The 126,757-nt window shown below is 35.2% G+C and overlaps 9 protein-coding genes and 1 long non-coding RNA gene across 13 annotated transcripts; 3 read left to right on the top strand and 7 right to left on the bottom strand.

Moving 5' to 3' along the window:
* The first annotated feature begins 5,764 nt into the window (after positions 1-5,764).
* Positions 5,765-14,573, top strand: LOC136814994 (calcium channel flower-like). The gene is made up of 5 exons (XM_067071429.1): positions 5,765-5,963; positions 11,358-11,430; positions 12,163-12,291; positions 12,670-12,777; positions 13,272-14,573. The coding sequence occupies exons 1-5, from the start codon at positions 5,861-5,863 to the stop codon at positions 13,372-13,374; spliced, it is 516 nt and encodes a 171-aa protein (XP_066927530.1). The 5' UTR covers positions 5,765-5,860; the 3' UTR covers positions 13,375-14,573.
* Positions 14,574-16,444: 1,871 nt separating this feature from the next.
* Positions 16,445-22,795, bottom strand: LOC136815004 (uncharacterized). Its single transcript, XM_067071439.1, has 7 exons — positions 22,653-22,795; positions 21,458-21,610; positions 20,565-20,718; positions 19,208-19,902; positions 18,798-18,961; positions 17,334-17,721; positions 16,445-16,617 (listed from the first exon to the last, which is right to left on the bottom strand). The coding sequence occupies exons 1-7, from the start codon at positions 22,735-22,737 to the stop codon at positions 16,445-16,447; spliced, it is 1,812 nt and encodes a 603-aa protein (XP_066927540.1). The 5' UTR covers positions 22,738-22,795.
* A 5,064-nt stretch (positions 22,796-27,859) lies between these two features.
* Positions 27,860-32,437, bottom strand: LOC136814974 (oxygen-dependent coproporphyrinogen-III oxidase-like). Its single transcript, XM_067071397.1, has 6 exons — positions 32,088-32,437; positions 31,454-31,582; positions 31,153-31,304; positions 30,255-30,366; positions 28,933-29,119; positions 27,860-28,183 (listed from the first exon to the last, which is right to left on the bottom strand). The coding sequence occupies exons 1-6, from the start codon at positions 32,341-32,343 to the stop codon at positions 27,988-27,990; spliced, it is 1,032 nt and encodes a 343-aa protein (XP_066927498.1). The 5' UTR covers positions 32,344-32,437; the 3' UTR covers positions 27,860-27,987.
* A 706-nt stretch (positions 32,438-33,143) lies between these two features.
* LOC136814993 (oxygen-dependent coproporphyrinogen-III oxidase, mitochondrial-like) lies at positions 33,144-38,347 on the bottom strand. Of its 2 annotated transcripts, XM_067071426.1 has the most exons (6): positions 37,990-38,347; positions 37,566-37,694; positions 36,923-37,074; positions 35,989-36,100; positions 35,250-35,437; positions 33,144-34,863 (listed from the first exon to the last, which is right to left on the bottom strand). In XM_067071426.1, the coding sequence occupies exons 1-5, from the start codon at positions 38,243-38,245 to the stop codon at positions 35,403-35,405; spliced, it is 684 nt and encodes a 227-aa protein (XP_066927527.1). In that variant the 5' UTR covers positions 38,246-38,347; the 3' UTR covers positions 33,144-34,863; positions 35,250-35,402. The 2 variants fall into 2 exon arrangements, with proteins under 2 accessions (XP_066927527.1, XP_066927528.1); XM_067071427.1 differs by lacking the exon at positions 37,566-37,694.
* A 1,639-nt stretch (positions 38,348-39,986) lies between these two features.
* On the bottom strand, positions 39,987-49,284 carry LOC136814992 (sorting nexin-10-like). The gene is made up of 2 exons (XM_067071425.1): positions 49,248-49,284; positions 39,987-41,110 (listed from the first exon to the last, which is right to left on the bottom strand). Exon 2 carries the CDS (start codon positions 41,079-41,081, stop codon positions 40,173-40,175), a length of 909 nt encoding a protein of 302 aa, XP_066927526.1. The 5' UTR covers positions 41,082-41,110; positions 49,248-49,284; the 3' UTR covers positions 39,987-40,172.
* Positions 49,285-51,037: 1,753 nt separating this feature from the next.
* Positions 51,038-77,818, bottom strand: LOC136814973 (nuclear pore complex protein Nup88-like). Its single transcript, XM_067071396.1, has 16 exons — positions 77,553-77,818; positions 67,154-67,323; positions 66,772-66,897; positions 66,053-66,280; positions 61,985-62,174; positions 60,708-60,852; positions 60,234-60,332; positions 59,873-59,948; positions 59,411-59,512; positions 59,189-59,230; positions 55,880-55,984; positions 55,424-55,549; positions 54,202-54,345; positions 53,693-53,819; positions 51,702-51,826; positions 51,038-51,494 (listed from the first exon to the last, which is right to left on the bottom strand). Exons 1-16 carry the CDS (start codon positions 77,757-77,759, stop codon positions 51,431-51,433), a joined length of 2,076 nt encoding a protein of 691 aa, XP_066927497.1. The 5' UTR covers positions 77,760-77,818; the 3' UTR covers positions 51,038-51,430.
* A 304-nt stretch (positions 77,819-78,122) lies between these two features.
* Positions 78,123-79,989, top strand: LOC136814971 (uncharacterized). Of its 2 annotated transcripts, XM_067071395.1 has the most exons (3): positions 78,132-78,442; positions 79,282-79,336; positions 79,525-79,989. In XM_067071395.1, the coding sequence occupies exons 1-2, from the start codon at positions 78,227-78,229 to the stop codon at positions 79,303-79,305; spliced, it is 240 nt and encodes a 79-aa protein (XP_066927496.1). In that variant the 5' UTR covers positions 78,132-78,226; the 3' UTR covers positions 79,306-79,336; positions 79,525-79,989. The 2 variants fall into 2 exon arrangements, with proteins under 2 accessions (XP_066927495.1, XP_066927496.1); XM_067071394.1 differs by lacking the exons at positions 79,282-79,336; positions 79,525-79,989 and having other exon boundaries at positions 78,123-79,275.
* A 7,686-nt stretch (positions 79,990-87,675) lies between these two features.
* LOC136814991 (alpha-ketoglutarate-dependent dioxygenase alkB homolog 4-like) lies at positions 87,676-97,796 on the bottom strand. The gene is made up of 2 exons (XM_067071423.1): positions 97,426-97,796; positions 87,676-88,626 (listed from the first exon to the last, which is right to left on the bottom strand). Exons 1-2 carry the CDS (start codon positions 97,777-97,779, stop codon positions 88,054-88,056), a joined length of 927 nt encoding a protein of 308 aa, XP_066927524.1. The 5' UTR covers positions 97,780-97,796; the 3' UTR covers positions 87,676-88,053.
* Positions 97,797-98,075: 279 nt separating this feature from the next.
* LOC136814970 (uncharacterized) lies at positions 98,076-106,148 on the bottom strand. The gene is made up of 2 exons (XR_010847664.1): positions 106,044-106,148; positions 98,076-99,309 (listed from the first exon to the last, which is right to left on the bottom strand). It is a non-coding gene; the product is annotated as an uncharacterized lncRNA (long non-coding RNA).
* Positions 106,149-106,407: 259 nt separating this feature from the next.
* On the top strand, positions 106,408-122,017 carry LOC136814969 (Na(+)/citrate cotransporter-like). Of its 2 annotated transcripts, none has more exons than XM_067071392.1 (13): positions 106,408-106,642; positions 107,198-107,474; positions 109,768-109,944; positions 111,397-111,499; positions 112,075-112,224; positions 112,532-112,651; positions 116,064-116,180; positions 117,777-117,881; positions 118,491-118,588; positions 118,838-118,947; positions 119,463-119,624; positions 120,054-120,191; positions 120,494-122,017. In XM_067071392.1, exons 1-13 carry the CDS (start codon positions 106,553-106,555, stop codon positions 120,692-120,694), a joined length of 1,848 nt encoding a protein of 615 aa, XP_066927493.1. In that variant the 5' UTR covers positions 106,408-106,552; the 3' UTR covers positions 120,695-122,017. The 2 variants fall into 2 exon arrangements, with proteins under 2 accessions (XP_066927493.1, XP_066927494.1); XM_067071393.1 differs by having other exon boundaries at positions 106,442-106,642; positions 109,768-110,007; positions 120,494-121,278.
* The last annotated feature ends 4,740 nt before the right edge of the window (positions 122,018-126,757 follow it).

The raw sequence follows: 126,757 nt of genomic DNA, 5'->3' as shown, positions 1-126,757 counted from the left end.
CAAACATTTTCCTCTGCAATGACATTGATTAGAGTCAACCTGTCATCACTGACCTGTAACCTGTAACCTGTGACCTGTAACCTGCGGTTTACACAAACCGATGATTTTTCAGTTTGAGTTTCTGTCTAATGTTATGGTCTTTTGAAGTGCTTGTTCTAAGAGATGAGTGAATATAATTGTTTTTAGTTTTCAAGAGAAGCAAATTCAATCTTTCTTCTACAAGATTACACTTTAATATAATGCCAATTATGCATGTAAGTTTTTAATTCATACTTTCTTTTTGCATATGTTTTGCATACTTTCTAAGGGAATTTCACCACAGCAATTCGGCCACCATAATTTTTGCATACAATTCAATATGGCGGATGGAAAGGCGAAAAGGTCTATTAGGAAAGTCGCAAAAATTTTGAAAAATTTTCCTAATAGACCTTTTCGCCTTTCCGTCCTCCATCTTGAATTGTATGCAAAAATACAGGAACGAAAATGCCGTGGTTAGATTTAGTTGGAATGTATGCAAAACATATGCAAGTTTACACAAAGATTAAAAAGACAACAAAACATCTTATAAATAAATATTATAATCATTAGAACAATAAAAGATGGAATTTCTTAATCCAAAAGGAAATATTTACAGAACAACAAAAGCCTTTTAGGAATTTGTTCTTAAAGGGGAATTAATATGTGTGATTTTCAATGAAATAGTAGGGGCCACTATGTCGCGAAAAAGCTTCCCGTGTGCAGCAGCTTGTGCAAAGGGATTTTATGATTGGATATTGTTCCTTGAATGTAGAAGATCAAAATTTGAGAGGTGGGGCCGGGTGTGACCACCCGTTGCCATGGAAACTGACGTCATTGGTTACTATGGCAACCAAAATAAAAAAGCGCCAAAATTGAAAAATTTTTGTTTCAGTCGAAAGAGCATGAAAAACTGATAAAGAAAAAGGTCACAACCTATATCTGAAAATGAATATATCAGGAGATATTAAGGAAATAAGGCAAAATGACGTCATAAAACGATGACGTCATCGAAAAACAAAAATTTGCCAAAATTCAAAAACTTTTGGTTTTTTGGAAAGAGTACCTTCCATGAACAAAAATTATTATTACGAAAAGTTCTGAAATCCTTTTTAGAAGTCTATGAGCGAAATTGATATTTTTAAATTTTGCCTGTAATGTGTTTGGGCAAGCTCCAACCTTCGACAGGCAAAAAATGAAATTGTCAATTTTGGCCAATAGACTTTTTTTAACAAATTTTCAAACGTTTTCGTAATAATATTTTATGTTCCCTGGAGGGTCTTTTTTCCAAAAAACCAAAAATTTTCGAATTTTGGCAAATTTTTATTTTCGATGACGTCATCGTTTTATGACGTCATTTTGCCTTATTTCTTTAATATCTCCTGATATATTCATTTTCAGATATAGGTTGTGACCTTTTTCTTTATCAGTTTTTTCATGCTCTTTCGACTGAAAACAAAAATTTTCAATTTTGACAACTTTTATTTTGGTTGCCATAGTAAAACCAATGACGTCAGTTTCCATGGCAACGGGTAGTCACACCCGGCCCCACCTCTCAAATTTTGATCTTCTACATTCAAGGAACAATATTCAATCATAAATCCCTTTGCACAAGCTGCTGCACACGGGAAGACATAGTGGCCCCCCCCCCCCCTCTACTAAAACTTATGATTATATTCTTAAAGAGCTCATTAACACGATTCCAAAAATGATAATTCATAGTTGTTTACTTTTCTATACCGAATAATAGACAATTAAAATTCCCTTATATCACCATGGTAACAAAATTTGTGACGTATGTTGCGCGTGAGTAGGTTTTTAGATTTTCAAAAAAAAGAGAGAGAAATGAAAGAAAGCAACAAGTTAGGAGAGAGTATTTTAAGTTTTTGATGTGAAAAGAGTTTTCTGAGATTGTAAAAAGTACGAAAAAACATGTCTGGATCCAGTGATTCTTCGTCTACAAACAGTTGCTCTGACGAGTGTTCTAATAATTATGATTTGGCAAGCTCCAACCTTCGCAGGCAAAAAATGAAAATTGTCAATTTTGGCCATAGACTTTTTTAACAAATTTTCAAACGTTTTCGTAATAATTTTTATGTTCCCTGGAGGGTCCTTTTTTCCAAAAAAACCAAAAATTTTCGAATTTTGGCAAATTTTTTATTTTTCGATGACGTCATCGTTTTATGACGTCATTTTGCCTTATTTCTTTAATATCTCCTGATATATTCATTTTCAGATATAGGTTGTGACCTTTTTCTTTATCAGTTTTTCATGCTCTTTCGACTGAAACAAAAAATTTTCAATTTTGACAACTTTTTATTTTGGTTGCCATAGTAACCAATGACGTCAGTTTCCATGGCAACGGGTAGTCACACCCGGCCCCACCTCTCAAATTTTGATCTTCTACATTCAAGGAACAATATTCAATCATAAAATCCCTTTGCACAAGCTGCTGCACACGGGAAGACATAGTGGCCTCTACTAAAACTTATGATTATATTCTTAAAGAGCTCATTAACACGATTCCAAAAATGTATAATTCATAGTTGTTTACTTTTTCTATACCGAATAATAGACAATTAAAAATTCCCTTATATCACCATGGTAACAAAATTTGTGACGTATGTTGCGCGTGAGTAGGTTTTTAGATTTTCAAAAAAAAGAGAGAGAAATGAAAGAAAGCAACAAGTTAGGAGAGAGTATTTTAAGTTTTTGATGTGAAAAGAGTTTTCTGAGATTGTAAAAAGTACGAAAAAACATGTCTGGATCCAGTGATTCTTCGTCTACAAACAGTTGCTCTGACGAGTGTTCTAATAATTATGATTCTTGCGATGAGCACTTGGAGGGGTCAAATATTGGAGAAGATGTGGCTGGGGGATGTTACCAAAACGAACCTGAGTATACGAAAGAAGAAGTGAAAGTAATGATGAAAGATGATCCACATTTTAGTGACTCTGAGACTGATTCTGATGACTCTGAGGCGCAGTCAAGTCGTCTGGAGAATCTTGCTTGGTGCAAATGTTACGAATGTGTTATTGGAGACACATTTGTTCTAGACGAGTGCATGTGTTGCCATGAATTTAATCTACTGGCCGAAAAATTAGAGACTAATAAATGTATAACTAAACATGAGGATTTTAAAATGTTGATGCTCAATCCAAAAGTTTTAGAGGTATCATTTGTGAGACACAGGAGACATAAGAGGATATACAAAAGAATTGCGCAAATGACTAATAAGCAACTAAGATACACGGCATATAGATAATATACAGCTTGGTCACACTATTTTGAGACTCTTGGTAAAAACGTGAGAATTGTTGTACCTTAAGGGAAGAAATTTTCGCGAGAAGAAATTTTCGCGGAATTTAATTTCGCGAATCCGAGTTTCAAAATGGCAAATTTCGCGGAATTTAATTTCGCGAATGCGTCGATTTCAAAGGTTTCACGGAATTTAATTTCGGGGTTGAGGGAATTATTTGTCTACGAAAAGCCCTATTTTGCCCTAAAAAGACCAATGTTAGGGGTGATTTTTTTAATTGTGAGAATATTCGTGTTTCGCGGAATTTGATTTCGCGGTTTAGCCATTTTGGTGTGTTTCGCGGAATTTAATTTCGCGAATTACGCCCAAATTCGCGAAATTAAATTCCGCGAAAATTTCTTCCGCGAAAATTTCTTCTCGCGAAAATTTCTTCCCTTAAGGTACCTTCTTGTGTCGTGAAAGAAATTCGTAATGCGTTCCCAGAGGCCAGTGGAAAATATGTCGGCTTCAAAAGGTTCAAAGACATTTAAAATTATGTTATTACTGCAGACTTTTAAAACATTATGTTTATTCATCCGCGTAACCTACGTCACAAAATAGAGGGAGGGTGTAATTTTCTCCTTCTTAGAGCCGAAAAAGAGCAATCTTTAAAGCTAAATAATTAAGTAAATAAACAAGATTTTTAATTAGTTCTTTTTTTATTGAACTCCATTTTTAATCTTCTTCCTGTCCCGGCAAAAAATTGGAATGCCAAATCTCAAACATTAATTCTCCTTTAAAGACATTGCATATTCTGTTTTCATGCCATAAAAAAATTCCACAAAGACGGAGTACACACATCAAACTTTCAAAACACGCAAACTGAAAGCAGTAATTATGACGTCACACTTTCTCAATGTTTTGATTTGATCATTTGGCGGCTCTTATTCCCAGGAGAATAATTTGCCGTCAGCCGAAAAAGGATTGTTTTTTACCTTCGCGGGTGATTTTTTAGCTTGAGTTTATGTCTAATGTTATGGTTTTTTGAAGTGCTTGTTCTAAGAGATGAGCGAATTTGATTATTTCTAGTTTTCAAAAAAAGCAAATTTAATCTTTCTTCTACAAGCAAGATTACACTTTAATATAATGCCAATTATGCATGTAAGTTTTTAATTCATACTTTCTTTTTGCATATGTTTTTTGCATACTTTCTAAGGGAATTTCACCACGGCAATTCAGCCACCATAATTTTTGCATACAATTCAATATGGCGGATGGAAAGGCGAAAAGGTCTATTTGGCAAAAAGTCTTGACTGTCCACTCTAAAGCTCTGAAGGAGCGGGCCAATATCACCATCGGAGACCTATAGTTGTCATCGTTTGATGTACCGGATCACATTCGTGTCTAGCTGTCCTTACACTTTTTGCTTGGGCGGATCTCTAGAAATTGCTTGGTTCCCGTCATTTCGACTTTACAAAGTGGGTCGGTCGGTCGGTCGGTCGAAAATATTTTTTTGTACATACATATACCATCTTTGTTCATTGATTGTGAGCCCCATAATAATCTGCAACATCTTGTTTTTTTAGAAAGTGATGCTTCGCGAGCGTGGTCTGCTTCCACGAAGGTCCGAATTATGAAATCGGGTTAAAAAATCGGGAGATCATGGATAAACTGGTTTTTGGTTCACTTTGGTTCACTCACTATTTCGATTTGAAAACTTGTAAACACTGAGCACGCAGTGGTTGACAATTAGGAATCCAGAAGTGGCAAAAGGGGTCTCCGAATCTCCGACTCTAACTTCAGAGTAAAAATCAGGGTCGGTCGGATGACGGGAACCAAACAATTTCCAGAGATCCGCCTTGACTCGGTTAAGTTGCACCCGACTGAATTTAGCATGGAAAATCTCTGCTGCCTGAGAAACCTTACAGAAAAATGAGAAAAATGGTAAACTAAAGGTTCCAGATGTTAGAATTTTCTCGACCTTCAGAGCTTTAGCGTGTCGGAAGAAAATTTCTACATCGAGTACCAGATAATCACTGCTGCTCGCTGCTGCTATGCAAAAAGTGTAGCACGTATAGTAAGTGTAGCCATCATTGACTTTAGCCGAATCTACCATAGGTATAAAAACTAAGGCGAAGAAAGAATACAGAAAGAAGTGTAAAGCAGACTTCTTACGAAATAAATGAAGATGAAGCATGAGATCGTGAGATTATGTACATGCAACCTGCAACTTCTTCCCTTTTCAATTAAAAATCAAAATTTCGATTTGCGAGGAAGGAAGTGAACAACTTTCGATTTCAAGAAAATTTACATAATGATGTCATCGTTCTGTAAAATATCTACTTTTCGTGGAAAATTCTATTCGATAGCGAGGCTGTTTCATTAGGCCGCCTTAAAATGAAAACAAAAATAAAGTTAAAAGATCGAACGAAAATATTTTATCCTAAAAATGTTACAAATCTTAGTGTTTTGAAAATTTCTATCGAGTTTTGTTTGTATTTAGACGAGAACAGACATTATAACTGATTTTTTTTCTTTTAGTAGATCAAACAATTCACAATTTCAAATCACATTGAAAAATGAAAATGTGAATTACCAAATTCCATCATGCCAAACTCACCGCAAAAGAAAGGAAGTCCAACACCTGCAGAATCTGCACCAAGAATTTTGCGGTTCCTTGTCCGAATATGGGGTGTTGTCGCTGGGCTTTGTAAGTATATCATTGTTAGTTATAATAGGTGTCAGATTTTATAGAGAGTAGACAATTTTGTTACTTTTTTTTGTTTTTTAGCAGCCTTTCTGGGTGGGTACACAAAGTTTAAAGGGGATCTAAACGTCAAATCCTTCATTACACTTTTTTGGAAAGTTTAAAAAAATTTATAACGAGAGCTTTCGAAAGAGCTATGTTACATCAAAAGATCTTCAGTCAATGTGTTATAATATCCCTTTAAAGATTTGTACGTGTGACGTCATAGTTGGCGTTTTGTTTTAGAAGCTAGCACACATCTGTGTTGATTAACAGAGGATTATCCCTCTATTTTTAAGGCTTTGATCGTAGAAATTTCTATAAGGCTTTATTATGATTTATTCATTGCATCTAAAATTCGGCAGGATAGAGTGGATACTTTGGAATGCCTATCAAAAAGTTTGTTCTTTAAAGTGCGATTACAAAGATATCTTTTTTATCCAACAAAAGCTTTTTTTGAAGCCATTACAAGACGCTGTTTCTAAAAATGTGCCTGTTCAACGACTGATTTATGAAACTAAAGTGCAAGCATGACGTCACAAAATCCTCTTTTTCTCAAAGAAAGGGAAAATTTAAGTATCAATCAGTGAGGCTGGAACTGCGATTTTTGAGGATTACAATTTTACCAGCTTTTTAGCGATTTTTGCCTTGCTAACCCAAATCTCGCAACCTCTTTACCTTAAAGGATGATCGAAATTAGAGTTTTTCAGCGTTCCGAAAAAAACGCAAAGCAGAAATTTTTTCATCTTCACAGGATCGATTGTCAACAACAAAATACATCTTTTTGGTCTTTGGCTTTGTTTCTGACGTTTTTCCTTCAAAGAATATCTATCACTTTCCTTTTCCCCTTGAGCGCGCGAGAAAAAAATGATTAGCTCGCATTCTCGCGCGGGCGAATAAAGATGATGCGGCAATCTTGCACTGAGGGTGCTACTTAGTTTCCGCCCTTTTTGCGCCCACGATAGAATGGTCCAAATACGGGGTGTTCCAAATGATAAACGATGTCGTTCTGTAAGTGTTTATTTTCTGATAGATACAAATAGTATATTGAATATTATCAACTTATTTATTTAAATATTTTTGAGCCCAAATTTAAATATCTGGTTAAATAAAAAACAAATGACAGCGGTTCTGTTTTTCTTCGAACCCCCAGGAAAAGTTTTTTTGCCGACTTAGCTATTTTACAAATTTCGGAAAAGAACTCCCATAGGAATTCCGATTCATAACCGGATTGGTTCATTTCGGAACAGCTTCAAGAAAGTCATAATGGCAGATACTTTTAAAAGTTTCTCTGAGTAAATGTGTGTAATTTATCGATGTTGATGGCTTGTTGATTCTTTAAAGAAAAAAGATAACAGGTATAGCTTTTTCTAATCCTGGAATATCGAGGTTCCAGCTACACTGTCAATAACTTAATGAATTTAAAAGTTCGTTCTTTTTTCAATATTTTTGTTTCTATCAGAGCTTTCCTATGTAAAAAAATGAGGTACATGAATTTTCTGACATTAGATCCCCTTTAAGGGCAGATTTTCAATGGTATAATTTTTCCTTGGGGGCATCCGTGACAAACATGGGACTGCTGCATTTCTGGTCTGTTCAATTGTATTTAATTATGTTCGATTGATACAACTGTATTAGATTTTATTCGCTTTAGTACGGTACTTTAAAGCGCTCGGCCGTCCACGCTAAGAACGACCCTCGACATGGCCCGAGAATTCTTGGGCCAAAACTTTTATTGGAATTCGCGTAAAGCCCGAGTATGGCCCGAGAATTCGGACGACACGCGGGCCAATTTTTGAAAACATGAGTTAAACAGGCGTGTAATTTCAGGACTGAATTTTTTTCTTATTTGGTATGAAAACATAGTTATAAATATACTTAGGGTGGAAATATTTGCTAGTAAACTGGTCCTGGTTTTAAACTGAAGCGTGTCCACGGGGAGCTCGTAAAGTTTTTTTGAGCGATATATAAACAAAACAGACAAATCTTATTTTGTACTATTTTGTTTGACTGGACATGCTGAATCAATTTAACATTTAACATGGCCCGAACATGGCCCGAATGACTCGGGTCATGTTCGGGCCAAAGATTAATAGGGTCTCTCGGCCCGAACATGGCCCGAAGAGGCCCGAGAATTCTCGGGCCATGTCGAGGGTCGTCGCTAAGAAGCCCTAACCGAGTGATCCAATTTAATTTAATCACAATCAAACTCATCAAACGTAATCGAACGAAATCGAAGATTAATCAAATGTAATTGACAATCGATCAAACCAATCGAACATAGTCAACTATCAATCGAACCAATCTAACCTTACTCGAACACAGTCGAATATTACCCAGGAATCGGCTGTTCGATTGAGATTCGATTACGTTCGACAATCGAATCGCAATTATTCATTTGCGTTTGATTACATTCAATTGCGATTTTTGTTTGAAGTTATTCAATTGACATTGTCTGGAAAAAACATAAACGTTTATAATCTATATATTAATAGTGGTAGTCTGTATGTCGTTTTGTCTTTCTTTCTGTCTGTGCTACTTTCGTTTTCATACGCAATGTTTTTGTTCTTTTAAAAGATGACTTTTGCTTCTTGCTCCACAAATGTGTTAAATCAGATTCGCGCCGTTTTATAAATATATACTTTGTTTTGATTGATAGATTAGACTTTTTCTTTTTTTTCTTTCTTTTCTTTTGTTTTATGTTTTCGAATGTATTAACGACCTTATTTGATTTGAGACATTCGAATTCTTTTCAAAACAAAAGAAAAGCTTTTAAAAAGAATCTGTTATGTTAGAGAAAAGAACAAATATAAAATCAAACATAAGAATCACAAGACAAGTTTGTTAGAACAACAGCAACATTAAAAATACATTCAAAAGGCGGTAAAAACTTTTTTTTTCTTCGTAAAAAGGGACCTTTAAACATCTATGTCGATAATTATTTTGCTGTAAATCTAAGTCATTGTTGAATTTGAAAAATTATCGAAGTTATGACGAAGTTATTTTATAAAAAGCAACATAAAATTGCGCTATCACGTTTTTTTGTCTGCGTGTCCTAGCTGCCTTCCGGGGGGACTATGGTTGGGAGCTGACTTTCGGCCCTGCCCCTCGGACCCTTTGCAGAATAAAAAGGAGAAGAAACAAGGGAAATTGTGTGAATTTTAATTCACTTTTTGGAACTAATTTGACCAAATTTCTATCTTTCTGGGGGCAAAAAGTTGAAATTTTCCTATTTTTCCAATTCTTAGTGGGACTGAAGTTTGATTTTCCGATTTTTCAAACTGCAATGTTTCAAAAGAGGCACCCTTAAGGCCGGCACATACACCATACCCTTCTCTTGCCTAAGTACCCCCCCCCCCGGCTGCCTTTTTTCGACGAATCGCGTGTCATGTCTATTATTTCACTACACTTATCTTGATATCAAAGTTTTCCTAAACATCATGAACTACGGCAAATATAACGCGAGCGAAGCGGGAAAAGAAATATAATTGCAGAGCCGTCTCGGACGTCACTGGTCGCTGGTATGGTGTAATTTGGGAATGACGCCCTTTCTGTTTTCTGATCATTTTTGCCACAAAAATTTTTTTCAAAATATGGTTAGAAGATACGTCACCCGGGAGGGATAGAGTCAAACTTTGAAGAAGATTCTTCCCTTTAATTTTGATTTCATCGTGTTTAAGCCACCTTCCCAACATCTCAAAGGACTTTAAATGCGTTCAGCAAACAGCTAAACCGGCGTGCGACGCCGGGTACCGGCTAGTAAGTTTATAATCTAAAACTACAGTCAAGGAATTCCCCCAATGCAGTACTGTCAACTGCTCTAAAACTTGACAAAACATGGAACGGCAATTCGGCCACCATTTCACCAAACCTCCAAAGTCATTTGATTTGAATTATTTGGGCGTTCTCTAATTCTCCAATCGGCGTCCGGTCATTTTGAATAAAAACAAAAAAGTTAACAAGAAAACGGCGCGCTATCAGAGAAAGATATCGTGACATGTTATGACAGAAAGTATGATTGATAGACTTGGTGGAGTTATCAAAACAAATTCGTCGTCAAAGGGATTTAACAGTGAAAATACAGGCCAGATATCAACAAGTCCCAAGTTTGACCAATTGTCCCAAGTTAGAGCAGTTGATGGTATATCGTAATTGAGGGAATTCTGTAACTGAACTATAATTATACAATTAAATATCATTCAAGCACTTCTGTATATAACTTGGTCTAATATCAACATCCCTCACCTAATTCCAGCACCCGTTTTTAGAGCTGAAAATAATAGAAAGATTGAAACACCGTCCGAGCACATGGCCCTCTATGAACCGCTCTTTGTTCGGTTTACAATTTTCTTAAGATAGAGTTTTTTCCTAGGGCTCCCCCTGACTTTGAATTTAAAGTTTGCATCCTTTAGTGAAGTATTCATTTCTTGGGCTTTCATACACCACTCTTTGATTGTCTTCCTTTCACTTTTCGTAAGATCTAGTGATTGCTCTTAACACTGTATTTTTGTCTTCTTCGTTTGCAAATCGGACTTTTATTGGTCGATAGCGTTTTTCATCTTCCTTTTCCTTCGAAAATTTTCCGATTCTTTGAGTTTCTTCAATCTTTATATTCCTTAAGCGTAGTTTCAAAGGTAAGACTTTTTCATTTAGATATTCTTCGTCGTAGATTTTGGTCAACTCCTCTGAATCTTCAGTGGATTCGTCAACACCATGAAAAATTAGATTGCACGCCGTGGATTGAATCTGTCGTTCCTCCTGTTTTTCCCTCCGAATTACGTTTTCTATGTTTTTCTCGATTTGCCTCGAGACGACTGCTGCGTAGCTTTGTGATCTATTTTCTCCTTTCTTCTCAATGATGTCTTCCATCTTCTTTTCGATCGTTGCCATTCTGGTCTCAAAGCTATCCTTTATTTCGCTGATCCTTGCATTAACGTCTTTGGACTTTAGTTGAGTGATTTCTACGTCCTGGGCTTTCATTATATTTTCGCAAGCTTTTATCTCCTTTCGGAATCCTGAAACTGTTGATGTTTCACATGAATTGACCCATTCCAATAGATCAGGGGTGATCCTTTTTTAATAATGAGTGATTCCAACTTTCAACTTTCATATTATTTCTATCTCTAAAGAAGGGTTTTGATGAGGGATGTCAATATAAGACCAACTTACAGTAAAGCATGGGTAAATTGTTTTGTTTGATATGTAAGTGAGATTCAGTGAGTTATTATGAGTGGTCCTTTGAGTCGGATTATTTGAGCAATTTATTGTTGAAAGAAAAAGTAAGTAAACCTCATAAATTTATCAAAGAATTTTTTTTTGAGTAAGTTCACCACAATAAGTTTATTTTATTATTTCAAGGTATGCTTTCAACTGGATTATTTGCAATGATTACAATCACTGGTAAATGTTTTGTTTCTGGTATCATTCAAATGTAAGTTGAGTTGTATAATTTATCTGAAGGGAACTATTTTGGGTTTTTCCCAAAAAATGGGTGTCAAACTCAAAAACTTTCATACCATCATACTGCAAAACAAGCGTAGTAAGCTTTTCTGGTTAGGTACGTGTCTTGCAATACGTTGCAATACAAGAGTGAATCACAATTAAGGTTCAAGTCCTTGCGGCTGCTACCAAAATTCCATCGAAATTCTCCTGGGAAGATGAGAAAGCCGCGAATCTCAGGTTTGCCTCAAGGAATTTGGCAATGAGATGCACAGTAGTCATCTACCCTAATTCTACCATGCTGATGTAAGATGGTCATCATCATCAGCCATGGCTCAATTACATAGTTAGTGGAAGCTACAACCTGGCCTATAGCTATAAAAGAATACTAGAAATAATAAAATAAAAAATTTAGTTAAAAAAGTTAGTTGATTAGTTAGTTATAAAGCTGGTTTGATGGGGGAGGCAGGCACTCAAGGTAAATGACCTACCGTACCTGTGGCCCTTAAAGGTCCCTTTTCCAACCTTCTCAAAGTGAACTGTATGGGTCGAAATGAGCAAAGATAAGGAAAAGTGCACTTTAAGGGTCTAAAATTTGGGAAATCTGACCATATTATGCCTAAAAATGGTTAAAGCTTTTCAAGAAAATACTCAATAATGATCGACTTTTTCGCCCAAATTTACTTAAATTTGGTTTATTTAGAAATATTTTTCTTGTTTTTAGTGTATTTGGTTTGCTGGTTCTATGTTTAGAAGCACCAATGCTTTGTCAATTTTCAGAGATAGCTACAAAACTGAGTGATTGGGTTGAAAGTCACTTTCGATTTTGGTTAAGAGCAGCTCTATATTTATTGTAAGTATATTATTTTTATAACACTTTCTGGAAAAAAAAGCATTCGGAAGTCATTTTTCTAGTGGAAACACCCGAAAAAATCCGGGGTTTGACCCTTCTTTGTTACTAAAAATAGAAACACAAAGTTCAAAATCCGGCTTTTTTCGAGTGCCTCCGTTAAAAAATATGACGTCATCTTGACTTACGCATATCAAGAATTGGGGTTACTTCATAAGCAAGGGGTAAATTTTGTAGCCTCCAAACAGCAGAATTTCTGTTCTGAAAGTGAAAGCTAAAGATTATGCTAGCTGGCTAAAATAGAATGCAAATAAGTGGTTTGTGATATTCTGACTTGTTGAAAATAAATCAAGGATCAAAAGATATTTTTTACCATTTTAGAGCTGGAGTGCCACCAATAGTAATGTGTCTCGAATTATCCACTTTTATTGGTAGTGGATCATGTGTCGTACTTGCAGCCCTGTACGGAACACTTGCAATTGGCAGAAAGTAAGCAATCTTGAGTTCGATTTTAAAAATATCTGGTTTACCTCCACCCGAACAACTTTATATATACTGAAATGCTGTAAATATTGATAAATCAATGGAATACTGTCTCTCTATGTATGTAATATTAGGGGGGTCAAAATCAAAATTTTCTTCCGTCTACGCAAACGTAAATGCAATATTATGACCAGATTGTGTTGATTGTTTTTTATTAATACTAAGTGGAGACTGAATAAAATGACAAGATGATTGTATATTGATACGATAGGCTCCCAAAAAAGATTTACGCAGGTGTGGAGATTGAAAAGTTTTATCCCCTAAGAGATTTCTATTGTAATACCCCCAAAACAATCCCACAATGCATCGCTTTTTTAGAGAAATAAAAAACTCCGATAAGATGTATTTTTAGCCACTTTAGTACTTTCTCCACTTTTGACAAATATTATTTAGAAGAGTTTAATCGTATAATGATGATGGCTAATATTTTCGTTACTTAGGGGAGGAGATGTTGAAAAGAAGTCTAACGACGATGTTGAGATGAAAGCAACTCTAATGGACAATCAAGGTGATCCAAATGATATCGGTGGAGCTTTCCATTAGATGTCTTTCTGTTATCCAGTTACTCGTTCTCTTAAGAAATTGCATTTCAATAATTGCCATCCAAACTTTCGAAGTTCTATGTTCTGTGTTTCAATCTTCTTATTACAGAATTTTGAGAGTGAATTATAGGTATGCATAGTATGCATAGTATGCTTTCCAAAGAAAGTTGTTTTTTGTGTTGCTTTCACTTTTTTAATGTCAGCTCTACATAGTCCATGATGTCCCATTTTGTACTTTAAATTAGATATCGAGTTTTCATCATTTTTTGAATGAAGAATTGTTGTCAGTCAGTCAAGTGTTAGTGTTTGAATTTTTAGAGGTCTTTTCTGTAACTTGGACAACTTCCAGGTCTAATTTAAATCATTACTTTAAAATGCTTTGAGTTAATGGGTCTCGCACTTTTTTTTCGAACTGCTAGAAAGTGACAAAAATCGTTATTGGTGACAATATATATATATTTATGATTACTATTTAATTGTTAATTATATGATTTTATTTAGTCATTTAGTTTATTTGCAATGTTTTGACCTAGGTTTTTTACTTCATTTTGAGATTGTTATTAAAATTGTATTTTGGGGGTAAAATATTATGAAATTATTTAAGTATTTTTTTAAACGTAGTAAGTTAAGATTTCTAATATAATTTCATTGAAATTTGACATGATTAGATTGTCAAAAAGATAATCGAAAGGTAATCGATCGGATAGGTTTTATATATTTTCAAGAGGGTTTTTTGAAACAATTCATTTGGTCGCACAATGGGAGCACATTCTTTAATCTCTCGCACTCAGTCCCAGTGCTCACGTTTATCAGTAACATTAAAAAGTGGTGAAAGTTAGTAGCTCTGGGTATGAAATTGCATATTTTATTTGTTTACTTACAAGTTTAACACTCTCATTCAATTATACTTGAATGATAATAAACCAAATTTGTGATATAATTTCCCATATATGTCATAATAGTTTAATGAAATTCTTCAAACGAAGTATGTAGTGTTGCTATGATACTGTATAATGTTACCTCGAAATTGAAAGGTTGTCATATCTTATAAGTTTTTAAGTTTTTTTTTTTTTTTTTGGTTTATGTAAACATTTTTTACTTTTGTTCAAGCACAAATTTTATTTGAATATGTACGTTACCAAGAAAAGCACTAGAATTTTAAATATAAACAAAAAACATTCAAAATTGTTGAAAATTAAATATACCGATTCGCGAAAATTAATTTAAAACCATTTATTTCTGGCAGAAACATTTTTAAACGAAGTGTCCGAAACAATACCACTTTAATTTTGTGATATTTTAGTCAAACAGTCAAAATAGGGAATCTTATCGCTGGGGTTTGTACTGAAATTGGCGTCATCTCATCATAAATTTATTTATTTTGCACGTATTTCCTAATCCATTTGATTGGTCGAGGACATACACAAGAGGAACAGAAGAGTGAAGCACAAAAGATTTTGATTTTCCCCTGTTTTGCTGTCGGAAATAAAATGAATTTTTGAGACGAAAACATAAACGTTTCACTATAACTTTACTCTTCATCGATCACAAATTATCTGAATAGTTTTGAGCTATTTATCGTCTTATTACAAGTTTTGTAAGCTTCTTTCTCTGCAATGAAAAATTTAATAAAGAAACTGCATTAAGAGAAGAAATTTTTGCGAATGAGCCCACTTGCCAATTTTGGTGCAATTTGGTGGAATTTATTTTAGCGATTTAATAAAATTTCTAAATTTAGCGAGAATTAATTTTGGTGAACGACCAAATTTTGTTCAATATTTTAGCTGAAAAGGGAAAAAAAGGGTTTTTAGGAGAAAAAGAGACTAAATGAAAAAATCATATCAACTACAATGTAGTGAACTTCCACAAGTCGCCTCTATAGACAACATTCTTTCCACAAATGGCATCAACTCTGCAATAATAGGTTGATTTTTCTGTGACGACCTCTTCAAGATGTACCACATTTTCTTCCAAACCAACCCGACCCAAAAATACAGAGCTTTCTTGACTATCAGCATTCTCGACCATTTTCTGATCTGCTCCAAAATAAATCACGTGTGAGTTACATCCTAATCCATTGAGCCACATCAAAACATCTCGATTTTTAGACCTAACCGTTCGATAATTATTTGGTGACTAGCTTTGTAGGTTTGTCAACCAGGAATCCAATAGCATTTCAATTCTGGATCAGCTTGTGATTCGATGGTCTAAAAAAGCACTCATGTCCAGTACTGAGGAAAATTTGCACTGGTCTCTCCGGCGACAGAACTTCGCAAATAATTTATATCATTATCTTCCTAATATACCATTTTCGACTAAAGTTTCCGGTATAATGTGGTGGTCCAATTTTAGTAGCAATTCCCGGGAGTTTTGAATTTGGAATATTCTTATAAAAAGCGTGTAATGATCCTACATCAGACGATAATATCATTAAAAGCGGTCCCTGTTGTCTGGAAATAATAGCTGTTTTGGGACTGTTTCAAAAGTTTGAACTGTTCCCAGCTGGCACACAACCACTTGCTCTTTATTTTACCCATAGGAGCCTTATGTTCTTATATAGTTTGTTCTTATGAAAAAAATAGTTTACCCTTTAATCAGGTAGAATTTCATAATTTACCGCAGACAAAAATAATGTAGAGATGAAATTTTGCACAGAGGTATAAAATAATGAAAGGTCCCTCAGCCGTTAGTGAGATATGATCTTTTGGTAATAAAGTTAAGCTTTTCCGAACCACCTTTTCAGATTCTAAAACGTCTCGGCATCACTTAATAGCTAAAAACAGAAGAAGTATATTTTTTTCTCGTAAATAAGTAGCCAGGGAGCGACCGCAAAAAAAAAAGAAGTTAATTCAGTGTGATTAAAAAAGGTTTGCTTCTTAAAACGTAACTGTGCAGTTTTCGGGTTTAAAGGCTGACAGAGACAGTATTAGTTTTAGTTTATCTACATGGTTATTTCAACATTCATTTGTTATTTACAAAAAAAAAATGCGTAAAAAAGTTTTAAATGAATAAATCAATTTTAATTCATGATATGCACCACTGCAATTTATGATCTTGGAAAAACCAGTAGGTTAAGCTACAACACCTAATAAATTATCATTGCCTTTGACATGTTTTGGAGCACGATCTTCTGATGATCTTCGACAAAAAAGGAAGCACAATCCAATAAAATTGATGAGAAAGATTAAACTGACAACAACAAGGATTCCGATCAATAAAGATCCTTCCCAATCACATTCTTTAGCTGAAAAAAGAGAGAAAAAATTCCAGATGAGATGGAGTTTTTATAAGATACTTTAATAATTGGTCATTTGAAGTAATAAAATGACGCGTTCTTTAGAAAAAGTAACAAAATTGTTTTATTACTGGTTAACGACCAACCAAATCAAATAAGAGATTGTAAAAACTCCATCTCGTCCCAAAAATTCATCCATGTTGCAATGAGAGCGTGATAAATACACCCCTTCTCACAGACCCACTGTTAACCCTTCCTACTGGAAAAATTGACCAAAATATCGTTCCAAAGTGGAAAATTATACTCTCATTTTTATCCCCGCTGAAAATAATCAGATAAGCAAACCTCCACTGCAAAATATTGTGCTATTTTTTCCATCCCAACAGAATTTTCTGGCTAGAAAACAATGGAATTCAAATTTCCAGCCATAAAAAAACATCCGAATATCAATCCCCATCAACTTTCGGTCCGTTATTTTTACCCCCACTGGTTGATAAAATCCCACCGGGTCAGTGAGAAGGAGGGTGTGTAAATAAAGCCCCTTTTTTGGAGCACCAAAGATATTTGTATATAAGATAAAGTAAAGTAATGCATCTCCCGACGGGTCACTAGGTCTTAAAATTTGTACGAAAGTTTGATCTGAAAAGTTAATAACTAAACTAAAATTTTAAAATCATCACCACTTTCAATTAATACATACATAATAAATGAAAAACAATACTTACTTTCAATTATTTTTGTCTGGTTTCCTTGTTGGACTTGTGATTGATTCTCGCATTTTTGAACTACCACATTATTTGAAGGCATTGTTGGTGATTCAATTTCCACCTCATGTATATGTGATACATTTGTAAATTCGAAATTCCTTCCCAGTCGAGTAAAATCCATTCTCAATTTAACTGGATTTGGTTTTCGGACAGTGTGCTCAACTTTTTGTCCATTTGTTGTTAAATCTACCATATGTGGATTAACTTTGTTTTGAAGGTATGGATCTTCAAATTTACCATATAAGTTTGCATCAACAGTGTAATCGATGGTGGTTTTACCGGGAAAACCGGAATTCCCGACCGAGACAGTAGGGTCATTCCATGTTTTATCAAGATTGGCCCAAAGCTGAAAAAGTGATACAGGAAGAAAGAGACTTTAAAAACTTTTATGGCTTTCTTATTTTGTTTTTTACACTGCAATGCAATGCAATTGTTTTAAAATAATAACAAACTTTAATTGATAAGTTAATAAGTCTCTTTAAACTGAACCTCTATAACTCCTTAACTCGAACAACTATTCTCGTCACTTCAGTTACCAATGCCTCATAAAAACCTTACTCCACAACTCGAAATTTCCTTAAATCGAACAAATTCGTGTTCCCCATGCGTTTTCGAGTTATGGAGACAGTATTATAACAACCGTAACAAAGTTTTTTGGTGCGAATATTACATTTGGTTTTGGTGTCATCAGAGGAATGTAAAGAGATGGAAAAACAGCTTTTCTGATTACTCAAAGTTCAACGATCACTTTTATTGAAAATTCTATTGTAAAAACGTTGATTAGGTCATTAAATGAAAGTCCAGAAAAGACGGCTCGCCATACAAATCGGACGGTTTCTACATGATTTGACGATGAAAATGAAAATTTGTTTTTCCTTTTTTGCCGATTACTAGTTCAATTTTTAAGAATAAGAAGCAATATTTTACCAAAGTATAGCAAAAGAAATTCTTAACGCAACGATATTAAATTGGTTCTTGTAAAACTGTCAGAAGTCGAGTAAAGTCAAGATGAAGTTATAACTTTCTCGAGCTCTAGCTTTCCATATTATGGTGCAGTCATGATGCGGTTATATCAGTAGAATCGCTAGGAAATTCTGAGCAAGAAGATATAGGTACCTTTTCTTATAGGAGAGGTGTACCCGAAATATAAGGCCTAAAAGTTTGCGCATAATCAGGCTTGAAACAAAAGAATTTTGTCACAACACGCTAATTATGCAGATTTTTTATAGCGACAACAAAGGAACCCATTTACTCGACATAAACTCCCTTAAGGGCAATAGACCTGGTATATGACGAGCCGTTTTTCCATTGTTTTCAAGAAGCTGTTTTTCCATCTCTTTACATTCCTCTGGTGTCATCATCATCAAACTACTTTATCCCTCCAGCAAATCAACTATTCAAATATCTATCAAAAACATATACCTTAATATCAACAAGGAATGCATCGCAGACAGGTGTAACTTCTTCGTAATTGGTTGGCCATCCTGAACCAGGATTACCCCAAGGGTAGCGAGCATAATCTCCACCTTTTTCAGGACAAGCTCCACCACTCATTCCAAAGGAGATACGATTTGGATTATGCATACCTTAAAAAAAAGAAAGTTGAGTAATAATTACCTCTTACGAGCAAGGAGGCATACACTGTTAAGGGGGGTTCCAAAAGGTGTAAAATACCGGAATACCGGTAATTTTTTCATGGAATACTGGCATAACAGCCGAACTGATCTGGCCAACGACAAAGTGTGTAATTCTTATCTATTTAATGATTTTACTTTAAAATGTTGAAGCTTTTTTCGATGTAGATACAACTGATAATTCAAGGCGTGACTCACCGAAAAGTGGCAGACCATAGCTTTTTGTAACATTACTTTCACCTTTGATCGGTACAAACGCATCGTAAATTTCGTTTTTATTAAAGCTTGTAACATTCACCCGCTTGGCCAGCTCTTCAAAATAAGCACCATCTGGTCTCAGGTAACTAAAATACGATGGTCCTTGCTTGTTGTTGAGAACACACGCGACAAAGAGATATGGCTTGTTGAAAAACGGGCGCTCGAAAAAGTAGAATTCATATTCCATTCGGGTTAAATCAATCTGTTGGTAGTTGACCGATTGGATGCGATCACGTGCATCAGCAAGATTTTTCAACTTTTCATCCTTAGCATGATCTCCGACCCCGATATTTGCCCAAACGGCTGCATCTTGGAATAACTCCACGCGAATCAAATTCAAGAAATTCTCTTTAATGTCAAATCCAGCTCGTTGACCTAAGGGACCAATTTGGTTGGCATTGGGTTGTGCTTTCAGGTAATCCCATACTTTCTTAACATGAGGATAACCAAATCCTGTCATGGTGCAGTAGAAGAACGGTAAATCGATTGGAACATGGTCGTTGTATTTACCACCATATTTGGGATGGTAAATTGATAAATCGATGAAGTTCTGGTGACCTTTGACACCATCAGAGCCATCGGATGTAGCTTGGTCAGGATATTTGTAACCAGTCCAACCTTCCTCAGGAATATATCTACAATGGGGAGGAAAATTGTGAAATGCATTTTTTACAAGTTAAAGGGATAATCAGATGGTTTGTAATATTTGGCATGGGGGATCCTTCTATTGCCCTGGGCAAAATCTCAAAATATTTTTGCCTAATCATTTTCCAAAGTCGAGATATTTAAGTTTTTGGATTTTAGGATAACAATAGATTATCAACGTAAGAACCCTGTAAGAACCCATTTTCAAAAATTTCAAATTTTGATATTTTGATTATGGAAAATTGTTACACAAAAATATTTTGAGATTTTACTAAGGACCACAGAAGGTTTCTGTAATCTAAATATCTCAAACCATCTGATTATCCCTTTAATGAAACCCGGAACAAAGATTCGAGAGCCTGACCAAATTTTCCAAGACAAAATTCTCCAGCTAATTTTTTTCTCGAATGTTTTTTCCCGATTACCGTACTTACCTATATACAGCAATCCAAAAGTTCACTTAACAATCAAAAACAGCAAAGCACGGTCGGTACATAGGTGATATAAAAACATCGCTTGCTACGACGAAGCTCAATTTTGATCAGCTATACAAGACCATAAAAGTGAACTTGAAAATCATGAAAACATAGAAAAATACCTCGACAAAAATAAGCCTAAAACAAATTTCAATAAAATCGTTTGAATAACTTACGCAGCATAGTTGTGTTTGATTGTATTCATATAACTGTTCTTGGAAACTGTCGACTGAGAGTTTGGATTCAAACCAGTTGGCAAACCAATCTTCCCTTTCTTACGGTATTCACGGACATGACCGTTATCGTGAAGTCGCCACACGCCATGTTTAGCTAAAAAAAAGTCGTTGAGGTTGTACGTTACCATTGACTTCCAAGCCCGAAGGGCTAGACTCTAGACTCAAGGATGGGAAATGAGGTCATTTATTTCCGCGTAGTTTTTACACAAATGCTGGATTGAAACTAAAATCTATCGCTAGATTTAAAAAATCCAGTCCTCAAAAACAAAGGAACCTCTAGATACAATTCGTCGTCAGCATTACGGCGCGTTCTTGATGGGAAATAAGTGGCCTCACTTTTTCTTGCCTGGGAAAGGTTAGAGATTCTACACTAGCCCTTCAGGCTTTAAATTCAATGATGTTACCATAAGGACAGTTTTATGAAGACAAGAGGGTTCATTTCAACTACCATATATAGAACAAATGAAAATACAATCAGAATGATTCCAAAACAATAATTTCAAGTCCTTCTAACCTTTTTAAGAACATTTTAGAGAGCTTAAACATTAAAAAAATAAAGACTAAGGTTTTCGACAATTCTTTTCATTTTCCCTTTGATAATGTCATACACATCAAATAAAGATTTCCAATAATTTGAGCTTTTAGCAAATGATTTGCTTTGCTCATTATTTTAAAGGAAGAAAGTATTCATGATATTCATGATGTTTTCTATGGAAAAACCCCGGTTTTTACCAGTAGTGGCAAATATCTAGTTTAGATTTGCCACTCCTGGCTAAAACCAGGGTATTTCCGTAGAAACCATTACGTCATGAATATCATGAATTATGCCTCACCATCTCCGATAGCGAATAAAGTTTGTTCGGTCACCGTCATAAAACGGTAAGTTCCGTGTGTTCCCATGTAACCAGTCACGAAAGGGAGATGAGGAATCTGCGAATTGGTCGTATAATAAAATGGATCATACGTCTTTCGCCCATGTTGAGTTCCTGTATAGAAAGTGATTTTAGTTGTTTAATTTCTTTATGTGCAAATCTAAGTCATGCGCACTGAAGATTGAAATTTTATGGTAAAAGATAAGCACCTATAGACCTTTTCATAATTTACGTCATGAACATCACTTGCCTCGTATTCAAATAATTTCCATGATGATCATATCCCTTGAGACAATAAATGATTTTTTATGAATAGAAAGTAGTTGTAATAAAATCAACTGGGAGTTAATCCTCATGGCAATAATTTCAAAACGAGGCAAGTGATGTTCGTGACGTAATTCATGAAAAGGTCTATTAGAACCAAAGCGTCAGAAATCAATCTGACCAAATTTGAAGTCTGTAGGTCACCCCAAACTAATCGGATAGGCTAACATTTTGGCAGAGAAAACAAAAAGTACGACTTTGTCATGATGTAGCTCAACTGAAAGAATACACATTTTTTTATAAGAACATCCAAAAATTTTGAAGCCTTAGGATGTTCTTAATTTTTTGAGTTTCAAGCCTAAAAGTGTTCTTAACATGTTCTTATTTTCATTATTTTTTGAGCATTTTTGTCCATTTTTCTTTAGAAATTGGCCATTTTAGAGTCTGCAAAGCCTTAAAATTTTCTTAACTTGTTCTTAACATTTTGGCCATCGAAGCCTTATTTTCTTATATAGTTTGTTCTTATATAAAAAACGTGTAGGGTATCACAGTTGAAAGCACTTTGTCCCAATCTAAAATTTCAAAACTGATACAATAATTTCTTTTATAAGAGCCAGTATGATTTTGCTGAGGCTCGGCTGTTCTTATTGTTTTGTCACTTTAAGCCTCAAATTGTTCTTATTCTGTTCTTATCTAGAGGATGTAATTTTTACTACTTTGACCCCTAAATTGCTTGAAATTGAATAATTTCAGGCTAGCATTGTTCTTCAATTGTTCTTATTTTTGGATATTTTGAGCCTCATAGTTCTTATAAAAAAGTGTAATTTTGTTAGTTTTGATGTTTTTAACAAATACCCCAGATAAAGTGTATTTAACAAAATATAAAGCATACCTTCAGCACCGGTGTGTGAGAATCCATCAGCAATTACACAATGGATGAGATGTGAACACAACAAGAGAGAACAAAGTATGTTCATTTTTCTTCAATACTAACTAAAACTTCTAAAAATTACTATTACTGTACTGATAACCGTAAGTTGGTCAATGTCGACATCCCTCTTCTAATTCCGACACCCTTCTTTAGAGATAATAGGAAGGTTGGGATCACTTATAGACAAAATATTTCTTCTCTGATTGCTAAGTAAAGAAAAATAGTTTCCATCAGTGATTCTCACATTCTGATTATTCCTATCTATAAAGAAGGGTGTCAAAATTAAAAAGGGGATGTCGATATTAGACCAACTTACGGAATAGCACTACAGTATATGGCCCCCAAAACGGAGACGGCCCCCAAAACGGAGGTTTTAATTAAAATGAAGATTCTGACTTGTAGATTTATCAGAATTAAACGATTTTTGTTTATTTTGAAAGAATGATGGTTATACTTAAAAATGAGCATGTTTTTGCTGGTTTGAGACAGATTCAAAATAACATATTTGCGTCTAAAGGAAATATTTTAACACCAAAATTAGATAAAAATTGCATATAACTCACTCTTGCTCCTTGGATATTGAAAATAACTTATGAAACGGGGTATAGGAAACTTTCTACAACTAATGCCGTTCAGAAAATGCAAATACATCTGTGACTTTAGAGGCTGGGTAAAAGATATAGCATCTTGAAGGTCAACCAGTATTTTGGAGCCCTAGAATCAACATTGACAAAACTGAAAATTCTAAATATGAGAAAAAGCAAAAAATCTTGGAATTCTGTTCCTATCACCTTGAGTTAATAGTTTATAAACAAAATTAACATTGTATATAAAATTTTTTCGCTGAATCAGCAAAACGGCAACGGCAAATTCTGTCATTTTTTTGCAAAATATAGGAGAAAAATATCTTTAAAGCTTAATATTTTCAGTTTCAGTTAAGCTTTTTTTCTAAAATTTTCACAGCTTATTCCATACTTGATTAAGAAGTTGTTAAATCAAAATTGTCATTTTGAAAATTTCTAAATTTTCAGTTTGGACTTTGCAATATCGAAAATCTTGAAATCTTTCATAAAAATCATAAATTTTACATTCATCGGGTCGTAAATTTAAGGGAAAACACAAATATGTTCATAGTTTTTCCCCCTATTACCACTGGGCTTAATAATTTGATTTTAGCTACACCTCCGTTTTGGGGGCCCCAAACCTGCATTTTGACAACCAGGGGTATACTGTAAAAATTTTATCAAATAAATTTATGCCCAAAACCCTCTAAATCATATTTCAAAACTATGGTTAAAATTTTGTATTCATATCTTAAAGATATCTCGAGAAATCGCTAAAATTTCAAACCTCCGTTTTGGGGGCCATTAGAAAAAAAGCTACCTATCTTTAAGCGATTGAAAAATATTGTTGAAATTGAAAATTTTGAAAAAGAACTTCCAGGAAATAAAGTAGAGATGTTAAAGGTTTTCATGCAGCAAAAATTTTTGTAAAATCTCTTTTCCTCTAGATTTGAGAGAAATTTCAAATTTGATCGCCGTTTTGGGGGCCACATACTTTAAATCGAAACTTTTGATTTTAACCTTTACACACCACTCAGCATCAAAAAATGAAACCAAATATGTCTCATTGTAAATTTGCATCTTCTACCAAATCATATGTAAGACTGATGATTTGTTGCAGCCTCACCACAATTGGTCGTGTTCAGACCAAGGTTTAAAGCAATTAGGTCTACATGTTTCTTTTATATTCCTTTTGTATCTAACGGCACGCTCCTCATAAGTTAAACCAAAGTTTAAAAAGGAATCACCCTCTAGTTTAAAAAAAAAGTTTTTACGATTTCGTTACAGTTTTCTGAATAGACGAAATCAGAATTCGCAAGTGAAAAGCATGCTCCTTTTGTAAATGAAGAAAAAAGAACGTGAAATTTATGACTTAGAGACGCTCGGAGCCTCTCTAGCAGTAATGGCTTCAACGACCACGAATTAGTGTTTTGCAGAGGGATTCCCTGAAATCTTTTTTGTTTCAAAGTATCTCAAGAGAGAAGATGACATGATTTCAAGTTAGGAAAGGAGATTCCTCGAGATCGCCAATCGATGATGACAAAAGAAAAGTGATTATAATTAAATTCCCATATCAACAAAGTACTACTTGAACCTTAAACTTAAACTTTCAGGTCTGAACACGACCTGTTTTTCCACCTCTTAACATTCCTCTGCTCCATCCCATGGGAAATATCAGTTCGTTTTACATGACCAATGATCGGGTGTGTATGCTGACATGTATCATATTCAAGAGCGGCGGATCTAGGGGGCTTAGATTTATGATGGAGAGTATTTCTTTTATCGATATTTCCATACGGGAAGAAACCTTCTCCGCAATGATGCATGCAAATACTTCGACGTCAGAGGAGTGGAGTTTTTTTGTCTAAAAAAGCGAAGCATTGTGGGATTGTTTTGGGAGTATTAGTACTAGTAATCGTATGGTTTGGAGTGCAATTAACGATTAATCACGAGTAAGAAAGGAGAAAATAGTAATTGCACGAGTCCGAAGGACGAGTGCAAATTACGGTATTTTCTCCTTTGTTACGAGTGATTAATCGTTAATTGCACAACAAAACATACGATTCCGAGGTAATCGTCAGTAAATAATCATTAGTAAATCATAGTTTTTTCAGAAAAAGGGAAAATTTTTGACATTCGAATTCTTTGTTTTCAATTAAAAGAAGCTATTGTAACGTAAAATTTCTTTGTTCTTTTTTATATTGAAGAAAAAAAATGTCTTTGTTTTTTATTATATAGTAAAAAAAAGTCTCTGACACAGGACTTGGGAGAGAAAAGAATAGGGGACAAAAGTGTCCCCCCGCCGAAGAGTGCAAAAAGTGGTAATAGTGCAATTAACGATTAATTGCACTCCTCTAAACCAATCAGATTCGAGTAATTTTGCACGGCTGACGATTACAATAGAAATCTCTTAGGAATTTCTCGAAGGAATTCTATTGTAACACCCCCGAAACAATCCCACAATACATCGCTTTTTTAGAAAAAATCAAAAACTCCGATAAGGTCTATTATCATTATTCCTTACATGAAATAGAACAACTCTGTCCTCCATAATTTCTCAGATTTGCCACTGATCTATGGATTAGCGTTGAACGTGTGTATCAGCACGCCGCGATAAAATCTTACTAACAGGTCAACTTAGGTAACATTCGACAAAGTTTCTTTCAGATTTATAGTATTAATATTTCCAAAATATCAAAAACATAATTTTGGCCATTGTGAATAAGAAGCTATGAGGATAAAAATTGTACCCCCCCCCCACTTGATCATGGCTCTGTAAGCCAGTTTTCTTCGTAACTTTGTTGTTCAAATTTGACAAAGACCAAAAATTGATTAGAATTCTAAATCCCCCCCGGCAATTAGGTGCCCCCGTTTTCCAAACACCCCGTTTATTCGAACCCCACTCCGTTTATTTGGATTCTAAGAGTAATTTCATCCATGATGTTACACATTCAGGATTTTGACCCTGATTTCGGACCTGATCATGAGGTTGTGTATGGTTTCTCTGGAAAAGCTCATTAACACAATAACCAAATCAATAGTTTCTCCACATGATTTAAATTTTTGTTATTGCGAAAAAAATATTGTCTAAAAATAAAGATTTTACATTGTATGAAAAAAGATAATATTTTAAAAAACTTCTAAATTTTTCCTTAAAAATATTCCTAATAATATCTAGCTGGAAGAAGTATCATTCAATAAAATACCATTAATTGTGTATAAAGGTGTGTATAAGATCTAATGGGCGTGAACACCTACTTTAATGGCTTGTTTCTTCAACCTTGGTCTTAAAAATATAGTAAAAATAAATAGACGAAGGTTTTTGTTTTAGTGATAACCAGACAAACAACTAATTTCAGCTCTAAGACTTTTAATAAGTCCTTATACACTCCCTTCTCTCTTTTAGGCTGAGAATTTACGCATAAGGGTTAATTGATAAACAACCTTGGCTTTAAATGGGCTGTTCCATTAAAAACCATACAGGGGGTTGGACGAACCTTTTCAAGTCAAATATTGAAAATGTGTGGATACTCCCTGGAAAATGGTAAAATTTTCAAAAATACCCTTAGAAAAGTTTTTTTCATAACTTAAAGTGAGGGTGGACGATCCCCTGGAAACTTTTTTCGGATTACCCTCTGGAAATGTTCGTCCACCACCCTGTATCCCAGCTGGCACACAACGTTGTTTCAACGTTTAAATAACGAACACAACGTCCATATAACGTTAAATGAACGTTGAAAAAACGTTGTGTGCCAGCTGGGATGGATGTAAAATGGAATGGCCCAATGTTAGTTTTTGAAAATACTCAAAGTTCTTACCGAAGACAATGGAACGAAGGAAGTTTGAATCTGTTCTCATAATATCTATTAAATACCTAGATGTAAATGCTACAATCATGGTCAAAATCTATTGAGAATTTAGCTTATTTCCTCGTTTTTCGAAATTTGGAGCTCGGGCGAGAAAGTCGATTTTGGGCCATCTCTTAAAATTTAATCGAATATTTCAATTTGGCACTGGTTTATAGACTTCCAAGCTATATTCTGAGCCTTATTGGACTATTTTTGAACTTTTGGATCCTCAGACCCTAGGGTCTTGAGACTTAACTCTAGCGTTAAAACTCACTCAGAGTTAAAACTCTACCCTTCCAACCTAACTTAGAGCACTTTCAAATCGTTTGTGGTTTTGAAAATACGTGGGAATTTCCCTTTTTTTCTAAAATATTACGACCATGATTGTACATCAATGGCCCAAGGAAATGTGAAATGACAAAAACATGAAGAATAGAAGTACAAACACCAACAAAGCGAAAATGTAAGAGAAGACAGGGAGACAGCAAAAAGTCAAATTCTCGAGAAAAATTTTTCCATTAATGTTTACTAATTCATGATATTCATGACGTAATGTTTTCTACGGAAAGACCCCGGTTTTTGCCAGTAGTGGCAAATCTTTTACAACTTTTGGCTAGTTTAAATTTGCCACTACTGGCAAAAACCGGGGTATTTCCGTAGAAAATATAAGTCATGAATATCATGAATTGAAGAATATAATATGGAAAGACTCGATCGTTATTTGTTTGCAGTATACACAAGAATGATTGCCAAAATATTTTCGGCCGACACTATCAATGAATAATCATTGACTTTGTTTATTTCCATAAATGAGCAATGAAAGCAAGTCTCAAAATTTCACAAACGTTTAAATATTATGCATTAAAAATAAGGTACCTACGCTAATCAGGAATTTACCCAATCTCTCGTGGTTTTAACTTCCTTGAGAGTTTTTTCTTCCTCGCTTCCAGGTTCTGGCTCGTTCATATATTCCCAACGGGCTTGCAACGGTAATGACATTAAAATACTCTCAATTCGTGAACCGGGTGTGTAAAGACCAAACTTGGTACCTCGATCGTAAACTAAGTTGAATTCTACATATCTGAAATCAAATAACAAATAAATGAAATTAAATTTTTATTCAAAGGCAATACACGGGTTGGAAAATTATATCAATGCAGTCAAAACATGTGATAACTCGAAAAAGTTCACGTGATTTTATTACCATGTTACTTGCTTTACAACTTACAGCTGATAACTTTATTAGTGTCAATAAATTCGAACCAAACAGAAATAAATGTCATGTAACAAGCACATAAAAATTTGTAATAAGTCAAAACGTGGTTTGTCTTTAGACTTTAATTTTGCAACCTGTGTATTGATAGCAGAATTTCGGGGTTTTACGTTTCCTTTCTCAGTTTAGTGTTTTAGGTATGATTTTTTATCTTTACGAAGAAAGTTGATAACATTTTGCGACGAAAATGTTACTTTTTGAAACTACAGTTGACGCTCTCTAATTCGACGTTTTATTTTCAATACACTCCATTATTCGATAATATTGAAAGTCACCGTTAACAAGAAACCCTTGTAAACGAAGCTCTACTATTTGATATACTCCAATGAAAATTGAATTAGAGAGCGTCAATTGTAGTTATGTTTTTATCACCACTGATCAAAGTAGTATTCTACAGCAGATTATTTACTCTTTGCTCTTATGGGATATACAGTTCAGTGAATTTACATCACCTCTTCAAGATAACAAAAAATGTTTACAACATATGTTGATCGTCTAAGCTACCAAAATCTGAAAGAATTCAATAATAAAAGTTTGATGAAAATGATAAAACGGACCTTCCTCTCCTTAAATATTGCCATTGTAATTGCTTCTCGCCATACTCGTCATCTATGTGTTTATCAACAGTCGGTAGATACGAAGGCATGATGGCATATCCACACGTGGTCAGGAAAGAGAAACAATCTTCCATTGTACCATCATCCAAATCATCAAAGAAGGTACCTCCAACACCTCGATGCTCACCTGAAAATATTCCATGGGGGAAATATTTTATAGTTTTATCGAACTTCAGCCTTTAAACTCTCAATGCCACTTGAAACCAATAGAGAACACATGTACCACCACGCCAATTTTTAGTAAAAAGCTCTACATAAATATTAAAATGGGACGAGAAATTTTGACGAAAAAGGACATAGGGTTTCAACCCCCGTACGGACAAACTCACCGAAAAATAACGAGTTTATGTATTAAGTGGATAAATTTTGGCGTGGATTTAATTTGGCGAATGACCAAAATGTGATTTTCGGGGATTTAATTTGGCGATAGTTTTTTAAAATTTGAGGGAATTTAAATGGCTTTTTTTAAATTTGGCGGGAAAATTTTGGCGAGAAATAAGTTTGTTTAAAAAGACGGTGTAATAGTCACGACCTTTTTGAAAAAGTGAATTTTAAATAAACGAGTCCTTTCAAATGTGTAAATTGAAAAAAATCTTGCTCCAAATTTTTCTTTTTTTTAAAATTGAAGTTTTTTTATTCAAAAACTAGATAAAAAAATAAAAACGTTATAAGGTTATAAAAGGTAAAAAAGTTTTTCAAAAATGTATAGGGTTAATCTAGCCTGGGAATCCATGCTATGATTTTCTTCTAATAAACTGATGGCGAAATATAGCAATGGTATGGGCTGAGAGTTTGAATTTCTTCCTAATCGTTTGAAAAGAAGCAATCAAATTTTTGTTATTCTTTTACTGGTCACACTTTCTTAGAGAAAGCGCACTTTCGAAATTTTGTTTTTATTTAGAAGTGAAAACAGGAAATTCGAATTTTTAAAAAAATGTGTAAAATTGAAAACAAACTCGAACCCGTCTTTGTACATCAAATTATAAAAAAATAAAAATAGTTTATTAAAATGTATACGGTTAATACACGATCGGTTTATAAAAGGCAAAAATAGTTTTCTGAAATTTCTCGATAAAAACATGATTTTCCTTTAATTTTGGTGGGGATTTATTTAATTTGGTGAATTACCGGATTTTGAAATTTTGACGAGGATCTAATTTTGCCAAAATTCGCTAAATTTAATCCCCGCCAAAATTTATCCACTTGAGGTATCTACCCTTTTGAGGGTATAGAGTATAATTATAGTATCTTTTTTCACTTACCACGAAATTTGATGAAGAAATAATCGTCAGCCCATTTCTTGAATTTGGGATAATATTCTTTGTTGTGTTGGTCACATGCTTCTTTCTGTGTTTGGTGGAAATGTTTGCAATCCTACAGAAAAACAAAGAAAAATAATGGTTCATTTATAACAAGAAAAATACCTTAAGTGGATAAATTTTCGCCTGGCCTTTTTTTCGTTAATTGATAATCCAAAATTGTCGCGTGGACAAAATTTCGCGAATCGGACACTTTTTCACCCAATTTCTTTCATTTTCCTAGAGGTTTTGGCCTGATTTTGAATACTTCTAGAACTAATCTTCGCGAAAAGGACCAAAATTCACGAAAGTCGCGAAAATTAATCCACGCACCCTTCTCTTTGATTGCTTAGTATCAGAGGCATCAAGTACTGTCTGTTAACAGGTACCCACAACCTTACAAAACCTTACTATAATTTCTTTACCTATGTAAGCTTTTCAGAAACTACCTTAGCTAGGTGAATGACAAAAATGTATTTTCTAAGAAAATTTTCCTCTTCAATATGAGCCAATTATGATTTAATTTCTGGCAAAATCACTGATTAACGGGTTGGTAACCCATAACATAAGCCATATCCTCCTGGCCAAGATATAGGTAGAAATTGAACAAAATAAAATCATTTTGGACGGAGAAACGCCCACAACTGTCTCACAGCCCCAGTGGGGATGAAAAACTCTATTGAAATCCCAATGGGGATAGAAATTCTTACAAATAGAGATAAAAATAAAGTCAGTTTTCCAGTGGGACTGAAATTCTAGAATATTTTTCCAACGCGGACGAAATTTTAGACAAATTTCCCAGTGGGTAGGGGGTCTCGCCGTGTCCTTGACACAGAGGTGTGTAAAGGATTGCGTAACCAACCTCTTCGTTGATGTAATAAGGCGTTAAATCAGTTCCACCGCCAAACCACCATAACGTAGTGTTTCCTTCATTATCAAAAAGTTCGAAATACCGATAGTTGAAATGAGTTGTTGGAATGTATGGGTTTCTTGGGTGAATGACTGAACTAATTCCTATAATGATAAAAAGAAAAGAAATTTTATGATTATATAATATGTTGTATACTTTAGTTATATAGTCAGAATATCTTTCAAAAACCCTAAAAAGGTACTCGATCTGTTGCAAAAGTCATGATTTCAAATGATTTTGAATGAATTCTTACCTGTTGCAAAAAAATTATTTTCTCCGTCTACAATTTCTTTACCGCGCGCACGCATGGATTGGATTTGCTGTGGATTCATGCTACCATGAACAACTGAGATGTTCACTCCGGCTTTCTCAAATACCTTTCCTAAAAACGAAAAAGATGAATCTTGAAGATATCTTGAATCTCATTTTGCGCCATTTACAGTAAATCGAGAGATCTATTCCACCAAAAAACTTTTCAAGGTTCCCCCATCTTTTGGTATCTAGGTTAACAACAGTTTTATGTATTTCAATTCAAAAAATGTTTTATTGTAAAAAGTTCTAGTCTAGTTTAAGTTCTAGTTGAATTCCTCATCTAATAACTCGCCGAAAGAATTCTATAAGAGTATTTCCAAGGAACAAGGAAATCAAGGTTACAAGAATCGATGATATTAGAGTGCTCGATTGGTAACCAGAGCCATATAATTATCAAGAAAAGTCATCTTTCAATCCATCAAACAAAACTAAAAATTTTAAAATTAGTACATAACTCTAGAGTTTCATGTTCCCACATTTTATCAAATGTACAACAAAAAATGAAAGTGTTGTTTGATGGATTGAAAGATAACTTTTCTTGATAAGAATAAGGAAGAAAGATATAATAGTTATACCATCTTGTAAAATACATGTAATCCCTCCGCCACCTTGTTCTCGTTGCCAACGATCAGTAAGAAACTTCTTCTCCGGCTCATATTTTTCCAGTTGGCTCAAAACTTTGTGCTGAAGATGGGCCACAAACAGCTCCATTTTATATTTCATTTTCGACTGTGCTAATTCTTTCAGCTCATCCAGTGGTGTGATAGTGTCAGCACGAAAATCGCTCGCCGTGAAAGACGAGATACGTTCGTTGAATTCTTGGCTAGGCATTTTTGGGTGTGACGTATATATGTGTTCTGTTTGTCTTTGTTAGTTGTTTTTCTACTTTTGTTAGTTTTTAGTGTTTTGTGTTATTCGTTTATCTAAAAATGAAAAGAAAATGATTAACATTTGTTAATGCAGGTTAATTTAGGTACCTTAACTTGGTCTAATGTCGATATCCCTCTTCTAATCTCGACACTCTTCTTTAGAGATAGGAATAGTAAAAAGGTCAGAATCGCTTATGGAAACGATATTTCTTTGCTTAGAGACCAGAGAGGAAAAAATCATAGAGGTCTATCAGTGATTCTGACCTTACTATTATTCCTATCTCTAAAACTGGGTGTCGGAATTAGAAGAGAAAAAAATGAGGGATTGTCGACATGTCGACATTAGACCAACTAACGGTAGATTCGTGCAGTATACTTTGGGCTTGGCGAACGCTTTTCTACAGTCTGGTTACATTGAATTTGGAAACTAGAAACAATTTCAGTTCAAATACTTTCGGTCATCAAAAGCCATTTGAAGCACAAATGAAATGGAGCGTTCTTTAGCGTTCCTGAACGTTCTATAGCGTTCCCAAACGTTCGCGTACAATCCTTTGCGTCTAAAGGCTAATGTTCCCGAACGTTCTAAGACATTCTTAAACTAGTGAATAAAAGGTAATGACCAGGAGCGTTCCAAGAGCGTTTGATATCGTTCGTTTTACTAGAACGTTCCATTTTATTTGTGTTCAAAGTAGCTTGTGATGAAAGATTTTCTCGAATTTTGCAAAGTTGAAAATACTTTTTTTAATAAACTGAAAATGATGATTCTAATGTTCTGATATATTGAATTAACATGAATTTAAAAAGAAAAATTAAAGCTAATTATAAAATCTAAAAATGAAAATGAAATATGCACACATTGGTGTATCAATACAAGCCTTGATAATTTGTTTAAACAATTTCTCTTTATGGTTAAAATGGCTCTGAATTGAATGATACTGCTCAATAATGCTAAATTGAGCCAAGAATTATTAGCCTTTTACTTACAGCAACAGGAAACGCGCCAGAAGCTTTCCGCACTAAAGGCAACCGTGAAAAAAGTTGGCAGATTTTCCATAAATCATCGGCCTGTTAAGTTCTTACCGAACCAACAAAGCTAACATGTTTAGGGTAAATCTGCTTTACTTTGGGGTTAGAAAAACTAGAAAAAATGTACAATACTTAAAATAATTTAAAAATTAAAGAAAAAAAGTGAAAAAAGCTAAAAATTATTGTTTTTAAAAATCCTAATAATGGAAAATGTAAACAAATGTACAGAATTGAGGTTTTGAGACGATGATGCTAATACGTTACCTATAAGATATCTGTTTAAAAAAAATCTATAGTTAAGTGTATCAATAAAAAATCTTAATAAAGTTTTAAAATCCAACTGAACCCAAGAAGAATTTGTAAAGTCTTCTACGTTCATAGGTTGTGAACGCGGTGGACCTTGACCACAGATCGGGTGTTCGTTAAGCTGCCCAGAGTGATTAAAATTATCGAATCTGAATATCATCTGATAAATTTATGCAATTTACAATCTTGTTGGTCCTTTCGTACCAATGATAAAAAAACAAGTTAAAATTATATTATAGTTTTTAAAATTATGAATAGTCTGCTGGTCGTGCCAGAAATAAGTTACCCTCTTTAATTTGATATTGTAGGTAGTAGAAAGGTTTTTCAAAAATTGCTTCGGAAATTAAGAGGAAAGTTATACTTAAAATTTCGTGTATTACTTTTTAATTTTACTTCATTGGTTCAAAAGTTATACCCAAAAAACAAATGGAATAAAATTAAAAAATAATACACCAACCCATCCCCTCCCCATAGCAAGAGAAATATGTTTTAGAGTATTGCGCGAGCAGATTTGGAACAGATTTCCTCTTTTTGGCTGAAGGCACCTCCCCAACCCACCACGCTATTCTATCCAACTCAGGCCCTTTTTAAGTCACGTCCCCATATCTTACTTTTAATCAATTTTCAAAAAAAGCACTAAACATACAACAAATTCATAGAAATGAAATAAATCTAAATCTATACATTACAAATAAAACTAAATCTATACATAACAAACAGAAAAACTATTAACACCTTAAAATCTTTTTACATCTTTAAATCTTTTAAACCAGCTATTAACCCCTAAAATCGACATAAGATTAGGTCCCCAGGTTTACAAAGGATAAACGACATTAAAAAGAATTTATGTTTCTAGGACTAAGAACCCTGATTAACCCGAGTAGCCTTTAATTCAAGTTTCATGCAAATTTTAAAGGTTAAACTTAAATGTTTGAAGAAAATCAATAAAGACAAGAATCATGCCCAGTCTTTTGGTTTCCTTTTCAAAAACTGTAACATATCATCCTCTTTTGAACCAGGTGTAGGTACATAACGAATATCCCAAGCAGCATTCAATGGCATAGAAATTAAAACGTTTTCCACTCTTATGCCAGGTGTCAGTAAACCAAAACGTGTACCTCGGTCATACAAAAGGTTGAATAAAACATATCTGAAAAAGATGGAAGAAAAAATTACAAAAACAGGCAGTTACAGAAAGGAAGGAATAAATTTTAAAAAGTTTACATTTCGTAGGCAGTTTTAAGAAGATTTATTACGTCTGTCAACCTTTCTGCCCATCCACTAACTGCCAACTTTTTGCCCACTTTCTGCCTACTCCAAAATCAGAATTGGCAGGGCCGAAGGTCGGCCGTCTAAACTGGAGCTTGTTTTCAGACATGCGAGAAAATGAAATGAATAGTTTCTAATTTGATGTTAGATAACATGTATAGGCCAAAATGACCAATATGTAGCTATTATTAAACAAAAATAAAGAAATGTAGTTAAAATTGATGAAAAAATGAATATTATAAATTAATACCACCAACAAACATATACCTTCCCCTCCTTTGTCGTTGCCAAAAGATATTCTCTTCATCATAAGGATCATTTAAATGTTTATTAACAATAGGTATGTAAGAGGGTAGAACAGCGTGTCCACACGTCACAACAAAATCAAACAAATCTTCAAGATTTCCATCCTTCAATTCATTAAACATGAAACCCACCAATACCTCGGTATTCATCTGTATGAGAAATAAGTTGTAGTAAGTTTGCAACCGCAGTCGAGGGCGACCCGAAGGCTCCCTTTTCGTATAGCTGTCTACCTGATGGGAGACTTCTAGAGGGCGCCACTTACTCTTCCCTTTTTTTCCAACTAGAGATTTCTCTTTAGTTGGGGAAACCCATTTTGACTGGGGATAGAGCCCACAACCTTGCGCACCGTAGCTGGATGCTCTACCTTTATGCTACGGTCGCCAGAATAATAAGAATTCATGATATGCGCCATTGTGATGTCTTCTGACATTACATCACGAACCCAACAGCTGATTGGTTGCAAATTATGTATTGTCAGATTTTACGTCACTTACAACCAAGGAGTTGTTGGGTCTGTGAATTAACGTTAGAAGACATTGCAACGGATATCATGAATAACGATAAGATTATTATGAGAGTTATTACATGAGTATTCAATTGCATGATTAGAATTTTTTTGAGAAGTTTAGACTACATAAATGTTCTAAAGAAGAGTTTAAAATGACCAAAAATCCAAATTGAATTCGAACTGAAAAGTTACCACAGATTTCTAGGAAGAGACTGTCATCACATAATTTCTTGTATCGAGGATAATAATCTTTGTCATGTTTATCACAGGCTGTTTTTATTGTTTGGTGAAAATGCTCAGCATCCTACAATAAAAAAAGAAGAAGATGAACTACAAGTTTATAAAATTTTAAGCTCTAGTTTAGACTTTTCACTTTTTGCTATGCCTATTTTAATTCTTAGAGTAGACAAAAAGTTGGTAGTTAAAATCTATGCTTGGAAAAGATTGAAAGAAGTCATTGCATTGACGTCAAAAGAGGGCAATGCATTAACTTTAGTCAGTCCACTTTATGCCAACTTTAATTCACAATCAGAATAGGCTGGGCGAAAAGTGGGCTGTCTAAAGTAGAGTTATCTAACAATATAATATTATTGAGTTATCATTCGAGGCTATCCATAGTACGTTTGCAGTGAAAGGGGGGAGGTTGATTAGCAAAAGCGTGTCTATTATTTAAATGAAGGCATATCTAGTGTTCTCTGCATACAAGGGGAGGGGGTGTCGAGTGTCTCAGCCGTTCTAATTCTGACGTAAATTTGGCTTTTGCCGACGTAAAAGTGCTCACTGTACTATAGAACCCAGAATTTTTGCCCAACGCCAGTGTTCTGAATTAGAAAAGGCTATATCCGAAAAAGTTTTGCAAACATACTATGTGGAGGACCTCTTCTCATTTGCAAGAACAACATCAATAAAATATTTGTATAATCACACACACCACAGTTGTGCTATACAGAGTAATTGGATCTACTCTGAACCAAGTAATTAGAATTTGTTTCATTTCTTTGATGGTCAATTCTGTTTGATTGACACAGTATGGTTACAATCTTAATGCTTCATATTTTACTCCAATTGAATAAAAAAAAGAATTAAATATATATATATAATTATTTGTATTTGGCTGCATAACAACCTGCTGATCCAAATAGGTTGGTGTCATATCAATTCCACCGCCAAACCAAAAATGGCCAATTTCATCTTCATTGTTTGATGTCTCGAAGTATCTGAAGTTAAAATGCATTGATGGAACAAAAGGATTCTTTGGGTGAATTATGCAGCTGACACCTAAATTAGATAAAACACAACGAAGTGCAATGAAGGTTAAAATTTAAAGATTTATGACATAGAAAAAGGTGACCCTGACCCTCTTTTTATGATATGCACCATTGCAATGTATTCTGAAATTACATCACGGATCCAATAGATGATTGGTTGTAGGTGACGTAAAGTCAGTCAATACGTCACTTTCAAACAATCAGCTGTTGGATCCCCTAGAAGACATTGTAATGGTGCATATCATGAATACTGACAAAGCATAGTTAACAATAACATTTCTCAAAATTAGTGATCGTGTGGCGCAGCAAGAAGAGAAAATTGTTTTTTCCTTTGTTAAGAATGTGTCTAAGCAAAGTAAGTGAGCAAATGGTATGTCCTTTAACTCAATCCAAATCGTATTGAAATTAATCATTTTTTTGCTGAGTCAGCGTGTGGAATAATAAAGATGAAGAAGTAAAGTGTAAATTACGGGACAACTTTAAAAATGATAACAATCGAACCTCTCGCTGAGAATTTTGTTTGATCAGATTTTACCATACTCCCTCTGCTTTCAAAGATTTTCCGATGATTTTCTTGCAAGTTGGCACTCAAAATAGATATATTAACACCAGCTTTTTCAAAAACATCTCCTAGATGGAGAAAAAAAGAAAGTATGATCAATGTCAGAGCGGAAGATTCAATTCTATGAATTTCATTTAATGAGGAGCAAAAATACACTTGACTTGTTCTCCCTAGATTTCTTCATCCTTGAAACTTCTTTCGATCCTGAAACTGCTGACTCAGCAGAGAGATAACAAACAGACAAGGGATGGAACCTATTATGCATCATACTACACTCGATTTGACCGGTTAGTGAGGGCTGTACTGAGAAATATTGCCCGAGGTCAAGTAATGACAGAGATAAAAAACTGTAAAAGACTTTACCGTCTTGTAAAACGCAACTAATTCCACCACCAGTGTCATCCTTCAACCAGCGGTCAATACAAAAGCATCTTGTTGGTTCGTATGATTGTAAGGCACTGACCAATTTCTCTTGAAGGTACATAGTGAACAATTCCATACGACATTTGACATCAGTTTTTGATTCATTTTTGAGAGATTGAAGACAGTTTATAGACTCAGCACAAAAGTCTTCTGAAGTGAATTGGTCAATTTTCTGAAGGAATTCTCTGTTAGCCATTCCCAATTTTTTCCACCATCCATACCATCAGAAATTGAGTAATTATTTATTATTTTATGTACTGACTTTGTCTATAATTTTCGATTTCTTATTTTTTTATTTCAACCTATAGAATAAAAGACAAAGGGCGAGAGACATGCATGTAAAATAGATTAAAAGGTTTTTTGAATTAAAATACTAGCCTGTTGTGAGTCTGAACCAATAAAAAAACTTTTCCAGGTGAAATTTTGACATTTTTCACACAAACAACTTTGCTGTGTTTTTAATCATTGTAGTGAGCCTGGATGTCGTGAAACTTATACAAAAACAAACACAGTATAAAAGGTGAAATTTCCCTCTTTTTAAGTACATTAAGTGATCTTCTATAATCTCTTAAAAATAAAAAATAAAATTCAATCTGTTACTCTTGAACTATATTTTCGAGGGGGATTAGCCTTACAAACAATGAAACTTATTTTTGAAGATTAAGAGGTTTCAATTAGTTTTTAATTTTAAAAGGATTATTCTTCTCTAAGTAATGTAGCAGATTATTTCCAAAAGCAGTTCTCTGTAAAATAGTATATAATATAAAACTGAAGAAAATTTTGATAATAAAATTTAACTGTGATAGGATTTGTCTACCATTCACAAGAAAAAAGACTATTTTCCATGGAGAGCTTTGAAGAGTTTGATAAATTGGAGTAAGAGATTCCTAACGGGTGTAGGCTGCATGCATCCCCAAATTAGTTTTGATATAGGGGATGTGAATCGGGCTCTGATATCGCTTATATCCAATATATCCAATGAATCGAATAAATGACCAATCAAAATTTAAGTTTATCTTTCTTCTTTCTGATGGAATAGAAATTGTTGTTTCTTAATTCTTAGATTTCGAAAAATCAGTTTCAAAGAGAGAAACTTTTTTGTGGCACACCCGGTAGAAAAAATCTGTTGAAACATAAATGATAAGGATTTTCTAGACAATTTTGAAGTGATGTGTGTTTTGTAAAGATCAAATTTCTCCCTAACAGTTTGAAGCCTGACACAGTGACACACTTGGTAGTAGGATTTAAACGGCTGGTGAGAAATTCAGGGACAAACGCCCCCCCTAAAAAAAATTAAGGAAGTATCAGTCAAACTATGATTCAAGTTGGCCTCTCTACAATTAGTAGTAAAGGTAATATTATCATACTTTGGCACGTATATGAACTAGTGTGAAAAAACCCCTGTTTGACCATTTGAATGATTTCATGTTGTTATGAAAATTGATGTATGATTTAGTAAGAGCATAATTCTAAAAATAATTAATAAAATCGATAAATAAAAATTCAATCAAATTCATATAAAATATTTACAGCAATTAATTACAATTTTTTCATCTCTAATAAAAAAAGACAAAAATCTTCAAAATTAATTCAAAATGTTGGTCAATCAACAAAAAATAAATGACATTTTGTGTATTTTACGAAAAAGTGAATTTGACTTTTCAAGGCTAATAAATAACGTACTAGTTTAGTGTGTCAAGACTGAAAAAAATCCATAGTAACACATTTAGATGTTGCATTTTTTTCCAAAATATTTTGAGACCTTGTCAACTTTATAAAGGCTGTGTCAGACGCAACGCTTTCTCCCAACATTTTTGAAAAATTTCTAAAAATGAAAATTTCAATGAAAATTTAATAAGTTTTTATTCAAGATTTCATAACATCTTCAAAAATGTGAAAATTTAAAATTTTTCTAAGATGTGAAGACATGTTTACACGCTCAAATATGGTAAAATTATACCAATTTTTAGAAAATTCTCTAAAATGTTGGCAAAAAATGTTGTGTCTAACATGGCCTTAAGAGCCTTTCCACCCAAACCCTATGATTGAAAGAGTAGTTTATCTATATTTTAGAAAAATATGTTTTATATCAAAATAAAAAATTAAAGTAACATTTTGTTATGTTATTTGTCCTGTCTATCACATTCAGCCAGACTATTCTGAGAACCATTGTTTTTATCCTTCACCGGTTCATCATCCAAAAGGTCAAAATTCTTTTCATCCTCCTGCATTCCTTTCAAACTATCTGCATCACTTTCCTCTTTATTCTCACTTTCACGCACAAGTTGTTTTATTTTCAAATGCTCTATAACAGCAACTGACGTCAATTCCTCACGGTCATTGGCTTCACAATCAGAAACACTTATTGCTTCAAATGAGTCCAACAAAGAGTTAGTACTGATTGAGCTTGCACTGTAGGAAGGGCTTTTTCCATAGGAGCTTGCTGCTCTAGATCTAGAGCTTTCACTCTGGTTATCATCGTTTTGCTCAATTGGTAAACTCTCGCTGATACTATGAAGCACAGATTGAGTAGTCTGCTTCTTTTCAGCTTCAAAATGAGATACAAGAGCATCACTGTTATCGACAAACTCTTTTGTTGAATTCCCAACCAAATAGCATTCAATTTGTTTCACTTTCATGGTACTTTGTAAGAAAAGATGAAGAGCCTTGTCTGAAAGAAAGACATTGTGTTCAATAATCTTTCTCAAGAATTTCTGTAAACCACGCATTCTGGCTTGAATAAAATCTGGATCAGTCTTACCCATAAGTTTCTTTGGCGGCATTTTAGGTGTTCTCACTCTTGAAAAAGCATCATTTTGTTTTTCCAGCCATTTTTTCAACCAAACAAAATCTGAATATCTCCTTCTTACTGAGGATTGGGGAATGATAAAAGCTTTACTTGTTGTTTTTATACAGACTTCATAGTCTGTGAATTGTTTCAATGAACCTTCATGTTGAACAATTGGATTCCTGACTTCAACAACAGTGATTTCTTTAATTCCAATTCCTTTCGAATGATCATAACCAGCCATAGTGTACTTTCCTGCTCATTCATTTATATCTATTATTTTGCATTATAAAGTATTAAAAAAATATTATAGAGGTAGTTTTGCTCAGGGGAGAAGACAAAAAATCATGTTTACAACCCCTTGATGAGGGCATCTGATTTAAAGCGTTGCTTCTCCGCTTACCACAAGCGATTATGCAAAGCTCAACACTCATGGTGTTTCAGCACTCTGGTGACAACAGCAGTCTATGCTCGCTTACTTGAGCAGCACTGATGAGTCCTGGGAAGGACGAGACATGTGTCTGCAGATATATGTATATGAATTCTTATATAAAACATAAAATTTGGTCAAATGTTCCAACATTATAAGGTTTTTTAAGTTTTGCCTGGAAAGACTGATGAAGTTTTTGTTAGAACATTTTCAAAACGTGCTTTATACCTCAATTTTCATCAGAATTTCTTGCTCTTTGTGACCATCAGATTTTGAATATTTTCAAAAAATAAATTTCTTACTCAGCCATCTGATTACATTAATTGGCAGTTGGTCAGGTGACTAAATTTTGTGTTATTGTTTAAAATTAAGTTTTAAACCCTCTAAGGGTCATCTGTGCCAAATTTCAAGCTTTTATCACCATCATCAGAAGTATTCTTATGTATTTTAAGTGCTGTACATAATCAGGCCAAATTTGGACCACAAACTTATGGATTTTTGCCTCTGAAGACTCTTTAAAATTCAAAATTGCCAAGTGGCCTGCAAAAGTTTGGGCATATATATATCTGATATATGGGGGGGGGCAGACGACAAAAGATTTTTAAGGGCAAATCGTTTTTGATAAATTCAAAATTTCCAAGCCTAAAGTTCAAAAAAGATAAATTTCCAAGGCTTTTTCTCAAAAATGATCAAATTACAAGGCATTTTCTCAAAAATGAGAAATGTGGAATTTCCAATGTCTCCTCTCCTTGAGGGCATAAATTTTGCAAAAAGTTGTGTCATCCAGAGGGGGTATTCATGATATGCACCACTGGAGAGTCTTTTGCCTTAGCTGAGTGCTGAGATTGAGAAATTTTAAAATTTTCCACCCAATACGTCACTTTTTCTGGAAGATTTTAAAAGTTCTCTGAAGACTCTTGAGTGGTGTATATATCATGAATACAGAAAATTTCTGGAATGGCTCTTTTAGTCATGCACCCGATGGGTCTTTAGCCAACGTGTTAACATATAATCAGTTGAGGGTGTTTAAAATAAAAACAGCAATTATTGCTCTTTTGAGCAATTATTGCCGAAAACGGCAATTTTTTCAACAATGAAATGCTGAATCAGCAGAAAAGTAAAAAAAAAAATTGCCAAAATGAGCAATAAGGGGTCTTCGAAAAAAACTTTCAAATTTCTTATTGGCATTGGGCCAATAAGCTTCAGACCCCCTCCCCCCCTTGCTCTTATCGGCCAAAATTTTCAAAACAAACTTTTACCTCTTTGAAAACACAATTTTCTCCAATCATGTCAATCATCGCGTTGATCTCGCGACTGTTCTTTGTTCAATGAAGTTCGATAGGGTTCGATTGATGTTCGATGAGTTTGATTGATGTTCAAGCTTTTTTAATATGTATGCTTCGCTCATTGCTCATTTGAAGTATATAATAGAGATGGCACTTTCTTTAAAGAAAGTAATAACAAGCAACATGCTGAATGGACCTACCTAATGATTAACATCAGATGAAAATTAGAAAAAAGTGACAATAATTGTACAAAAATTCAGAATGGAAAAATAAAGCTTGTCTGTTGAATAATGTAAAATGGTAAAAAGGAATTTCCCCAAATACGAAAATCACTTAAACCATTCAGACCCAAAAAACCTAATAAGCTGTTTTTGGCCCAAATTTGCCCAAAAAAATTTTCCTTAAAAATCTGGCTCCGTCACATTTTAGGCATTGTCATTTTGCATCATTCTGCAAAAAATCAGAAAAAAATAATGAGTCAACTTTGAGAAAAGCTATATTTTCTCATTTGGTTAAAGGGAATTTCCCCAAAATACGAAAATCCGTTTTTTAAGGCGAATAAGAATTTTCCGGGAAAAACCACTTCAGCTATTCTTTAGAGAATCTTGCCCTCCATCTTTGTACAAAAAATCAGAAAAAAGTAATGACAGGATTTTGCACAAAGTCCAAAAAACCCTATTTTTAGGTAGTTTTTGGCCCAAATTAGCCCAAATAAATTTTTTCTCAAAAATCGGGCTCCGTCACGTTCTGGGCATTGCCATTTTGCATCATTGTGCAAAAAATCAGAAAAAACTAATGAGCCAATCCTGAGAAAAGCTGGTAACAGACGGACGGACGGACGAACGGACATGGGTTAATTTATAGAACCTCCACCGGGGTACCCGGAGGTAGGTCCAAAAATTACGATCTTTTTTTTTACAAATCGACCAACGACCAACCAAATCGTAAAAGAGCTAGTAAAAGCTCCAGCTTGTCCCATCCGATGGGATAGATATTGGATGGCCCGCGAGGATGGCTTGTGGGCAGCTGTTACTAGCAACCCTGCGGGGCCCAAGGCGCCGAGTATCATTGAGGCTTGAACTTCGATTTTTGAGGATTACAATTTTACCAGCTTTTTAGCAATTTTTGCCTCGCTAATCCAAATCTCGCAACCTCTTTACCTTAAGGAAGATTGAAATTAGACTTTTTCAGCGTTCCGAAAAAACGCATAGCAGAAATTTTTTCATCTTCACAGGATCGATTCTCAACAACAAAATACATCTTTTGGTCTTTGGGTTTGTTTCTGACGTTTTTCCTTCAAAGAATATCAATCACTTTCCTTTTCCCCTTGAGCGCGCGAGAAAAAATGATTAGCTCGCATTCTCGCATGGGCGAATAAAGATGAGGCGACAATCTTGCACTGAGGGAGTTACTTAGCTTCCGCCCTATTTTGTGACCACAATACAATGGTCCAAACACGGGGGTATTCCAAATGATAAACTATGTCGTTCTGTAAGTGTTTATTTTCTGAGAGATACAAATAGTATATTGAATATTATTAACTTATTTATTTAAGTATTTTTGAGTGCAAATTTAAATATATGGTTAAATAAAAAACAAATGACAGCAGTTCTGTTTATTCCTCAAACCCCCGGGAAAATTCTTTTTGCCGACAGGTATAGCTTTTTCTAATCCTGGAATATCGAGGTTCCAGCTACACTGAGTATGCACCCGGCACAGTGACAAGCCGTTACTACCAACCCTGACATAAGCAATTCCAAAAAACAAAACCAAACAACAAAGATGAGGTACTCCCGACCGTTGATGATACTTCCGTCCATGTACAGAAAAAAAATCTGCTGGGCAGCCGCCAATATGCTCTCGGAATGAATATAAATAAAAAATTGGGGGGCAAGGTATATATAAATCGAACTAATCGAACCAATCAAACTTCATCAATCTTAATCGAACTGATCGAACCTCAATCAGTATAGACCTAACAGTGCTGCAAATAACGGCCGGTGACCGGTAATTACCGGTCATTTCGTAGTTTCTACCGGTCATTCTGAAGCTTACGTTTTCACTTTGTCCGGTAAAAATTTATAGGCTTCTTTCGTAATTTTTAATCAATTTAATTACATTTCTTTTTAGTTCCTCATACTTACCAAACTATAATTATAAGAACTGCTCTAAAAAGTTGGTTCCTTCGTATTTACAACCTTTTTTTGACATATTTTTAAATTGACATTTTAGATTTTTGAACCTAACTTTTGAACCAATGAAGTAAAATTAAAAAGTGATACACCAAATTTTAAGTTAGGCTTTCCTCTGAATGATTCGGAAACAATCTTTGAAAAATCTCTTTTCTACTGCCTGCAATATCAAATCAAAGAGGGTAACTTTTTGTGGCACACCCGGTATAGGATCTGGACTTAATCATTTCACTCGTACGAGTCTCACTCTAGCTTTAGAACTTAGTTTTGTTCACATTTTCTTTCTAGTTTCTTATGTTTGTCATTATTTAATTTTACAGTTTGAACGCTTGAATCACTGAAAGATAGCTGACCTATCTAAATTTCTTCGTTACAAACACTACCCTACTTGTGTGCACCTAACAATACTATAGGCAATATTAATACTTTCTAGGTAGTGAATAGCTTTGGCATGCCTGAAAATATTTTGATTAAAGAAACACTGACTGACAGCAGCATAAAAAAGTGCTTTACAACCCAACTAGATGCTTAATACCGCTATAAAAGAGGAACAGATTTTAAATTAAAATAGGTGTTTAGCCAATGTAAGACTCCAAAAATTTTCTCAGACCCCCTGCTCAAAATTTACATGCTACGCTCGTAAAAATTGCCGGCCAACTCACATTTCCTTATTTGCAGCACTGCCTAACTCTTCATACAAAAATTACGGGAAATGCATGTGTAAGGAACCAGAACTAAGGTTATATATATTATGATTGAAAGTTTTATGTATGTTATAGGATGTATTATATGTTACATGGATAATATGTTTGTATAATATATATTATGGCTAGGTCTACCATCTTGCCCTGACAATAGAGATCATTGTTTGAACATGAGGCTAGTCTAGATCTCTACTGACCCCCAGTGCACTTCTCCTTTGAGTTCCTTGCTGGGAGATTGGGCCGAGTGAGCTCTCCTCCTTGTGCCATGTGGTTTTGAGAGTCCATTCTCTCCAGCAAGGACAGTTGAAGCCTGACCATCGACAAGACAACCATGAATCTTCATATTCAAATTCATCTAACTAATATATTGGCATAATCCAGATCAGCTAAGATAAAGTTAGGGATTATTTAGTATGTCTTCATTGTCAAATATATTCAGTCTTTTTATAACATCATGTCTTCACCTATCATTCGATCTTATCCAACCCACACTAGCGTTTTCCGCTTTCTCACACATGTTTGGACTTTGTACCCTATGCTGCATGCAAGCACTTAAGTCAAAGTCCTGCAAAGGCGGCACAAAAATAAGTTTTTTGAAGTTTGCAAAAAAACGTCACATAGAAGATCTTTCAATTCAGTATGTGAATAGAGCAGTAAAAAATACAACTTTTCTATTTTTCCTTTCATTTGCAAAAGTTCTAGGAATGAAAATAAAGGGATAATGATAATCGAATACTATCCATTGATCATCCCCCACGGTACTATCGTAAAGCTAGAATTTATTTTGCTTTCTCTTCGCTTGAGAAAATGAGTGACAGATTGAAGTTTTTCACCCTCGCGAGAACTCACAGACGTTCTGCAAGCGTTCTGCAAGCGTTCTGCAAGCGTTCTGCAAGCGTTCTGCAAGCGTTCTGCAAGCGCTCTGCAAAAGTTCTCGGCTCAATCCTCGGACCACGCTAAAAATGGTTGATTGAGCTGTGATAGATCATTTCGATGGAAGTTGTTGGAATTATTACAAGGCTCTTGACAGAAAATAGTTTGTTTTATTGTCAATGATGACAGTGCGGTTACTGATTTTGTTAGATCTGACAAATTGATGTTTGTAAGTGCACTTTATAGTTTTGATTCCCATTGAAGAATCATATTCTGGTTTTCATGATGACCCTCCCAGCACTCCGAAAACTTCTGGAGTTTTCCGGAGCAGTTAAAAAAACACTATTTTTCTCTCTGGAAAGTTCCGGAGCTCTTCCGGTGCTTCAGGAGCAAGTGATTTTTAACACATGATAAAAAACTGTTTTTTAAGCATTACAAAAAATATTCGAAATATTGATACAATATGATGGTTCAGCCATTAAATGAAATTGAATTTGTCACATTATATTCGGAAGCATCAATGGTGGAAATATCGAAAAAATTAAAAAATGTGAGTCAGCTGATATTTTAAAAATATGCACGTGCGCAGTAGTTTTCACATGATTAGCACAGCGAGCGCTATCGTAATTATATCTTGGATATCTTCTCCGAAACGTTCTGGAGTTCCGGTGCAGACCAATTGCCGAAAATCTATCTCCGGAACACCGGAAGTGCTCCGGAATCTTCCAGTGTTCCGGAGCATGATAAAAACGGCACTTTTTGCTCCAGACGTTTCCGGAACGCCGCGAGGGTCCTTTTTCATGTTATTAGATGCTGTTTTACAGCTAGCTTGTCAATCGGATTCATCGAACTGTGATCGAACAATATCGAACTATACATAATCGTATAATCGCAGTACAGTCTCAAGTATGAATATTTGAGGTATTACGAAAATCGCTACTTTTTGCCGTAATCGCTTTCGTTTTTAACATAAGGTCTTAGCAACGGGTACCCCGGGCATAGTTACGGGTCATTGAGAACAAATCCTGACATAGAATATCAAAAAGATTCACGCTATCATATTCTACATTACAAAATACACCTGTTCTATGTTGGGTTTTTTTCTCGGTGTTTTGTAGGCTTAATTATCGCCATGTAAAGTAAATAAAACCCCCTGGAAATCTTTAGGTTTTGATAAGCAAAATACTTACATACTATTGTTTACTTTTCAGGTATTCATCCAATCAGAATTCACGCTCAGAAACTTTCAACCAATCAAAATTCAACCGTGACGCGGGAAATGATCCAATCAGAATCCCGAAGCTAAAGACTTACAGCCAATCAGAATTTGTTAGCGAGCAGTATTCATCCAATTGGAATCGCGTAACACGAAAGCGAAAGTGAAAGTCAAGGCGGAAATATAATCTTTGTTCGACGTGATTTGCATATATTAGAACAGAAAGAAACGCCAATTTGTCAAAGATTTGTTTAAAACCACCTTATTTTTTGTTGAGTATCGCCTAAATTTATCGAAAAAATATGCTTTTCAACATTAATCTTAAAATCTCTTTTATTGTTAAGTATCCCGGGGCGCTTAACGCCGAAATAAAAATAAGTGGACGGAACCGCCCTCGAAGTTTAATCCCGAGATTGAAAAAAACCTGGAGAAAACCTTTTCCGTACATATAATGTAGCTAAGGAATTTTAAAACACGGCATTTAAAGTGAAACAAGATGGCGGAGAAGTAGTGATTGGAGGTTTTTGTAATTAGACAGCAGGACAAAGGTTTGTTATATTTTAGCATAACAAAGACAAACTCAGGAGGTAAGGGAAATTGCGTTTTGACTGCTTTTAACTGTTTTTCTAATAAAGAATATCTTCAAACTTGACTTCACTGAATCGAACAGTCAAACTTTACGAAGGTTTTCCTTGTTCGATAGGTAGTTCGATTGGGTTCCTTAATCGAACAGCAATCGTTCGATAGGGTTCGATTAGTTCGGTAATCAAACAGTTTGATTGACAATGCCTGGCAATGGAAAAATATTTTTGTAAAGTTGCAAATTTGTGCACGAAGGTGACAGCAAGTGAAAATTGCATGCTTTCAGTGGAATTTGAGGACGAAATCAGAAAGAAATTGGCTTTTCGTCCCAATACTTGTTTTTTATCGGTATATAGTTGGACTCCTAGCCCCCTTTTCGGGCATTCCGATAAAAAATTTGAAAGTTTTTTGTCGGGGATCCCTTATTGCTGTTTTTATCTTAAAAACACCCAACTGATAACCAGACAATCTCAATCGAACAGAATCGACGATCGAACCAGTTAAACCAAATCGAACGCAATCGACCGATTGAAATTCGATTATCGAACGCAATCGAATCTCAATCGAATGTTACCGCAATTTTCAGATTCGATTGATATTCGAGTGCGTTCGATTGATGTTCGATTGCGTTCGATTGCGTTCGATCGTCGATTCATTGACCCCCGGATTGTTCATCGCATAATTTCTACAGAAAATCGAAAGTAATTTCATTCGGCTTGTGATGTTTGAGAGCTTGGATGTTGGGAAGCTGCAAGAATAAAGCCAGACGATCTCAATCGAACGGAATCGATCGACGATCGAACCAGTCGAACAACAATCGAACCAATCGAATATTACCCAGAATTTTGACGTTTGATTGACAATCGAATTTCAATCGGTCGATTGCGTTCGATTTGGTTTGACTGGTTCGATCGTCGATTCCGTTCGATTGAGATCGTCTGGTGATAATCAAAAAGAAAACTTGAGATCAAAGACTAGAAAATACAAGATCTACTCCCACCCAATTTACCCCAATTTTCCAAAAAAATATGCTGTAATTCTTGCAAACTTTGTCTTCTTTTTTTACTGAAAATAGGCATAAAATGTACATAAAATTAAAATTACAGATATACCTTTGGATCCTATACCTTTTCTTTGCTGTTCTGGAGGTTGTCTGGAGGTCAAAATCACGAGCTTTCTTGAAAAATGAATCCAATCGTAATTTTTCCCGTTTTCTTCGAATCGGGAAAAACGGGTAATCGGATTAAAAAATTTATTGTTAATATTTTTTGACTGTGTTGTGGAGCAAACCCAGTTTGCAGTTCGAGATCTCGAGTGCACAACTCGGAAAAAGTCCAAATTTGAGGTTTTCGCAGGTGCAGACGGGTTTTTAACCCCTAGTGCAGAGTTCCGCTATTTTCCCCTCAAGTGCAGCTAAGGTGCACCTTCACCTTGTCCGGACCAAAACTTATCAGATGCGCTCTTCCAGTGCAGAACTTGGTATTTCCGAATTTTTCCTCGATTGCAGCCTTGCCTAGGCTGCATGCAAAACTTATCAGAGGGGATGTGTGCAGCCTAAGCCTTGCCATACTCTGCAAACTGGGAGTAAACCAGACAGAAAAATCAAAAAAAGTTCAGTCGTTAAAAAAGGGCATTGGGCTCTTCCAGAAAAAAATTTTACATGGGGGGTGGAGGATATAACAATTTTTAGTGATTTACCCCCCCGGACAGGGTGACTTTGGCCCCCCCCCCGAACAATAGGTTTTACCCCCGGATACACCAAATTACCCCCGGACAGAGCAAATTTACACCCCGGACAAGGCAAATTTTGATGATTTTTTGCTACCCCCCGGACAATATATCCTCCACCCCCATGTAAAAATCTTTTCTGGAAGAGCCCATTCCCAAGACGTGTAAAATATATGTTAGTGTTTGAAAAAATCACGAAAGATATGCATCGTGTGGAGGGAGACCAGGAAAAATAATTAACAAAGAGAATTCTATATTGAAAGTAAATATTTACAAAATATATTTCATCGTTTAAAAAAATTGAAATAGATTCTTCAGATTTACATTTTCAAGGAAAATAAAACAAAATCTACTTTAAGTTGATAACTGATATAGGCAGTGTGTGAAATCATTACTTACTCTCGGGTACCTAATAGCCGGGGGCCCGCTAATTAATTTTTCCACCCAGGACATTCTTATTCCAACCCCCCCGCTTATTGATTTTCGGGAAATTTTAAAATTTTCCACCCAGGACATTTTTATTCCAACCCCCCCGCTTATTAATTTTCGAGATTTTTTCCAACCCCCCTGCTTATTCCAAACCCCCCGGCTATTAGGTACCCGAGAGTATATGTAATGAATCAACGGATCATACACGAATGTACTTCCCAGTTTTCTCAAAGGTAACGAATCGAGTGGGAATTGAACCCACGACCTCTCGCTTGCCTATAGGCACTTATGATCCTATTTTTCCGGTACATATTTCCGAAGAGAAAAATGACCTTTTTACCATTGACTGACGCATGTCGCAATTAAACTTTGTAAAAGGACATGAAAGGACACAGACGTCGAGGGACGTATCAAGTCACGGGAGTAGGGAGCACTTAGACAAAGCAGGTTACTATTTTGATTGATCTTTTTGTATTATTGGCAAGAGTAAGTAGGAAGAACAAAAAAATTCTTTATCGAATCAATAAAATATAAATGTTTATTTGCAACTTGAGAGTACATTCGTATAAAGTGCGACATTGTGTACATCCAAAATCTTTTTTCTTAATCCGGAGTACCCATTCGTTACCATATAGCTCATAATTCTAACTCCCTTATCCTGAGCACCCATCACCCTGAGCCTTCTTTATTCCCTGAGTGTTTACATTTAGGCCTTCCACTCTCACACCTATACTGAAGTTGAGCCCAGTGCTTTAGAAGGTTTCAGTTATTATGTAGTTTGTTCTTATAAAAAAACGTGTATATTATCCTACATCATTTCAAGATTTAACATGAACAGAATTTGTTTATCGAAAGTCTCACATAGAATGACAGATCAGTCAGAACGATCTAATAAGTGTGACATATATTACTTTGGTTGTATCCAAAATGCAAATTATGGTGAAGTCAAAAAAAACATAGGCAGCCACATTTAAACCAGGTTTGTTTAAACATCTTCAAAAATGTAATTCCTCAATCGTACCAGAGCGGAGAGTTAATGGTATGCTAGCAAAAAAATACAGCATAACATTTTGCTCATCTAGAGCTGATTCCGGTGCCGAATATCTCAAATTAGCATTCTCTGAAGTCTATTATTACTTCGTTAAACTATAATTCACGTTCCAACTCGAACCGAGAGTGCGTTCACTTCATCGACCAGTTGAGATATGACACTGCCCCTAAAGATAAGAAAATCAGAGTGGGGAAAATTAAGAATTGCTACCATTAAGGTCCATTAAGGCCATACAGGCTTAAATTTACCAATTTGAGATTTTTGACGATAAGAATTTGGAGGCGAAATCTTTCGAAACCAAAGACATCATAGCATCTGGTTATCCTTTTAAAAAAGCAATTTATTTGAGATAGAAGTTCTGTTATCTACTTACTGGTCTTTGAGTACTCCACGAATCTTGATAGCTTGTGTGGTGGCCATGGAAGGCTTACTGGTTGATTTGTTGACCAATGACATTGGCGTGCTTTGCAGAACTAGATTCTGGTGTTTCGTTTTGATCTTTAAGTAAAGAAAGTGTTCATTTATTGTAAAATCGGACCTATACATATCTTTCAAATGCAGTGCGGAAAGGGGTCTGGTCCTCCATTCTTGGCATCCCCCAACCTTTAAAAATCCCCAAGGATTTTGGACACAAATAGCTAACAAATATATGGTGAAATATCTTTAGAGAGAGAAAGCGAAATAATAAACTTCTTTCTCCTTTTTACTCAGACTACTCTAACAGAAAACTTCCTTTCATGACAGTGCTTGAAAATAATCTACAATGCAATGTAAGCCGCCCTTATTGATCGAAGTCTCTAAAAGTGCTACCCGCAAAAATAACATTTCAATGCTTTCAACAATGCCTGACAAAAACGGCACTACATCAAAAGTTTTCATTAAGGTATGTGTACACCTTTTTTCCGATTTTTTGTCAAAAAGAATTTTTTCAGTCAAAGTGGAAGAAAAGTTACTAGATTTCATTTTGGTAAAATCGCGATCTTAAAATCTTTTTTTGATCCAGAGTTATAACCATTTAAATTTCAAAACAAAGTTCGTCTTATGATGGATTATTTACTCAAATAATTGTCTCTTTCGGAAACAACAAAGACAAAAGAGAGAATTCAGCTGATGTTTATTCACACCTCTATTGAATAGTAATATTTTTGACACATTTCACTGATTACTCAAATAAACAGCAATCATCTCGTTAAAAATTTCAAATTGATGTAGAAAAAAACGAAATTTTACCACACCATACTACTTTTAACGAAGTTAAAGTCACCCATAGCATTTAGATATCGACTTCATTCTTTTTTTATGAGATTCCCAAAAGATCAAACTAAAAAAGTGTCTTAGGATTTTATTTCTAACCGAGTTGTTTTTCCTCAATTTACAGATAACTGAAAAAATCACATTTAAATTTACTTTTTTATCGATATTTTTACAGAATTTAGATTTAAAGAGTTAAAGTCAATTCCAAAAAAAATCCCAAGACACTTTTTTAGTTCAATCTATTGGGAACATACTAGTATCGAAATTATTTTTTCAAAATTCAAAAGCTATGGGTGACTTTAACTTCTTTGAGGTAGGTAAGGTTAAAATTCTTAAGATTTTAATTATATCCTGTCCAGTTTTTTAAATTCAGCTGAAACTTTTACCATTAGAAAGAGAATATTATTGGCTTTCAGAAAATATATACTTTTGATATATAAATTTGTTGTTCTAAAGATATGATCAATTAAAGAGAATGTGTCAAGAAAGGTGAACACATACCTTAACAAAAGGAAAATCTAGCCCTCTCAGTACATTTACACCGGCATTGAGTATTTAAACCCACATCGAGTAGTTGTACTATTAGGTTACCATTTCCAAGAAAAACCTTTGATTTTGCTTTGCCGGGAATAAAAATCATTATTATCATCAAATTATCTGTTTAGATAAATCTCAGTGGACCGAATCCCTATTGTAAAGTTGAGCAATTTTTTGACAGATAACCCCCCTTCCCGTAAGGACAGGACAAAGTAATTTAGATTGACATGAAACCACTTTCATGGTCGATCATTAAAGCCTAGTACTCACATATGTAGAAAATTTACCTATACTAAGTGCGTTTAACAGTTAGGCCCACCTAAAGGGTGTAGGGTATGTACTACTCACTAAAAAGTGATTTTAATAAAAAAGAGGGAAAAAGGAATTAGGCACAGTTAAACGCGATAGAAAAATTCCAAAAGTGCTTACCAGAAATCCCTTATAACCCTGATTGCTACAAATTCTTTCGGTGTAAAGTTATTTTTGAAGCTCTTGGATGTGCTTAAAATAGCCGACAGTAGCCAAACGCTATACCTTTTGTTGGATATCTCCAGTAAGTAAAATGCCACTTACCACTTCTGAAAATTTTTTCAGTTTATTAACTTTGTTTTGCATCAATTTCAACTCTTGTGCCCATTCTTTTTCTTCGTGTGAAAGGACTGGGGAAGACCTTTGTATCCTCCTGAATACTTTTGATACTCTAAAAGATAATTAAAAGAGAAAAGTTTTGCGATCGCTATTGACGGCGAACAAGTTAAAAACTCTTAAGAACCCAGCCTCTTAGTTCACTATTTTATGATTCTGATAGCATTATCGATATCAAGTTTCAAAGGCTTCAAAGGAAAAAAGATTCATAGTCTTGTTAATAAAGGGATCGGTTATTGCAAGATTAGTTTTTTTATGAGAATATTTGTTAAAATGTCGAATGCAATTTTATAAATTATCTCTCTATTTTGTTTACTAGAGTCTCTCGGCTCACTAGAATTACCCTCTCGCTAATTTCCATGGAAATTTTTTGACCGAACATTTTTAATGTCCATCCCGTTTGACTTATTTCTCCGATGTAAAATGGTCAATATTACCTGTCAGTAATAGCTGCCATATTTTCTTGAGCTTGCTCCAGCTTAGTTGCCAACTCTTCTCCCTTATCGCCAAGTGTTTGATCGTTTTGTAGGAGATCTAGTTCTTCTAGCTGCTCCATCTTTTTTTCTCGAAGAATCTTGCACCTTTAAAAAAATATCACAATCGACTGTTCCTAATCTTAGAGTAACCTAATCTTAGAGTAACCTAATCTTAGTAGAGTCTGAGAAAATGATTCGTTAAGAAACACATGTAATCAATAACCAAAGACTCGACTCCAGAAGGTATTCAGGTCACAGGTTTATTAAGACTGAAGGGCTGGATGTCGTGCTTTAAGCCATCACAGGCAAAAAAAGTAAATATCGGAAAAAATATTGTTCTTATTCTTTTCGAAAACCCGCGAAGCTTCTGTTTGGTCAAGTGCTGAAATTCTATTGTAATGTCAAGTGACCTAGGTAGGATTTCCTACCTAACCTCGGCATACTTTTCAGCCAAAGCACGACATCTAGCCCTTCGGGCTTTATGATTCTATGATTCAGGTTATGCGCCACGTTATCCTGAAATCATGTCACTTTTACAACAGCTAGTCGGTTGTGACGTATCGAGTAGAAAGCTAAACGTTACTTAATAAGTTATTTAGGTTCGAGTCTGGAACCCAACGCTGGAAGAACGAGAGATAGTTGGACATTTTAGAATTCAGGAAAGCATCAGGCTATTCCATTTTTTATCCATACAGGGGGGGGGGTGGACGAACATTTCCAGAGGGTAATCTGAGAAAAATGCCCCATTTTTCCGAGGGGTTAAATAAGGTTGTTCCAAAATTTCAAGGGAGTGAAAGACTGATTTTAGTTCGCCCACCCTCATTTTAAGGTACGAAAAGAATCTTTCCAAGGGTATTTTTGCTAATTTTGCCATTTTCCAGGAGAAAACTTTCAATAATTCTTTTGTGACTTGAAAAGGTTCGTCCACCCCCTTTTATGCTTTTTAATGGAACAGCCCATTGACTGTCTAATTCGTTGGTTGACTTCGGCGTCTCATTTAGTGAGTCTCAGACCATGTTCTTACGCTACGGTTTCCGTTCCGCTCAGAAACAAAATGAAGCCATTCTATTGGTTAAGTTCAAGTTTTACGTCACTTCTAACCAATAGAATGGCTTCATTTCGATTCGGAGAGAAACGGAACCGTTACGTGCGAACATGGTTTCACTGTATATGGGTGTCTCACCTTTTATCGAGTTCGGCTTTGGCGAGAAGCATTTTTTGGATGTATTCTTCACGTAAGACTTGAGTGGTTTTGGTCAACAGTTTGAAATAAACATCGGGAGGGATCAGGTCATCAGAGCCACCACATCTAAAAGTAACAAAATCACTGGTTTCATACAACACTTTTACAATCATCAGGCAGTGAGTGACTTTTTTCTTTGATTACTCCCATAGTCAAAATAAAATGGGAATTTTGGGAAAATAACCCCAAAATCACTTAATATTGGCCCCATTTTATGGATTTTCTCCCAGAGTATCACCCCCTTTTTATTCCACCTTCCTACAATTAAGCACAAAAGAGTAAGATAAGACTAATATTCCACTTTTTAAAGATGACAAATATATTGAGCTCATCAAAAAATGATTTACGCCTTTCCTTCCTTCTTCCTTTATCATTGAAGAATAAAAAAATGTTTACTTAATGATAGGTATAGTAGCCTCCTTGACCAGCATCTTTGATATGTACGTTTGAAACTGTCCAACACCACGTAGTTGACGCAATGGCGATGAAAAGTGTCTGTTTCTGAAAAATAAAATGGATGTTGATTTCTAACCAGTTTTTAATTGCTTTAATAATACCTGTCCTCTTTTTCGAACGCCTAACAGACGTCAAATAAACAGTCACGTGACCAGGGAATGGTCATTTTTGAGAGCTTTCCAAAAATATACAACAGGTCTCCGTTTTCTCAAGCTAAAATTTTCATTAATTTTTAACGCTATGATTTTTTTTTGACTGTCGTATTTTTCCGAAAATCACACCAAAGTTTCCGAAAAAAAATTGGCACCCAAGTTATTTTGATTCCCCTACTCCTTAGCTTTCCAAAAATGTATAACAAGTGCTTTGACTAAAAAAAATCGAGCGACCTAAAAAAACGAACAAAGTTCCCCCTACTAGTGGGAGTGATTTTGGGACCATGAAAATATTAAATTTAAAAATGAGAAGAACTAAGGTGACTGCTTTAACAGATGTGACCTAGAAACAGACATTAGAGAGTCAATGTATTTGTACTTTGGAGGACGGCGGATTATGGCGCGCCAAAAGGCTTTTTAATACCAAATGTTTTTTATAATACCAACTTTTTTTTATAATACCAACTATTTTTCATAAAACCAATTTTTGTCTCGCTTACTATGCGTGTATAATCGATCAAGTGTAGAAAGAGTCTTAGCGCGATGCAAAGCGTAATGGGTAATCAGGACCACTGCGCGCCGATGACGACTTATTATTGGTCCAAAGTTTTGAAAAAATTTAAAGATTTTTGCGTCTAGCCAACCGGAAGTCGTTACTAGAGCGCAACCAGTCCTGATTACCAGTGATTCATTTCGAGTGTGAAATGGCCTATTTGTTGCCAACCAAAATCCATCAACCGATCCAGGCCCTTTTCAGCAGAAATTTGAAGTTTCCATGGAGACGACAAAAAGTTGCGCTTGAAATCGAAAGTGCCTTCTAGTCTTTACTGAACTCAGCGTCATTGAAATCATCAAAATGCAAAGTTAAGCCAAAAGTAGACTCTAGTCTAGATTACACTAGGCTCGATGAAGCTCGTGGGCGGCCGCTAATACGCCAGCCAGCCATCGAAATGATAGACTAGAGTATACTTTTAGGCCAATTCCCTTCTTGGGATGGTAATTAGTATTAGGACTTAGTTTTGGACGGGTATTTACTGTCAGTATTTGGCCTAAAAATGCTGACTTGGGGAATAAACTTTTAAATCTGATACATAGATCAAAACGCTTCCAATAGCTGGAAACAAAACCTTTAACGATCGATTCATCTATCGACCTATTATTCTAACGCGAAATTTAAGACATTTACTTTCGCAAAAAGGGCGAAAATTTGTACGTATTAAGTAGCAAAAGACTCCACGTGTAAACAAAAAAGATTTTCCAGTGAAGAACTGTAAAGGTCCGTCTACATGGTGAAAAAAGAAAATTGACTAAGCGAGACCAAAAAAATTGATATCATAAAAATGAAAGTTAGTGTTATAAAAAAAAAAGTTGATATTATAAAAAAAGTTGGTATTATAAAAAAAGTTGATATTATAAAAAAAGTTGATATTATAAAAAAAGTTGATATTATAAAAAAAGTTGATATTATAAAAAAAAGTTGGTATTCTAAAAAATAAGGCCCTAAGTTTGCTATTTAAAAAATCTGATATTATCAAAATGAAAGTTGGTATTATAATAAAAAGTTGGTAGTATAAAAAAACCGTTGATCTTAAAAAAAGTTATTGTATTTCAAAAAGTTAGTCTTAAAAGCAAATGCTGAATGGACCTACCCTGATGATGAAGCTAGATACTCCGGCCATAAGGAGAAAAATTAAAAGAATCAGTCAGACGATATAGCGTTTTGCCAAAATGCATAAAACATTAAATTTTATCATTGATTGTTGATGGGGGAAGAGGAAAGGGGAGTAAAATCAATTTTATTGAAAATTGAAACATGCTTGATGGTGGGCGTTGCTATTAATAATGTTTTTGAATGAAAAAACAACCAATTGTAAGGAAAAAGTTCAATGAAAATCTAGAAAAACGGCGATTTCCGGCATATTTCAGGCATTTTTCGCCGGAAAAATTTTTTTCTCAAAAATCGGACTCGGCCATGTTTTGAGCATTGTTAATACGCATCTTTGAGCAAAAAATCAGAAAAAACTAATGACGAAATCTTGAGAAAATGCCGAAAAACCAGTGTTTCCGGCATATTTCCGGCATTTTTGGCCGGAAATGAATTTTTTTCAAAAATCGGGCTCCGTCACAATTTAGGTATTGACATTTTGCATCAGTGTGCAAAATTTCATGAAAAAATATAAAGTACAGCTCAAGAAATTCAGAAATACTGTTTTTTTGTTTTTTTTTCCGGCGAAAATCGGGCTGTTCCGGCCGGCAATTTTTAGAAAGTTCCGGCTTCAAAAATCAATTTTATTGAAAATTGAAACATGCTTGATGGTGGGCATTGCTATTAATAATGTTTTTGAATGAAAAAACAACCAATTATATGGAAAAAGTCCAATGAAAATCCAGAAAAACGGCGATTTCCGGCATATTTCCGGCATTTTCAACCGGAAAACTTTTTCTCTAAAAACGGACTAGGCCATGTTTTGGGCATTGTTAATACGCATCTTTGAGCAAAAAATCAGAAAAAACTAATGATGAAATCTCGAGAAAATGCCGAAAAACCAGTTTTTCCGGCATATTTCCGCCATTTTCGGTCGGAAAATTTTTTTTTTCGAAAATCGGGCTCCGTCACATTTTGGGCATTGCCATTTCGCATCATTGTGCAAAAAAATAGAAAAAACTAATGAGCCGATCCCGAGAAAAGCTGGCAACAGACGAACGGACGGACGGACAAGGGTTAATTTAAAGGACTACCTTAAGGTAGGTCCAAAAAGCCTTTCGGCGCGCCATAGCGGATTGACTAAAACAATTGGGAACAACCCGTATTTCTGACCCGTAAAATCGAGGACGGTAAAAATGCTGATTTCAGTCAATCAGGATCTGGATAAATCAAAGTTAATCGTCTCCAGCGCAGAAAAACACACCATACATAAACTCGCTAATTAACGACATTCAGCCCTTGTAAACTCGAACCCAGTGCACGAAAGAGTCACCAGAATGAATAGCACAGGAAACAGTAAAATTACGTTATTCTGAAGAAAAAAAACACACACATCTTGGCCACAAGCTTTTTTAAAACCACATTAAAAATTCCGAACTGAGAATGTCTTACATTGCTTCTGGCTTGTTGTCTTCCCAATGTTGTTCTGAAGGTCTGAAAATGTTAAAATTCAGGTACAATAAGAATAAGTAAATAACAGTGACAAAGCTGGACAGCAAGACACAATCAAACACCTTTTATAATGTGGAAATCTTTGCATTTCCGTTTGTTTTAAAATCTCGAAAATTGAAAACACGAAATTCAATCCATTTTTAAGGTATAAACTTTTCTTACTTTCTTAGTTGGAGTGGCACTAGTTCACCATTGGACAAAATACACATCAATGTTGAACCATCTTCGAACACTGAGCAGCCACATACTGTCACACTGGCATGGCTGAATAATAAAGGGAAAAGAAATCGTTTTTGGATGAAAAGAGGAAGCAACAATTTCCTTTGTTGACAATGGACACCCTTAAGGTTTTAGATTCAAGTAAAGATCAACATTGTTTGCTGAGACAATTAAAATCATGAGGTTTATCGGAATGGTCATCATCATATCGGGACAGGATACTTAACTTCGCAAATAAAACAAATTTTGAACATGCTCACTGCAATGGCTAGACTTTTGAATTTCTGTGTCATTCGTGGACCGAATTGTAAAATTAAAATCTAAGCCATTTTTTGGTACTAAAACTCATACCCCAGCCCCCCCCCCCAAAAAAAAAGAAGTAACTTATACTGAAATAGCTTATACCTGTCTTCGACTGGTTTTGTGCATAACAGATAGCGCACATCTGCAGGCTTTTCCATTTGATTGCAATGTTGTGAATCTATAAGATATTCCAAGAGTCATAAAGGGCTAGTATGACTGGGAAAGGTGACGGTTCTATAAAGGGCGCTTTACATGTCAATTCCTTTGGTTGATTTTTAAAAATCTCTCACCAAGCTCAACGACTTTTTCAAAAACTTTGAACTGTTTAGAGAGAAAGAAATATAATTGACCTGATTTGGAATGCGTTTTGTTTATTTTTTCATATTTCTTTTGCAGAATATAGCGAAGAACAGAACATTGCCGTGAGAGGTGGAATGGCACTATGTAGATAGTGAGTGAATACCTGAGCCAAAGAAATTGGAAAGTTCGTGCACCCAGGGTAAAGTTATTGTATGTATGCCACCGCTACTGACACTGATATATCTGTCTGTTGTTGATTTATCTACGAGAAAAGAAAGGAAAGAAAATTGAGGTCAATAAGTGGGGCTGAGTGTCGTATACCTCAAAAAAGGGAGCCTCTTTGGAATCTTGGTGTTTGAAAGAACCATCGTTCATCAAGGGTTAACAACAACAAACAAGATCGAAAGCGTGTACTCGTCTCATTACCTGCCACTCTTTGTTACTGGCTCTACTGGATTCACAAAGCAAAATTTTAGTCAAAAGTTTCCGAAATCCACATGTTTGAGGCCAACAAACAGCCCTCAATTGGAAGAGAAAATCGTCCACATATGATCCCAAAAAGGCTTAAATTGAAGTCGAATTAGAATAATTTTTATTCACCCAAGACATCTTATTAAGCCGAAAAACGAATAATTACCTCGAATAAGCATAATGTCCGAGAGTTCGGGTGGATCTCCGATGACTTGCTGACGGCTTGAATTCAATAGATTCATTTCCAGTTTGATGGTTTCGTATACATATAATGATTCTGTTGGGAAACGTTCCACATAATCTGATACCGACTTAAGAATAAAAAACATATAAATTCTACATTACCAATTATGGCTTACATAATGTGAATCTTTTGCCAGTAGTAAAACAATTTTTCAGACTAAACGTGCATGATTTTATGTTACAATAAAAGTTGTTCATCAAAAGTCTTAAAAACAGTAAATCTGATAGAACAGACAGCTGTAAACAACTGATATATTGTTTGTTCTTGAAGATCGACGACCACTTATTGAATGACAGTGCCAAAAATTACTAAATGAACATGATCAATATTTTGAAAGAATGATTTTGATTCTACAATTTATGCTCTCTAATTCGATTTTCCAGGGAATTTGATTTACAAAATAAGGGGGAGAATCGAATATTGAAAGAATGATTTTGATTCTACAATTTATGCTCTCTAATTCGATTTTCCAGGGAATTGGATTTACAAAATAAGGGGGGAGAATCGAATATTGAAAGAATGATTTTGATTCTACAATTTATGCTCTCTAATTCGATTTTCCAGGGAATTGGATTTACAAAATAAGGGGGAGAATCGAATATTGAAAGAATGATTTTGATTCTACAATTTATGCTCTCTAATTCGATTTTCCAGGGAATTGGATTTACAAAATAAGGGGGAGAATCGAATAGCACGGCGTCATCTATGAGAGTTTCTTGTTTATGTTGTCTTTTAAAAATATTATCGATTAATGAAGCGTATCGAATGGTAGAACGTCGGATTAGATAACATGAGCTGTCCTTTTCATGTGTCAGACATGTATCATAGTCAGACATAATCACAGGTGGTTTTGTTTCCTCATTATTATTATTTTGTTACTTTTTTTTCCAGTAAACTAAATTGAACTTTTACTGTTGAGGATATTGATATTGATTTTTCGAAGTATTGAACCCCCCCCCCTGGATATCCTACTTTATTAGTAAAGACCCCATGGATATCTACTCTTAAAAATATGCTCCCTGGATAGCCGCTCCCTTGTAGATATTCAACCCCCTGGATATCCACTTTTAAACAAAAATCGGTAACCCCCTGGATATCCGATATCTTCAACAGAGGGCACGGACTATTTCTGGAAAAGCCCATTGCAATCAAATTACATTTATAATCAACTTGAACTTTCTTGAATCAACAATCAATACCTTATTTCCCAGCTCATCCATTTCTTCATCACCGACAATGACCACGCAATTATACACTGTTCCTGTTTTCGTTGCTAGGGCTAAAGTGACTGGAGTTGTCGGTAAACACAACAAGGTACAAAAATTACAACCGTAATTATCGTCTGCCGGTGGATTCATCACTAATGGACCTTGTTGCTCCACATGAATTCTAAGAAAAATATAAGTAGCATAATCAGCATTCAATCCAACATTTAGCAATATCAAAAGACATTTAATTATGTTATTAATAACAAGCAACATACTGAATAGAACTACCTGAGATAGATACGTTAAGGGAAAATTTTTTTGCAGAATTTAATTTCGTGGTTTTCCGACAAATCCACCAAATTAAATTCCACGAAACACGAATATTCTCATGATTTAAAAAAATCACCTATAAAATTGGTCTTTTTAGTGCAAATAGGCCACATTTTAAACAAAAAATCCTCTCAACCGCGAAATTAAATTCCACGAAACTTCCGAAAGTAAAAGTGATATTTCATGCTGTAGCCGAATTGACTTTTCGATCGGATCAAGCATATACAACCAAATTTTTACGTCTCGCATATGCGGAATTAGGCAGCAAAGAATGTTCCACTCGCTATTTGTGCGCTCAAACGCTCTTTCCGCAAAACGGAAAGATAACAGCATAGAGATATGTCAGCTTGAAAAGCATAACTAAGCTTGTTTCAAGCCATGCTAAGTTTTGGGCATAAAAAACTATCCTTCCTTTCCTGTAAAGATAACTCTATCTCTTAAAGATAAAATCTAACGAAGCAACTTCCACAAATCCAAATTTGGCGAAAACTTTTTCTTTTGAAAATCTTGAAGGCTCGCATTTTAAGGATTACTATTTCATTTCATTGTGTAAAAAATCAGGAAAAACTAACGGAGCAGTTTTACACGTCCAAAAAACTCCTTTTTAGGCACTTTTTGGTCCAAAATTTATCCAAGAAATTTTGTTTTTCGAAAATCGGGCTCCACTAGATTTTAAACAATAACATTGTACATCGTTGTGCAAAAAGTCAGAAAAAATACCAAGTTAATCTCGAGAAATGCTCATTTTTCTAAAAATGACAAAACATGGCGAAAACTATGCAATGTCACTTTTTATAAGAACAATGCAAGATTGTTTGAATGAGACATGAAACTGCCAATTTTGAGAAAATTATTTCACCGCTTTTTCTATCAATAAAAATCTTCATTGTTCTCCGAAAGTCTCCGATCCACTTTAATCAAAAAAGTGTCACTCCTATCATTTACATTATGTACGATACTCAACAAACAAACAACTTATCCAATGAAAGTCTTGACCAGTATAATACAATGCATGCTGTCAAAATAATCATGTGCGTTTTTATGGCGCGCCAAAGCGGAAATAAATACTATCTTTCATTTCGCGACACTATCTTTCATTTCGCGACACTATCTTTCATTTCGCGGCACTATCTTTCATTTCGCGGCACTATCTTTCATTTCGCGAAACTATCTTTCATTTCGCAGTACTATCTTTCATTTCGCGAAACTATCTTTCAGTTCGCGACACTATTTTTCAGTTCGCGACACTATCTTTATTAAAACGACACTATCTTATTTAAAACGATACTATCTTTCCAAAAAAACATTATCTTAATTGAAACAATACTATCTTTTTTACGGGATACTATCTTTTTTATGGAAGCCGAGAAGTGCCATCGACAAAAAATATTTAATTTCAGAAAAAGATAATTAATTTTAGAATAAAAGAATATTTAATTTTATTTTAGAAAAATAAATTTGAATTCAGAGAAAAATATTTGATTTTAGAAAATAAATTTAAATTTAGAAACAAAATATTCAATTTCAGAAAAATTAGTTTAAATTAGGGAACAAAATGTTTAGTTTTAGTAAAAAAAATTAAACTTAGAAAAATTATCAATTTAGAAAAAAAAATTTAATTTTACTATAGAAAAAAAAATTAAAACCTTAAAACATACCTTATTGGAACTACTTCTCGCAGGTTTTAATTTTAGCGCTTTTCGCAGTTTTTTATGTACATTAATTTTTGTTACCGAAATCTAAGGCAACCGTGTTACACCACCTACCTATTTATGATACTCTACTTTTTATGCAGAAAATCTAACCTACGTTGTTATTATGGGAAAAAATGTCAGTGGAAAGTGACGGAAATTTTGAAGGGGTGACGAAATTTTTCTCCAACAAAATTAATTCCCGACATTTCATCACCTGACCAAAACTTTTTTTACCCGATTTTTTTATTCCCGACCAAACACTTTTACTCAATTTTTCCCCCAACCAAACTTCAAATTCAAATTTTTTACACCTTTATTAACCGAAATTAGTGTTTAATTTAACCAAACGTCGAATTACAAGATCTATTTTCGAGCTAAGTGAAGAATAAAACCATTTCATTTGGACAGTTTAGTCATGTGAAAGTGACTAACTAAATTGTAAATTTGGTTGGGGAAAAGTGACGAATTTGAAATTTTAGTCGGAAGAAAGTGACGAAAATACCTCTAGATGACGATTTTTTTCCCTGACGAAATAAAACTTCGACATTTTTTCCCCGATAAATAAAAGCTATTAAATATTGAGCAAATCCTGAAAAACCGCATTTTTTGCGCCCTTTTTGGCCCAAACTTGCCCAAAATATTTTTTTTTTCTTCAAAATTCAGTTCTGTCAACTTGAATTGTTTGTGGATTGACATCTATGTGATGTGCAAAAAAATAATCTGGTCTGAACAAAAGTTAAATCCAAAGACAAATCCAGGAAGTATGAAAACGAAAGTTGTAAGTGTGCCGCCCGGGAGGAATCAGGCCAAAAAGTTTTTCTTTTTTCAATTTTTTTTCAGACGGTGGACTTTTGGTGTAAGCATGCACGGAATCAGGCAAAAAAGGTTTTCTCTTTTTTCTCTCCCAAAAAAAACTTTTATCTTAAACCCTATTCGGACTAGGGGGGGGGGCTCTTTCTGTTCGGAAGTCAAACTATTGGTAATAGCTCTTGAAATAATAGAGCTTTTGCCGTGAAATTTTCTGTAAATTCCTAACTTTTATTTTGCTTCAAAATAAAAAAAAATTTGACACCTAAATATTTTCACACCTTGAGCATGATGACATTTCTGACAGTAAGGTGTCACAAAAATTGACACTTTTCCAATACAAATTTATTTTTAATGTCAAATATATTGTTTAAACCGTAATTTATTGAATATTTAGGATAAAATAAGCATTTTAAACTCAGGCAACTTTTTTCTAATGCCTTTGTAAGAATACAATAGCAATTTATAAGAACAATGGAAAATTTCGGTTTTTGCTCACTTTGGGCATGATGAGTGACGTCATCAGAAAAATTTTTTGTCACAAGTTACCTTACTTGACAAGGATCTTGTGTGCCAAATTTCATCCAAAAAGACCCATTAGATCAAAAGTTAAGGGGTGGTACAGGAAAAGCCCCCCCCCCCTCTAGTTCTTAAACGCCCCTAAAAGCCTAGGTTGAATAGGGTAAAACGTTTTTTTTCTGAAGTGAACTTAATTTTTTCTCTAAATTGATATTTTTTCTAAATTTAATTTTTCTTACTAAAATTAAATATTTTTTTTCTAACATTAAATATTTTTTTCTCGATGGCACTTCTCGGCTTCCATAATAAAGATAGCATCTTGTGAAAAAGGTACTATTGGTTTCAATTAAGATAATGTTTTTTTGGGAAAATAGTGTCGCGAACTGAAAGATAGTGTCGCGAACTGAAAAATAGTGTCGCGAACTGAAAGATAGTTTCGCGAAATGAAAGATAGTGCCGCGAAATGAAAGATAGTGCCGCGAAATGAAAGATAGTGCCGCGAAATGAAAGATAGTGCCGCGAAATGAAAGATAGTGTCGCGAAATGAAAGATAGTATTTATTTCCGCTTTGGCGCGCCATACGTTTTTGTGCAAAACAATATCTTAGTAAACCATAGCGTCTGTTTGCCCCTTCGAATAATAAAGCTTCGTTGGTTTAAAGTCCAACTCATGACTTTAAGAGGTAAAGAATATTTCATTAATATTTTACCTGTTTTGGGCAAATTTACAGTGAAGAACCCAAACATCCCCGCTCTCCTGCATTACGTACACAGGGTACATTTTGTTGCCAAGGGAGTCCTCTTTTGGTGGTGCAATAGCCATGTTAACCACAGTCTCACCAAGAACCATGGATAGTCTGTTCTTGCTTGTTTCAGACACATTGTCAAAGAGTGGTAATCTTAACAAGGGCTGTTCTGGACGTGTTATATCGTATATCCTGAAACAGAGCGCAGTTGTGACTTTAAACTCCTCACTCAGTTAAAAAAGGTCAAACATCGCTGACAAATCAAAAGGGCCAATGACAAAATTAGTGTCTGAGAAAGCTAAGGGTTTTTCTGTCTAGCTAGCTTTATAAATTTGAGATTGGCCCTATTTGCATAGTGAGGAGAGTCCCATCTACATGAAACAGGGTCAATCGTAAATTTTATGCTCAGACAAACAGAAGAATTCTTAGTTTTCTCAGGCAATAATTTTGAGATCGGACCTTTTGATTTGTCAACGGCGAAATACATTTTTAAAGATCTGTAATACAGTGATACAAAAGTCTGAATGAAGGTGACTAAAAAACATCAGTCTGAAAATGTGAGTACTTTTAACTGATAACATGGGAACATAAAATTATCTATATCAATTGGATGAATTCACAAAATGTATGCCACCAAACAATAAAAAGGTACAAAAGGTTCATTAATTAAACGTTTAACCTACCGTAGACAATTGTCAGTTGTCAACACAAGAAGGTGGCTATCTGTTGGACTTCCTGGATACCATGATGCATTGACCACTTCAATTGATAAGTGATGCTCATAGAAACTTTGATCTAGAATAGTTGACCTAAAAATCAAAAAAAAAATTATATTATTCAAATGCAATTTCAATTGTATCTGAAATGGTATATTTACTCTCCAGTGGTAATTTGTCTCGTTTAGATTTAGGATTTTAACGACTTTTATTTTACTGAGTCATAAAATTATCATGAAGCAGCCTGGTCTTCATGTTCAGTCCTGTTACAAACAATCTCAAATTGTGTCTGTATGAGGGCCAAAACAAGTTATTATAAAGGATTTAAAAAATAAAACTTTACAATTACCTGCACTGTATTTTAGTTTTACCGCCTTCAAATAAATTGTCATCACCCCATTTCCGTGGTAGTTCTACGACTGCAAGACCATGTTTCCCAAACAGTAAAGCGTGATTACCAGTAATGCTACATTTCAATTTGGAAACTGCAAAAAGTGGTGCTGTTGTGAGCGATAATTTCTAGAACAGAAAATTGATCAATCAAAATGAGTCAAACTTTTTTCAAAAAACTACTGTTAAATACTGTTAACCCTTCGAGCATCTTGGGGGGGGATCCTTGCCACCTGACGAAGTCATTATTCTTTGAAAATAACATAAGTAGGAGCCCACGTTTTCACTTTAAAATTTATTTTTGCTCAAATTTTGCAAGGCAGCATCACGTAACATGTATTTTTGGGACTGAGGGTCAATTTTTCCCCACTTGCTGTTACCGTGTATTTTACAGCCCGGGACAAAATTGCGCTTTTTGCCTAGGTATTGACAATACAAGCTTGCAGCTAAAATTACATTAAGATCAAACGAGCAGTTATGCTGAAAGTGAGCATTTTAGGTAAAAAAACAACCGGTCTGAAATTTGTAAAATACCAAATACCTGTGTGAGCAAACTAAAAATTTTGCACACTATCTTAGATGGTAAATATCTACCACTGGTGAAAATTTAAGTCAAAAGCTCCAGTAGTTCCTTAGTTCCGGAAGGGGGTTGGTGCGTATTTTACAGACCGGTCTACAAAGTACCAAAAAGTCATGGGACAGATTTCTTGCCCATTATTAAACGTTTGGGGCCATTCAAAACGTACGCTCGTCCAAATTTCCCTATTTTCAGACCCCCCTCCCCCCTTGTTCGTCAGCGTTCGTTTTGAAGTACCCCCCCCCCCGATTTTTCGATTTCACCCAAATTCTTACAACAATCACAAATACATAAAATACATGTTTTAGTAAAGAAATGTTTCAAAAAAAATTACTTTTTCCTTTGAAGATAATTGGAGAATTTAGACAAGGCAAGTTCAAAGAATATGATTTTAGCATTATTCTTTAATCTTATCGCACCTTAAGTTTTTGCTCTCTAATTATCTAATAATTGCTAAACAATTATAACATACACAATTGTTTAGGGGATTAACAATTATCTTCGGTTATCGATTCAAACAAAAAATGTAATTAAGAGATAGATAGAAAAATATTTTTCATAGACTAAGTTAAAAGTCACGCTTGTGACAAGCACCCCCCCCCCCGCAAAAGCGAACGTACACAGATCGAATTGACCCCCCTCCCCCCGTTTTCGTTTTCGTTTGCTTTTTTGCTGACCCCCCCCCTCGGTGACGAACGTACTTTTAGAATGGCCCCTTTAGGTTCTTTTATTTTCACTTCTAGATTCCTTCAATCACTATACTTGTCCCTGACTTGTTTTGTCATTTTTATTGAAATGTTATGTTATGTTTTATCTGTGTCAATATTATTGCTGCGGTTTTGACTTCATTTATCATCCTCGTTCTTCAAACATTTTTATTTCATTTGGAAAAATCATAGCAGGCCATGAGCATTTCATTCTTTATGATTTACAAAAGAATATTTCCCTTTACTAGACATTATATTTCTACCTTTATCAAAAGTTTAGCAAAAAATGTCCATGTGTTATTGACGTGTCTTTTCTGACGCCATTTCTACAGAACAGATATTTTGAAGAACCTATTGGTGGATGCTTTCTTCAATACACAGGTATGACATCATATTGTAAATTTTCTGCATTATATGGTAATGACTGTTTTTCACTTCCTTTTTTTACCGAAGACAAACTCTCATCGTAAAGATAATTCATTTTGGTATTCTGCCAGATTCTATTTAGGGAAGTAGTAATGTTTTTGGTTGTTTTTAATGAAAAATGGTACTTAAGTTTACAAATTGTCATTTAGTTTTTGGCTGGCTGAACTAAACTAAATTGTGGGAAGAAATGAGTAACGCAATACAGGATGTTTGGTCGCGTTGATCAGATTGTTATCCAAATAAACGTAAGTAAAAGGCACTAAACGCAGCTAAATAAAAAAGCACTTGACTGCTCTTTGTAAATACACATTTTTTTATGAGAACATCCTAAATTTTAAAGCCTTTGGATGTTCTTAATTTTCTGAGTTTTAAGCCTAACAATGTTAATAACATGTTCTTATTTTTGTTATTTTTGAATATTTTTGTCTATTTTCCTATGAAATTCAGTGTTCTAGAGTCTAGTCTAACTTTTTCTTAACATTTTATCCATCCAAGCCTTATGTTCTTTATAGTCTGTTCTTACACGCAAGCACCCAAGATTAAGTCCAACTAAAGCGGAACAAAAAATTGGTTTTTTGATGTTTGAAAAAAATGCAGAAGATCTTTCAAATTCAGTATGTCAATAGAGCAGTAAAAAATAAAACTTTTCTAGGTTTCCGTTTTTTTGAAAAAGTTCCAGAAATGAATATAAAGGGAGGGGGTTTATCTAAAGAATCCTTCGTTAATATACTAAAAATAGACGAAAAGAACGACAAATTTCCACAACCCTGGCCAAAAGATTTTTTCAAAACTTATCCAGCTTAATAGCGATAGCCATTTGTAAAATGGTGGTCAAGGTGGTGCCACGAATTCCGTGTAGCCATTTTTTCACCTTGATCTCTAATAAATGGTTTATCTTTTTATTGAAGGTAGGTAATGGGGTGGGGTTTTTTTCTTTGTTTTCTCTGATAAATTCTGAGTATTTAAAAAAAAAGAATGAACAAGTTTGGAGTTATTAAGGATAAGTTATGATGGATGGAATGTTCTAATTTTGATTTTCGACTTGTTCCACGCAAAAAATCCCGACGAGTGTGCACCCTAAATAAGAGGAGGTAATGTATGTTAATGTTAATGTGTATATTCTTTAAAGTCGAAAAAAAGTGTACAAAAATGTACTAGCTTTAAAGCTAATAGAGTTCGACTGCCTATTTTACAAAATGAATCATTCATCACCATCTGTCGATGCCCAATCGCTGACGATTTCTTCTGTAGAGTATTTTAGTTTATAATTTGAAGATATTTTTGTTTGGTTTTGTAATTTTTTAACGATTCGTAGTTTTGTTCTTGGGCTTCCTCTAACACGCCAGTTGAAGTCTTTATTGTTATAGTCTTTGTTAAGTTTCTTTGCTTGTTCGTGCATCTCCTTTATCTTTTTCCGTTCGTTGATTGTGAAATCTTCCGTGATACTTACCTGAAAGAAACAAGTTTCTTTCAGCATGTGTAAATTCTTCATGATAAGATCTTTGTCATGCTGACTTTGTAGGGTGACTTTAAGAGGACGGCCGTTTTTTGTTTTTTTGTTTCCTAATCTGTGGTGAGTAACATTTATTTCTGGAACATTGATGTCTTCCAGGAGTTCTCGGAACCGAAATATGTCATATTTTTCCCCATTTTCTTCTTTTTCCTTATCTGGGCCTGAATATTCGAGAAACCCGTGAACGATGATATTCAGTTTTCTAGAGTCTATGTCTTTCTTTTCACTTTCTTCCTTCCGTTTTTGTTGTTCGGCAGATCTTAAGTCTTCTTTGTGCTTCTTAGTAATTTCGGCGTATGTTTTCTTTGATGTCTCCGTCATTATTTCTGTTGTGTGCTTGATTTCTTCCTTTATCATGGTTCTTGTCTTTTCTTCCATTTCTTGTAGTTTTCCTGCTAGAAAAATTTTGAGATCATTTTTGATGGAATCACGATTTTGGTGTTGGTGTTGACCTCGTTGTTCAGTTTTTGTATGACGTTGTCTTTCTTTTTAAGTTCATTTTGCATCATATGTTGAGTGTTTTTCTCCACTTTATTTCTTAGGTTCTTCGTTATTCGGACGCAGTTTGAACATAAATAATGATCGTTATAGGATGTCATGAATATTTGTAGCTGATACAAAGGTAGCTGTGTGCACTCATAATGAACTGATCTTTTACATTTTTTGCATTCCAAGCGATCCAGGTCTTCGTCATTGGTACATCTTGAAGGCGTGCAAGCTTGAGCTGGTGAGGCTGCTTCGAAAGGCTGATCTTTATCCATTTTGATGTTATTTTCATGAATTTTGATGTTTTTGTTTGTTTTCAGCCATTTTTCCGAAGAGCGTTGCAAAAGCGTCTTATCTAATTGACGTCAAATAAAAATGTAGTCAATATAGTCGGTCATGATCGATATATAATCGATAACGATACGGTGATCGAAGATAAGTACCGTGAATGGTCCTATATCTGACAGCCCTGCTTAAATCCGATCCCCCAAATAACTGATATGAAAAAAAATTCTATGTTTACAAACATTCCCTCTCCAAGCTGAACAATAAACTATGGCAAGGACTCTCGAAACAAAACATCTAACAAGATGACTATAATGTCCAAGATGTCATTTAATGTGATCAAAAAAGTGTGAGTTGTAAAAATAATTACCTCTATTATTCTGAATCTGTTGCTCGCATATAAAACGTTAACAATTTATGTAATAAAAAATTATTAGTTTTGTATAAATAAGAAGTAATTATTGTAATTTGGTTCAATTGGTTCAGTGTAGCAAATCTCTCAGTTTAGTTGACATTTTGGTATCTTCTTCTGCACTACATAATTATTCAGGGCTGCAAATAAACATCGGTCATCGGTCAATGTCCGACTGAAAATGCTATTTGACCGACTGAAAATCTTTTGTGTCGGGCATGATGTCCGAATGAAAAAAGGAATAAACCATTAACTTGAGAGTTGAAAATAAATCTCTTACACCACTGTCTCTTACTTAGCCTATTCTTTTAATACTCGCTTCCTTTGTAGCTTTCAGGGTGTTTCTAAGTTCACTTTTATCGACTTGCTTTCTACGTTACTCTCTTTGTTTCTAAGATCACTTTTATCAACACGCTTTCTTTGTAGCTCTTTTAAGGGTGTTTCTAAATTACTTTTGTCAACTTGCTTTCTTCGTAACCTTCTTTGTTTTTAAGATCACTTTTATCGACTCGCTTTCTTCCTAACTTTCAAGAGTGTTTCTAAGTTAACTTTTGTTAACTTGCTTTCTTCGTAACTTTCAAGAGTGTTTCTATGATCACTTTTGTCAACTTGCTTTCTTCGTAACCTTTTTTGTTTCTAAGATCACTTTTATCATATCAACTCGCTTTCTTCGCAACTTTCAAGGGTGTTTCAAAGTTAACTTTTATCAACTTGCTTTCTTCGTAACTTCCAAGGGTGTTTCTAAGATCACTTTTATCGAATCAATTTCTCTATTATATACAGTAACAAACTGTTCAAAGGTAACTTTTATTTTTCCTACTCGCTTTCTCCGTAACTTTAAAAAATGACCGACAGGATTTTGAGTTTGACCGACAGGATTTCATTTCTGTCGGACATGATGTCTGATTGACTAAAAATATTTATTTGCAGCCCTGATTATTCAACAGGGTGGCCTCTTTGAAAAAAGGTCTATCGATAATCAAGATTTTTAGAAGGTCTGATTACCTATATCGATTCTATCGGTTAATCAATATCTAATCCATCGATTATTTATCGATTACTCAAGATTATCGATTTATATCAGTGTAGACCTAACTCTTCACACAAAAATTACGAGAAACGCATGTTTGGACTTTGTACCCTATGCTGCACTCAAGCACTTAAGCCAAAGTCCCGCAAAGGCGGGACAAAAATCAGTCTTTTGAAGTTTGCAAAAAAACGCCACATAGAAGATCTTTCAAATTCAGTATGTGAATAGAGCAGCAAAAAATACAACTTTTCTATTTTTCCTTTTTTTTGCAAAAGTTCTACTAGGAATGAAAATAAAGGGATAATGACAATTGAATACTGTCCATTGATGACCCGCGGCACTATCGTAAAGCTAGTAGAATCGCTTCACGTACTCTTCGCTTGAGAAAATGATTGATAGATTGAAGTTTTTCACGCACGCAGGAGTTCGCGGAGCGTTCTCGGCTCAATCCTCGAACCGCACTAAAAATGGTAGATTGAGCTGTGATAGATCATTTTGATGGAAGTGGTTGGAATGTTTACAAGGCTCTTGACAGAAAATCGTTTGTTTTATTGTCAATGATAACAGTGCGGTTATTAATTTAGTTAGATCTGACAAATTGATGTTTGTAAGTGTACTTTATAGTTTTGATTCCCATTGAAGAATCATATTCTGGTTTTCATGTTATTAAATGCTGGTTTAGAGCTTTAGGTCTACACTGTATATATCGATTAACTACTCCTGGAATAAAGTACAATAAAAGTCTTTTTTACCACCAAAATTTCAGATTTTGCTAATTTTAACATGCTGAATATTTTTAAGGTAATTTAAAGCTGTTTTGAGCTTTTTAAAAGTAAGAGGTAAGTTGTAGGTAGTAGGCGTTTTGTACTTGCTGATAAGCTTGTACTCTCTGTGTATTTACATTCGTTGTATGTAATGTTGTTTGGGGAATTATGAAGTTCTCAGGAATTTCGATTGCATTTATTCAGGTTGATTTTTATTTATGACTTCTAATGGTACTTTTTCTAACGAGTTTGATTACTCTGTTCTCACACTTATGTCTTTTTTTTTGGCGTCCTTTTCCATGATTACTTTTTATATTTATATTTTTAAAGACAGGTAAAAAGGCATTTTGATGTAACTGGTAATAGGGTGCACACTCGTCGGGATTTTTTGCGCGGAACGAGGAAGAATTTACAAAAATGAACTTCAATGCATTAGTATTTACCTTTAAATCATCCAAATCTGTTCATTCTTTTTTTTAAATCAATCAGGAATTATCAGGGAAACAAGTAAAAAAAACTGGATCCAGGTATCTATTTTCTTTCCAAAGATATTCATGTTTTTGACGTCAAGGTGAAAACGCGATTTAGCGCTGACCACGGCACCGGAAAATTCTCGACCCACATTGAAACAAATAGCTGTCGCTATTGAGCTGGTTCATCTTTTCAATCGCGGTTTTTTTAGTAAACCCAGGGTAAGATTAGGCTACAATCTATCACAAAGTGCTTTATTTGAAAATCTACAGACCGTCTGGAATTTCGAAAATAAGAAGAAATTGCGATTTTTTCATTTAAGCAGCATACACCATCTGAAAGCTGAGGATTTCAGCTTTCTAGTGGTGAAATTTGTTTTTAGCTATCATTTCCAGCTCATTAGCGATAAGCTAAAGTTTAACTAGGGAGGCCGAAAGGTGCGGAGCGGTAACAATTCCCAATTTTCGTAAAAAAGAAGTTTGGAGATAAATATCTCACCTTTGAAAAATAATATTCAGAAACCTTTTTTTTTAAGTAAAACCAGCCGTCTTCGTCGTTTCCTTGAGTCACAATCGTGCGATAATCGCAACCCACCTACCAATTTTGACGGACACGGAATCGAAACCGGCACCGACGTTTCAAAACATAGGCCTTTTTCAAAAGGTTATAACAATTGAGCGAAAATCGTTAGCCGTATAATTTTTTCACTATTGTCTTCCCTCGTGATTCAAGTTTGTTTTGAATCTACGGGTGAAAAAAAGAAAGATCTCCAAGAGCCAAGAAATTGAAAAATAAGTTTTGGTTTGAAATTTTTGGCAGGAATTTCACAACATTTTTACTAGTGCGTGGTATCAAATCAAAGCTGAATGCTCCTGCTATTCAGCCATATAATTTGTTTTTCCAAAACTTGTTCCGCTCAAACGTATGAGTCAGTTTTCTATGGTATGGTAAGACAAATTTTCTCATCAACTTTTTTCAAATTTTTTGATTTGTATGTGACGTCATTTGACGTTCGAACTGCCTTTTGATTGGTCTTTCTTTTCTCAAAATGGCAGAAAATATAAACAAACAACTGAATCTCAGCTTTCAGAAATTTTTTATGCAAAAAAAATTACAGATTTTTGGGATGTTAGCTCCAACAAAGTAACATAAAATGATTTGTCTTAGCTTATTTATTTTTTGGATAAATCTGCTCTAAATTCCCAATCTCTGGCTAGACACTTTTGTGTCCTCCCGAGACAAACGTTTCTTCTACCAAAATAGGAAAGCCCTCAAATTTTCATAGGAAAATGAAAACTTTCATTTCAAACTTAATCAACTTAATCAACCTGTAGAAATTTTGTATCAGGAGTTGCCAGTTTCAAATTTTGTTGGACCTCTCTGCAAGGAAATTTTTCTAGAAAAGAAAATCTCAATGAATCTGCTTTGCTAATTTCTTTTTCAAGAAAGTGGGATAAACTTGTTGTTAACTAATGGCATAGTTTTGGAAAGCTCATAAAATCTCATCAAGTTTCAGACATGGGGTGGGACTGTTTTCAGGTTTTCAATTTTGACTTAAATGAATTGTGGCTTGTGTGCAAAATTTGCGCATTTAGGTACACGCTAGATTAACAAATTGTGTAGAAAGACCGGTCTGTAAAATACTGCTAGATATTCAGACAATTTTGAAAACTTTTTAGACTATTTTCATGAATCCCAGCTTTTGTGCAAAAGTTCAGGTAAATCGTACCACAGGATCCCCTTTTTTGGACCAGAATGTGTAATTTACAGACCGGTCTGTAAAGTACTGCCAGGTATTCCGAAAATTTTGAAAATTCAGATTTTGACTTGTTTCATGAATCCCAGCTTGTGTGCAAAATTTCAGGTAAATCGGACGACAGGATCACTTTTTTTTATCAAAATGTGTAATTTACAGACTGGTCTTTAAAATACCGCCAAATATTCCAAATTTTTTTTAATTTCAGATTTTGACTAACTAGTTTAGCGACTCCAGAAGTCATGCAACTTTCGTTGACGTCAAGCCAAATGTTTTATTTTTCTGTGAACTTTGAACCCTTGGAACTTTTTTTCTATGTATGCTAAAGCGTTCCGGTTTTTACTAAATGAAAGCCCATGATCTTAGCTTTCTAGCGGTATATATATAACACTGTGGACACGGGCTAGACGGCAAATTGGTAAAATGCCGAACGTTTTGCAACATTTTGAAAATTGTTTGCCGACGGGAGAAAAAAAATTTGCAACTATCAAAGAACAAATGTGTCTGGAAACGGAGGAAAATATATTTTGAGGCTGAAACTTTGTATGTTTATCAGAAAAAAGGGTGAGGAATTCAAAAATCACAATCGCTAATTCTAGTTCTTTCATTTTCATGTAGTTTTTATAACTTTTTTGCTTCTTTAACATGGGAATGTCCCAAAAAAAAGTTTTTATTTTTGCCGAAATGGATTTTCTTTTCATTTGTGGTTTCTCCTTTCAGAAAAACTTATTCTTTACTCATAAGTTTTTGTTCCTCCATTTCCAGAGGCCCCTTGAAAATGGGTCCTATCACCTTTTTTGACTCATTTCAACCTTTTCCAAGCTATTTTCTTCAAAAACAGAAATAAAACAATGCAATGCCTTCTTTTTTCAAAAAAAGATATATCTTTCGTTATTTTGATAAATATACTAAATATTTTACAAATATTTTTATATAATAATATTTCAACACCATCAAAGAATTCTCCCTCCAAATTTGAGGTCTCTAGCTACACTAGAAAAAGAGATATGCAAAATTTAAGAACCATGACTGGAAAATTTCTTTTTTTTCTTTTTGACACATTTTTCGAATTTTTCCAAGCTATTTTCCTAACCTTTTTTTGACATTTTTAGTCAAATTTTTGACACTAAAATTTGAATATCTTTACAACCACTAATCCTCATTTTCTTTCTTTTTCAAAGCTCTACAAGATAGGATAGATTTTGAAAAAAAAATTAAAATTTGAAAAATCTTCTGGAGTTGCTAACTAATTTCATGAATTCCAGCTTGTGTGCAAAATTTCAGGTAAATTGGACCATGGAATCACCTTTTTTTGACCAGATAGTGTAATTTACAGACCTGTGTTTTGGCGCGATTTTGGTGCTTCCGAAAATTATTTCTTGCTGGCGTGGTGTAAGGTAGACAGGAGAACCGTCGTGTGTTTTTTTTATAATTTGATGTACACAAGACGGGTTCGAGCTGTGAGTCCAATATTGGACTCACATTTTTTACAGTAGGAAATTCGAATTTAGTGCTGTCCTCACTTACTAAAATAAAAAGCAAATTTCGAAAGTTGCACTTTCTCTAAGTAAGAAAGTGTGACCAGTAAAAGAATAACAAAATTTGATTGGCTCTGTTTTCAACCGTTATTAGGATCTGAGAAATTCAAACTCTCAGCCCATACCATGCTATACATTTCGTCATCAGTTTATCAAAGAAGAAATCATAGCATGGATTCCCAGGCTAGGTGTAAGGAGGCGATTCTTTGAAAAGGTGATTTTTTTGTGTTTTGAAAGTGGAATAACTTTGGGAATACTTAACCAATTCTAATAAATGACCCCTCATTTTTCTCACAAAGGTAAGGACTTTCAAATAAAATTAGTTTGGTTTCTTAAAATTGAGGGGAAAACTTTGGCCTGTCCACCCTACTGGTAAGAAAATATAAAAAATACCTGGATTTGGGACTTCTGTGAAAATCCTTTTTTTGATTGAACAGGTTGGATGTAGATGCATTTCTGAGCATCAGAGTAGTAGAAAAATGTATTTTGCTTAAATTCTGACAAATTACATTTAACTCTTTCGCTGTTTAGATCTTCTTTGAAATCGGTTTTGACTTGATATTGAAGATCTTCAAAATTTCCCGCTTGGAAAGCCGCCATCTTGCTTTTGGACTTTCTCAAACGTTCACAGCCTAGACTATTGTACCTTCTCAGGCTAAAGAATCGAAAATTCAACAGTTCATTACGTCACCCTACAGTCACATGGTCTAAGGTCTAAGTCACGTGATAAAGTGAAACTTAAATTACTGACCAAGTATTATTTTTAAAATGATCTTAAAACAGTTTTCATTTAGGTAAAAAATATAACAAAACTTCATTTATAGATTAACAAATATTTTTTATTGACTAATAGTTTGTCTAAATCGATTTAGTTTGCTTCAAAATTTCAAACTTTAGAATTAATAAGATGGTCTGTATAATAATTATTTGTCAAAAACGTTTTCGCGACGATTTTGTCTTTCTCTTTCGTTCAGTTCATGTAATTTCATTCATTCCACCCGCCAAGACTTTGGACGTTGGAAGTGTTCGTTTTCGTAATTTGGAAATCTTTAAGAACTGATTGTAAAATGGATGTTAAAGATATATTTTGTGACCAGGATGAATTATTATGTTACGAGGGCCTTGGCTACGATAATGATTTGTATAGTTCACCAGCTTACAGCGATGACAGTGGATTTAGTGGTCAAAACTTCTCGCTTGAAACATTGTTGGATGACGTTTTGCCACCAGTCATAAATGATGTTGAATTTACCAACATCAAAGATTTCAGTCGATCTGATAGTGTAAGTTCCAATATTCATGATCATCCTTATTCTTTACCAGACCAAACATTTGAACCAGTTGTAATTGTGTCTGATACTGATGAGATAAATGTAGATGAACTTCCTGATAATGCTGTTGTAAATAACGAGCCAGTTTCTCGTCAAAGCATTGCTAAGCCAGTAGTGACAAGAAAAAGAAATCTTAGTGACTGTGAGCCTGCTGAGATCCTGTCCAAATCTTCAAAAATTGACTCTAAAAGTGACCATAATATTGATGTACTTAAATGTGATGATGAAACCTTTTCTTACAAGGATGAAAATGGTAAAGTAATTGTTGTTGATAGGAGTAGGAAAAATGCTGAAATGGCACGATTGAATAGGCAAAGAAAGAAGAAGCACCTATCCAACCTCGAAACTGAAGTCAAAACTCTTAGGAGCCAAAATAACAAACTCTCATTGAAAACTACCAAACAAGAGAAAAAGATCAAAACTCTAGAAGATGAAGTGGCTTATTTGATGAGTGTTATTCGTAATCAGACCATGCTCTCTTCAGTTTTAAAAGCTGTCTCTACAGTACCAGGAGTTTCAATAGGAGCAAAAACACCTCCAGGTCCAAAACTTTACGAGAGGCTGCTCCCAGGCAAAAGGATGCCCACACATGACGATGATGAAGATGCAGTTGATTACAATGGTGGTGTCTGTCTTCATGTTTCTAACAATAAAGTCTCCCTTGAATTTTGCTCCACTTGCAACAAGAATCAATGATAGACTGGAAATTAATCAATAGATGTTTGTTTTTGTATATATGTTGTAAATAGTTCTCTTTATAGCTTTACTAAAACTTCTGTTTTTTGTTTCAGGAAGCCACTACTGCTCGAACATGAGACATCAATGTTTCAGAAAGTTTGAGAATCGGTTAGTATTTAACGTGCTTCCTTTAAAATAGTTTTTATGGTGTTTTCAGAACTTTTGTACGTGAATCATAAATCTTATCTACTGTCTCTTTTCAAGCAAAATTACAAACCTTTGAAAGTTTTTAGGGCCAGCTGTAGTACATTTTAAACCAGCATCATTTTTAATTAAAAACTTTGTTTCTTCTTAAGGATCGCATATTGGGGAAAGCTTGCAGCAAATAGTTGCTCACTACAGCATTTCCTTAAAGGTGGTAACTTTTCATGAAAGGGTTCTAAGTTCAAGGAATTTTGAAAGACAGATTCCTTTTACTTAACCTTTCAACATTACCCTATCCTCTGCCCATTTTCTTAATCTTGATGAGCATTTTGTACTGTGTTTTGATTTTGAAGCTGATGGCAAATGAGAAATTTTCAATGGATAGAAACTTAAGTAATACATAGTTTTTTTCTAAATCCCTCCTTTGTCCCAAAATACAAGCTTTTCATGGTTACTATAAATTTATTCTTGTAATTTCAGTAACAGGCAAGTGATGTGTCAAGTTGACGGGATTTTATGGATTACATCAATGGTAACTAACACCCTAAAATTAATTTTTTGTATATACATTGACTTAGAAGTAAAAAAAGAAAATCAAAATTTTGTAAATAGAAAAATCGCCTCTCTCATTTGATTTTTGGACCTACCGGGAGGTCCTTTAATTTGACCGTTGTCCGTTCGTCTGTTACAAGCTTTTCTCGGGATTGGCTCATTAGTTTTTTTTAATTTTTTGCACAATGATACAAAATGGCAATGCCTGAAAAGTGACGGAGCCCGATTTTTGAAAAAAATTTTTGGGGGGCAAATTTGGGCCAAAAACTACCTAAAAATAAGGTTTTTTGGCTTCATTAGTTTTTCCTGATTTTTGGCAGAAAGATAGAGTGCAAGGTACCCTAAAATGTGGCTGAAGTAATTTTTCTCGGAAAATTTTTTTTCGTCGTCAAATACGGATTTTCGCAAATTTGGGCCAAAAACTACCTAAAAATAAGGTTTTTTGGACTTGGTGCAAAATTAATTCATTAGTTTTTCCTGATTTTTGGCAGAAAGATAGAGTGCAAGGCACCCTAAAATGTGGCTGAAGTAATTTTTCTCGGAAAATTTTTTTTCGTCGTCAAATACGGATTTTCGCTTTTTTGGGGAAATTCCCTTTTACCATTTTCCTGTTAGCAGCTTTTCTCGGGATTGGCTCATTAGTTTTTTTTAATTTTTTGCACAATGATACAAAATAGAAATGCCTGAAAAGTGACGGAGCCCGATTTTTGAAAAAAAATTTTGGGGGGCAAATTTGGGCCAAAAACTACCTAAAAATAAGGTTTTTTGGACTTTGTGCAAAATTGCTTCATTAGTTTTTCCTGATTTTTGGCAGAAAGATGGAGTGCAAGGTACCCCAAAATTTGGCTTAAGTAATTTTTCTCGGAAAATTTTTTTTCGTCGTAAAATACGAATTTTCTTTTTTGGGGGAAATTCTGTTTTACCATTTTCCTGTTAGCAGCTTTTCTCGGGATCGGCTTTTTATTTTTATTTTTTTTCATTTTTTGCACAATGATACAAAATAGCAATGCCTATAAGTGACGGAGCCCGATTTTGAAAAAAAAATTTGGGGTAAATTTGGGCCAAAAACTACCTAAAAATAAGGTTTTTTGGACTTGGTGCGAAATTGCTTTATTAGTTTTTCCTGATTTTTGTCAGAAAGATAGAGTGCTAGGCACCTTAAAATGTGGCTGAAGTAATTCTTCTAAGGAAAATTTTTTTTGTCATAAAATTTTCAAAAAAAGACGACCAAGTTACACAATGATAAAAGAAAATAAATCAGACGTTTTTGCATTGTTCTAAAACTTATTGTGTTTGCTCAATACCAATAGTAAAATATGTAGAATACCTACTTTTATCTGATATTGATCAAGGTAGGTCCATTCAGCATGTTGCTTGTTTTACTTTGACTTGATCCCCCAAACTTTCCCTCTTTTAATCAGATGAATATAAGGGTCCTTTAACAAAGATTCAATTTTAAGGTGTAATTGTAATTTTTTAAACCGGGGGGTACTAGGGCAAGATGGGTTACGGGGATGCTCCGCTGGTCAGGGTACCTTTTCTAACCTCCACGAGTCCCAGGTAGGGTCGCAAAAACACCAAAATAGAAAAATTAGTCCCTCGTAGGGTGTCTTTTTTTGGAAAATTTGGGGGAAAAGTAGAAAATTTTGGAATTTCAGTCCCATTCAGGGTCACTTTTTTCGCAAATTTCGAGTCCCACGTAGGGTCCATTTTTCGAACCTCAGCGGAGCACCCCCGTCGGTCGACAAGGGTAGTACACCCCTGGGTTTTTTAAAATTACTAACTACCTTAACCCTAATTATTGGTAGTAGCTCCTCTTACGTGGATAAATTTTCGCGAGACGAGAATTTAAAGATTTCGCGTGGATTAAATTTTGCGAATCAAGGGTCTCTAAAATTTCCGCGTGGATCAAATTTCGCGAAAATGGGCTTCTTTATTTGGCATACCGGATAAGTGGGATGGGGGAACCTGGGAACCTAAATGAACATCTGAAAAGTGGGATGGGGGAACCTAAGTGGGAACCTAAATGAACACCGGAAAAGTGGGATGGGGGAACCTAAGTGGGAACCTAAATGAACACCGGAAAAGTGGGATGGGGGAACCTAAAGTGGGAACCTAATTTTTTATCTTTTTTATTTTTTTTTTTTATATATATATATTTCGCACGTCTATTGACCTCCTATGAAACAGAACTTTTGATTTTACATTTTATAAAGTTTTTTCTCCCTTTCTTTTATCAAACGCTCTTTGGAGACTTGTAAGGATGGTGCTTCAACAATATCTTCTTCTAGATCATTCCAAGGTTTCACACTTCTGTAAAACAGAGAGTTGCTTTGGTAGCCTCTCATACCGTCATTAGCAAAGTTCCTTTGAAGCTCGTAATCATGCTGACGTCGTGGTCGTGTTCGAGGAGTAAATTTCTCTGATCTTATAGACTCGTCATAAATGTGGAGGTTCTTGAAAACTTCCACCATATCACCAACTTGCCGCCTGGTCTTTAGGCTAGGTAGATTGATGAGTCGTAGCCGATCTTCGTATGAGTAGTTTCTATAGCAACTAACTAGCCTTGTAGCTCTTCGTTGGCGCACTCGATTGCATTGATATGTTTGATTAGCCTTGGAGACCATACTACATGTGCATATTCCAAATGGGGTCTGACAAATGCAATGAAAAGCGTTCGAAACATATCTGGTGAGAGAAATTCGAAGCTCCTGCTAATCAAGCCAACGATTAGTTTTCTTGATTTTACTGAATATATGGGCTTCAAAGGTCAGGTCACTACTGTATCGATTATCACTCCTAGATCTTTTTCTTGGTCAACATGTTCTAGAACAGATCCTGATAGGGATGGGCATATTTGATGTTCCAAAATTTACCCAGTGTTAAAACATGACACTTGTTCGGATGAAATTCTAAAAGCCGGACTGGCTTTGACCAAATTTTAAACCCTTAGAGTGCACTTATTCTCATTTTTACTAATTTCCACCCTTACAGTGTACTTTGGGAAGCTTGGAAAAAAGGGCCGCACGTACGGTAGGTCGTTTACCTTGAGTGCCCCCCTCCCCGTGGATCTATGCTTATGTGTATTGAAACGTGGCAAGCCGTGCAATATGTTCTATTTTACTATCAAACATTTCTAATTAATGAAGTGTATTCACACGCTGTACTGTTTGGTTGGTACAGAAAGAAAAACGAGCTAGAATCCGTTAAATACTAAGCGACCCCAGCCCTGACTCAAAAATTGGAGCTGCTAATAAAAAACAATGTGTATTGCATCAAGAGTGAACAAAAACTAGATCGTAAATAATGTTTTACTAGATTCTGTATTCAAGCAAATTAGATCCGTGCAAAAGAAAGAAGAGGCTCTAAGTTATCCATCGAGCTATGAACGAACTTCTAATTCCTTCTAGATTTGAAGATATGACGGTTTAAAGTTTAAAGTCAATTAAGTCAATTTACTAAAAAGAACCTTTCAAAAAGATGCACTATAAAACTGCTGATAAATAAACATACTTTTTTAAGCTAATTGAATAAATAAATTCCCTTTGTTTTATTTTCAACATTATTGTTTGCGAACCGTAATGTAAAAAGTAAATAACTGGTGTTCTTATTATGATAAAAGGTTTTTTCTTTCCTTGCATACATGTTTTTTTTTTTTATAAGCATAACGCTTATAAGCATACGAAGGCTCAGATTTGCAGAATTCCTAAGCATAACATGAGCATATATGTCAGCCTAAAATATTTTTCAAGTGGTCATTTTTATCTGTTTAAAAAGGTTTGGTAGAGGTCAAGTAAAAAATAAGACATTCCACGGCTTGCTAACATTCCACTGCTCCCAAAATCTGAACAAATTTTTACAAAATTTCTAAAATTTATTTAAAAACTTGGCACGGGGTGAATCATTAGCATGATTCTTAAGCATATAATAAGCATAAACTATGCCTGGGTGCTTTGAGAACTTAAGCATACACGAGCCTGACCAAGGGACATACACTTGCTTATAAAAAAAAAACATGTATAATATCTTTCTTATCTTTATGTATTTGTTTTTAAAGAAAAATAATAATAATAACAAATTAGCTTCCCACTTTAGGTTCCCGGGTTCCCCCATCCCACTTTTCAGGTAAAAAATATGGGCACATGTTTTCAAAATTTTCAAAATTTGAAAAGTAAACACAAATCGCCATTTTCAATAGACCTATTTATTTAAACATAAAGGAATTCTTCTTAAACTACGATAAGACTTGCTATCGAGCAAGTCTTATTTTTCGCTTATGTATTTGTTTTTAAAGAAAAATATTTCAATTCTATTAATAATTAAACAACTTAGGTTCCCACTTAGGTTCCCCCATCCCACTTTTCCGGTGTTCATTTAGGTTCCCACTTAGGTCCCCCATCCCACTTTTCCGGTGTTCATTTAGGTTCCCCCATCCCACTTTTCAGGTGTTCATTTAGGTTCCCACTTAGGTTCCCCCATCCCACTTTTCCGGTGTTCATTTAGGTTCCCACTTAGGTTCCCCCATCCCACTTTCAGGTGTTCATTTAGGTTCCCACTTAGGTTCCCCCATCCCACTTTTCAGGTGTTCATTTAGGTTCCCACTTAGGTTCCCCCATCCCACTTTCAGGTGTTCATTTAGGTTCCCACTTAGGTTCCCCCATCCCACTTTTCCGGTGTTCATTTAGGTTCCCACTTAGGTTCCCCCATCCCACTTTTCCGGTGTTCATTTAGGTTCCCACTTAGGTTCCCCCATCCCACTTTTCAGGTGTTCATTTAGGTTCCCACTTTAGGTTCCCAGGTTCCCCCATCCCACTTATCCGGTATGCCTCTTTATTTAAGTTCGCGACTATATAAATTGTAAATAGAAAAGAGATGTCACTCAAAATCTTTCAAAAAGCCTCAAAGAAAGCACTTTTAGGAGGTTATACTAGAGTTTATGATTGAAATGAAGAGTTTAACTCGTAATATAATAATTTGATTTCTTTCTTTGATTTCGCGATTGTAAAATTCCAAATAATTTCGCGTGGACTAGTTTTCGCGAATAAGAGGCCTTCAAAATTTTCGCGTGCAATAAATTTCGCGAAAACCGCGAAAATTTATCCACTTAAGGTAATAGAGCTTTTGCCATGAAATTTTCTGTAAATTCCTAACTTTTATTTAGCTCAAAAATAAAAAAAAATTTGACTCCTAAAAATTTTCACATCTTGAGCATGATGACATTTCTGACATTAGGGTATCATAAAAATTGACGCTTTTCCAATACAAATTTATTTTTTATGTCAAATATATCGTTTAAACCGTAATTTATTGAATATTTAGGATAAAATAATCCTTTTAAACTCAGGCAACCTTTTTCTAAAGCCTTTGTTAGAATACAATACATGTTTTTTTTATAAGCAAGTGTATGCTTAAGTTCTCAAAGCATCTAGGCATAGTTTATGCTTATTATATGCTTAAGAATCATGCTTATGATTCACCCCGAGCCAAGTTTTGACCACTTGAAAAATATTTTGGGCTGACATATATGCTCATGTTATGCTTAGGAATTCTGCAAATCTGAGCCTTCATATGCTTATAAGCGTTATGCTTATAAAAAAAACATATAGTTATTTATAAGAACAAAGAAAATTTTCGGTTTTTGCTCACTTTGGGCATGATGAGTGACGTCATCAAAAAAAAATTTTTTGTCAAAAATTACCTTGTGTGACAAGGATCTTATGTGCCAAATTTCATCCAAAAAGACCCACTAGATCAAAAGTTAAGGGTTTAACCCTATTCAACCTACTCTTAGGTTCCAAATAAACGGGAGGGGGTTGGAAATTGTACTTCTGAAACCCAAAAATAGGCTAAAAGGTTTCTAAAATATATTATCCAGAACCACAGTTGACTGGTGAAATAAGCCTATATATATATACAAATTTACAGGATAAAAATTTTCAAATCAAATGTACAGTTAAAAAAAAAAAAATATGTGAATATAAGAACTCCTGTGTTCCTAATATCTGAAAGTAAAAAAAGTTTACATAGTCCTATGGATATCTTTTGCCTCATCCACATAATCATTTCACTGTACTGTTTATCTTGTTTACTCGCCATCATTTCGGCCAATCGTGAGACAAATTTTGTACATTCACGTCCCATGTCTCCGGTTGCGGAGAAGACCAGAGGTGTGAACGAGCCATGTTCGATCTCCAAAACACGTTGATTGTATGCTCGTTTCTTTTCCCGTTCGTTGGATTCAAAGCACTTTTTGAGGTCCTGTGAGACATGTCGTTTTGCAAGTGGGTTAAAAACCCTAATGTCGAAGAATGCAGATTGACCTGTCTGCCAGAAACCTCTGGCGTGAATGTCCAAGCGCGCCTCATCTCCAGTGATGGCACTGACTTCGTGGAGGTCTTCACCAGTTAGAGGATGGAGGGCTGGTTCGATTACTACGTCTTTACAGATGGTTTTAAGCATCAGTGCAATGGTGTTTCGGAGTTCATTGTGTCGTAGTGACACAAATCCCCCCTTTTTGCAAGATAGGGCATGCTGCAAATCGAACGGACTGCCACATTCACAAAGCGTTGGTAGTCGTTTCAGTTGGTACCCATAACGAATACGGATGAGATCCCAGAAAAGAAATATCAAAATGTCCAGGGGTAATTCATGAAAAAAATAATATATCCTCCACCCCCCATGAACGGATTCTTTCTGGAAGAGCCCATTGCACTTAGCACCCTGATTTCCTTAACCCACTCATCAACTTTTTCTTGCATGAAGGTTCTTCTAAAAGAAGAATGTCCTAATGCTGCCCCTAGGTGTCTTTTACCTTTAGATGTTATATTAACACCTGTTCCCTCGAAGATCTCTTTGCTTGTGGGAGAAAGGCTTCCTTGACAACAATCCATGTTTTGCCAGCGTTAGGGAAATAACCGTAGCTTGGTCCTAACTGGCATAGTTTGTCCCACCAGCGCCGGAGACTTCTGAGTGTGCCTGCTGCAGTTATGTCGTCAGCATAAGCAGCAATCTTAGATTTTCCTGTTGAGAGAACTGGAGGAGCCTTAGAAGTAGTGGTATAGTTGCTATCGGGTAAGTTGCCATGGCTACTGGGTCACCTTGGGTGGTACCTTCTCTGGACTTTAACTCCCCTCCACCAGCAATAATCCCTCCTTCGTTGCAAAGAATATCTTAAGAGAACTTATTTTCCTTTTACTACTCATATATGTCTGAGATTTTACTATTGACCCCCTTAGCCCTAATCATGTGGGTTCCAGAGCTGGGAACAATATTCCAAATGGGGGATGATTAACGACTTCCACAGTGTTGTCATCACTTTTCTACTTCTGGATTTGAAAGTTTTTAAAACCCAGCCGACAAGTTCTGTTGATTTCTTGACCATACCATTGATATGCTTGAAGTTAGTATCATCTGTTACATACAGTCACTTTCGGTCAGGGTTGTGGATGGCAAAATATGTCGTTCTTTATTATCGTTTTTTCGTTTATTGTCGTTTTTATTCGTTTCTCGTTTTTTATTCGTTAGTAAAACTACACCAAGGTCTTTCACTGCAGATTTTTCTTCAATGATTTTCGAGTATCAGTAAAGTAGCTATTGCTAGTAGTCATCTGTTTGCCAATGAATGTGTTCAAATTTCTTACCATTCAACATCATGTTGTTATCTAATGCCCATTTGGTGGGGGCGTACGGTATTTCGGAATTGCGGAAATCGACCCTTTTTTCTTCGGAATTTCGGAAATCGGGCAAAATCCTTCGGTATTTCGGAATTCTGAAATTGTTTCGGTATCGGAAATCCATGAATTTTTCCTTCGAAATTTCGGTATTATAAAGTTTTTATCCCCCTTTTTCGGAATTCATACTTTCAAGAATACTTAAATGATTCCCCTTTCCCACAGGAGGAGGGTTGGTACTGAAACCTTAGACATATACGAATACTAAAAGGGTTTTCGAGAATTTTAAGGTAGATTTAGACACAAACCACCCAATTTTGGTCTTTAAGGAAAACTTTTGTCTTCTCGGGACCATTTTTCTCAAGAGTGCTGATTAATTAAAGACATTTTAGGTTACAAAAAATTGAATATATAAATCATTTTTTTAAATAAATAGAAGAAATAGAAAGAAATGCAATATCATAGTGCAACTGTACCTTCAAAACTTTTCGATATCTCTTGAATCTGCATAACAATGTCTTTACTTTTGAGATCCCTTAATATCTCAAGACTTAAGTTTCTGAACGTCATTGCAAGACGCCTGTCATTTATATCGTCTCTTTTAATCGAGTGCATCCATTTATAACGTGCTTCTCCATCTAATACAAACAGCGAACGCCTCACAAGCGGAATTTGCACTTCCTCTAAAACACAATTCGACGTTTGCACTGTATTCAATCCATGGTTCGATGATGTTACTTTTTCCAATCCACTATTTGGGGTTGGTGCTTTACTCAAAGTTAATATAGTAGTATCCAAAAGGTTTAGAGTTACCAATTGGTCGCCCCATAACCAAACATCATCTATATGAGGGTCTATAGAGGAGCCTCTCTCTGGTGTATATTCTAAGTTACAAAGTTCGACTGGTGTAAATTCATTTAATCGTTCATTTGTAGGTAACTTTCCAATCAGTTTTTCAGTATAAGACGGGAATCCGTTGAATGATCCCAGCTTGACTTTTCGTTTTTTGAAATTCGCTTTTGGTCCAAAATCCTGTAAATATTGAGCAAATGATACTTAAAATACCAGCAAGTTCTTTATTACAATAATGCTAAAGTCATGAATAGTCTATCAGTTCATGAAATTTCAAAGAATTAAATCGCTTTATGCATGAAAATATAATTCAAATAATGTGCTTCTTTCTTCAGTAGATATATAATATAGATATATAATACTGACATTAAAGGCATAAAACTTCTTAGTTTCCCCATTCCCAATCAAAAACTTCCCTACCTGTTATGGGAATAGTCCCATATTATATGACGTCATACAATGATATGGTAATTTACAGTTAACGCAAATTAAGTTTTTATTACTGCTCTTTTTGTTTTTCTAGTTCAATTTTAATTGCATTTTTTGTCTTAGATATTTTTAACAGTTAATGTATTCCCCTAGGAAATTAGAAATTTTGTGGCCTCAGAAGCGACTCCGTTTTTGTTCATTTGCTTTTTGATAATCACGGTGTAAAGAGCTGTGTTAGAGAGAAGACCTCTATGTTGAGAATTTTTGTAGTAAATCTCTATGTCGAGATAAAAGTGTTTTTCTCCTCGAAGTTACAGAGGCATTGTGAAGTTCATGTCAAATACTATATTGTTTTATTTGGAGTATGTGTTTGCTATAGTGCACGCTGGAATCGCTTTTAGTAAGTTTATTTTCACGTTATTTTCTTAGTATTTTCTAGAATATCTACTGCTCGTGTGCTTCTTTCATCCTGTGGTGTTTGCTTGTTTCTCGCTTCTTTTCGTCTTCGTCAGCCTGGTCCTGTAGCTTTTTCTGTGATTTGGGTCATGTTTTTCTGAGTGTCTTATATTATGGTCTTGCGCTACAGGACCCTTAGTTCAATATTTTAATATTTTTCATTTTTATAATTTTTCTCCTTTTGTATCTTATTTTAGCTAAAAGTCGAAATACCAGTAAAGGCAAACTTTAAGACGTGTGCACATTCTCCAACAGTAAAAGCGAAAGTGCTACCATGTCCTCCAATTCGCCCTTGCAAAAGGTGTTACGCGATAAAAGAAGTGCCGAACGTTCCTTTAACAAACAGTACGACATCGTAATCGAGGGGCTTGCTGATGATGACGAATCCTACTTAGATGGTGAATTGAAGCTGCTCAACACCGATTTCGAAAATCTAAAGATTACCCACGGCAAAGTCCAGTCATTTAGTGAAGGAGACGAATATGACGCAAATGAACTTTGGTTCGACATTATCGAGGACAAAATGACTGTTCTAAAAGGAGACATTCGTCTCTGGAAACGCAATCTCAAGGACCTGAAGGAACCGGTAGCCGGTAGAGAACGTTCCCTCATCCCAGAAGTATCTTCAGTTCTTCAGCCCAAAAATTCGTCATTCCTAAACGACATTGCAACTGACAACATATCTAATGAGGAAGAAACAACTTCGAGTAAAAACCATCAAGCTGCTCGACAACAAAGTTCAAACGAAACCTTAGATCAATCATCCACCATTTTGGTCCCAAAGAATCAGAATAGTGCTATCAACGAGACTTTATGTAGATTATTGGAGCAACAGGGAGCGCCAGACGTAACGATTGACAAATTTGACGGCAATCCTCTTGAATACAAGTACTTCATCGCCACGTTTATGGAGGCTGTTGATAGCAAGGTCTGCACTGATAGAGGACGACTACTTCGACTCAATCAACATCTTGAAGGAGAGCCAAAGGAGCTTGTTCGACACTGCATCCAAGAACCGCCATCTCTCGGCTATTGCCACGCATTACAACTCCTCAAGGACCAGTACGGTGATCCCTACAGAGTTTTCGTTGCATACAGACAAGAACTACAACAATTACCTGCAGTCAATCCTGATGATGGAGCAGCATTCCGAAAGTTCTATGGTCACCTCCTAAAATGTAAAACCAGTATGACATCTAAAGACTACATTCAAGCTTTAGACTCACCCGAATTTCTTCGTACCTTACAATTAAAGCTACCTTCCAGGATCCAAGATAGATGGAATCGTACTGCTATGCGTATTCGAGATTCATACAACATCATTCCGAGCTTTGATGATTTCACAAACTTTGTAAAAGACGAAATGAAACTCGTAAATGATCCAATGTTTTCACGTGAAGCTGCAGGTCCAGTATCCTACGATAGAGCTTCACGATCAGACGCTTCAAGAAGACGAGGAGGCTTCCGATCAAATGCCACTGGAGTAGATAAAGACCAACCAACACCTAGCTGTCCAATGTGCAAGTCTACACAACATGATCTCGACGACTGCAGAGAGTTTCTGCAGCTCGATTCCGAAAACCGTAAGAAGTACGTCTTCAATCATCGCCTTTGTTTCTGCTGTTTACAACCGAATCACACTGCCAGAGAATGCAGATCAAAGAAAACGTGCAAGGTTTGTCGCATGTCCCATCCAACTTCACTGCATGCTCCACGAAGAAGATTTCCTCCACCTACTGCAACTCCTCAACCAAACGTTTCTCCGACTCCTCCACCAAACGTTCCTCCGACTCTTCCACCAAGAACTGACGATAAAATTGATAATGTTGAACAGTCGTTTAGTAATAAATGTACAGATATTCACGAGAACTCTGTATCCGTGTCCGTTGTTCCAGTCTGGTTGTATCACTCAAGCAACCCGACCAAGAAGGTATCCACTTATGCTCTCCTCGACAGTTGTAGTCAAGGTTCATTCATCACTGAGGATATTATGAACGATTTAAACTTGAATGGAATCTCTACTACGATTACAATTAAAACTTTGAATAATGAAGCATCAGAACCATCATTTGCTGTAAACGGTCTGGTTGCTCAACCATATTTCGAAGTTGATGGATGCAAGAACGTCACCTTACCAAAACTCTTCTCCAGAAAGAATCTACCAACTGAGCCAGGAGAGATTCCTACCAGATGTTCCTTGGCGAAATACACTTATCTTAAAGATCTTCTTCAGTACGTACCTGTCAATGCATCCAATCTTCAGTTCGGCATCCTCATCGGAGTCAATTGTGTTCGAGCACTTGAGCCATTAGAAGTAGTAAATTCAGAGGGTAATGGACCATACGCATACAAGACACGACTTGGTTGGTGCATTACTGGGCCAAAAAGCTGTCGACAGAATGGGACTATCAACTGCAGACGTACCTCAATCACCTCGTCCACAAAGATCAAAGAGGAATCCTTGAAAGATATGATGATTCAAATGTACCAACAAGACTTCGTTGAACCAGACCAACACCAAGCTAGCCTTTCAGTAGAAGATAGACGATTCCTATATACAATGGATACTGGTACAAAGTTACAGGATTCGCACTACATTTTACCAGTTCCATTTCGTTCAGAAGATTTATCATTACCAAACAATCGGTCCCAAGCCTTCAATCGAGCAATGTGGCTAAAGAAAAAGTTAGAAAGACGTGATCAGTTCCGTGATGACTACGTAAAGTTCATGCAGGAGCTCCTGTCGAAAGAGTATGTCGTCAAGTGCGAAAAACCTCCAACCGTAGGTAAAGTCTGGTACGTACCGCACCACGGCGTATACCACCCGCAAAAACCAGAAAAGATACGGGTGGTCTTTGATTGCAGCGCTTCATTCGTTGGCCGATGTCTTAACAAGGAGATACTACAAGGTCCAGATTTGATTAATTCGCTTGTTGGTGTTCTTTGTCGATTTCGTAGCAACCATGTCGCATTCATGGGTGATATCGAGAAAATGTATTATCAAGTACGTCTACCTGAAGAGCATCAAGATTTCTTCCGAATCCTCTGGTGGCCCAACGGTGATACAAATCAGAAATTGCAAGAATATCGAATGACAGTCCATCTCCAGGGTTGTATATCTTCACCATCATGTGCAAACTATGCCCTCAAACGTACAGCCGAAGACAACAAAGCAGATTTCGATGTCAAAGTCGTTCAAATGGTCAAAAGAGATTTCTACGTCGATGATTTCCTCAGCTCCGAAGTTGACGAGAAATCTGCATCAAAAGCTATCAATGATGTAAAGGCTCTGTGCAAACGTGGAGGCTTCAATTTGTTGAAATTCGTAAGCAATAGTCGTGTCGTTATGAACAACATTGACAACACAGAGCTGGCAAAGAGTGTCAAGGATCTCGATTTATCGAACGACGAACTCCCATGTGAAAGAGCTCTTGGAGTCACATGGTTTGTAGATGACGACACAATCGGTTTCAAGATCTCCTTCAAAGAAAAGCCACCGACACGAAGAGGTATATTGGCCACGATTTCGTCGATCTACGATCCGTTGGGTCTTGCCAGCCCTTTCCTTTTGGTGGGAAGGTTGATCCTTCAACAGCTTGTGAAGGATCATTATCAATGGGATGAAGAAATTCCAAACGAAAAGCGAATTGCTTGGGAACGTTGGAAAGAAGACCTCCAAAATCTACGATCAAGAGTGCCACGATGCTTCAAACCATTCAACTTTGGTGAGATCGTTTATTTTTCCCTCCATACCTTCTGTGATGCGTCTGATGTGGGATACGGAGTAGCATCTTACCTTCGTCTTGAAAACACCAACGGGGATGCTACAGTCAACCTTGCCATGGGAAAGTCGAGAGTTGCCCCTATTAAATATGTGACCACTCCTAGAATGGAGCTTACAGCCGCCGTCTTGGCAGTTCGTATTGCGAACATTTTGCTTAAAGAGTTTACCTTCCCAGATTTAGAAACCTTCTTCTGGACTGACAGCAAGGCAGTACTTGGGTACATCTCAAATGAAGCCAGACGATTTCATACGTTTGTAGCAAACAGGACACAGATGATTCGTGACAGCAGTGACATCAAAGATTGGTTCCATGTCAACACTGACGAGACACCAGCAGATGATGCATCCAGAGGTTTATCAACATCAGATTACGATAAAGTCCATCGTTGGTTTCTTGGCCCTCGATTCTTGAAGCTTCCCAAAAGTGAATGGCCAATTGGAACCGAAAAGTTCGACATTGCATTGGATGACCCAGAAGTTAGGCTCAACGTCATGAAAACAAAAGTTGCAACTCCTAACGATTCTATCACAAATCTACTCAATCGGGTATCGTCATGGTTTAAAATCAAGCGAATCATTGCCATCATCCTCATCTGGCACCAAAAGAAGCCAAAACCTCTGACCACTGATATTATCCAAGCTGCTGAGCTAAAGATTATCAAACATCATCAACAAACACATTTCTATCACGAGATTCAACAGCTTATAAAAGGGAAAGGAGTCAACAGAACGTCAAATTTATCAAACCTCAAGCCGTTCGTCGACACTCATGGCACCGTACGAGTTGGTGGCAGATTGAAACAAAGTACAATCGAGTTTAACATCAAGCATCCAATAATCATCTCAAACAAAGGTCCATTGGCGTCATTGATCATCAGATGGTATCACCAGAGAACAAATCATTGTGGTCGCATCATCACTATCAACAGCATCCGAACCGCTGGATTTTGGATCATTCACTGCACGTCCCTTGTCAAGAGTGCTATCTTCAAGTGTGTTACATGCAGAAAGATACGCTGGAAGCCCTCGATCCAACAGATGTCAGACCTACCTGAGGATCGCATTGCCGAATCTGCGCCATTTACCTATTCTGGTGTCGACGTATTTGGACCATTCACTATCAAGGACGGACGTAAGCGCCCTAAACGTTACGGGTTTTTGTTCACGTGCTGTTCAAGTCGAGCAATCCATCTGGAGAGTATTCACACACTCGAAACAGATTCGTTTATCCAAGGATTAAGAAGATTGATCTCGAGAAGGGGCAATGTGAGAGTTCTTCGTTCCGACCGAGGTACGAATTTTGTCGGAGCCGACAACGAATTGCAAGCCTTATTCAGTCAAATGGACCACGATCGAATTCAATCGTTTATGCAAATCAACGGAGGAGATTGGCTCGTCTGGAAATTTAACCCACCAAAATCAAGCCACATGGGTGGAGTCTGGGAAAGACAAATCCGCAGCGTACGTTCCATCTTATGCAACCTCATGGATCATCATGGAGATTGTGTTGACGATGAATCGTTTAGGACCTTCCTCTGTGAAGCTGAATGTACTGTCAACTCGAGACCGTTAACCTACGACAGCATTGGAGATCCACAGAGTCCAATCCCAATCAGCCCAATCACTTTGTTGACTGGAAAAAGCCAGCTCGTACTACCTCCTCCAGGGAATTTCACCTCGAGCACCACTATGTACTGCAGACAGAGATGGAGACGAGTTCAACATCTAGCGAACGAATTCTGGACACGCTGGCGCAAAGAATATCTCAACACCCTCCAAGAACGACGCAAATGGCCATCAACCAGACGAAATCTGAGTATCGGTGATGTAGTCTTGTTGAAAGATGGTGATCTCTTCCGTAATAACTGGAACATGGGAATCGTTCTGTCGACAAAACAAAGCGCTGACGGTCTTGTTCGTTCTTGTACGTTGAAAACGAGATCAGGAATATTTGAGCGACCGATTCACAAATTAGTCCTATTACTTGAATCCGAGTAGAAAGGTCCGATCCCAGCCGTGGGAGCCTTACTGATTGAAATATTCGGAAAAAGATTGTGTTTATCTTTTTGGAGAGCCATGTTATGGGAATAGTCCCATATTATATGACGTCATACAATGATATGGTAATTTACAGTTAACGCAAATTAAGTTTTTATTACTGCTCTTTTTGTTTTTCTAGTTCAATTTTAATTGCATTTTTGTCTTAGATATTTTTAACAGTTAATGTATTCCCCTAGGAAATTAGAAATTTTGTGGCCTCAGAAGCGACTCCGTTTTTGTTCATTTGCTTTTTGATAATCACGGTGTAAAGAGCTGTGTTAGAGAGAAGACCTCTATGTTGAGAATTTTTGTAGTAAATCTCTATGTCGAGATAAAAGTGTTTTTCTCCTCGAAGTTACAGAGGCATTGTGAAGTTCATGTCAAATACTATATTGTTTTATTTGGAGTATGTGTTTGCTATAGTGCACGCTGGAATCGCTTTTAGTAAGTTTATTTTCACGTTATTTTCTTAGTATTTTCTAGAATATCTACTGCTCGTGTGCTTCTTTCATCCTGTGGTGTTTGCTTGTTTCTCGCTTCTTTTCGTCTTCGTCAGCCTGGTCCTGTAGCTTTTTCTGTGATTTGGGTCATGTTTTTCTGAGTGTCTTATATTATGGTCTTGCGCTACAGGACCCTTAGTTCAATATTTTAATATTTTTCATTTTTATAATTTTTCTCCTTTTGTATCTTATTTTAGCTAAAAGTCGAAATACCAGTAAAGGCAAACTTTAAGACGTGTGCACATTCTCCAACACTACCTTATTGGTATATATTTTCGCGTGTTACAAATTTTCGCGGGTACTTAATTTCGCGAGTTTTTTGGTCAATTTTCGCGAAATTTAATACTGTTTAAATTTTTCAAAATTACAAAATCGCCAAATTAAATACACGCAAAAAATTTTTGTTAGTATTTTTACATCAAAAACGTTGTGTTTCAAGTAAAATCAGTCTTTTTCTTGCTTTATATTCCCACTTTCTGAAAATACCTAGTGAATCGCGAAATTTAATACATGCGAAAATTTTCCAGAAGTCAGGAATCGCGAAATTTAATGCACGCGAAACACGTTTTTTCGAAAAAATTTGTAACACGCGAAAATATATACCAATAAGGTATTTGGAAACTTTTTCTCGATAGGGAAACAAAAATCTGCTTTGTTTACAAAAATTCTACCGGGTGACCCACGAAAAAGTTCAGACGTTTCTCGACGTCTTGAGGCCGAACAAATGTCCCAAAGTGCTTGGAATTTAGATATTTAGAAAGTAGATATCCTAACTTAAAATTTGAGCTATCACTTTTTAAATTTGACCAATTTGTTCTCTACTTATAAGCTTTTAAAGTCAAAATTCACTTTTCGAAAAGTGTAAAAAACACGTAAAAAAGGGGTATCAAATTTGGTATTTTTAGACGCTTTTGATATACAGTTTTTGAAAAAAATCTGAAAAATCTACAAAAGCGCCAATTTTTATAAAAACTAGTCTTGTTTTAAGCAAAAATTACTTTTAAAGGTGTTTTTATTTGTCATAAAACTCGTTAAATAAGTCAATTTGTAAGTGATTTTCTAATTGATTGCATAAATTCAATACCTCTTTTTTACGTGTTTTTTACACTTTCCGAAAAGTGAATTTTGACTTTAAAAGCTCATTAGTAGAGAACAACTTGGTCAAATTTAAAAAGAGATAGCTCAAATTTTAAGTTAGGATATGTACTTTCTAAATATCAAAACTCCAAGCACCTTGGGACATTTTTTCGGCCTCAAGATGTCGGGAAACGTCTGAACTTTTTCGTGGGTCACCCGGTATTTCCCGTTGAAAACGGACGATGAAAAGTTCTTGATCAAAACGGGAAACCGAAAAGTAATGAAATTTTCAATCTGGAAACAGTTTCCTTTTCGGGTTATTTTCACCTTATTCCCGTTCGGGAAATATTTCCCGTTAAAGCAATACCTTATTGGGAAAAACTTCGTCGGGGAAAAGTGACCAAATTTTGGACAAGTGACGAAAGTTTTCCCCGGCCTTAATGCGTTTACCAACTACTAGCAAGTGACGAATTTTTCCCCGACGAAAATTTTCACCGACAAAAATTTTCCCCGATAAGGTACCTGCCTTTTCATGTAGTAGTGGTACCGACTGGCAAAGTCAAACCCGAATAAAGCTCGAAGGTGAACATTTCATGGGACAGACAATTTTTCTTTATTGCATATTTTGGTCAAAAAGACCATCTGCAAATCTAAATTTATCGCTAAAATTGTGTATAAACTGTCAAAATTTACCTGTTTCCGCCGACCAGACTGTGATAGTTTCCATTCTCCTTCATCAATCCCTGTCACCAATGCTCTCTCTTCCTCAGAGGTTACAAAGGCTTGAGTGATATGTATTCCTTCTATTTGCAACTGTGAAGGAGTGTTATCCTCATGTAACTGACACCAATTATAGAAAGCATTCGAATGTTCGATTGCGTCGCTTGGTGGTATTTGAATGGAGCCATTAAACATTTTACCACATGAAGGACAAAACCAATAATATTGTATTTGAGTATTGTGATTTGTTGATGACGATGAATATTTGTTACACAAAAGACATGATCGAATACCAGTACAGTTGCAAGCCAAAGCTTCTTCAGTCATATTTTATGTCTTTTTGTCTGAGAAAAACAATAATGAAATTAAGAATTTCGAATCTACTAAGATTTGTGCATGGGTTCGGAATTTTTTTTCGCGGGTGTAACCTGGTGTAACATCAAATTAAAGTTTTGCTTGAGTGAGCGAGCGAGCGTTTTTTTGTAAATTTTACTTCATTAGCCAAAAAAAGAGAGTACTTTACCTAAGGTAAAGGTACCTCAAGAGTACTTTAAACTCGAAAAAACTAAGCCAAGCAGCACTATGTATCCCTATTTCTCAAGCTACTCAAAAACCACGTCTAATAGTAGCTATAGTATCATGTGTGATTAGATAAAGTGTAGACCTCATTTGAAAACTAATTTTAAATATAAAAACTTTAGACATATATAGTACAATCGGTGTAAATGTAATAAACACTAAATATTTAACAATACATAAGTAATCGGGCTAGGAAAAAATAACTTGATAATTTATCACTACAATCAGTGCCGAAATATATTGGCAATTTTGGCATTTTAACGTTTTTTAGAATTTAAAGCTCAGGCGAGGATTGCGAATTTCAGTACTTCAACTTTGTTTCATAAGATTTTTTCGATTCGGGAGGGGTCAAGTGTCTTCCAGGCTATATTCTCAGCCATAACATTGGAAAATTGTTGAGCTTTTAGATCCTGAGATCCTTAGGTCCCTAAAGTCTTAAGTCTAATTTTAAAATCCAAAGTTAAAACTCAACTTTCTAACCGTACTTTAGTTTAAAGCACTTGAAAATCACTTGCAGTTTTAAAGTTTTAAAACAATTCCCCTTTTGTGCCAAATATTATGGCGGTGATTGTAGAAGACCATTTTTTATCAACTGGAGGACGATTTGCCTTTCAAACGTAAATAAACTTTTCGACTCTGTATTGCCTGTTGAATCCAAATTAGTTCTAACATTAAGTCTATTTGTTGGGTTTTCAAACTTTCCTTGTCCAGCGGTTGCTCAGGATTCTGTTCAATATACGTTGAATGTAAATCGAACGACTTATCAGTTAGCCAGCTTTCAGTAAGAAGACGCTGTTCTTGTCTACAATGTGGTTGGATGTCTATTGATATTGATTCCTTTTGATTATCGAAAGAGTTTTCTTTATCTGAAGATTCAACTTCTAAAACAGTATCAACTTGACCATCCTGGACATTTTTTGTCTGGACAATTTTGGTTAGATTTTCCACCAAACCAATACTAGCAGATTCAACATTCATGGGAGGTGCCAGTTTTTCATCATCACAATTATTTGTACCGCTCCATTCATTAGAAGTAGCATTCTCAACAGCATTGTCTTCTTTTTCAAAATAGGGTAAACATAAACAAGGTTTTGGCCATGATATTTTCTCTTCAACCTTTTCACCAAGTTCTGTTTCAATTTCATTTAAAATTTCTTCAAATTCTTGTCTGGTCTGTAAAATAAATTTTCTCGTTCGATAACCCTTCCATGTAGCTTGAATCTGTGTTATTGCCTCATTCTGCTTTATGGAAAGTGCTTCCATTTTTGATTAGTTGAACTGTGAAGAATAATTGGTAGTTACAATGTATTATTGATTGTATGAAAATACAAGTGATACTTTTATGGACCTACCTGGTTATGCATTTAACACATAATTGATATCTACGTGAGCGTGACCATTAAACAATCATTCAGAACACAAATAGTGATGATCTATTAAAATTTGTCGTTTGTTTCTTATAAAGAAAACGTTCAGAAACCAAAATTTCATGCTCTTGAAATATTCTTTCATATTCAACACTTTGTGAGCAAAGAAACATATCTCATCAAAAAATTCAGTAATTTTAAGAACATTGATGTATGCTTATTAATAGTGATTCTTATAGATATAGATGCATTTTTGAGCTGAAAAATTCTTTTTTTACAAAAATCTGCTTGAGACATCTTTTACCTACTTTCATGCAAAAAGTCAGAAAAAATTAATGATCCAATATCTCAAAGTCCAAAAAACCCTTTTTTAGCCGTTTTTTAGCCGTTTTTTAGCTGAAATTTACCCCAAAAATTATTTTTCAAAAATCGAGCTCCGTTACATTCGAAGGTTTATAGTTATGCATCTTTGAGGAAAAAATCATAAAGAATGAAAGAGCCAATCTCGAGAAAAGCTAATACCTAAGTAATTGATAATGTGCTTATAAAAAAATATCGAATTGGGCCAGTTTTTCTATAAAAACATGTCAAGCAACCAAAATTTCATGTCTAAAAACACATATTCTTCAAAAGTAAGCCCTCATTGGCAAAAAAAACATCTGTCTCATTAAAAAATTTAATAATTTGACTAAAAACTTTGATGTATGCTTATTAATAGTGATTCTTATAGATAAGCATACGTTTTTTGAGCCAACAAAATTTCTTTGCAAAAATCTGCTTGAGCCATCTTTTACCTATGATGGTACCCTACTTTCATGCAAAAAATCAGAAAAAATTAATGATCCAATTTTTCACAAAGTCCAAAAAAACTGTTGTTTAGCCGTTTTTTGAAACAAATTTGCCCAAAACATTTTTTTTATCGAAAATCGGGCTCCGTCACATTCGAGGGTTTATAGTTATGCATCTTTGTGCAAAAAATCAGAAAAAACTAACGAGCCAATATTGAGAAAAGCTAGTAACTAACGAACGAATGGACGAACGAACGAACATACAACGGTTAATTTATAGGACCTCCACCGGGGTAGGTCCAACAATAGGGAACAGTATGAAAACCACTGAAATTAATACAAATTTCAAGCCTTGAAAAGAACGTTCATTGGATAGTAGTACGTAGGTTGACATCATTTGTGTACTCCTAAGTAAGGGTGAAGCAAGAGCCTAAAAATTGCTGATTTTGTAGCAAAAAGTAATTTTAGAATGGAATTTTAAAATGGTTGTAATTGCGTAGTTGCAATCATCACAAAGAATGAAAAATAGGTTCAAAAATAATGTTTTTCACCTACAAAAGACTAATTTTGTTAAAATATTAATCTCCAATTTCTTTCATTCTGGTTTTGCAGAAAAAAATTCGTATAAAGTGAAAATAAAATATATAACATTTTAAATTAAAATCTAATTGTGTGGTGAAACTTTTTCAAATGGAAGTGTATCCTGTTTTGAAAATCTTAGCAAAAATTTTACATACAATAAAACATTTTTAAACTTTTTGAAATTATTGATAAGTACACTAAGGAAAATTTTAAAAATTCAATTATTAAGTTCATTTTATAGTACAAAAATATAATTCATCCCGGTAACAAAAAATATATACATTTAATTAAATAGTCAATTTCATGGTAATTACCTTTTTCATTACCTAAATAGGGAGAGGTAAAAACAACATAATATTCATCCAAGCAGTTTTTTAATGCTCTTTTGGCTTATAGAGGGGCTTCACATATTTAGGTATTGGTATTCTGGTATTTGATGGAAAAATGGCTGACATTCATTACAAAATCGTTTGGTATTTCATAGCTTTGGAAGCTCCGGCCACCTACCTGTATTACACAAAATTTGAGTCCAAGCAACAAGCATAACAAATGGAATTTATAGATAAACCTAGGAGGACTCTGTTATCAGCTTTTCAGGCTGAAAACTATTAAAAATTACAGCATTTATATTATAGTCAAATTTTAAAAACTCCTATTAATAATCCTAAATATCAATGCACTTATAGAGTTTCACCAATCCTAGTCCATATTGCACCACCAAAATATGTATGTAATTGTTCAAAAGTGGTCTTGTCATTATCCTGTTCTACATCTGGTAATAATATGTTATTCTTTTTCACAAGTTCTTGACTAGGTGCTGAAACACGGTTTCCTTTAATTGTTTTGCGCCCAGTATTAGGACTCTTCTCTCGAGCTATATTATCTGAGCTACTAGAACGGTTAACATGTTTAACAGATAAACTTTTTGTTTTCATTCGAGTCACTGTGGATACTTTTGCAACTTTTTCCTTCACTAATGCACCAGCATCTGAATGCTTTGATCTCCTTGGAGGAGCTTTAGGAGATTGTGCTGGAGAGTCAATAGTGTCCTTGTGATCTAGTAAGGGTTTTGCTTTAGATAAGAGTACTTCACTGGTGTTTTGCTCCTGTGAAAGAGCTGCAAAATCATTATTCGCAGCTGCATCTAAAGCCTTTAAACGTTGCAAATTCTTCTCAAATTCTTTTACAAGCATGTCTAAATATCCATAGGAAGCTGAGGTGATACTTTTCATCCAGCGTTCCATGTCAGTTTCATTATCTGCACATAAGGTATAAGTTCTTGAGGTGGAAGCTTGTAGTGATTGAAATCGTATACAAAAGGAGAAGCGGTCAGCATCACTTACTTCTACACTACAATTTTCTAAGATGATCATTCCAATAGGTTGACGATCATTTGACTTATCAAAATAAAACAGAAGATTGCCTTTCAAGACAAACCAACGCCTTTTATAACTATGACTTAGGTCTGCGCCTTTTTTGAAGAGGAAACCCTCTTTGTCTGTTCCCCTTCTACAACTGCTGTAGGCTGATAAGCCTTTATCATTTATTTTCATGTCTTTAAGTGTTTTTGATGTTTGTTCACTTCTAAAATTAAAACATATTTTGAATTGGACGATGTACAAGTTAAAATCATTACTCTTTTTCTTAGGTGATTAAAATGCCCAGCAACTCTGGGAAGACTTGTAAACAAATGGTTCAGTTTTTTAGCAAATACTGACCAATAAAATGAGTTACAGTTACATACATTTGATACTTTAAGAAAATCAAAAATCAAATACTTGGAAACACATCTTTGTGAAGTATCATCCTTACAGGCTAGCTCTAAAGCTCTAAAACAGCATCTAGTAACATGAAACCAGAATAAGATTCTTCAATGGAAATCAAAACTATAAAAGTGCAATCCCAAACATCAATTTGTTGGATCTAACTAAATAAAAAACGGTACTGTCATCATTGACAGGAATAATAGGAAGGTCACCGCACCGCATAATGAAGCGTGTTTAAATGAATATCATTAATATAAGAATATCTTATGTGCTTACTTTCAGTAAACTTAGAGTGCTTCATTAAAGATGAAGAAGGTAAGAAGATAAAAAATGCGCTGGTTAATTTTCATTGTAAAAGTTTGGTCAATCATCGCTGAAAGTTTGAAAAAGCTTTTCCGACGCAAAAGAAAATGTGAAGGATTAGAAGGGCTATATTACCTTATCACTCAATTTACCAAGTTATAAATCGACGGGGAAGTTGTTGAATACCAAGCAAAGAAATTTAGTTTTCATCAGGGATTCAGATCTTCTTATTTTCGAATCAGAATTAGATAAGACCTACTTATATGGTAATCCCATTAAGGTATTTTTACAAGCAAAATTTCCTTATCAAAACTGACCACAGCAAATTTGCCATCCCTTTTTCTAAATATAATCTAAATTGGCAGATTAAAAAGCAAAGCGCTCCGGAATCCTCGGACAACACGATCACAAGGTATTTCCCAATGAAAGACTTGACTGGCAGACTGAGAAGTCAAGTAATGAAAATTACCTTTAAAATTTTTTTTGTTATATAAAAAAATGATTCAAAGAACTGACTGACAGACTCAGTTAATAGACCTTTTCTTAAGGTGAAGGCTTCTGCATAAAGACGAAAGACATGTATCTATTTTTCGGATCCAGTATGCGCAGGTATGCGGGAATAGTGTCGGGGCCTCCAGGCGACCTGGTAGGGTTGGGTATGGGTGTGGATTGGGTGTGGTTACATATCAGATTGGCTAGGAATTGGGTTATTATCAGTTAGGGTTAGGGTTGGAGCTCGAAACAAGCACTCTTTTGTGATTTTCTCTTAATACAGTCTGGTCTGCAGTTTGTACAATATAAATAGCCGTCAGAAGCATTGTCCTGGCATGAATCTGTGGCGCAGTGGATAAGGCAATGGGTTTCAAAACATCGGAACTTTGCATTTAGTGGGCTCGAATCCCACCGGTGGTGATCTGTCGGACGACCCTCGACGGGCCAAAACTTTTATTGGAATTCGCGTAAAGCCCGAGTATGGCACGAGCTGTCCCGAGAATTCTGGCAGTGTTCGGGCCACACGCAGGCCACACTCGGGCCACATCCGGGCCAATTTTTGAAAACATGATTTAAACAGGCGTGTAATTTCAGGACTGAATTTTCTTTGAGAAAAACTTGGTTTCTCTTTATTATATTAAATATATGAATGTTGTAAATTCATATAAATATTAAATGTCTTATTTGGTATGAAAGCATAGTTATAAATATACTTAGGGTGGAAATATTTGCTAGTAAACTAGTCCTGGCTTTAAACTGAAGCGTGTCCACGGGAAGCTCGTAAAGTTTTTTTGAGCGATTTATATCCAGACGGTGTCAATCGAACGAATTGAACGCCGAATCAATCAAACGCAATTGAACGCAATCGAATAATTGCAATTCGATTGTCGAACGCAATCGAATCGCAATCGAATATTACCCAGGATTTGATGTTCGATTGCTTCGATTACGTTCGATTGTATTCGATTACATTCGATTGTATTCGATTACGTTTGATTGTATTCGATTACGTTCGATTGATTCAATTGTATTAGATTTTATTTGCTTTAGTATGGTACTTAAGCGCTCGCCCGCCCACGCTAAGAAGCTCTAACAGAGTGATCCAATTTAATTTAATTGCAATCAAACTCATCGAACATAATCGTAATCGAACGGAATCGAAGATTAATCCAATGTAATTGACAATCAATCGAACCAATCGAACATAGTCAACAATCAATCGAACCAATCTAACCTTACTCGAACGCAATCGAACACAATCGAATATTACCCAGGAATCGGCCGTTCGATTGAGATTCGATTACGTTCGACAATCGAATCACAATTATTCGATCGCATTTGATTGCGTTCGATTGGTTCGATTGCGATTTTTGTTCGAAGTTGTTCGATTGACACCGTCTGGATATATATATAAACAAAACAGACAAATCTTATTTTGTACTATTTTGTTTGACTGGACATGCTGAATCAATTTAACATTTAACATGGCCCGAACATGGCCCGAAGAGGCCCGAGAATTCTCGGGCCATGTCGAGGGTCGTTCTGTCGGTAAGTCATTCAGTAAGTTAGAAAACATAGAAATAACTCACAAAGAACCAGAAAGTCAGAAAAACTACGAACAAGAGACTGGAAAGTACGAAATAAGTCCAGATCTGTCTTTCGTCTTTGTGAAGAAGCCACGACCTTTTTTTAAAGAGGCAGTCATGTTGAATAATTATGTACTCCATCCAGCATAAAAACAATTATACAGCCATGCATGATACAGTAATTATGCATGGCTGTATCATTGTTTTTATACTGGAGTACATTTAATTATTCAACACGGCTGCCTCTTTAAAAAAAGGTCTATGTTGTTGAATTATCTGGAATTTTAGTAAAAACTTGTCTCAAAATCAGCAAGCAAAGCCAGCAAACAGCTTGGTAAAATCCGTGTATTTTCATTATATAAACGAAAGTACTTACACATAGTTGTGACGTCGAAAAAGTCAAAACGGTAGAGAACATCGTAAATTCCTTGTCAATTAAGTAGTATAAAAAACGAATCAATCGTAACCGGCATAGCAGGTTTTGTTTTCCCAGAGGAGAACTAAAAACGGCACATCACATTTAATGCGTGAGTGACTTTTTAAGCTAAATATTTCACATTTCTTTACATAAATGGACATAATTCTGTAACTTTTTTGTTACATTGTTTTAAATTGATTTTCAGTTCATTTACTCCCAAGATAATTACTTCGCATCTTTAACGAATTTCAAATCAACAATCACTGTTTGTTACAATTCATTGCACATCGTGTCTTTTAGACGATTCCAATTTCAGATAACTTGAGCTCCACCGCAGATGATTGAAAAATTCAATTCTTCAGGTGCTTCAACTTCACAAACTTCGCCAATCCTGGTGGTGATAAGATTTATATGAGAGTAATTGTCACGAAAAGCGCGAATAACTTATCGAAAAATGGAGATTCCCAAGATTGGCGAAGGCATCTTAAATCTTGGCTAAAGAAAATCTCTTTGATCTTTCGTTTTTTTCTTTTGTTAATTGCTTGCGTCATTGATAACTTGCGAGGTATTTCTCATAATGAAAACACATGGATTTTACCAAGCTGGCAAAGCTCCCCCTCTCTCTCCCAAAACTATTCGAAAACAAAGCAGAAGAAAATAAAATCATAAAATTAGTATATTAATGAAAAAGCTGACAAGACTGCAAATACCTGTATACAAAAACAGACAAAATGCCAGAGACAGGTTTCCATCCAGGTCCAAAGACTTCCCGAGAAGGAGAATTTCCGTCTCCAACTTGAACAAGAAGGGCGGGAGCTTTAGAAGAATGGCGGGGAAGTAAATCATTTTTTAGAGAAAGGTATCATTAATTATATTTTTAATCAAATAATCATCTTTTCTAAACATTAATCTTTAATTTCAATATACTTTTTTTTATCATACCACTTTTATGAACTTCTGATATTTTATAAAAAAGATAATATAGATCTTCCTTGAATTTGATATTTCATTCGGCAATTTACACGATCACATGAAACCATGCTGTCAAAAATATTTGTTTACATTTTCGATTTCGGTTTCATTTTACAACATTCTTTGAACAAATCACGACCAGTCGAGACACATCAAGTTGGTCTCTGGTCTTTGTAAGTTCGTCAAAGAGGGAAAGTTTAATTTTTATGAAAGGTGGTTATCTACCTTGTTCAAGATATCGTTGATTATGGAAAATCTTAAGAGATACAAACGTTTGTTGATATTGGTTCTGACACCGATCTTGCTTTCCCCGATGGTGATCGCTATCGATGAGCCGGTAAATATTTTTTCTTTTGTTTCACATTTAAAAGTCTTAGCAAAAGATTTTTCCAAACTCTTCTGATTGACTTTTTTCCTGATTAATTACAATTCCCACCTTCAACCCCTCATTTGCAACATATTTATGGGGGGGGGGGTTTCAGGGGGTACCCGATTCCGCAATTCCGCCAATTTTTTCTCCAATTTCCATCAAACCGTCTTAAATTGAACCAAAATTCCGTCACCAAAAATTCCTTTAAAATTCAATATTTTTGTCGAAAATTCCGCAAATTTTGAATATCTTTTACCAATTCCGAAATTCCTCAAACTTTTTTGCTAAATTCTGTTTTTCCGCACTAAAATTATCTAATTTTCTGTCTCCGTCAGAGAACCCAATTTCCGTAATTCCGTCTAAATTTTCGTCAAATTCTGCCACTCCTTCCGAAAAAAGGACCGATTCCGCTCCTCCGCCAACCATGAACCCCCCCCCATTTATCAGAAATTCATAGAAGCCTTCAAGTGGTTTGGTTCTTTTCTTTACCAGTCTTACCACGATGACCATTTTTCTCCATAGGAAATGAGGTGTGCATACGGAATTGCAATCATGGCTGTTTTTTGGGTAACAGAAGTAACACCACTTGCAGTGACGTCTCTACTCCCGTTGATTATCTTCCCTTTTCTTGGACTTTTACCAGCAAAAGTTGTATGTATGCAGTATATGAAAGATACAAACATTTTATTATTGGGTGGTTTATTGATTGCCCTAGCCATAGAAAGATGGAATGTTCATAAAAGAGTTGCTCTTCTTGTTCTTCTAATGGTAGGAACACAACCAAGAAGGCTGATGCTAGGTAAGTTTTGGATTGACTTTTTATAATTTGTCTAATTGGAATACAGTACATTTAATTTTCTGTTAGCCTGTTTTAAAAATATGTCTTGCCCATAGACCTTTTTTCAAAGAGGACGTCCTGTTGAATAATTATGTAGTCCAGCCATAAAAACAATGATAGAGCCATGAATAATTACTGTGTCCTGCACATTGTAATAATTATGCATGGTTTTATCATTGTTTTTCTGCTGGACTACATAATTATTCAACAGGGTGGCCTCTTTGAAAAAAGGTCTATTGCTAAGAATCAAGTCTCATATAGGGATATAGAAAAATAGGAAGGGCAGAATTTCCGAGTGAAACAAATTGGATTTTTATCATTATTATAAACTTAATTGTCAAAAAAAAGGTCCCATCAAAAGTTTAATTATTTCTGTCTTCCCTTCTTCTGAAAATGGGTAGCTTTTTGATTAAGAAAATCCAAGAAATGTTGCCTACAGTAGCAAAAAAAGTATAAAGGCCTTGTATATTTGCTTTCTGATTTTTGGTCTTTTTAAAGAATTGTTTCACATTAAAAGGATCAAAGCCTTTACCTGAAAGGGCAATAACTTTTAACGTTTATCTGAGAAATAAAATCTTTGAAATGATTTATGCAACATTGCTTTTTTTTTTAATTTGGTACATCTAAAAAGCAACAAATTTCTTTTACACTTTGTTTGCTTGATAAACATTGAAGGCAGAAAAAGAGGTGTTAACTATTTGATTTTTTTCAAAAACAGGACTTTCATTAACCAAAAAAATGAAATTTGAAACTTTTCTGTTCTCTATAGTATGCAAAATGAATAATTTTAGGATCCTCTTTTTGAGCGTTTTTCACAAACATGTTTCAAACAGATCCCTGCCCCAGTTGCCTTTTTACTTTTTGAAATGTTATTAGAAAATTGAAACTTTTGAATATATCTAAATCCCATAGCAACTTATTCACCTCTCATCATATATTTTTGTATCTAGTTTAGTGTTATTTTTAAAATGAACCTTTGAATAATGTATTCAACTGTTGCTCAATCCAGCTAGGTTCATTGAGCAATATTGTGTGAAAATCTGAGCATGAATGAAAATGATGAGTTTCAGTTTTGTTACGTCATAACACCCCTTCTCACAGACCTGGTAGGATTTTTTCAGCCAGTGGGGGTAAAAATAATAGACTAAAACTTGATGGGGATCAATATGCCCTTATTTTTATGGCTGAAGATTTCAATTCTTTTGTTTTCCAGTCAGAAAATTCAGTGGAGATGGGAAAACAGCATTTTATTTTGCAGTGAGGATTGGTTTATTTGATTATTTTCAGTGGGGACAAAAATTGGAGGACAATTTTCCACCGGGGACGATATTTTGGCCATTTTTTCGAGTGGGAAGGGTTCCCAGTGGGTCTTTGAGAAAAGGGTGCGTCATATGATAGTGAACATATTAAAATGTGATTAACAAACACTCTCTTTCTTACTTGAAACTTTTGCAAAAACGTCTCCAAATTAATGAATTTTTGTGTAGCTAAAAAAGACATATCTGCATTTGCAATCTTTATGCTTGATAATCTACTTTTAATGCAATCAAGTTTTAAGGATTATGATTACTTAAAAATGTAATAAGATTTTAAAACACTGCTTTCATCAGGGAGAATTCATCAAAATTACATTTCCTTGTCATTAAAAAAAGTTTTCATAAACTTTTAAGACAGCTTGTTGATATAACATATCACTATAAAGTTCCCATAAGAAAGCAACATTAAAAGCAATTTAGTGTCATTTAACCTACTTTTCACATTGCTTGACTTTTAATAAGAGTGAGTGGCATTTTCCCTACTAATAGAAATTCTATCTTCGACCTTGTTATTAATATCATAAAACTATTTAAGGCTTCTACTTAAGATGAAATGCATTTTAGAGTTAATTCAAGTATGACTGAATACTTGCCGAGTGTCAGTATAAATATTTCATGTCTATTTCATGTCTATCTTTTTTCCCAAAATTGAAATCGATTTTAAATTCACATCCGTCTCAATTTAAAGGAAAATAAATTCGAAAGAAAACAAAATGCCTTGACCACAGGTTCCAATTAATTTTATTATTCGTACCCTGAGTTAAACTATGAAAATTGGTTAAATTATGGAAAAAAATAGAGCTACACCTTTTTCTATTGTAATCCCTTTTTAAAGTGTTTTGTTGTGTTCTACAAAACCCTAAAAATGAACTGACTGTAATATTTGTAAGTCCGCACCCATCACTTATTAGAATATTGTTTAAAATCTCTTGTGTTAGGTTTCATGGTGACAACAGCTTTCATTTCAATGTGGATTACCAACACTGCTACTACAGCTATGATGACACCCATTATGGAAGCTGTACTCAAACAACTGGATAAGAAGTTTCATAAAGACGGCGGTGAAGAGAAAGATGAAAAAGAACAATTAGAAGCTGATGAAGAGGCAGCAGCAAGTAATGGCAATGCAACACAGCAACTAATCCCTACTTACCATACTAAACCTCATCAAAAGAAATGTATAACTAACGTATCACTAATATTTTTTTTACGTTACAGTTGACGCTCTCTGATTCGATTTTCAAGAGGAATACACGGGTTGCAAAATTATATCACTGCCGAAAAAACATATGATTACTCGAAAAAGTTCACGTATTCCCCTATTACTTGCTTTTAACTTGCTTTACAACTTTCAGTTGATAACTTTAGTGTCAATAAATTCAAACCAATCAGAAATAAATGTCATGTAACATCTAACAAGCACATAAAAATTTCGAGTAAAAACGTGATTTGTCTTCAATCTTTTTATTTTGCGACTTGTATATTGGCCTATATTGGATTTTCATCGAATAATGGAGCTTATTGAATAATAGAATGTCGAATTAGAGAGTGTCAATTATTAACAGCACTAATATCTTTTGGGGCGGATCGTATATACGTTACATTTATAGAGGGTTTTTGTTTCAATCAGAGGCAGGTGAGTCTTAACGAGAATACTAATGCTAAAAATACAAATTTTGAACGGTGACGGTGAATTGAGATTTATAGTTTTAGCCTTGTCTTTGTGGTGCCCAAAATGCTCGGCTAAATTTGTCTAAATGTACGAAGATTTTCGAACTTCGTTTCCTAAAATTCTGCAAAGTTTTTGTTTTTTTGGATAACAGTAATTTTCAATTTTCCTGTATCAACGAAATCTATAAATCAATCATCCATTCTCGAGAGTCTGTTCAAGGTTACTAACTTTTTATAGCCTACTAACGAGCTTTGATTCTTACTAATCACCTGTTAAATTTTTATTTTTTGCATTTTTTTTGGTAGCTCTTCTATCTTATTTGAACAAGATATTTTGAAATGCGATGCGCCCAAAAGTTCAAAATTCAAAAATGATATATAGAATTCCTAATTTCTGAAAACGAAATTCTACTTTACAAAACCCTCGCTAACGATCATGATTGCATTACATTTAAAATTTGAAATATTGCTATATGCTTAATAAAAAATCTAGGATCACGGGTTTCGCAAGTCTTCGTAATTTACCGCAAAGTTCCCCTTCACAATATAAAAGTTATTTTCCGTCTCAGACTGTCAAACGGGTTTCCGTTTTAGCGAAGTTTAAAAAGAGGCATTTTCTATTCAAACAGATTCAAAACCCAGCAAAATTCAACGAAATATACGAATCTGTGAAAATAAATATGCATAACTTAACAAGTCCGTTTTTCGTCTGAGACAGAATATTAGCATTAGCGTTAGCATTTTCAGGACTGCCTACGTGTTTGAATATAAATCTTTTACGTTTACGTACATCTCCACTCCATTTAGATTGAAAACGAAAATTCAGCATTTTTAGGACTGTCTATGTGTTTTATAAATGAAAAATACGTTCACGCGTGCGTCTCCACTCTATTTAGATGTGATTGACAACGGAAATTCAATACAACATGAAGAAGAAACGATGCGATATAATGTTAAAGAGGGAACTGTCTCCAATTCAGATACCATGACAAAGCTAGTGTAAGAAGTTATTCTCAATTTCTAGACCACTGGAAATTAGTATTGTAATCATTAATCAGTCTAACTGTAGACTAGTGCGTGCAAGCCATCCACCTGATTTTGTACTAGATCTATCAAACCTGCTTAGAGGCTGTTCTTCATAAGTGCGGGCTAGCAATCTCACTTTTATACTAATAGGATCAGCAATCCGGTTCTGCAGAACCTAACTATTACTCACATACACACCCCTGTCTCACAGCCCCGATGGAACCTTTTTCTTCAGTGGGGATAAAAATTCCTATCGAAATCCCAACGGGGATATAAATTTAAGGTTAAAAAATCCAGTGGGGATGGTTTTGGAGTGTAATTTTTAGACATTGATTTTCGAGTGGGGATGAAATCAAAGTCAATCTCCCAGTGAGGTTGAAATTCCAGGGTATTTTCCCAACGGGGACCAAATTTTTGCCAAATTTTCCTGTGGGGATGGGGTCCCAGTAGGTCTGTGACACAGGGGTGTACATACAGAATAATAATTTATTGATTCTGCGCAAGGTTTGTACATCATCATCAGACATTATGCTTTTCACTCGTTCCAGGATTAACTCGAAAGATAATGAAGAGTACGAACGCCACCGGCAGCTCTGCAAAGCCATGTTGTTATGTATCTGTTACTCAGCAAATATCGGAGGTACAGGTACTCTCACTGGAACCGCCCCTCAACTCGTTTTAGCTGGCCAAGTTGACGAGTAAGTTATTTTGTTCTTAGTTGATAAAGAAATTGTTAGAACTATCCCTTGTCTAATACAATGAGACACGTGGGCATGTTTTGAACAAGGAAGATTTCAAAGTGCAATTTGAAAAGAAATCCGAGCCAACTTAGTAAGCTTTTTGCGAATCATTCGAGTTATTGGCATTCTCGAATACTTCATTACCTTATAAAGCACGTAGCGTTGCTCTCTATAGGGGGCGTCACTCATCAATATGAATATATGTATTAGAGAAAATACAAAATTTGCGGTTCCTATATTGTAATTAATCATTTCTTCATTTTAGTGTCTTTCCAAAAGCACCATCAGTCAGTTTCATCTTTTGGTTCGTGTACGCTTTCCCACAAATGTTAATCTTCTTACTGATCGCATGGATCTATCTTCAAGCTATGTTTCTGGGAATCGGGTAAGATTGCGTTCGATACTAATTCAGCCATAGTAGAAATAAAGCAAAAGTAATGGAAGGAACAATTTTACCGTAACAATAATCGTATTATCATATAACGCCTATACTACTTTATTACACGCATTATAAACGAATCCAGTCTAGATATCTACGGAGATTTCAAAATTCATTAACGTAGAGACAAAACACTACGTAAGATACTCTGGACAGAGTAGGAAAGATCCGGGGGGGTACTAGAGTTGCGAAGTGACGAGTATGTCCGAGTCAAAAATTGAAAGTCTTCCCTTAGAGAGAAAAAATTGACGCTTTTTCTTTGAGAGAGGAAATTTCGATTTTCGTGAATTTTGGATCTTACAGAGACTCAATAGGGACCCTTATGGCTCGAACATACCCTGCACCCATTTTGCCTAAGTACCCCCCCCCCCCGGGTAAGGTTCAACCCCTTTTTGTTCGCTAATAATTAAAATAGTGTTAAGAATCTTCTATTGGCAAAATCTGAGCTAACTTCAACTAACTTAAAAGTTGGCCTAAATATCAATTGGAAGTTTATTAGAACTTCCACCAAGCACATTATTTTATGCGTTTTATGGGTGAAACATAGCCTTTATTTATACTGACCTAATTTTTCTTTACGTTACTCGGTTGGGACAACAACAAATTAATTAGATGTCGCCTAATAGAGTAAATTCTTAGGATTTTTTCCTAATTCATGGTATTTAGATGAATATCAAGTTCTTTGATTAGATAATGTTCAACGTCTGTCTACTGGCAGAAATTATGATAAGGAGTCTATTTTCCTGTTATTATTATAGCAGAACATTTTCCCAAGAAGTTATCTCTCAATAACGTTCGATGCCTGTCTATCGGCAATCATTATGTTAATGAGTGCATTTTCCTGGAAAAATACAATAGAACCTTTTTCTCAAGAAGTTGTTTCTCAAGATAGTGCCATTTCAGTATTATTCTCTGTTTCCCTGTCCTGTTATTATACCATTATTTGCTACCTTCTGTAAGAGACAAAATCTATAAGGTATACACCTAACATTCGATTATGATAATATCAAAACTATTTACCACTCATATTTTAAGGTTAAGTTTTGTTAACTTCCACATAGTTGCAAGTTTGTAAAAAAGCACACGTGAGTGAACATGTTTGGATTTAAGATAAGATTAAGACGATAATCTTTGTTTACACCACTTAACGTTTTTATCGATCTTAAAAATTCCATGTCACTAATTATCGCTTAGAGCACGTTTTACGAGTGTGATTATTTGCATGTCTTGCGTGCCCTCGTGGGTCTCGTGGGTTACGTGGCTCGTGCCCTCTTGGGTCTCGTGCCTTCGTGGGTCTCGTGCCTTCGTGGGTCGAGAAAAAAATACGTGGGTATCTCGTGGGTCCAAAATAAATTACGTGGGTCCAAAATAAATTACGCGGGTCCAAAAAAATTTCCGTTGGTATTTCGTGGGTCCAGAAAAATATTACGTGGGTCCAAAATAAATTTACGTGGGTAACTCGTGGGTGCAAAAAAATTACGTGGGTAACTCGTGGGTCAAAAAAAAATAATTACGTGGGTATCTCGTGGGTTCGAAAAAAAAATTACGTGGGTCCAAAACAATTACGTGGGTATCTCGTGGGTCCAAAAAAATTATGCGAGTCCTTAAAATTTGACGTTAAATTTTTAAGAATTTTACGTGAAGAAGCTTGTTTTAAGCTTACAAAAACCAAAAGAACATAACTGATAGCACTCAATTATTAATGAAAATTAACTCGATTAAACAGTTCAGACAAATCACTAGCCGAGAAAAAGGCAACTCAAGCCTAAAAGACCCGGGGGGGGGCACTGGGTTTGCGGTCTGACGGTATGTGCGGGCCAAAAATTGGCTTTTAAAATTGCACCCTTACAGTGCAGCAAAAATCAGTGAAAATCATACCCTTAGAGTGCATTTTCCCCCAAATTTTCGATCCCTTTCGTGCAAAAAATGGTCAAAATTCTAGCATTTTTGGTCAAAATATCTAGATTTTTCAGGAATTTTCTGAAATTTCTACCCTTACAGTGCATCTCTAGTTTTTCCGACTCTTACAGTGCATTTTAAACATATTGGAAAAGATACCCTTAGGACCTGCACATACCCGTCGGTACTTTTTCCCAGCTGCCCCCCCCCCCCCCCGGGCTAAAAATCACCCGAATGATCCATAGGCTGCTGGCATCCACTAAGTAACGAATTCGTACTCCTTGTACTACCTGCGGTTTTTTAGAGGGCTATGATTCATGTTTGTTTGAAATTTTATCTATTTTCGCCGGACGCTAAGAAATATACCCGAGAGAGCTTTGTGGTCGGACTTGGTAGTAAAAACTGGCAGAAAACTAGAGGGAAATTTGCTTAATGTCCTGGAGAACGTTCATTCATATCAAAGTGTGTGGTATTTTATCATAGTAATCAAATGACATCCTTCGATTTGTAACCATTTTTCATGTTATATTATTCCAAATATTGACAAATCTTTCAACAGCGGTTTTGACAAGAAACAGACTTTCTCATCCAGCCAACGAAATGAGATACTTTAGCAGCAATTTGATATTTCTATTGATAATTATTTTTTTCAAGCCCACGCATCTCTCTTCTCCGATTCAATGAAAGGGGAAATTTTCACCTACTCACAGAATTTCTCGAAAACCATCAGATTTACCTTTCAGTAATATCCAGTCAGTCTATAATATCCTGCATTTACTATCCTGCATTTACTGCAAATGTCCTTTCTATAATCAGTCACCCAGCCATCGTCGTTTACATGACTAAAGGTTAAATCTCAAAATTAGTGCCAAAATTCAAAGTTTTACCGTGGTCATCTTTGAGATTGAGATTGCCTTTTTTTTCATGTAGAGGAATAGTCAATGTTTTCATATGACAAAAGGACCAATCTCAAAGAGCAGAATAGAATTGCAAAATTTCTAATTTTCCAAGACACTTATTTTAAGATTGAACCTTTAGTCATGTGGACGACGCCATGCAGTCCTCATTTTAGGGAATTGTCAGATCCAACCACAAATATTTAGGTTAACGTGCAAGGGCAGTTGACCCCGTCTAGAGATGACGTAACAATCGTTTTTGATTACAAATTGGTCCGCCACCCTAGAGCTTTACCTTAGACCTCCGCCAATAAAGTCCTTAGCTAAAGGTACAAAAAAGCTCATTTTAGCGATTTCAGACCATTTGAGAAATAATTTAACAAAAGTAATTCTAAAATGTCTTCCCTAAGGCTAGGAATCAAAATGAATAACAGTCAAAGTTTCCCTATACTGTCAGTGAAAAATGGGTCTAATTGGTCAAAATCTCAAAGGTATGAAAATTCTTGCATGCATGCTGGAGCGTACTCATAAAGAAAGCAAATCATTTTTATCTCCATATTCAGGTTGAGACATTTCAGTTTTTTGAAACGTATGTGCGGGAAAGGAGCGCCCAAATCTGACAAAGGGAAAGAAATGTACGATGTGATGAAGAAACAATATGACGATCTCGGTCCCGTAACGTAAGTTTTTTTTCATTAGTTAAAACTTTTTGATGTCTTTCCGTCTCAGTCAGATTACAGTGGAGGCTAGCTAATATGACCTTCTATTATTCGAATCTTTCTGTAATTCGAAATAATTCTCAGCTTTGGTCAATAGGAAACCATCGTAGGTTTCTATAATTCGAATCTTTCTGTAATTCGAACAAAAAAAGACTTCCCATTTGACTTCAAATTCGACGAGTGTAAACTGTATGTTTCAATATTGCATAAAGTATCCAGGCGAATTGATTTAGCTAAATTGGAACTTTCGTCCAAAAATGAAATAGAATTTGAACCTAAACAAATAGTAAAGGACCCTTCGTATACAGCATCTTCCACCACATGTAGTAGGGGAGGGAGGTTTTGTAAAATTACGCGAATTCTTTAGTCAAAGCCCTTGTTTTACATTTTTAGAAAGTATATCAATAAAGGAGTCAAATTAGGAAATTAGGTAAATTTCACATAAACATGCATCATAATGTGGTTAGTTCGAAAGAGATGGAACTTTGGATGGCAGATTCAAAGCGTACGACGTCGGTACCATAGATATAAAGCCCGAAGGGCTAGATGTCGGGCTTTAAGCCATCGCAGGTTAAAAAAAAGTGAATATCAGAAAAAATATTGTTGCTATTGCTTTTCGAAAATCCGCAAAGCTTCTGATTGGTCAAGCGCTGAAATTATATTGTAATGTCACGTGATTTAGGTAGGATTTCCTAACTAACCACGACACACTTTTAAGCAAAAGTACGCTATCTAGCCCTTCGGGCTTTATAAATCTATGGTCGGTAGGGTTAATCTTATATTTTAAGAAAGCCAACTAAGACAATCAATTACGACAGATGATCTCGAGGAATATTCGTTAATCTACTACGAAACTTTTATACAGTTTTATATAATATTTGTCCGCAATCCAGGTCAAATTACTTTCTCTTTTCTCATAATCCCTTCTACGTTTGATTTCATAAACCACAAAAAGTTTTGAGACGCCATTAACGAGAGCTTATTATGTCTGTTCCTTCATGATTCTATTTCAAAACTGTAAACGAAATATGATGCTATTGTATTCTCTGAACTTGCACTTGCATGACAGGGTGTTCTCGAAATTTCCTTAACTCGAACAAATATTCCAATTCCCCGTGCGTATCTGAGTTATGGAGACTCAACTGTACTAAGTTATATACCCGGAACTTAAACCTGTCAATTCTAATTACTCCACTGGTAAACGTTGTGACAATATTGGCAGTAAATGACACCACAAAATGTAAACGTGCTGCTTAAAAACAGCAGAGTTTAGCTAAGATTCTCGATAAAGTTTTGATTACTTATGGGTAAACTTTTGAAAATGACGTAGACAACGTCAGAGAGTATGGATGTATGTACTACCCGTTAGAGCTGGTGACGGCGGTCCCAGGCGGTCCCTCTAAATTCACTAAACCAGTACACGCTATACCTACAGTGAAAGTGTAATAAGGTTCCATGATTAAAAATTTCCAACTGTAAATTACAGAACCTTTTCGACGAACTAAGACCCTTTATTCGTGTCTAGCTTTTTAAGTCATTATCTATTTCTATTTCTAGGTACGCTGAAATAACAGTTCTCATCAATTTCTTAATGTTGGTTCTTCTTTGGTTTTTCCGTGAACCAAAATTCATGCCAGGATGGGGAGAACTATTCAAAGCAAAGTAAGTTGACCAAGTAGACCATCTCCTTAATCTTGTTACATAGTGCGGAAAGGGGTCTGATCCCCCCTTCCTAAATGATCCTAAATATCTTTAAAGAGAGAATGCGAAATGATAAACTTCTTTCTTCAGATTACTCTAACTGAAAACTTCCTTTCATGAATACCAAATTTCATAACAGTGCTTGAAAATAGTCTTCTTCATTTTTTTTGGAAGGTGTCATCCCCCCTTAAGAAAGGGGGGGGTCCGAACTATGCTGTTATTCTTCTAAACGCTGAAAGGTCACTTCGTACTTTTCAGCCGTAAGATTGGATCATTTCTAGAAGAAAGCAAACATAATGGTTCAAATCTTTGTTTTGAACACACCTAATAATCGTCATTAAGCTAAAATCTTAGTGTTCTGTTACCACTAAATTCTAGCATCTTGCAATGGCAAAGATTTCATACAGGAATGTTTTTACCTTCAAATTGAGGGCGGTTGATTTACCGTTGTCCTCTGTCAGTTAGTAAAGGCTGGGAGAAATTATAACAGACTGTGGCTCGTTCCACCCATCCGTTATCTTTCACACAAAAAACTCTTTAACGCTAAATTTTGATAAACTTCTTTTTTAGATACATTAGTGATGGCACAGCGGCAATAATAATTGGATTTTTACTATTTCAACTACCCTCACAAACTCCAGAAATTTTCGCCAAAGGCCGTCCAAAGAGTAAGCATTAGTACTTTGTTGATTGGTCAAGATCGGCTTCGTCTTTGTCCTGAAATTTAACGGAAAATTTACTGGTGTCGCATAGATAGCCCAAAATAAGGAGGTGCTAAAAGCAAGGGAATTCAAATTTAAAAACCAGAGGGAGGCTTATGCCGGGGGTCTCGACTCGACTACTTTTTTCAGCAATAAACCGTCATTATTTTGATTTTTTTTCGTTTCATCATTTCGTTTTTTCGAAATTTTTCACAGAGAAGCTTCCATCAAAGACGATTTTAGAATGGAAATATGTTTCAGAGAAATTCCCCTGGAATGTCCTGTTCTTACTTGGAGCAGGATTCGCCCTGGCAACTGCTTGCAAGGTAAATTCGATTTAAATCAAAGTAGTATATTGGTGTTTTTATCCTTATTTAGATTAAATGTTCCACACAAAAGCATTAAAATTGAATATTTGAAGAGTAATGAATTTTTTTAATTTATACCAAATCTAACCGGCTAATCTCATTAGGTTTAGTGACGTTTTGGTCCGGGGGGCATTGGGTTTGCGGACTGACGGTATGTGAAAGCAAAAAATTGGCTTTTAAAATTGCACCCTTACAGTGCAGTGGAAATTGGTGGAAATCATACGCTTAGAGTGCATCCCCCCCCCCCAATTTCCAATCCCTTTTGTGCAAAAAATGGTCAAAATTCTAACATTTTTGGGCAAAATATCTAGATTTTTCTACCCTTACATTTTAAACATATTGGAAAAGGTACCCGTCATAACATTTCCGTCTGTCATTTTGCCCAGATTTTACTACCGACTCTCCCCCTGGGGTCTTATGATTTAGGCTGTCGATCTTGGATCTTGAATGAGTGTTTATCTTTCACTTTTCAGGAATCTGGTCTATCGCTCTATTTGAGTTGTCAATTGAGCAGTTTAAAATCAATCCCTGAATCTGCACTCGTTTTCATCATTTGTACAATGTTAACATTCCTCACTGAAATCACTTCGAACACAGCTACGGCTACCATTTTGTTACCCATCCTGGCATCATTGGCAAGTTCCTTTTTATTTTATTTTCTGATTTGAAATCTCTGATTTTTTGCCTCAAAGTCGTTTTTAATGAATTTGGCATTTCTTAAGCTACTCATGCAAGTTCTCATTTTATTGCTCATTTTTAATCGGAAAATCTCGAGTGAGGCTGATAGAACTTGGCATTTTCGACTATCTGCGTCTTTTATCCAAGGCTTTAATAAGAATATTGGATAGCACCAGCTTTAGTTTCTAAATTTCAATCTGAACACTTTGCCTACTGTAAATATTTAATCTTCTCTATCGTCAATATCTCATACTTTTAATAAGTTCGACTTATAGGGGGTTAATTATACGGTATTTTGCCCACACATTAAAATTGAGACAGGGGTTTGATAAATTTTAAAGGTTTCTGGGTGAATACTTATTGAGTTAGGATTACTATCATTTTAGGGTCAAAGTATTGGTGTCAATCCGTTATACATGATGGTACCCGCTACTGTATGTGCCTCGTTTGCATTTATGTTACCCGTAGCAACGCCACCAAATGCTATTGTCTTCGGTACCGGAAGATTGACTGTCGCTGATATGGTGAGACATTTTTTCAAACATGAATAATTATAAGAGTTGCATCCAATTTTTGACGGCTAAGGAGTATACGCAAGAAATAATAGTGAAGTTAGGTAAATCGGTAAAATCACGACGACGAACGAAAATTTAGTGAGCTAGTGAGTTTCAACCAACCAAATTTCGTATTTTCACTGGCCTATTACATTTTTCGTCCGTCGTCGTGATTATCCTGGTATGCTTAGCCTCAGTAATTAGCGTGCTTTGAACTTAATAAATTCTACATTGAACTTTGTTAAATTCAACTTGCATTTTTCTCTTTACAGGCTAAAGCTGGGTTCGGTATGAACATCATTGGAATCCTTTTGGTCACTTTGTCTATCAATACTTGGGGATATGAATATTATGACTTAGGTACATTTCCTGAGTGGGCACGTGCAAGTGAATCGATGAAAGATGCTTGTTACCCTAATGCGACGATTGCTATGGGCAACTCAACTCTTGCAAATTCCACATTCTTTTATTAAAAGTTTAAAGGTATATTATTCTCCACGCTGGTGCAGCTATACGCTTTCCAAATGGGACATATACAGATCCCATTTTTAGTTTCAAACATCAAAATATTATTGTTGCATGGTTCCGGAAATACGATTAACATCCACCCGGAAATTCTTTGGTGAGTTCAATCTTTTGGAATCGCGTTCCTCTTGTTTTGACAACAATTAATAGACTCTTTTGGAGCTTATTGGCTAAGTCTCAAGCTGTCCCACTTTGGTTCTGGCTATTGGTAGATCTGTGGGAACCGTCGATGTGAGAGTTTTTAAATAGTGTGGAATCTTCATGGAAGACCTGAGCTCTGTAACTTGTTCAGTTATGTTCTGTTCATGATATATTGTCATCCAACAACTACAAAGGCCTTGAATGTTCAACTATGCCTTCAGTACAACATTGTTTTACTTGATTTTTATTACTTTTTCACTTTCAGCAAGGTTATGTTATTATTTCTTTTACCTTTGTATATATTCATTATACCTTCATGTGAGTAGATTTTATATAGCAAAATATTTTTTAGATAGAATGATGACAAATATGATGATTTTCTACCCAGTTATTTTTTAATTGCCAATTTTATTACTATGATTACTGTGAATAATTTTTTTACATAACATTTATTATAAAATAATTTTGCTGGGATCTTTTTTGAAAAATACACGGTGTGCACATACGAAAATTCCAAAAACAATACACTTTTTTTAATAACAATATCCATTAATTTTTAAGCCTTTGCATGTTGTTAACATTTTTAGTTTTAAGCCTAAATATGTTCTTAAAATGTTCTTAATTTCACTATTTCGTGAGTATTTTGTGCCTAAAAATGTTTTAACTTGCTCTTAGTATTTTGGTCGACCAAGTCTACTTATGTTCTTTTACGGGTTTTGTTCTTATAAAGAAACAGTATTGATTGATTTTCGTGTATAGAGGCCAAACTCTTTGCATCCAAACTTTCTACTCACCAAATATTTCAAATGCAAAGACTGCCAATAGAAGAAAATAGAAGAAAATTATATACTGTTGACCTCATCATTGCGATGCTGAATTTTCGTTTTAGTCTTGCGTGACCAAAATTGCCAACTTTTTTTTCAAAGATCGCAAAAAAAGCATAAAGTTTATTTCTCACAAGGGTGCGGCAGGCTTTAATTTCAAAAAACCTGAGATTTTTTTAGAAGAGCCATTAATTGTAGGTATAATTATAGACGATATTAATCAACTATTCATTTTGTAAAGTATGATAAATTTTATATTATCTCTTTTTTTTGACAAATTACTATCAAAGTACTGTATACCGATAATTCTGCTGCTTCAAATAAGAAACTTTTATTTGCTTGATTTCTGCTATTATTAGGACTTTTGCCAGGCTTACGGTCTCCTGTGAGCAGGCTGAGGTATCACTCACATCTAAAATTCAGGATGCAGTATGTGCATCTTGACACAGGAACGCGGGAATATTGCTTAAAGTTCTTATGAAAAAGATAAATTGCCGTTGGGGAGTGGTTTGTGGTGAACGCAGTATAATGCAAGCGTAAGCCGTAGCGAAATACAACGACTTAGTTTATTATGGTACAAGTCTAGTCTACTACTAGACTTGTCAATCAATGATTGCTTACACACGCAATTGCTATCACTAAAAGAATGTTAGTACAGAGGAAGTTAAAGCTTTTCATTAGTTCCAAGGTCTGACACAGGGATGAAATGAGCAAAAATGTAGTTTACGTTTTTTATGAGAGCTATAAGTGTCTAACGCCTTTGTAAGGAGTTTCAAGGAAAAGTTTTCATATTCATTTAAAAAAACCTAACTAAAAGTTACAAACAATCAGACGTGAAAAAAAGGCTCTGGATTTATTATCGGACACCTCTCATCAGTCTTTTAATTTTCGGACATGAAAAAAGAAACATCTTCAAAAGAAGATGATGATGATGTTGAAGATATGTCATCGTTAATCTCACTGACCGAAATTGGCTCGAAGGGTGATGACGTCATAGATGATGTATTTGACAACGACCTCGCCATTGGTGGAGATTGTAAATGACGTAATCGATCGACAGGTGGAATTATTTGATGCTGGCTAACATCCAAAGAAATTGCTTCGAAAGGTGATGTTGATCGTTCATTTGGTTCGACTGATTTCATAAGAGCGATCATTTTTCCATTTAAAATGATATAATTTTGACCATCAGATGCCTTTGATGACCCTGGGTTTCCTTCATCTGAAAATACCCTATCTTTACGATTAGTTTTTCCGTCCTCACTTGACATGGATGGGACTTGTTTTCCGCTGTCTCGTTCATCCGATAAAATTTCAGTTGTTTGTCTCTTTTGTTCAGTCGCTTCTAGTTCGTCTTGATCATCCATTACAGCATGGATGATTTGCCTCGCTTGTTCTAAAGCTTCTTCCTCTTCTAGGTTGAGTTGAACAGGAGAATCAACAATGTTTTCTGTTTCTATTGCTTTTAAGGGACTCCCTCTGGTCGGTGTAAAGAATCCCTCCTGTGAGTCACTAGAGTCTGTTATCTCAGGCTCCTTGATTCTCAACTCAGATAAATTGTCTTCTATAGAGTCTTTGCTATCGTCTTTCTTAGGCGGTCTGAACATAGACGAAGGCTCGTGGTTGAATCTGGGAGATGTCGATTCTTCCTGAGTTAGTGAATTTTCACGTTCCTTGCCACCTGTTCTGGTCTTCAATTGTTGATCTACATGTATAGTTCTATCCAATGCATAATTAAAAAACCCTTGCTCAAGGCGTTCAAGTCTATGTTGTTGGATTGCTTTACTTTCACTTTCGTTTTCTACCATCTGTTCTTTTTCGTCAATCGTGTGTGAGCTTTTACTACTGCTGCAACTTGTCTGTGATGACGTACGTTTAAAGGTTGGAAATCGATTCTGCTCGAGATGTAAATAGTACTTTAAATTCTCGTCTTGGGAGAGGATGTATGCAACTTTTTGGTTGAATGACATGTGTCGTTGAAAAGGTATTGCTGGTACATGCCTCTCATCAAGGTGGTCTTTTTTCTTGTTGAATATGGAAGATAGAAATGCAAGAAATGAGGCTACTAATATAAGAGGATTGAATTGGAATTTGTTATCTTCATTTTCTTGTCCGTTTGAATAGTCCCCTGTTTTGTGTGACGAGTTTCCTTTTGAAAGCAACTCTCGAATTTTATCAAGTAATAAATTACTGTTCTTTCTGCTACTACTATCATTGTCATTGATGTTTGTAGTTTCTGTTGAAGTTTGTACGTTTTCGTTTTTCTTCGAGTTCTCAGTTTTCTTCTCAACTGTCTTGTTCAATTTTTGATGCCTGGTATGGGTCTCTTGCTGATATTTCTTCATTTGATGCGCGTAGAACATCGATTCTGCGTTAAGAAACGCCATTCCCAATCAAGCTTTTGCAGCCGTAAAAAAGTTGTCTTATATTCAACTCTGTCTCTGTTACATATGTCTGCCACAACTACAGAGTTTAAAAGGTAAAAGCCAACATAACATAGAATTTTTCATTCGTTCGTTTTCTATTCCATTTACCCTTTTCATATATATGTTCACTTTTCTTCAATAACTAATATTGATTTTTCACGATGAGACGAATATCATTGAAAAATCATTTTCCAAACTTCTTTTCATGTTGTTAACACCAACAGAAATCTTTTCTCAGATCAATCTTTCAGCTCAGACTATACATAGATATACAAACACGTAAGAAATTGTTTTGTACAGCTTTCCTCCAATGGTGATTAAAAGTATTAAAACATACAATACAAATACCGGTTGTCTCGCTTTTGCTTATAAACCGCTATCAATTAATACAAGATTGATAATCAAAACGTCAATCTTTGCACGTTGCGGTCTTATGATATGAGAAAACTACTTAATCCTTTATTGAACATGGGCTATGAAGCCCTCCTGTAATGCCCAGGTTGAGTTAGAAATCTTCATTTTTTGTCTAACTCGTAGGAATTGGATTGTGTTTCATGGTCCAACTGTTTTACAGCCCGCCATAAGCAAAAGTGCATATTACCATACTACCGGGCCACTTAATCGCGCCATCCAGTCTATAAAAAAAGCTTTAAGTGGACCCCGGGCTAGTCTTAAGCCTAAAACTAAAAAAAAAATTGACAAATATCCACTTTTTGAGATTTTGACCTTTTGTTGACCATTTTTGGTCAACGAGTGATCCAAGAACCAAACTTGGTTCTATTTTACTTTATTCTCTCCTCCAGCAAATTGATTTGAAGTTTTACCACTGTGCACCAGTTCGCCCAGTTCGGTCATTCAGTCAGGTCTACACAAGCTATCCAACGAGCTTCTAACTCCTCTTCTAGATCCCGCGATAAGCCTTTAAAGTTTGAACTAGCTCAGGCACAACCTCGTTCCCTGTGTATTATCAGCTTTTTGATGCTTACTGATAGCGCTAGATAATACCCTGGCATTGTCTACTTTTCGAACGTGTAAGGCCCCCCCAGCGGTTTGCGTGAATGCGTGAATGGGCTTTTTTGGTTGCGTGAATGCGTGAAAATCGAAAAAAAATAGCGTGAGTGCGTGAAGAAAAACTTGTCAAATTTTTTTATGCAAATCGAACGTTTTACTCCATAATGGCGGAAATTACGTAAATTACGTAACTTAGCGAAATGTGCAAGACCTCTATTTTTGACATTTTCCCCGATTTTTTCCGAAAATTTCCCCGATTTCCCAAAAAATTGAGTTTGCGTGAATTTCGAGAAAAACTTGCGTGAATGCGTGAATTGCGGAAAATTTTTGCGTGAATGCGTGAAATTTGGGTCCGCTGGGGGGCCTCGTGTAAGATAAGACTAGTCATAGCTTTCACTAAATGCCCCCACTGAAACGCCATGTCATGCACTTATAAAGCTTTTAATGCTTTAAAGATTGAAGTATAAAAATATTCAGGAATAATTAATTGATTTAATTATTGATTGATTGATTGCTTTAATTATTGATTGATTGATTGATTTAATTATTGATTGATTGATTGATTTAATTATTGATTGATTGATTGATTGATTTAATTATTGATTGATTGATTGATTTAATTATTGACTGATTGATTGATTGATTGATTGATTGATTGATTGATTGATTGATTGATTGGTTGATTGATTGATTGATTGATTGATTGATTGATTGATTGATTGATTGATTGATTGATTGATTGATTGAAAAAATAATCATATTCCATTAACAAAATACTTGAAGAATTCATGCAGCTTGATGATTTGATTAAATTTAAAGAAAAGCTGGAAAAGCTTTTCAAAAACATAATTCAAATATTATGGTATCATTATCTCACTGAATTTCATATCTCCTTGTTTGTTTTTTTTTCTCCTAGTTTCTTTCTTACAACAATATATGTCATGATCATTCACAATAGACCTTTTCCAATAATGCCGCAGACATCTTAGATTGTAGGCAAAATATCGCCATCTTAAATAGGGTGAAATAGAAAACAATCCTAGTTAAGTCCCGGGCTCCACTTGCCTACGCTTAAAGAGGCAGCCATGTTAAATAATTATGTACTCCAGCATAAAAACAATGACACAGCCATGCATACATACATACACCATCTAGTGCAAAAACGTTTTCAAAATCTTTTTTCTTCGCCGAAAATAAGCTCTTCAATCAAAGTTGAAATACTTGTCTTCGCAAATGTCTTCATACTGTATCATGCATATTGTAAAAATTAGGCATGGCTGTATCATTGTTTTTATGCTGGAGTACATAATTGTTCAACATGGCTGCCTCTTTAAAAAAAGGTCTATGCATTCAGGAAGGTCCCTCCTAACTTGGAAAGCCAGAATCGGAGCTATTTCACCAAACCACTGGAGCGTAAGTTATTACGTAGGCTATCAAAACTGTATGAAAAAGTCAAAGTTGAATATGCGCCTATAAAGTTAAACGAACGTAAACATTTTTCAGGTTTTTAAAATAGATTTACCACACTGAACAAACAGTGAAAACACTCTAAGTGAGGTAAATCTATTTCGAAGACCAAAAAAAATTTACATTGATTGACATTCAATTT

Source organism: Clytia hemisphaerica, unplaced genomic scaffold, assembly GCF_902728285.1.
Source record: "Clytia hemisphaerica strain Z4C2 unplaced genomic scaffold, Clytia hemisphaerica genome assembly, whole genome shotgun sequence".
In the NCBI taxonomy this organism is placed as follows: Eukaryota; Metazoa; Cnidaria; class Hydrozoa; order Leptothecata; family Clytiidae; genus Clytia; species Clytia hemisphaerica.
This window is presented reverse-complemented; position numbering and strand designations above follow the sequence as displayed.

Excerpts from the sequence above, each read along its gene's own strand:
- LOC136814992 (XM_067071425.1), bottom strand. The coding sequence starts at position 41,081 with ATGGCTGGTTATGATCATTCGAAAGGAATTGGAATTAAAGAAATCACT.
- LOC136814991 (XM_067071423.1), bottom strand. The coding sequence starts at position 97,779 with ATGACTGAAGAAGCTTTGGCTTGCAACTGTACTGGTATTCGATCATGT. Across the intron at positions 88,627-97,425 it reads AGTCTGGTCGGCGGAAACAG|GATTTTGGACCAAAAGCGAA; the intron begins GTAAATTTTGAC and ends CAATATTTACAG.
- LOC136814973 (XM_067071396.1), bottom strand. The coding sequence starts at position 77,759 with ATGGCGGCTTTCCAAGCGGGAAATTTTGAAGATCTTCAATATCAAGTC. Across the intron at positions 62,175-66,052 it reads TGTAAATTTGCCCAAAACAG|AATTCATGTGGAGCAACAAG; the intron begins GTAAAATATTAA and ends TATTTTTCTTAG. Across the intron at positions 59,513-59,872 it reads ACAAAACCAGTCGAAGACAG|CCATGCCAGTGTGACAGTAT; the intron begins GTATAAGCTATT and ends TTTATTATTCAG.
- LOC136815004 (XM_067071439.1), bottom strand. The coding sequence starts at position 22,737 with ATGAACATACTTTGTTCTCTCTTGTTGTGTTCACATCTCATCCATTGT. Across the intron at positions 18,962-19,207 it reads CTATGGTCTGCCACTTTTCG|GTATGCATAATCCAAATCGT; the intron begins GTGAGTCACGCC and ends CTTTTTTTTAAG. Across the intron at positions 17,722-18,797 it reads CATTCCTTGTTGATATTAAG|CTTTGGGCCAATCTTGATAA; the intron begins GTATATGTTTTT and ends TCACTTTTTCAG.
- LOC136814974 (XM_067071397.1), bottom strand. The coding sequence starts at position 32,343 with ATGCCTAGCCAAGAATTCAACGAACGTATCTCGTCTTTCACGGCGAGC. Across the intron at positions 31,305-31,453 it reads AAATAATTTTTTTGCAACAG|GAATTAGTTCAGTCATTCAC; the intron begins GTAAGAATTCAT and ends TTATCATTATAG. Across the intron at positions 28,184-28,932 it reads CAATATTTAAGGAGAGGAAG|ATATGTAGAATTCAACTTAG; the intron begins GTCCGTTTTATC and ends ATTTGATTTCAG.
- LOC136814969 (XM_067071393.1), top strand. The coding sequence starts at position 106,553 with ATGGAAAATCTTAAGAGATACAAACGTTTGTTGATATTGGTTCTGACA. Across the intron at positions 117,882-118,490 it reads GGAGAACTATTCAAAGCAAA|ATACATTAGTGATGGCACAG; the intron begins GTAAGTTGACCA and ends CTTCTTTTTTAG. Across the intron at positions 118,589-118,837 it reads CGCCAAAGGCCGTCCAAAGA|AGAAGCTTCCATCAAAGACG; the intron begins GTAAGCATTAGT and ends AATTTTTCACAG.
- LOC136814993 (XM_067071426.1), bottom strand. The coding sequence starts at position 38,245 with ATGGCTAACAGAGAATTCCTTCAGAAAATTGACCAATTCACTTCAGAA. Across the intron at positions 37,695-37,989 it reads TAGTTGCGTTTTACAAGACG|GAGATGTTTTTGAAAAAGCT; the intron begins GTAAAGTCTTTT and ends TTCTCCATCTAG. Across the intron at positions 35,438-35,988 it reads TCTCTTCCTAGAAATCTGTG|ATGAATACCGAGGTATTGGT; the intron begins GTAACTTTTCAG and ends TTTCTCATACAG.
- LOC136814971 (XM_067071394.1), top strand. The coding sequence starts at position 78,227 with ATGGATGTTAAAGATATATTTTGTGACCAGGATGAATTATTATGTTAC.
- LOC136814994 (XM_067071429.1), top strand. The coding sequence starts at position 5,861 with ATGCCAAACTCACCGCAAAAGAAAGGAAGTCCAACACCTGCAGAATCT. Across the intron at positions 5,964-11,357 it reads GGGTGTTGTCGCTGGGCTTT|GTATGCTTTCAACTGGATTA; the intron begins GTAAGTATATCA and ends TATTATTTCAAG. Across the intron at positions 12,778-13,271 it reads ACACTTGCAATTGGCAGAAA|GGGAGGAGATGTTGAAAAGA; the intron begins GTAAGCAATCTT and ends TTCGTTACTTAG.